This window comes from Pollachius pollachius (assembly GCF_949987615.1).
Source record: "Pollachius pollachius genome assembly, chromosome: 18".
Classification (NCBI taxonomy): Eukaryota; Metazoa; Chordata; class Actinopteri; order Gadiformes; family Gadidae; genus Pollachius; species Pollachius pollachius.
This window is the reverse complement of record NC_136951.1, coordinates 8,434,191-8,566,806: the sequence shown is the minus strand read 5'-3', so window position 1 is coordinate 8,566,806 and position 132,616 is coordinate 8,434,191. Positions and strand designations below refer to the sequence as shown.

The 132,616-nt window shown below is 44.8% G+C and overlaps 6 protein-coding genes across 14 annotated transcripts; 4 read left to right on the top strand and 2 right to left on the bottom strand.

Moving 5' to 3' along the window:
* The first annotated feature begins 14,410 nt into the window (after positions 1-14,410).
* Positions 14,411-20,724, top strand: LOC307089699 (uncharacterized protein). 3 transcript variants are annotated; one of them, XM_079756106.1, is made up of 7 exons: positions 14,411-14,687; positions 15,062-15,088; positions 15,240-15,406; positions 15,958-15,987; positions 17,658-17,800; positions 19,404-19,475; positions 19,929-20,724. In XM_079756106.1, the coding sequence occupies exons 3-7, from the start codon at positions 15,286-15,288 to the stop codon at positions 19,941-19,943; spliced, it is 381 nt and encodes a 126-aa protein (XP_079612232.1). In that variant the 5' UTR covers positions 14,411-14,687; positions 15,062-15,088; positions 15,240-15,285; the 3' UTR covers positions 19,944-20,724. The 3 variants fall into 3 exon arrangements, with proteins under 3 accessions (XP_079612232.1, XP_079612230.1, XP_079612231.1); XM_079756104.1 differs by having other exon boundaries at positions 15,059-15,088; XM_079756105.1 differs by lacking the exon at positions 15,062-15,088.
* Positions 20,725-22,134: 1,410 nt separating this feature from the next.
* On the bottom strand, positions 22,135-33,715 carry nop14 (NOP14 nucleolar protein homolog (yeast)). Its single transcript, XM_079755536.1, has 19 exons — positions 33,574-33,715; positions 33,269-33,451; positions 32,974-33,108; positions 32,579-32,720; positions 31,353-31,492; positions 30,647-30,784; positions 30,205-30,333; positions 29,621-29,752; positions 28,733-29,081; positions 28,190-28,320; positions 27,760-27,845; positions 27,271-27,406; positions 26,734-26,835; positions 26,123-26,276; positions 24,781-24,940; positions 23,598-23,745; positions 23,328-23,446; positions 22,760-22,915; positions 22,135-22,503 (listed from the first exon to the last, which is right to left on the bottom strand). Exons 2-19 carry the CDS (start codon positions 33,449-33,451, stop codon positions 22,410-22,412), a joined length of 2,634 nt encoding a protein of 877 aa, XP_079611662.1. The 5' UTR covers positions 33,574-33,715; the 3' UTR covers positions 22,135-22,409.
* Positions 33,716-34,254: 539 nt separating this feature from the next.
* add1 (adducin 1 (alpha)) lies at positions 34,255-60,779 on the bottom strand. Of its 5 annotated transcripts, none has more exons than XM_079755635.1 (17): positions 60,642-60,779; positions 52,390-52,595; positions 51,422-51,584; positions 50,913-51,064; positions 50,506-50,586; positions 50,075-50,224; positions 49,390-49,533; positions 49,047-49,145; positions 48,467-48,640; positions 48,022-48,267; positions 44,454-44,549; positions 44,077-44,169; positions 41,209-41,365; positions 40,489-40,902; positions 39,621-39,713; positions 38,652-38,685; positions 36,393-36,490 (listed from the first exon to the last, which is right to left on the bottom strand). In XM_079755635.1, coding segments are annotated over exons 2-17 (2,289 nt in total). In that variant the 5' UTR covers positions 52,582-52,595; positions 60,642-60,779; the 3' UTR covers positions 36,393-36,489. The 5 variants fall into 5 exon arrangements, with proteins under 5 accessions (XP_079611759.1, XP_079611760.1, XP_079611763.1 ...); XM_079755636.1 differs by lacking the exon at positions 36,393-36,490 and adding an exon at positions 37,159-37,174; XM_079755633.1 differs by lacking the exon at positions 38,652-38,685 and having other exon boundaries at positions 34,255-36,490.
* A 3,128-nt stretch (positions 60,780-63,907) lies between these two features.
* sema4d (sema domain, immunoglobulin domain (Ig), transmembrane domain (TM) and short cytoplasmic domain, (semaphorin) 4D) lies at positions 63,908-97,506 on the top strand. Of its 3 annotated transcripts, XM_079755692.1 has the most exons (17): positions 63,908-64,046; positions 71,678-71,786; positions 76,772-76,817; positions 85,154-85,287; positions 86,717-86,862; positions 87,027-87,089; positions 87,532-87,630; positions 87,989-88,082; positions 88,571-88,687; positions 89,115-89,263; positions 90,497-90,672; positions 91,500-91,656; positions 92,439-92,661; positions 93,148-93,260; positions 93,829-94,001; positions 94,351-94,397; positions 95,185-97,506. In XM_079755692.1, the coding sequence occupies exons 4-17, from the start codon at positions 85,191-85,193 to the stop codon at positions 96,219-96,221; spliced, it is 2,691 nt and encodes an 896-aa protein (XP_079611818.1). In that variant the 5' UTR covers positions 63,908-64,046; positions 71,678-71,786; positions 76,772-76,817; positions 85,154-85,190; the 3' UTR covers positions 96,222-97,506. The 3 variants fall into 3 exon arrangements, with proteins under 3 accessions (XP_079611818.1, XP_079611817.1, XP_079611819.1); XM_079755691.1 differs by lacking the exon at positions 76,772-76,817; XM_079755693.1 differs by lacking the exons at positions 71,678-71,786; positions 76,772-76,817.
* Positions 97,507-98,616: 1,110 nt separating this feature from the next.
* LOC307089412 (uncharacterized protein) lies at positions 98,617-101,147 on the top strand. The gene is made up of 3 exons (XM_079755694.1): positions 98,617-99,171; positions 99,714-99,805; positions 100,160-101,147. The coding sequence occupies exons 1-3, from the start codon at positions 98,931-98,933 to the stop codon at positions 100,187-100,189; spliced, it is 363 nt and encodes a 120-aa protein (XP_079611820.1). The 5' UTR covers positions 98,617-98,930; the 3' UTR covers positions 100,190-101,147.
* Positions 101,148-110,254: 9,107 nt separating this feature from the next.
* Positions 110,255-130,879, top strand: shc3 (SHC (Src homology 2 domain containing) transforming protein 3; the record flags this gene model as incomplete). The annotated part of the gene is made up of 12 exons (XM_079756102.1): positions 110,255-110,971; positions 114,594-114,664; positions 115,590-115,653; positions 117,230-117,349; positions 117,862-117,915; positions 118,027-118,090; positions 118,660-118,789; positions 125,003-125,156; positions 125,724-125,817; positions 126,252-126,428; positions 129,200-129,543; positions 130,577-130,879. 12 exons carry the CDS (start codon positions 110,255-110,257, stop codon positions 130,700-130,702), a joined length of 2,115 nt encoding a protein of 704 aa, XP_079612228.1. The 3' UTR covers positions 130,703-130,879.
* Positions 130,880-132,616: the final 1,737 nt, after the last annotated feature.

Below are 132,616 nucleotides of genomic sequence, written 5' to 3'. Positions count from 1 at the left end.
CCCCCCCCCCCCCCCCCCCCTAACCACTAAACTATCCTGCTCCGCAGCCTCGGCTGGAAACGGTACGGAGAGCGTCTCGGTGGAGTTTACTGCAGCCTTGTGGCCTGTCTCAGTACAATGGCCACGATCACCGTGGCAAAAGGCCAGTTCAAAAAAGAACAACAAAACACTGATACTGAGACAGTGGCCTGGGGCGAACGCCGAAGATAGAGAGGGGAGGAAGGAGGCGGGGGGGGGGAGGGGCTGATGAAATGCATCTTAAGCCCCCCCCTCAACCATTTTCACGTGTTTGTTTGTCACCCAATCTGCGTGTGTTGTCGGTGAGCTGTCACACGAGAGGCGATGGCTCCGCGGCCTGGCACCCCTCCGGCCTCCCCCATGTAACACCTGTCCGTCCCCTGCCTTCCCCCCCGTGCCCCCATCTCCCCCCATCTCCCCCCGGTCGTATCAATTCCGACGCACAACACCACGCAACGATCGACTGTCGCTCAAAATTGAGTTTTCGAAAAGGAAAACTAGGGTGTTGTGTACATGTTCCCCCCCCCCGCCCCACGTCTTCCTCGTCCTCTCTGTGTCGGAACGCCCCTCCCTGACAGATGTGTATTGGAGAGCGGTGCGTTGACGAGCTCGCAGGATAATTACACTGTCAATGTGAGGTCAGATGAGGACTAGGAGAAGGAGGAGGAGGAAGAGGAGAAGGGGGAGCAGGAGGAAGAGATGGAGGCAGAGGAGGGGGAGGAGGAGGATGAGGAGGGGGAGGAGAAGAAGGAGGAGGGGGAGGAAGAGGAAGAGGGGGAGGAGGAGGAGGAGGAGGGGGAGGAGGAGGATGAAGAGGGGTAAATGCAGGAACTGTAACCTCCCTGGGTCCAAAGTTACCAGGAGAGAGAGAGAAAGGGCAAGAGAAGGATAAATAGAGGGGGAGAGAGGGCGAGCGCAAGAAGGAGAGAGAGGGATGAAAGGAGAGAGAGAGGGAGATAAAACCAGAGAGAGAAAGAGAGGGAGGCAAAAACAAAGTCATCTGATACCAACCGCCACCTCTATTACAGGGACCCCTATATATAGCTTGTGGCTTGCTTTCAGTTTCAGTTTTCACTGTTCTTTTCTATTCTCTCTCTCTCTAACAGTCTAGTTCCTGCTTTCTTCTCCAGACCCTCTGGTTTCTGCCATCTTCCCCATCCCCCTTGGCTCTGTCCTCCGTCACTCCCTCAGTGTACCAGACCAGGCAGGGGCTGTTTGAGTTGGTGCATGCAAACAAGAGGACACGTCGCTAGACAAACATGACACAGTCACGCGTGTTGGCATCGACCGCAAACGACAGAAAGGGCCTCTTGTCAGCCCAGGATGCGTTGACGTTGATTGCTGTTTGAAAACTATTCATTCATAGAGTGACATCACCATATCTGGGCTGGCCCCCTTTCGCTATAGAAACAAGCTAGCGAGACGCAAGAGGCCTTTAGCGTGCTCATTTGAAAAGTTCAATTACAAATGAAACATACTTGAAGGCTCATTCAGGGATTTGTTTTGGAAAGTGACGTGGTGGCTACTACGATTGCAACAGACGATCACAATGTTGACTTTGGTGGGAAATACATGATTTCTGCATAGATATGGCAGACATAGGTCGGACAATGTTTAAATAACACATTTTTGTTTAGATAACAAAGGAATGGTTGATGTTTTTGCTATAGATGTGATGCAGTTTTTTGTGTTTGTATAAGTTTGTATATTATTTCATTATGTGTTCAATGTTAATAGGTTTACATAATCCCCTTTTTAGCATAGTAGTTTTCAACACCATATGGGAGGGTTGGAAAATGATAAACTGCCAATGATCATTTTTTTAGCTACGGTTCTTTTACGGTTGGTTTTACGTACTGATAAATGTAAGCTTTTTAAGGTTATCATGTGACACTTTCTTGTTTTTTATATGGTTCTTGGGGAAAAACTGAGAAGCTAGCTGACTAGAATTCCCCCTAGTGACACGACAGAAATGACAACAGTGAAACACAAAAACAAAGGCTAACCAAAAACCCCAAATTGGCTTCAGACAATAAAACTCTAATTAGATAGTGGTAATGCTGATAATAAAAATATCGTCTAGACATGTTGCATTGAATAAAACAGAAGGGTTTTTAATGAGATGAAAAAGTTCAAAATGTCCGTGAAAAATTGTCTACCATGTTGGTGCTGGTGGCTTCCTGTTAAAAGCATTAATAAAAGCATTGCAGTTTTCATTTATTGATGATGCGGGGAAAAAACACAATGCTGTGTTTACTGAAGTCTCAGTCGAACCGCCACACTGAAAACAGCTCAGGCCTTTATTAGATTGGTTACTGTGTGGACTTTTATTGTGAAGTAGCAGTTATAATCAACAACAATGACAATAGCGCCGGGGATTATATTTTAAGTATTATTTGATTGCCCTTTGTCCTTGTGTGTGTGTGTGTGTGTGTGTGTGTGTGTGTGTGTGTGTGTGTGTGTGTGTGTGTGTGTGTGTGTGTGCGTGCCATCATGAGTGTTTGTTCGGTTGCATCTGCATAAATGGGACTGTCTGGGAAACTAACCACGGGTGAAATATTGGATCGAGAAAAACCTGTTGCTCTTGATATTAAACTAACTGACCTTTTCGTGTCTTTACAAGCACTGTACTCCAAATGAAAATGTTCCCGCCTCTATTTAAGGACTTCAAAGAAGATATTTGTATTCAAAACCATAGCCATGTTAGGGTCAATAGCCAAACAAATTGCACACACACCAGACACAAGAAGAAGAAATTGAAGCACATCTACCTCAATGAAAGGGACTATCCTACAGGAATGTTTTTCTTTACATTTATTTGGACGAAAACACACAGAATGAAGGGCATTATGACGTTTATCGACACTCATGGCTGTTGAGTGAGAAAGGCCTGGAAAATCAAAGAATACTTGAGTTGAACCTTTAAACGACAAGAGAGCGCTGAAGCATAACACCTCTTTTAATGTGGCGTCGAGGCCTTATTGTGGGAGTGGAGTGGGCCCAGCCTTATTTAGTTTCAACACTTTAACAAGGCAATAGAGACATGACTAAAAACACATGATATCACCACAACACTAATCCTTTTTTAGTGTGTTTTTTTGTTCTCTATTTTGCTACCGTAGGCCTACTCTTGCACAATGTCGACTGGAACAACACACTAGTAGGCCATATATCATTGCATTGTTTGTCGTTCTATTTTGACAGTCTACATGAGGACACGTACACTGGCACACACACAAACACAACAGAACACCATTTGAACCAACTCTCACACACACAAAGACTGTGTGAGTCTTTGTGTGTGTGAGAGTTGGTTCAAATGGTGTTTGTTTTAATTTGTCTTGAGTGGCATGTTGTCAAAATGAATATCCTTTTCATTAATATCTGAGAGCAATATGTAATTTATTAACTTCAGGTCTCTTGGCCCAACTTCTGCTGGTTCACAACTCGAATTACCCCCCAGTTCCTGTCAAGGGTGACAATGAAATGTTATACAGGTATTATTTTAAGTACATGTATGTCTACCTAGAGGAAAGAACAGTTTGCTTAGAAGTGATATCGGATCTGAGTTACTACTGAGTTTGTAGACTTGCCATGGTTCTTGGCAGGTCGACAATAAGATATAGACACTAATAAAATATAATAATGGAATCATTTATTATACCACAGTTTTATCAGTTGGGTGTTTTTAATGTTGCTGTTCTTTTCTAACTAAATGTGCTTTGTTTTAACTCCTCCTAACACAGCAATCATAGAAGAGATAGGTATAGAATAAAATAACATAGAATATGGAATATAAGAGGTATATATGGAGTAGAATAGAGTAAAGTACAATATAACTCTATTCTAACCCTAGCAAATGAATAATAGTATCACGCACAATAAGAAATACAAGAAAAGAAATACAAAGTATAATTCATTAAAGTAGAATACAATAGAACACTGAGGCTTTTCCATTCAGCCATCACACACACACACACACACACACACACACACACAAACACACAAGCACACACACACATCCCAGCCTCAGTTCCCACTGCCGTCTTAGAATAGTCGGCGGGGGCTTTCTTTACAACCACACAGTAGGGACCCGAGATGTCATGAAAAAGCCTTCAGGCACTCTTACTCCGCGACTACATCTCAACTCTGGTTTGATGAAGGAGACGGTGTAGGTGGCCCCAAGGGGGCCGGCAGGTCACGGCCAAGCGGGGAGAGAGATCTAGTACACTGAGCTGTTGAAAACACACTTCACTGCTGCCGTCAGCCATTTGTAAAGCGGAGCCCGGGAGAACACTCTGTTGATGAGCATCAGAATCAGGCCGTGAAACAACACAACGCAATCACCCTTTACCCAGGACTTTCAATGTAGGGCACGGTGGAACGAAAAAGGTAAACATATGTCAGGGTGTGTTTGATTACATTTGATTGCAAACTGATTGGCAGATTTTAAAAGATACACGCAACGATGGAACGAATGGGGACACACCAGCTCACAGAGATAGAATGACAAAGAGCTGAGTCATAGGGTTCCCTGTCTCCATCACCGCGGGGAGAACAGGGGAGCCCTGTGCACATTGCACAACTAAGCAAACACATGTGTGTGTGTGTGTGTGTGTGTGTGTGTGTGTGTAGGTACGCACAAGCACTAACATGTCCCTTTTTGACTTTAAGTGTGTGTGTGTGTGTGTGTGTGTGTGTGTGTGTGTGTGTGTGTGTGTGAGACTGTTTGTGCGTGTGTGTGTGTTTGTATGTATGTGATGTGTGTGTGTTTGTGTGTGTGTGTGTGTGTTTGTGTGTGTGTGTGTGTGTGTGTGTGTGTGTGTGTCTGTGTGCGTCTGTGTGTGTGTGTGTGTTTGTGTGTGAAACATAGGGTGTGTATGCAGCTGTTATGAGGGCTTTGAGTCCTGCATTCAGGTTCTCAGAAATCTTTTGTTTGTCCCCGCTTTGACTAACCAGCTCGACCAGTTTGAAAAGAACACTCTCAATAGCCCTTAGTTGGCCATTGCACTTTGTGCGCAAATGAAATTGCTGTAGCTAATTCACACTTGGTTGTTTTTGGATTAACGTCATCTTAAAGGAGACCAGTACGTCCCACTTGCTGTATCCTCAGACAAGTGTTGTGAGAAATCGTGGTCTGCAAGATCAATTCCGTTTCCGCAAGGAAAACTGAATATGTTAGACTATTAACGTCATTAGTGCAGGATGTGCGTTCTTTATGGTCAGATTTTTTAAATCGTACTCAAACCGTCCAAATTCTCCAAAGAAAATGTGCAACAATTCAGATTCCGATTTTTTCACATCGTTCGTATGAGGCAGTACTTCTTCCGAAAGTGAAGGTTTCCTGCAAGAATACTATAGCCTCTGATCCATAGGGATGAGGAGGACCCACAAACTGCACCTTTAACTGAGGGACTTTTACTGAAAACTTTACTGAACACTTTTACTTAAAGTCCTCTTATCGGGGCGATGACGTGTATATTTGTTGCATTAATAAATAAAAAAAATCTTTGCCATTTGTCATGATATTTCTACAAAAAAGATAGCGCATGTGCATTCTTATCTTGATTTCCACATAACTGAAACTTTTAGCCTGACAAAAACGTATCAGCGATGATTCCGGGTTTCATTAAATATCATTGTTCACGTAAAACCGAAAGCGCTGAATGTGGCGTGCATTATTGATGCACGGATAAGGGTAATTTAGATTGTGTTGATCTTTAATTCAGCAGGTCAACACTGGCATAAACACCTCCATTTGGTCTTTGTCTGCTAGCTGGAGGCTGGGCGGATTATATTTTTAATGAGCCTCTCTTCATAGGTGGCAGACTACCGCGATCAATATTTCAACGCATACATTAACATTATCCAAACATTCATTAGGGGTGCTGAAGCCACCTCCTAAAAGTGGGGTGATCAAAGGATGGCATGCTGGATGTAGCGCTCCTTATGAATACATGGTGTACTATTGATTAGTATTTATAAAGTAGCATCCCTTGTATTTGTCTCTGTGTACGTGTGTGTTTGTGGGGGGGATGTGTACATATGAACAGCACTTCAAAGCTTAACATGTGGATTATCGAAAGGGTTCAAATGCAGCATCTAAAAAAAAAAAGTTGATTTAACATGTAAGGGAATAGATGTGAGTAGCAATTTGAAAACGCCAGATCATGTCTGAGTTGACATAATATGGAGGACCTGCAGATGTTTTAATAACTTCTGCCTCTAAGCGACCGCTAAGGGAAGGATCCACGAAACACGGGCCTTGTGTTAAAGGTATATACTTGAAACTGTAACATGCAAGGTTAATTACTAGAAGTTAGTACAACAAGGAGTTAGTCCAACTTAGTTGAATCCTGGTCCGAAATATGGAGGGAGAACACAACAAACATCACGTTCATGCACATGCTTAAGCTTGCCAGATATAAATATGTGCCAAATGAAAGTAATTGCCCAGTATAAGTTCTTGGCAAAATGTCAAGCATTATTATCCATGCTGGTTTTCCATTTCTCATAATGAAGTAAAATCCTTTAGTTAGACTGCTCATTTCTTGGCCTCAGAACAAATTAAATCAAAGGTGCACATGTATATTCATGAACGTACACGGTTTGGCTGTCCTGAACCAATGATGCAGTGCTTTTGGAAGACAGTAGGTGCCCTTCGGGTTAGGGAGATGTTAAACCCAAGGTCATGCTGATAATCTTGTTTTGGCTGATGTCACATTCATATAACATTACAAAGACAGCTTTTTGGGATTTCCATACAAAGTTGAGCAAACACATATTTCATGGGCGTGACATCTTAACGATATTGTATTTGGCACAATTATCCAGTTATTTCTCTTGTTTTCTTTATATACTTTTGTATTTCATATCAACAATATACAGATGGAATACATTTGATTTTAGCAGTAGAGTCTGTGTTGTGTGTTGTATGTAACATGTATGAAATGTATAAATGCATTAAAACAATAGAGAGAGAGACAGAGAGAGGGACAGAGAGAGAGAAAGAGAAAGCACTAACATTAAGGACAATCCCTCACAAAAAGATATCGCAATCAAAAGATAACTGAATCAGCAAAATGGTTACGCTACACTCACACACACACAAACACACACGCACACACATGCACACACACACTCACACCCATATATTCCCTTGCATAGGGGAATGTGAACTGAGTTTTGGCGTGCACGGGTTTAAGATTAAGCGCTGGAAGTGAGTGGCGAGGACCGCTCCAGACAGCTAACAAGGAACACCTGCAGCCAATCAAACCTTCCCTACGTGCTAGGAGTGTTTGTGTGTGTGTGTGTGTGTGTGTGTGTGTGTGTGTGTGTGTGTGTGTGTGTGTGTGTGTGTGATGTGTCTGTGTGTGTGTTTGGGTGCGTGTGAGTTTGAATGTTTGTGTGTTTCGGGGGGATGCTGGCAGTGAAGCCTGTGGAACAAACCAAAAGGGCACAATTACACGCTGCATTAAAATATTAAAAGCCACCTGAATGAACGCCAGGAGGGAGACAGAGGATATGAGGGGATTTACATGTAGCTCTGGTGCACTGGTTTTGTTCCCGATAGCTTTGTGTGTGTGTGTGTGTGTGTGTGTGTGTGTGTGTGTGTGTGTGTGTGTGTGTGTGTGTGTGTGTGTGTGTGTGTGTGTGTGTGCAGGTGTGTGTGATTAAAGTTAAGTCTTTACTCCACAGAGACACAGGGACTTGCTATGCTTATCAGGGGCATCGTTCAAAAGTTTCAAGACCTGGTATGGAAACATAATGTGAGGGGAGAGTGCAAAGGCTTTAAAGAATACAAAAGAATGACATTTAGGTGACCACATAATCCAAAAAAGATGTTCTTTTAATTTCTGCTTTGATTTGTAAATGACATTATTCAATATCTAAAGAAATGTTTTGGTAACTCAACGATAAAACATGAATTAACATCACTTAATGCAGTAATAAGCATTAACTAGCTGTTAATTGAAAGTTGTTACATAATTTATTCCTCTTACCCTATCCCTAAAAATTATCCTAACCCTAACTATTTGCTAATGATATTTAACAATGCTTATCACTGCATTAACTAATGTAAATTAATGGCTTTTAATTTGCCCTTGTCGTAAAGTGTTCACAAGGGCTTTAGTCAGTGCGTAATAGTTGTATTGCTTGTATTGTAATCACCAAATCAGACCTGCTGAAAATCTAAAATTTCCATGTGTTTTCAATATGACTCACAAGGTGTGTCTCTGTAGCTTCAAGACTTTAACAAGCTATCTTAAATCATGCAGGTTTAGGCCCCTACATACTCCAGCAGTAGGGTTAGGCCCCTACATACTCCAGCAGTAGGGTTAGGGCCCTACATACTCCAGCAGTAGGGTTAGGCCCCTACATACTCCACCAGTAGGGTTAGGGCCCTACATACTCCACCAGTAGGGTTAGGCCCCTACATACTCCACCAGTAGGGTTAGGGCCCTACATACTCCACCAATAGGGTTAGGCCCCTACATACTCCACCAGTAGGGTTAGGCCCCTACATACTCCACCAGTAGGGTTAGGGCCCTACATACTCCACCAGTAGGGTTAGGCCCCTACATACTCCACCAGTAGGGTTAGGGCCCTACATACTCCACCAGTAGGGTTAGGCCCCTACATACTCCACCAGTAGGGTTAGGGCCCTACATACTCCAGCAGTAGGGTTAGGGCCCTACATACTCCACCAGTAGGGTTAGGGCCCTACATACTCCACCAGAAGATTAACTGAAAAGTTGCATTTCAATACCGCAGCAGCAAAGTATCAAGTTCATAAAAATATGTGCCAAGTCAAATGAAATCATATTGACACATAAAACCTGTGTGTTTTTTATTTGTGTAAATTATTATTTTTGCTAAACTAATTAAGTGAAAGGTCTGGCAGGAAATAAAAATGAACATTGTGGTGTATTAGTCAGTCTCAACTGACAAAAATATGTTATTAGCTTCTGTTTAGTATCAAAATCAAATCAAATGAAGAATGTTGTAGAATACCCAGATCGTTAACTCTGTTGTTGTCCCTTCAAGCCCTGGAGCGGGTTATGCCTTACGTCACTGCATACATAGCTGATTTTTTAGTATGTAGTTTTAGTATGCTATTGTGACCCACACTATGCCTTTGACAAAGAGCCTGCCATTCAAGCCAGAACTGTGTGATCTCATTCTCTCTAAAACAAACCTTTATACTACATAAAGTATGTAGACCTCTATAACAGGCCAAAAATAGGATTCAACTTCGCTGTAGACACAAAAGGTGGAATGAGGTCATCGTTTTCCAAAATCCCATTAAGAAACACGACTCCAACTATGGTGCATCCAGGGGGGGTATTTGTGTGTGTGTGTGTGTGGGGGGGGGTTGTTGCATGGCAGTTGGCACTACAGGTGAGTCCTCAACTCCAACCCTCCGGTCTTTCACAGTGCTGAGTGTGACACAGGCCTGCACAGGGCAGCTTAGGCATGAATGAAGTCAAAGGAAGTCCCTCCTGACAGAGGGACATCCCCTCTCTTAATTTCTCTCTCTCTCTCTCTCCCTCCCTTTCTCTCTCTCTCTTTTATCTTCCTTTTACAGCCATTCATAATAATGTGAACTGTATTCAGCAACCGCCCAAACACACACACACACACACACACACACACACACACACACACACACACACACCCACAACTTGTCTCCATGGTGACAAACACATATCTTAAGGTGTGTATGTTTTTTCTCTCTTTTTCTTCTTTTTTTTCACCTTTACCTCAGCAGTGCTGGCACCATGACAACCTCGCTAGATAAGAAGGGGGGGCATCCCTCCTCACGGGCCTCTGTCATCGCCCGGGCAACGTGAGACTTGAGTCGACAAACATTGGCCCAGACTCGGGCCTGCATTCCAGCGGATCTCCCAGGAAGTGAGGAACACGCGGCTTTCCCTGCTGGCTTGTTTATGCCGTTGCCATGGAAATACCTGCCGAGCGGCTCAGCAGCTTGCATATGCAGGTGGGGAGTAAAAACAAGTTCAACGGTCTACTTTCTTTCTCCTAATGTTATTGTTTCCTTTACATCAAGTCTCCATTTAGCTGCAGATGAGTCAGGCCGCGGGTGTGACGTGCAGAGGTGAAGCTCTAGTCGTGGGAAATCAAAGCGCGCCTTGATCTAGACGTGGGGAGGACACACCTGAAGAGGTTTCCTTAACGATGACTAAATGAATAAATAAACGAGTGTTGTGGCACTCCCGTGCACGTTGCGTAGAGGTATGAATTGTTTCAAGGAGAGACCTGTGTGGCGTTGTTTGGGTTTGGTCTTGTTAGATTTACTTTCCAATGCGTCATTCATTCATAAAAAGACGCATGCATGAATGAATGACTCAATGAATTTATGCAATTCAGCTAAATATCAGGTTCCTTTAAATCTTCTATGATCGGATGTGCTTGCATCAGCCTTGGCCAGCATGACCTTAGAGTTTGTTTCTGAGATATCCCATTCCCTTTCACTGGAACATGAACTAAATGAGTCATCAATATGTTTCCAATTATAAAAATGTAACACTATTTGATAGAAAGGGGCCAATATTTAAAAAAGAAAATAAATAGCTTACGGTACAAATAAGTGTGCGTTTGCGTTTGTAATGTTGATTTCATACATGAAATGGCAGACCAAGTGCATTAATACATTTTGTCTTGGTTGGCTGGCTACTACGACTTTTCGCTAAATGAATGGTCAAAACATGTCAGTATGGGCAGAGTGCTATAGGTCATTGGTATTGCACCAGCAGGGGGCGTCCCAGAGCGGCAGAGCATTAACCTCACTATGCGATATAGGGCGATGCTGCTGTGTTTTTCCTAAGTGGGATTGCTTCGTCAGAGTGAACCGTATGACCGAGGCTCCCTTCACAACTTCCAAAGTAAACCTTCCAGTACTTTTTCGGATAGCACGTAGGCTATGGCTGTATTGTGTTGCCTAATTTTGTTACTCTGTAGCCAGGAGTTTGTGGCTAGCTAATTAACTATATAAACAGTGTTCAACGAATAGTTCTGGTAATGTATGACATTGATATAAAATTGTCGGTATTAACTTACCTGCTTATTGCTTCAAAATTGCCTTTTGTGTGTTTTACAGTCTTGAATCCCTGGTGAACAGTTTCTCGTGTCATCACTGTGGTAACCAGAAAGTATTGTTAATAAAGAATATCACTTGGGAAGGATGGTAAACATTATGTGTAACCGTTGACATCTCCACCTGCTGATTCATGAATGCATAATACGCGTCCAGCCTGTCCTCTGTGCGTTTATCATGCACTGACACTTAACCAACACTAGGTGTCTCTACATAGCTTCAAATCAACCATGGACGATGGTGATTTAGTGATTTAAATCAGATTAAAATATGTTTCTTTACAGGGTACTACATTTTCCGTCAAATGCATACTACATCTCATGATGTCCATCATGATCCATCCTGGTCGACAAGATGAAATCTAAAAGACGAAGAAAATAAATGCAGCAAAGGTAGGCCCACAGTTCGGTTACGATTCCGGTTCGATTCCTAAACTGCAATTAAATCCAGAGGAAAGATTATTAGGGAATAGGCTACTTGTTGCTTTGTATGTTGGTATGGCCCACCATGTATGGGCTTACATAACGACCTAATGAAGTTGGCACTACATTGTTAGGAAACTACTAGGCCTTACTACTGAGTACTGAGATGTGGGAGGGAAAGGGAACATTAAGAACAAAACCTGCTCAAGCTGAATTGAATTCATTATTCAGTTCATTATATAAAGTCCACGGCGTTTGACCCCCAACCGAAAGGTGCTGGGTCCAATCCCAAACATCCCCACGATTTACACCTGAAAGCAAGGTACCTCCGATGGACTGTATCAATATTCACTGTTAAAACCATCTGATTACAGTAAGTTTCACACTGTGTAAACTACTGTTAATATAAAACCATCTGATTACAGTATATTGCATCTTAGCTCACAGTTTCACGATGTGTTGCTTACGATGACTATTATTAATGTTGCTGGTTTCCACTGTTGTTATTGTTGTTGTTGTTGTTGTTGTTGTTGTTGTTGTTGTTGTTGTTGATGATGTTCCCAGCATCATGACAGATGACCCAACAGGCGGCTGGCGCCCCAGGGCAGCGGACGCTGTCAGTCATTTATATTTTCTTGCTGGCGCAGCTGTCTCCTCCTCCTCATCATCCTCCTCCTCCTCCTCCTCCTCCTCCTCCATCTCCTCCACCTCCTCCCCGCGACACCCCGGTCCAGGCTACAACTCCCACCACCCATTACACACAACATGTCACTAATTAGGACGAGTGAGGAACTTGGAAACACCCCAGACTGCTCGATACAGGCAGCACACTCTCTGTCTCACGGAGCAACCCCGCCCCCAGAAGGATGTGTGACAGAAGGATGTGAGGACCTATTGGACACCGAGTGATGTACTGACTGAACGTTGAGCCAATCGTTTTCTGTTTCACTGTGTTTTTTCTAACTTGTAAATAGGCAATTGAGCAGCCTATTCATATCTTTAAAATGATGTAGGCCCACATTTTGTTGTATGGTAACCATGCAACAATGCATAGGATGGGGCTATTACATTTAAAATGTATCCCTTTTTTAGATACTGTAGGGCGGCTATTTTAGAGGATAATATTAACCAGCTCATATATGCATCGTTATGTCCATATCCAGGGGTCCCCCACTATTAATTGTTAATGCTTTCATAAGCTCATGTGTTGAATTCCTGACATATCAGTATGCATGAAGGGAGGGCTCACGTGAGACCGGATAGTCTAGCAGCTGAATAATTCAGACACTAAGCGGGAGAGACCTATAATGTTTTTTCAATTACTTTTGCATGGCTATGCATCACTCACACATTCGTGTTGCTAGCACGTGTAGCTATTTCGTTCTTATTCCAGCACTTAACAAGTGTGAAGGACATTGTTTGCCAAAACATAATTGCAGGTCGAATTTTCTATAGGCTACTCCACACATACGTAGGCCTACGTCCATACACACACACACACACACACACACACACACACACACACACACACACACACACACACACACACACACACACACACACACACACAGACGTAATCGACGTCAATAACGTCATCGCTGTCTCTTTGTGCTATCTTCAGGGGCAAAATCCGTTGAGGCCCTTTTAATTAAGCCTGTTGGCCGACCTAGGGGCCGCAGAACCTGCCTTGTGCCCCGGATTCACTCGCGAGGCGCAGACAATTAATGAGCCCCGTCTGCGATGGCGTGAGATAAATGGCGCGAGGCCGTAATGGTTGTGCTGCCCGGTTTCATGTGAGTGACACAGGATGATGGAGGCGCCTGGCGGTACCATCGCTGCAAGGAGCCCGGTGCCAATGCGTGGGCGGACTCGAGCAACTATCTGTCTTAAAAACATGACTTATTTTCTCATGCCATTTGCAAATCATCAGGAAGTGACAACCTAGCAGTAGTAAGGTGAAAAGTTGACTGACACGACACACGACCCAAACGAAATACATTTGAGATAACATGATATTTATATCCTAGTGTGCAGTACTAACCGGGACAATATATGCTATATTGTTATCATAGAAATGCATGGGGAATTTGATATTAAATTGTCTAGTAAATGACGTAGAAGGACTACCACATAACTAGCCATTCTTCCGATTTACCATGTAGACCTATAGGTCTACATGGTATTAACTTTAACATATATGTTAAAGTTAAAGTGCATGCTAATACTGAAAGATACTGGGTTTGTTTCCCAATACCCGTTTCCTGTATAGGTGGCATTTTTTCTGCTTCCAGGTGTTAGGCTGAATAGTTATTTAGCATTTAAAACGAGCCTTGGGACATCATAGGGGACTTAACCAACTGGTATGGCTGCATACCGTTACTCCCACTTGTGATATCACGTGGATCAAGTGGTCAGTATCATCAAGTGGATAGATCTGGAAAGGGCTTATGATTTATTAACCTCACACCTGGTAGTAGGATAGGGGTCCAAATAGGGGCCCAAAGCTGTCATGTTCCAAATGTGTTGGAATTACCTAATGTCATGAACCATTTGAAATACCGAGATCCCACTTTCAAATATTGTCCGACTCATTACAATAACATACTCAGTACAGCTTATGATACCCGCCCCCAAAATGGAATTGTATATCTAAATGTGTATTATGTCCCATTAAATTATTTCACCCAAAAATCCGAGGGCTGTATTGTTCGAGCTGGGCACAGAAATGATCCCAACGGGTGCGTGCGTGCATGCGCGTGCGTCTGTCTGTCTCTGCGTGCCGTGCATTTCGGCGTGAGGGCGGACGGACTGTAGGCATGCATTCTTCTGTCTCACTCCGTCTCGAGCTCAGAGCAACAAGCCACGAGCCACAGTGGAGGTTTTTTTTTACGCGCGCTCCGCTCCGCTCGCTCGCTCATTCTACTCAGCGCGCGTGGGCGGCTCCTCCTCGACCAACCTGTAGCGCCGATCTCCGTGGAGCCAGTACAACAGTTGTAGTGGCTGTTAGTGGTAGTAAGGTCTAGATAAACGCTCTTTCTCCGCCGTTCTGGTCTTCCGTGTTTCTCGGGTGTACGAACATCTCTTTCTCGCCGACTTTGAAGAGGAGCAGGTGCGTGGACCGACAGCAGGTAGGCTAGCAGGCTAATTATGTTGTTCAGGAGGTTACAGTGGGGCTAATTGGTTTTAACTGAAAATACGAATTTCCGCTCAAACCGTCATACGGCCAACTGTTTTTTTTTATCATTTCATCGTAATTTATACTACCATGATAACACAACGATATAAATCATTTCTTTGTGATATATTCCTTACAAGGAGAACATTTAGGCTTTTAGTGGGCCCCAGCTCGGATGAGGGCGGATTAAACTCGATTAAACTCCCCGCCCAACAAAGGAAATCTGTGTTACAGACATTTTTTTTTTACCTTGATGAACCTGTTTGTGTGTGCGTGTGTCTCTGTATGCGTGTGTCTGTGTGTGTGTGTGTCTGTGTGTGGCAGTAGGGCGGTGGCAACAAGTGATCTTGTCTGGTCAGTGGTCACACACACACACACACACACACACACACACACACACACTCACACGCACACACACGAGCGCTCACACTCCCCACAGCAGCAGCCTACCGTGTGTGCTTGCAGCCCTGATTGTATGTGCGCGTGTCTGCCGTCGTCGTTACAGCGGAGCGCGTGCGCGGGAGTGTAATTCGGGTGCTCATCAAGTGGCCATGGACGCGTTCCTTAAGGGCATCTCGAGAGCCAAGGACGGCGTGGTGGCCGCGGCGGAGAAAACCAAACAGGGAGTGACCGGCGCGGCTGAGATGACGAAAGACGGGGTGATCTTTGTCGGTACGTCCCTCACCCACCATCCCCACCACAACCACAACCACCATAACCTAAACCAACTCTTGTGTGATTCCTATACTCATAACTGTACAAATTAAGACTAATACATGGGATGAGATCGAATTACATTTCAGTATATAAGTATTCTTATATATCCTTAGCATAGGGGTTAGGGTAAAGGGGTACGCTAACCCTGATACACAATGTATAAATGATTACCTTTGTTAACATGACCACCTAAATAAACATGAACACCGTTAATCAATGATTGCCAGACCAATAGTTTACTGTTCGTTAATGCTTATAACTGCATAAACTGTTTATAAATGGTTAATTACCGTGTCCTTATTGTAGAAGTACCTATGATACAGATTTGAAGGATCAATGATAAAACTAAATATCCTCATGTTTTTTTTGCTAGGAGTAGATGTGGCAACCAAAATTATATTAAACCAACCATTAAATAAATAGATTGTTTTTTATTTCCCTAAGAGAGTGATTTGAGGAGCAGATTGAGGTACTAGAGATGATATTTTGCATCTGACTCTCTCCAGGTACCAAGACGAAGGATGGAGTGACAACAGGTATGTGAGGATATTCGTGCCATTCTCTACTATTCTATTCCTTCACTTTCACTGGATTTTGTCACAGAAGTGAATCACTTTTAGGTTACTTTAGTGAGCGGCCATTTTGAAGTAGCCAGAGTGATACTGAGGAAGGTGATTACACCGTTGACATGGTGTCTTGTTCCCATGCTAGTCCTCTGTCTTCCACTCCTTGTGTCCTTGGGGAGTGAAGGTCGCTATGCACAGCAACAGGAAGGCTCGTGATAAACTCAGGAGGGAGTCCTTTATATTCCACATCCGCTGTGGACTGAATATTATGCACAAAAATACAAACAATATTTGTCTATATTTATTCAGCATTTTCACGGTTTATAACTCCTGTTTTATGAACTAGGTTGAGAGCGTTTTACAGCTAGCTCCTTGCTTGGCAAAATTCTTGCGGAAATCTGACTTAATAAGCTGAAGCTGAAATAGTTGAAGGGTTGAAAAACTTTGTGACATCGCAGTGTGGGCGTGTTCAACCAGACGGTTGGATGGCTGTTTGTCACATACGTCTGAGTGGCTGACACAAAGGGAAATAAATTGAAATGGGTTTAATGGCTCAAATGAAAACATATAACTTATAACAAGTATGTCATAACACAACTTAATGAGTATGCTGGTATAGTTAGTCGAGCAATGCCTATAGCTACAGGTTGCTCCTCTTTGCTGACTGTTTAATCAGAAGACTATATTGCTTGGCTGGTCTCAGCCAAGTCAACCAAAAGGCAACCAACCAGTCAGGGCGTGTTTAATCAAACAGGTATCATCCAGAGTTAGGAAATATACGAACGATGTACATAATTATATCGAAAAAGGGGCATATACAGTATATCACAATCCCAACATGTTTGTATCCAGCTCACTGGAGCCAGGGATGTGTCCGTCACCGGGCTCATCAGATGATTGGTGGGTCCTCTGAGGGGGGCGGGGGGGTCTCTGGTCCAGATGGCTGTGGAGGTTGTCCTTGCCCGAAGCATGCGTCATTATTAATTAGAAGTATAGCATGACCATAAACCGACGGCAGGAGACGGTGGACACGTCGTCCTCACCTTGGAATGTTCCCGTCACCATGCCAACCACCCACATGCACTTACTGCGTACGTGTGTGTGTGGGACCGGACCTAAACGATGACAACGATGTGTATGTATGGAGACATGATAGGAAAACGTGGGAAATCAAAACTTATGAGACATTGACATTTCAGGTTGAATGTTGCCTGATTTACATGTTCAACAGGAATGTTGGTTACATCCTATACTCTCCTTTCAACTGATATAAACTCCTCCCTATCCACTCCTCCACTCTACAATCCTCAAACTGTCTCTCTATTCCTCTCCACTCATCCCTCTCCTCTCCAATCCTCCCCTCTCTCCTTTCCTCTACTCTGCTCTCTCTCCGTTCATCTCTACTCCTCCCCTACCCTTTCCATTTATCCCCTCCTCTCCTCTCCTCCCCTCTCCTTCCCTCTCCACTCCTTCCCTCTCCTCTCCCCTCCTCTCCTCTCCTCTCCTTCCCTCTCCTCTTCTTCCCTATCCTCTCCACTCCTCTCCTCTCCTCTCCTGCCCGCTCCTCTCCTCTCCTTCCCTCTCTATTCATCCTCTCTCCTCTCCACTCAACTCCTCTCTCCACTTTTTTTTCCGAACAGTTGCAGGAAAAACTGTGACTGGGGTGTCCAACGTGGGCGGGGCCGTGGTTTCCGGGGTTACCAACGTCGCCCAAAAGACAGTGGAGGGGGCAGGCAACATTGTTGCTGCAACAGGATTGGTCAAGCGAGATCCAGCCAAAAATGTGAGTAATAAACGTATACAGTATACGCAAAACAATGTAAGCACACGTAAACACACATAAATGGACTTGGGTATTTTTAAGAATGCATTTTTCTTCTGTTCCCACCTGAAGCACACTCCCCTAACTACGCTGTAATGCCATTGGTTTAGGCCTGTAACACCTTGAGTAAGGTGTTAAAATTAAATAGAGCCCAATTCAAGATAATAACAAACATATCCTCATATGGAAAACCCAATAAAGCCAAAGTAAACGATAAAATCAAAGACTTGAGGGAAGGCAACACTACAGGCAGAACCTTCATGAGGATGCAGGGGTCTGGTCCCCTTAATTAGTGCATGGAGGAACCTTCATGAGGATGCGGGGGGCGTGGTCCCCTTAATTAGTGCATGGAGGAACCTTCATGAGGATGCAGGGGGTCTGGTCCCCTTAATTAGTGCATGGAGGAACCTTCATGAGGATGCAGGGGGTCTGGTCCCCTTAATTAGTGCATGGAGGAACCTTCATGAGGATGCAGGGGGCGTGGTCCCCTTAATTAGTGCATGGAGGAACCAACCCCTAATGATTGGAAATAAACCGTACGCTTAAGTAAACTTTTTTCTTTAAGTGGGCTATATTATCGATAGTTGGAATTAGAGTTTAATTTGCTCGTTTTGGTTTTGCAGAGAGGCTGGTCAACTGCTAACAGTTGTTATTATTAGCCCTGGTGTGAAACATTTTGGGAGAATCATTTGTTGTAATCTCATCATATGTAACGGCTGGGTAAAACCTGGGTAAAACCAGGACAAATCAATAAAATGGATTGATCAGCAGAAAAGAGCTTGATGAACACATGCAGGAATTAAATTATGGTTGATGGTTAATCATTTGAGGGGGATTTCTGGAGACAGATCTGACAGCGGTTGGATATATTTCAGATTGATCTCATGCGTTCAGATTGGATTCATGTTGCTGCTACATGGCTCGTTTCTATTGTGTCACTGACAGATGGGAGTAGACTGTGGGGTGTGTGAGGAAGAACTGGTAAAACAAGTTGCTTTGTGAGGACACACAGAATCAGTCATTCAGCCAGCAGTACGCTCTGTCTCTCAGGAGAGAAGATTATTCCATTGGCATCGGAATCAGTACTGTTTCTTGTTATTAATGGGTTTATCTGTTGCAAAGCGCGGCCTGTCAATGTTTGTTCACACTTGTACGTACTACATCATAGATACAACTGCTCTCACACTGAATGTGTAGAAAGAGAAATACCATATACCATGTACATACTATAAATCGGGTCTTCATATGGTATGTGATCCGGTGTTCAGCTGGTAGAGCAGGATATTTAAACATTCCAGGGTTAAGGGTTGGATGAATAGTATAAATGAATGCACTCTCTGTATTGTAAAACGCTCTGGAGTCCATCAAAATACATTTATATACATAAATATAACACATAAATGTGTTAATAGAACACTGTTCACATTATATGATCATATTGTGTATTTATCTATACTACCTTCTAAGTTTAATTTTGGTCTGCAAATAGAGTGTGGACGACATCATTGTTGTATAAGTCATTCATTAGTGTCTGATTAACTGTGTTTGTATTCTGCTCCTCCAGGAAGAGGAGGCTGCGGCAGCACAGACCGCCCTGGATTCTCCGGTAGATGCAGACAGTGCAGACGCTACTGAGGTAGGACTGAACTCATTATGTAGTAGAGGGAGGCCTTTTAACAGCGTTTAAAACATTATCAATTTGGGACATCGCAATGTGGGAGGGTTCTAACCAATCAAGACGCTGACTGGTGGACAAAATATCAACTGGCAGGTGTTGAGCTGCCGTCAAACACCATCTGAGTAGACACATCACAAGCCATCTCTCCCACTTCTGATGTCACAAGCCATCACTACCACTTGTGATGTCACAAGCCAACACTGCCATTTGTGATGTCACAAACCAACACTCCCACAAGCGTGGGAGTTCTTCTGTTTAACCCGCCATGCCGTAACGTTTTAAAATGCCGCTGCCGGCTTGACCAGGCCTGTGTTGTGGTAGAAGTGTATTAACCTCTCATGAGGACACTGAGGGAGGTTAGGAAATCTGTGAAACAAAGTGTCAACAAAGTGTTGTGTGTGCGGGTTGCAGGGGGAGGACGACTAGATCCCGAACAGCCTCCAGATCCACATTCTAAGAACTACGACCAGAACATTCCACGCTCTACTGCCAAGTCCCGTTGTGCCTCCTCCTGATTAACTCTGTGTGTCCGTGCACATGCGATTATTGTGCGTTCAAGTGTGTGTGCGTTTTTTCGGAAGATGTCTTTTTGTATGTTGTTTATAGGTGTACTAAAATGTCTGACCTAGGGAGGGATATGAGATGGGATGTGTGTTTGACTAAATGTGTGTAAACTAATGTTTCAAGTCTGTTGTGGAAATGGTGTCCTTCTCTGTCCTGCTGTTTCAGTGACTCCCTCCCACTGAGAATGGCATCTGGGCACAAAGATGTTGTGTGTGTGTGTTTGTGTACGTGTGTGTGTGTATGTGTGCGTGTCCTATATATCTTCAGAAGCGTTGAAAAAAGTACAACTAAATAAAATAGGAATATGTCAGAACTGAACATTTTACCACCTAAGTTTCTATATAGGGAGACCAAAATGAAAACGGAAACCACTATTTCTCTATTTTTGGGCGTAAATCTTTTCCCACAGTTGTTTGCGGTTGACTGTCAAGTGCTCAACCATTGGTGGACTCGTACTGTATTTTTCTAAGTTGTCACTGTTTGCTATTGAAATACATATTGATTGTCGGATGTAGTTTAGATTTAAATAACATAGCATGTATCCATGAATTCATCTCAAACTGCCGTGATATGTATGTTTGTTCTGTTAAGTGTTGAAAAATAAAATATGGCTTTGTTCTGTGTGGCCAGGGTCCTTAAATAACGTGGTGGAAAAGGTTTTTTCTTTGCATAAATGTGCTGATGAAAAGTATGTCACACAAACAGAAGCCATCAATCATTTTGGATAATCGCTGAGCTCCATGACTCATGCAGATATCCGCATCCACCGTGCTCCCATTTAATAACAGTGTTCACCACATAAGTGATGAGTCAGATCACACCATTACTTACACCTTCAGTTGCTGGCTTTTTGCAGGCAATAAACAGTAATTTACATTTCCTAGTTGACACGTAATAATTTAAAACCGAATTGTCGCTGACGGTTTTGTGTTTGCAATGTGCATCCAATATGTGACTTGAATTATATTGTAATATAATAATATATAAAACAAATATTCTGAAGCTCTGACCATGTAGGGGATGCATAGCAACCATGTTACAAATGGCTGCTTGTCATATAGACGAAATGGCTTAACAGGTGGGTTGTGTATGACAGTGTGTTCTGCAACAGTCCAATAATAGGTTAGAGCAGTGCTATTCACTATTTTTTTCAGGAGAGCCGCACTGACAGGACGACGTCAACAGGAGAGCCATTTTTACCGCAAAGTATCAAAAGCTATAAATCCAGTCATAAATAAGTATGCCTGCTTAATAATATGTCCTTCCTGAAGCAGTGTTTCCCACAGAATTTTGTGAAACTGTGGAGGGAACCCGGTCCTTAGCGGGGTCCGGGGGCATGCTCCCCCGGAAGAAAACTTGGTACCTTTTAACCTGGAATGCATCAATCTGGTGCACTTTGAGAGGAAAATTAAGACTTGTGTGACTGTGTGCTATTTTCTGGAATAATGTGGAGACACTGGGTCACATAACATGGAAGCTATTGAAGAATAAGTTAATAAGAATAAGTCCATCCAAAGAGCACATTCTCTGGTTATGCAGGAAAACCGCCAATCTGGCAACACCGCTGTCAGCGTAGAGCCGAGCAAGTTTAAAAATATTTTCTAGACAAGGCTATATTTCCACCTTTTAATGCCGCTGTTGATTTATTTTTTAAATAATTGTTTGTATTGTTTTTTTTAAATATCTGTATTCACTGCATGATCATATCACTGTATATTTTTACCGCCATGCGAGCCGCAAATAGAGGCTTGGCGAGCCGCATGTGGCTTGCGAGCCGCGCAATGAGTAATGCTGGGTTAGAGGGTCGGTAAAGTAAATAATATTAGCTGAATAAGGCCTAATAGGTCCCGGCTTTTCATTGATCCAAGAAGCAAAAGACAACATAAGATCATGATGCACTTTAGCCTGGAGACCCCAAACCCTGGAGGATTTGAGTCAACAAACCAAGCAACCGTTGCAAATAAAAAGCACCAACATCTGATCTAAGTTAGATACAGAATTTATTTAAAAAGCTAGAAACTGAGAAAAACACATTCTCTCCCAAAGACTCATCTAATATCCAACACGATGTTGCATTCTTTGCAATCATGACATCAAAACAAATAATTTTCTTTCCAATACATTGGAAATGAAAATCAAGTTTATTTTAAACTTGGGGACATGATACAACTGGGGACAAATACATAAGCATATACACATCATTATATGTGTCCAAACATTGTCCAAACATTTGGACACAGAAATCACAGTTCCCGGTGATTTCTGTAACATCTGGGTGGGATGTCCTTCTTATATCTTTGAAAAATCTTCTCGTCGATGAACACTGTCTCACTTCTTCCTCCTTCTGAGTGCCTTCCACTCTCCCTCCTGGGTGCCCAAACTCCCATACAGCTCCTTCACCTTCCTCTTCCTCTCCGAGTCTCTGTGGAAACGAAATGACCCAACATCAGAGTCTTAATAAAAACACACAAACCACGAAACAACAGAGCAAAAACACTTAAAACACAGTAGGATATACACTAGGCCTGATCCCTCATGTCTGCAGGCTAAGGCATCCTGGAGCAAGAGGCCTCAGACCTCTGCCTGCTCATTAACGACCTAACGATCTGTAATCCCCGCGAGGTGCTCAGGATGAAGGCGGCGTCTGGAGAAGGAGGTCACAGTGTGGCTCTGCCTACCTGCTCATGGTCTCCTGCAGCTTCTCCCGGGCCATGAAGCGGTTGTCCTTCCGGATCTCCCTCAGCGCTCCCTTGAACTCCTTCTTGTACTTGTGCTTGGTGCGCTCTGACTCCTTCTGTTCCTTGGTGTTCCCCCGTCTCTTCCCGTAGTCCAGCCTGCAGGAGCACACAACGCGGAACAGGCGTTCAGCAATGCCTTTTGCGTGCATGAATCGAGTTTTGATTTGGTTATTTCCCGCGCATTAAGGGCAGGGTTGTTTCATGAAGGCCCCCGTTTTACCAGCCATGAGGTGGGTAAGCCACTTAAAGCCATGTCGAGGCATCCCTTTGCGACGTCACAAGTGGGATTGTTCACTCGGACGATGCACCATGGACGGATCACCCCGAGCCTTTATCCAGTCGACGCTGTCCACCAATCAACTCCTTCCAGCCGGTTGGGACACGCCCACATTGTAACGCCACTAAATAAGGTGTTTTGAAACGGGCAATCGCGACTCACCATCAAGACCCCCGTAGGTGATATAGGGCCCCTTAAATGCATCGCTTCACAAAGGCAGCCTTTACTCACACTTCCACGATCTTGGGTGTGAACATCCGGAGAGGAATGGGCTTCTGTTTCTCAAACACCAGAGGATTATGGTGGCGCGGAGAGCAGTCAATGGCTGCCAGAATCTCAATTATCAGCTCCTTAGACACAGAAGTAAGCAACAACCACCACCACAACACAATGAGCCCATGAACAACAAGGAGAAGCGCAGCTGCTCTCAGATAACCGTAATAGTTTGTAAATGTGGGTCATCAGATGGTTAATTATGCCCTCGGAGACATGGGCACGGACCTGGAGGACCTCCGGGTGGGTCTGAAGGAGAAGATGCTTAGAGAGCAGTGTGTGGATGGGCTGGAAGAGGGCGGTGAACGAAGCTGAGTCCTTGTAGAGCCAACAGCAGTGCTTCACCAGGTCCAGGCAGGTGAAGAGGCAGGTCATCCTGTACACACACACACACACACACACACACTTTTAAACAATGATCAATCTTTATAGAATTGTAAACACAAGACACAACCTGGGATGACTCTATGGAAGAGGAGTAATGAACTGTGAGCCCATTGTTGAAACAACAGTAAATACATGTGCATGGATATCATGACAGGCCTACAGTGCAGCATTTGGGATTCCATTGTTCATATTGTGCCCCCCTACTGTGTGTGTCTTTAACGAGAGCTTAGCAACGGCTCCCACACACCAACTGCTGTGTGAATCAAATCTGGACACACAGCGTGTCCGGGCCAGCCAGCCAGTCATGTGACTTGGTCAGTGATGTAATGCGCACCAGACATCTGGTACCAGTCTCATCTTTTATTTTTTTATGTTTAGTTGTGTTGCTTAGTTCCTCCTGCGACAAGAAAGCCTCTTCATGCCAATATGAAATCTATGATCGCAAAATCTGTTCATTTTGAGCTAGTGAAGGTATTTGAAGAAAGCCTCCCGAATAAGCTCTAATCTTAAAGTATCCAACTGAAAAGAATCCCACCCCTCCCTTCAGGCCTCCCTCCAAAGCCACGCCCCCAAACACATGACTAGCTCGCTAAATTGGCATGAGGTCTGTCTAGCCTTGTGGACGACTGATGATGCGCAATGACAACGTAGCTAGCCAGGTAGGTAGGTAGGCCAAATAATCATATCATTCGGGCCGATTGAGAAGACTGCACGGGCAAATTACCGGCCTGTGACCGTCACGGATACAGGATGTTTTTATTTTTATTTGTCAGCGCATTGGATCGCTGTCATGTGAGAATTTCAACAAATATGCACTCATGAGAACAATCATTTTCTCATGATTCATCATCATTTACACCCAAAAGGCAAATGATGGTCTACAATTTAATGCAATTATTTTTTAAGATTGCCAAACAAATATCTTGATGCTGTTCAGCCTGAAATGCTGAATGAGAGGAATGCTGCCTTTTCGTTCAATTCATTCTGGAACCAGACAGAAAGACAGACAGACACACACACGTACCTATGGTGGTCCCTGTGCAGGTTGTCTGTGAGCTCCAGGTGTTGCGTCAGAGCCAGTGGCAGCGTGTGGTTGATCCAGGTGGCGCTGGACTGTGGCTCAGACAGCAGGAGCAGGTGGCTGTGTTTCCCCGCGTGCCTGAAGGGCGGCACCACCGAGTAGCCTGCAGCACCGAGACAAGGACAACATGAACAACATGACACTGATAACCCCCACGCCTCCCTTCAGGCCTTAACGCCTACCAACTCATAAGGGAGACATCTTTAAAGGTGACATATTATACCACCAGGTGTGAGAGTGATTAGCCGCTACAAGCCTTTTGGAAAATCTGCCTCTTCTGACATCACAAGTGGGCGAGTCCACCTAGATGTATGACGGATAGATGAGCAGCGTTGGCTACAGACCACTGGGTAGGCTGGTAGATTGGTTTATCCAGCACACATCTAGCACACATCTAGGTGGACACGCCCACTTGTGATGTCAGAAGAGGCCGATTTTCAAAACTGATTCTAAGGGCTAATCACACCTGCTGTTATAATATGTCAGCTTTAACAATTCTGACCTGTTACATGACTCAATTGTGTATAGTGAATGTGAATGGTAAATGGACTGCATTTATACAGCGCTTACCACTGGCCAAACAAAGTACTTTGCAATTATTGCATACCATTCAACCATTCATACACACATTCACACACCTACGCCGGTGTGTGAATGTCAGCTCAAGGACAACTCAACTCTCTTAAGGAGCCAGGATCAGACTAGCAACCTTCTGGTTGCCAGTCAACCTGCTCCAGCTCCTGAGTCACTGCCTACTAGGGAGATCTCACCAGGACTACTTAGTATTCGTCCTATTTATATATAGATTCATTTTATGGGCGTGTATTTCAAGTTAAAACTGGATTCTTAATAGTATAACTTGTTTTATAATAATGTTGTCCAATCCCATTGATGGAAGTTTGCTTCTTGATAAAAAATAAAACTCTGTTGCATTTAACATTGTAGTCACTTCTTTCAGACATTTCTTTTCATCATTTCACCTTGACTATGAATTTCCTTCAGTCTAACCCTGAGAAGTACATCTTTTCTTCCAGGCAGCATAATAATAGACTCACACTGAGAGACACACACACACACACACACACATACACACCAGAAGGGCATTCTTGTCCGATAAAGGTTGCACAACAAGGCATTGGCATTTCAATTAATTGAATTGGGACCAAATCAATACAAACTCAGGAAAGTAGAAGGAATGGCTGAACGAATAGCTGTCTGCATGAATGAGCCATTACGTTCATTGACAGAATAATGAACCAATGGATTAAGGAAGGGGCGTGGCTACCTGTAGAGGTCTTGTCCGACACTGCCAGGTGTAATATCCCACACAGGAAGTTGAGGAGCTCGGGTAGGAGGCGTTTGGAGAGCGAGACGTACTCCAGTGCCAGGCAACACAACACCAGGCCTGATGTCACATCCTGCAGTGATGTCACCGGACACTGGGGGACAATACACAGCAAATGAGACTACATATACAGGCCGACTTTTTTTTTTTTTAACATTTTGATTAATCTAAATAGATCGATATTTTAATGAGAAGAGACCAATGAGCTCAAACACAACGTAGGCCTGACGGTCAGATGGTGATGTCATGAGAGTATGAGTGTTAACACGTGCATTAGTTGCACAATCAATACAACAGATAAAATGGCTCCTTTCACCACCAGATTTCGTTTTTTATGTTATTTATAACCCCCTTGGTGCCAGCAGGCAAACAAAGGAACAATGAATGCACACAAATTCAATCATACAAATGTATGAAACCTTTGTTATAACCTCCTTCCACACAACAACGATTATTCAAGTAAAAAAATGATGCAATTTAATGATATAGACCACATAGGCCAGCCATCGCTGACTGTCTGTTTCTTCCGATGGGCCTCCGTCTGGGCCTACCTTGGAGAGAATTTGGCAGATGAATAGCAGAGCGGGCGTGGTGACAGGGTGTCTGTAGTCAGACGTGGGGAACAGCAGCGCCACCACCTTCAGGTACACCAGCTGATCAAGACGGGGAGAAGCAAAAAACATGAACTATATACTACTTATAGTTATTTACTACTTAACTACTTATGCTATTAATGAGCAGTTAGGGACATATTGCTCAAGGACTTTTAAAGAATATCCTGCTCCCAATCAAAACATAGTTATAAACACTGAATAGCTTTTGACATCGAAATACACCCATTCAGAAAAAGTCCTTAATTCATTTTGCCATCATTCTTTATCCATAGACCCTTTTCCCATGGGGTCATAGATAAGCCTACTACCAGGGCCCTGGTAATGAAAGGAACAGGCCCATGATCAGTCCTAAGAAGATGAATATTGACCCTATGAACAGGGTCAATACAAGCGGCTCCAGACCTCCCGTCTGTGTTCACTGTCGGATTGTGTGCGTTTCGACGGAGACAAACACAAGATGGCGGCCGTGCGTACCATGTCGAGGGTGGGGAAGGGGGAGCCTCCGCTGCCCTCCAGGTCCTCCTCCATGCCGTGGCTGGCGTCGGCCAGCACGCTGCGCAGGGCCTTGGAGGCGGCGTCGGGGAACATCTGGCCCATGTCGTACAGCTGGCTGAGAGGAGGGGGAAGAGGTACAGTGAGACAAAGCCGTTTCTAACATTGACCCATTTGTGATGTCACAAGGGGGGAGTGTCCATCCAGAGGTATGATAGAAAGGTGGACTGGACTAGTGGACTGTACCGACTGGTATGGCGATTCATCTATCAAACATCTGGGTGGACTTTCCAACTTGTGACGTCATTGGAGGGTTGAAATCCTCACGGCTTATCAACATGTATTTAACATGTCACAATCTATAGGGGCGTTAACAAGTGGCAGTGTGGCCCAGCCATGTTAAAATCAAATAGGCCAAATAGGAGCCATTAAAAATGGACTTAATAACAAAAGAAGAATATTCAAGCTTACGGTATGAGCTTATCGATGGTGTTGAGTTCAGGCGGACTGCTGGAGGCCAAGTCTCCCATGTACTCCAACAGGAAGCCAAAGAGTTTCTGTCAACCAAACACATGGCTCATTTAGAAACAACTGTCTTTCAGGGCGAGGGTTAGTTCAGTGGCTGGACTCCCAGCCCTACTCTGCTGCATCCTCCATCAAGATACCCCAACCACTTCCTTCTCATAATGACATTAATGACTTCTACTTAATGGCTAAAAAACTATCCTGTCACTTGGATGAAAGCCTCAGACTTTACAGTAAACACTGCCTTTACAACTTCCTCTTCATTCACAAATGTATACTAATACAGTAGGTAAGGGATGTGCATCATACACAAATAAACACAGATTTAGATCTGAAGGTGTATTAAAGCTGAACACAGCGACGTGTGAACACAGACCTGCAGCTTGAGCTTGTTGCCCACAGCAAGACTCGGGTGGTTGCATTTCTGTGTGCGAGCCAAGATCACACACTGGTGCTCCGGGGAGTGGCCCTTGAGCAAGGCCACAAACTCGCCTTGGTTCTCTGGAGCTGGGAGGAAAAGAGACAGAGGGGGATATTACAATTGATCTTTAATAAAATGGATGAATGTGCAATTGGTACTAATAAGATTAACGCTCGATGCTAAAGCATCGAGGGTATATGAGCGGTATTGATTGCAAGGTAAGAGGTGATACAGAGGCAGTAGAAGACAATTTGAAACAATAATTTAACTGATGATAAATCCATTCATTTATTAGATACCGTCATAATGCATTTATATAGTGCCCAGCATAATGTATATTATATTATATAATATAATAAACACTCAAAATCAACGACCTTTCTTCCATAACTGGATTCAGGTGAGTTATACATATTACATTCCGTGTAGAAGACATGTCTCTACGGTGTGTAAATCTGTACAGTATTTGCATATTTATGAATGGCCGCGGGTAGTTACCAGTGAAGGTGTAAGGCAGCTCTGATTTGGCCGCTTCCTGCTGTGCCTTCAATTCCTCCTCGGTCAGGATGACGCCGGGTGCAGCCTCTTCCTCCTCCTCCTCCTCCTCCTCTTTCTCCATTATCTCCGCCTCTTCCCCGCTCTCTTGTTCAGAGTCCAGGTCAGAGTGGCTGTCCGCCTCCTCATCGTCATCTTCATCGCCATCCTCATCGTCATCACCCATGGCAACCCCTTCTCCATCGTCTTCTTCCTCCTCCTCCTCCTCCTCACCCTCACCCTCTTCATCCTCCCCTTCGTCATCACCTTCGTCACCCTTGTCCTCCCCTTCCCCACTCAGCCATTTCCCGTCCTGGGGACCCACAAGAGATGAGATGAAGGTTGGATCAGCAAACGGCACAGGATTCATCACGAGACTGCTCACACAATCAGCAATCACTAATAAAACAGTCAGCACAATCAGCCCCACAATCAGCCACCACGTTATGAACGGGCGGGTATCCAAAATGTGGACTGGGTTGTCTCTGAATAAATTGATAAGAAGAAAAAAAAAATCGAACTATTTCCATTACAATCTTCCCGGTATGCCCCTGCTATCTTAGGTCTTCTTCTGCTCAGCGGTGTCTAGACGTGTTCATACTGACATTACAAGTGTATTGCTATGTGATCCATGTCTATAATAATAATAATAATAATAATACACTTTAATTTAAAAGCGCCTTTCAAGGTACCCAAGGACACTGTACAAATAAAGTGCATATACTCAATAATAGTAAACACATAGTGCACAGCGGTCTCATACATGGTGGGGTAGCACGGACCACGTGGACATTAGATTGCTAGGCGGCCTTGTCTACATGCATTCCCCATGTCCCGTCGGCCTGCGCTCACCTTGTAGCTCAGGGCCTTCTGGTCGTCCTTGTCGAGGATGAAGCCGTCGTTGAGGTCGTCGGCCGACAGGTGGGCCGGGGCCTTGGGAGCGCTCTCCACCGCGTCTCCCAGCATCCTGCGCAGGCGGTCCGCCTGGAGGGGGCACGGGGGGGGGGGGATGTCAAGCATGATACCAATATGAAGAAGAAATAAGAACCATCCCTGGAATAAGAATAGGTATCCTCCAATGCCGTTGTGGAGGAATTTAATGTATTCCAAGGTAAATATAGGAACTCTCCATTCTCAAAAAGTATTTACAAGGGCAAATCTAATCTGAATTATTACGTCAATTACGTTCTGACAAGGATAGAACATCCTCCCCCTTCAGATGAGAAGATCATTTCTAGTAAATCAGTCATCTCTCTTCCTGTAGCAAAACAATAGTCCTCACAAGACAGGGAGGTATCATTTACACCTGGAAATGAAATCAAACTAGAAAGCTCCCAGACACAATGACAGACCACCCTCCCCCCAGTCCACCCAGCTAGGCCAGGTGGACAGCAACCGTGCCCCCCCCCCCCCCCCGTGACGCGGTGAGTACGGACCTCCAGCCTCTGCAGGCGCTCCCGCTCCTCTCGGGCCAGCTCCTCGGGGGTCTTCAGCTTCTCCGAGGGCGCGGCCTTCATCTCGAAGCCCAGCTCCCTCACCATCATGTCGTACTCGTCCAGCTGCGCCTGCAGGGACCAAACGGTCATCAGGACCAGGGGATCACACATCAGACAACAGAACGTAGCGGAAGACCCCGGGAGCGGGAATAGAGTCCGGACATTTTAGCGTCATAGACAGACTATCTCCACGGTGGAAAACATGGTTCCTCTTTCATATCTACAAAGACAATAGAATAACTTGGGACTCAAATACAGTCTAAGGATGTTTGCTTCACGTGAGTATGCAACAACAAACCAGGGTGCCATTATAGGCAGGAAAGCCTTCATCCAAGGGAACATATCATGGGTACGGGGGATCAGAATTCCCTCCCGAGGGTACCTTGGGTTTTTCCGGCTGGAGTTCATCCCGCTGGGCTTTGGATGGCTTGTTGGCCAGCAGGGCCTGGATGCTCTTCCAGTCCTTGTCCAGCTTCTCAGTCAGCTCAAAGGTCTCTTCCTTCTGCACCTGCCGCTCGCGCTGTAAGGGGGGGGGGGGGGGGGGGCCAAACCCCCGTGTGACTCACAGGTTCAATCAAGACTAATCTAAAGCTTCCACCAAAAAAATTAGATTTATATAAAGGTTAAAACAGACAAGAGAAAACAATGTGTTTATTTATTTCACCGGGAAAACCCATTGAGACCCAGTTCAGTTTTCAATGCTGCCCTGAGTCTCAATTTCACCTTAAAGTCTCAAAGTGTAATATTGAGTCCCTCCCAGTTAACAGGTGGGAGACTTTCACAAAGTGCTCTGTCCACCGTACTGGCTGTGTGCTGCGGGCAGTGGCGTGAGTGGGAAAGTCTCTGGTTGTGTCTTAAGTAGGATTATTTTAAAGAAAGAGTGATCAAACAGCATTGATTACAGATATGTTGAGGTCATTCTGAGCTACGACGAGTGGAAATGTGACACAAGAAATGAGAAATACAAAGATGTAACATGATATGACGAGATGTGACACGTAGAGAGTGGATAGAGGAGGGCGTCTTCGCTGCTGCTGAAAGTGCACCTGAACCTTCCCGATGGATTAATACAGCTCCTATCTACCTACCTTCTGCAGCTTGGACTTCTGGATGAGCTCCTCGATCAGCTCCTGCCGGCTCTTGGCCCTCGGTGCCCCCCCCTTGTCGTCCCCTGTCTTCTTCCTCAGAAGACCCCCGCCGCCGCCGAAGTGGGACCGGGTGAGCTCCGCTGTTGGGGGGCAGGAGATAGAAGGATTAGAGAATATCTAGATCTATATATGGCCTTTTACACCTCGGAGTACTTTACAGTGAAGAGGAAATGACATGACGCTCAGGATGGCATTCGAACCAGCGGGGTGCTTTACAAGTCTTATTTCCTGCATGGTTAGCACATCTCCAGGAGCCACATCATTAAATAGTGTGGATGCCAAAAGATTATACATCACATCCTGTGTGTGTATTTTTGTGATTGAAAATAAATAAAGGAGGATTTAAATTTTCTTTTTATGTTCACTGTGGTTTTCAATAGCAGAAGGGAAATAGAATTATAGCGCAGCTGGATCGGGTTAGCAGCAGGACAAATTTATATTAATGGATGCAATTACTTGGACATGAGAAAACGCTCGGATGCTGGAGGTCTCTGATAAAACGTGTGAGAGTAATTGTCGTTATCCATCGTCCACCTACAGCTGTTACACGGCTATCTGGACCAGGGACCAGTTTATCAAGTACTGTTGGGTTGAGCTTTTTCTGCCCAAAGGCTACAAGCTTCTTTACTGTTTATTCTACCGCCCAGTCATTAGGCAGATGCTACTTTCAAAAGCCACTTAGCAAATCCAGATACTTGTCATTAAGGAGCAGGTAGAGACTGGATGTTGTGCGCATGGATTCTTACAGGTCGGCTGTGTGTAGACATTGGAGATCAAAGCACGATCCTTTTAGTTCTAGGGAAAACCCCCTTGCCACTACACTTTCATGAGAGCCTGGAATATGTTCAGTCTCCTTCATCCTCTTTCGTGGGGGATTTAATATACTCAACGAATGTGGGCGAGGTGAATGATGTCAATGGGTCATTTTGAGTAATAGATGTTGTCTGTATTGGTGGCAAATGCGCCATCTAGTGTCCCAGAGATATTTCAAACATTGTATCCAGAAAATTGGGAAAAACACATTATTTGCAAAAACTACAATCATGCAAAGTTCATAACGTATTCCAACAGGTTCAATATTTGATCTGAATAACACTATAACGGAGACACACGCAAAACATTCTTTAAGAGTGGGTTACAAGAAGATTTTATTATGAAACACATACCTGACAGAAGTCCTTTCTCGTCCGGTTCGCTGTCACTGTCCATCAGGTCATTGAATTTCTCCATCTCGGCCAACGACTGGCCGTAGTGAGTGAGCTCCTCTTCCTCATTCAGATTAAACATGTCTTTCTTGTCGTGTTGTTTCTGAAGAATCAACCGAAAATGAATGCAAACTTCATCTTAGAACATGAACATGCATTTGATTAATTCCAGATGCGAAATTGGCTCGTCACAGCAGAATAATAATACAACTGATTTATTTTTGTTTTACATGACGAGCAATCGATAGTATTATACTATAACCAAACTAAAACAAACCTCATAACTACGACATGACAGTTTCCTCCATTTTAAACAAAACTGGCACTCATAATAAACACCGATGGAAAGGACTCACCTGTCTCTCCATGGAGAACCTCTCCAGGATCTTGTCCTCCGGGTCCATATTCGTGTCATATTCTCCAAACCGCCGGTCAATAAATTTATTGGACTTGTGCTTGTTTTGATGTTCCTTGAGAAGTGTATCTTTTCTCTACGAAGATGAAGAGTATTTATATTTTTAACACATACCCATCACACACACAATCAAGTCAAATAACTGACAAGCATACAAGATCATTCCACTGTTCTGACACCGAATTTATAATGTAACTCTTTTATACTACTGGATCGGGTATTAGTTATTTCCTTACCTTGTTGATTGCTTTGGACCGAGACACACCGGGTAGGCCCACATCATGTTTGGATTTTCTTCCCAAAACCTCAAATTTCTTCCTGTTAATTTTCACCTCGAAAGGGTTGTTTTTGATTTCAGCAGAGGTCTTGGATTTGCGAACCTTATCGACAAGGCTCCTCTTTTTCTGTGGCTTCACCATCTGGACCAACAAAACCAAGACAATATAAGAGAAATACTGAAGACATTCTTCACTATTTAGTTTTGGTTAAACACACAGCTAACGTTACTCGTCTTAGCATTACATCCAAACTGTAACGTTACCTTTCAGACACGTAGATCACTGGGTTTTAAAATAACATCAAGAAGCGGTCAGACCCCAGCACCGTGGGAATATAAATGTGAAACGAATGATTATTATTCTAGTGTTATTATTCTGGTGTTTCCACGTTTTATCTGTGCCAGCCCTGGTCCAGCGTGCAGGAAGTTGGGGTTAAAGTTGAACACAAGGAAGTCACGAAGCGCCACCGGGCGGTAAATCAATTTACTGCAGTGCCTCTAGTGGTCGCCACCAGCAACTGCAAAGGTTTGGCTAATATAACATTGGAGCACAACAACCCCTTCAGTCACCATCGTACCATAATTGTCCAACGCACATAGAGGGAAGACGGGATACTAAATATTGACCAACTGTGTCATGTGTCATTTTCTCATCTTCTTTTTGTCATAAATTTGTTAAGATCAAAATAAGTAATATGATGACTCATTATCTGTTAATCATCAAACTGTGGTTCACTCAACGTGTAACTGGTGAGCAATAATGCATATGGAATTTTAAATACAATAATGCATACATATATGTCTTAGCTTGATCCCATATTAGTTAATGTGTTTGTAGTTATTTATCACTTTTTTAATATAACTATGGCACAATACACATGTAAGATGTGATTTAAATAATTTACATTGATCAAACAAAACACACGTGTACCAAGGGAATACATTTTCACAGTAGTGTGTTTATTCAAGGATGAAAAAGCAACAGTACCATGAAGAATCATTGATTGCAAGTCTATAGATGCAGGATAACACATAAAAATGGAAAATGGGTCAGACAGTAAATACAATTCATCATAAATGTGTGTGAATCAAAAGAAAAATTGAATAGTGGATAGAACAAAATGCTTCATCACAAGTATTTTAGTATCATGTATAATGAGCTCAGTAATGCAAAAAGTACAAAACAATAGTGGAGGGTCGCGAGAGTTTACGGTCATGTAAGGGAGTACAGCAATATGCAGGTTAATGCCATGCAGTCCTTATATGGGCCTAGCCTTCCTCCGCTTGCATGACACATTGTAAATACACCATAGTAGTTTTTTTTTATATAACAAAAGCAAGGATGTATCAGGCCTCTACACTGTCAACCTTCAATATCCCATTTGGTACCTAATGTTGTTCAAAGGAAAAAAAAAGGAAGAAACATTTCATAGCCATGACTCGTCAATTCCCCTGGGCAGAGTTTGTTGATATTTCATCTCTTGTCTCAGAGTGGTTAATCTGGCAAGCCCAAAACAAACTTATTGTGTTCCCATCATCGATTATACATTACAGAGTAAATACTTTTTTTTTTTTCACAGGAAAGTGTCTGCACAGAAGCTTTCAGGACGTAAAACTCTCTCTAAGTGATACCCCAAACATCGCCTATTCTTATAGATTGCAACATTCGAATAGTGACTGAGACATGAGAAGAAGTGGTTTATAAAGAAAGACCGGTTCACAGTGCTTTCACAGACGTAATGCAGGTCTACGAGAGCTCAAAATAACATCAAATATGAGATACCATTCATTCAGCATTAGACATTTGTGTGTAGACTCTGCTTTTCATTGTATTTAGAAGAAGACAGCACCCATGTCGAAAGCAAGCCGGTTAAAAAGGTAAAAGCAACCGAAAAAAGTGAACAAACCAGGTTTTTTTTTACCACATTCCTTCATATTGAACAGCACATAAGGCGATACTGTTAAAAATATTATCCTTAACATTAGCTGTATAGCGGTCACCCTTCGAGATTTGCATCAAGCGCCTAGCAACGCAAGTTAAAGCTCATATAGTTATCATACAGCGAAGCATACTGCTCTATCAATTTGAAAAACATCTTCATAGGTTGGTTTAAAAAAATTGGTGGGAAGCTGTTGGTGGACATTTAGTCATGGATTTAGGTTATGAATGGGTTATTGCAATAGAAGATAGAAATCAGATTTTATTTTGCCTATGGATTAAGCATATGATCTTCTCAACACAAGATGGCCGACTTTGTTGCTTGTATCTTGTATCAAGTGGGTTTAGGAATTGTAGTTTTCCACTTTGGAACCAGTAAGAGGAAACAGGCTTTCAGGCTATTCTTTTTGCATTTTTCATACTCAGAAGACTCAAATGTCCTTTGTTACAATCCCAGCTCATATCAGTAAAAACAGAGCAATATGTTAAAGGCAGGACAATAAAAGCCTGAACTCAACATGTTCACACACATCCAGTGTGTGAGCATGTGGAGTTACACGTGCACAAAAATAAAATGCCTAGGCAAAAACAAAATTAGTGATTACATCACTCTGACCTAAGAAGCCACTAAGAGTTCCAAACATTTCTAAAGCCGCCCAACCTGTTGCTTTATGCTGTATAAAAAATTGGCACACTCTAACAAGGAGACGCAGGTTAATAAGCCAATGATGAATCTAATATCAAAACATTGAAAATAACGGACTCCAAGTGTTTGTGAGTGGCTTTTTTCGCAGTGGGTGAAATGGCAGAGGACGAAAAATATTATATTTATATATATAAAATAAAAGAGACGTAAGCCAGACTCCCCCCCCTCCCAAGACAGACCTATCGCTCTCCTCCTCTAGGCCTCCGCCTTCTTTTTGTTCTTCTTCAGGAAGGACGGAGTGCGGAACTTCTTCTTCTTTTTGGAGGGAGATTTGCTGGGGGACTCTTCCCCGTCCTCCTCGCCGGGCTCCTCCCCTTCCACCGCCGCCACAACATCCGTCACTACCGCATCCGTCGCCGCCGCCTCCTCCTCCGGCGCAGCCACCGTTTCCGTGGCAACCGGGGCGGGGGCGGAGTCTTCGGCTTCCGGGAGTGCGGGGGTGGCGTCGGAGGGGTCGTCCGGGGTCAGGTCGGGCAGGGTCTGTCGGAGGGTGGCGCCGTCGCTCTCGTCCTTGGAGGTGGGATCCGGGAGGGACTCTGTGATTGGTGGGAAGGAAGTCGAGGGGAGGGGCTAGTCAGTGGGTGATAGAGTTGACATGTCTGCGGGATGGGCCTTCACCTTGACTGCTGCGATTATTATTATTGACCCCAGGAAATAACGTAGCCACATTGATACAACATTGCCAGACAATTAACACACTAGATGCCCAAAAAAGAATTGGCACCCGTCAATAATTAAAGAAGATAAAACATTTTGACAAGCTATGAACAGGCAAATTTCAAAATTATTACAATGTACCAACAAACTTATTAAAAGAAAACCTTTTTTTTTTACCTTCAAAAAGCTAGGAAAAAGATAAAATATAACTCTTGTAGGATAGATGTTTCACAAACATTCAACTAACCTACGCTAAGCATTCACAGGAATCCAATGCTCAGGGATGACAAAAAAGCGAACGCTAACTTCATAAACATACACCGGAATCTCCTGAGAGCCATTAAATCATTTCCTCCGGGATCAATAAACTCATCTGTATCTTTCAGAAGGATAAGATTGCCATCATTTCTCAAATGCCTTCTTCCCCAACAACCACTCCGTCTTATAAAAGAAAAGGCCACAAAACCTCCTTAAGTGTAATCACATGTTCACTCCAACTCTTATTTTACCTTCATTTATACAGGCAAATCTTAAGGAGTGCGGTTCTCGTGTTCATTTGCACCCTGTGTAAGAAAGAATAAATACAAGTGTCTAGAAAGATCCAGAAGAACCACAGCAGCAGCAGCAGTAGCGACCTCGATATAAAGACAAGCACAGGTGGATCTGCCTCACAGCCGCATGTTAACCTTAGGTCAGGACTTGTATAATAAGCCAGCCAGTCTCACAGTCACACAATTTCAGTTTGTTTACCGGAAGCACAGCTATCAAATTTATCTCAGACGTTGAATAATTACAACAATATGCCACGCTCGCGATCGTGCTCTATAGAAACACTTGACATTCAATAAATAACAACTCGGGGACAGTAATAAGCGCTGTGACAATGCCATCATTCAACAGGTCCAACAGGGACACCGAACCAAATGTGGCTGCGTTTTAATCAACCACAAACACGACACGCAGTCCGCTGCCCCAAGCCTTATGAAAAGCACACACTATGTGCACTCAATAGCGCCAAACAATTATAGCCACTTAGAGCACAGGCATGCTAACGGACTCAAAATGTCAAACACATCGACAAACACAGAGCACTATCCCTTTGTTTTTAAAAGGACACAATGAAGGCATATAATAAACACCACACAGCCAGGCTTTATGGCTGGTATATCGGAGAGCCATGTTATCAGCAGCAGGAACCAAAGCTAAAAAAACAAGGACTATTAGAAATGCCGCACTGCCTGTAAAGCCCACACTCCAACACTTTGTTTTACCTGGTGAAAGACTCATCTGTAAAGAGAGCACACAGAAAACCCAACAACATTTCTGAAAAGGACCCATACATTACCTGTTGTTTCATGACTGATAACATATAGGGTAAGGTGGTTGGTTGTTTGTGTTAGGATAGGTGGTGAGACAGTGGTTGAATGCAGGGTAGGAAGGTTAGCGAACACAGAGTAAAAAGAGGTTGGATTTATATGCTGAGGGGGGGGTTTGTTTCACCTGGCTATCTCCACTTCCCTGAACACCACAGAAGAAGAAGAAACTGTGGTCATTCTTGACATCACTACCAACACATATCACAATACAATGTTATGTCTTTCTTAGAACGAATATGTATTAAGTCAAGTATGTGACTGTTAATTGTCTGCGTCAATAAAAGTTGCCAAACATACCTAACAGCCAATAAACGATACAATAACATTGGACTTTTGTGTTCACAATTACTTCTAACGTTGTGTTTTGGTCCTTCTACTGATCACTCCAGGGAGAAGGGAGGTGCTTGTGAAACAAACCCCGCCTCAACAACAATAACCGAGGAACGGGTTCTGGTGTCGTCAGAGAGACTGCCCCCGGGGGATTGGCGGCGGTAAGGCGTCAACGCAGCCAATCGGGGGTTAGTAAGAACACAGTCATGCAGTTAGGGTTGGTAGTGGAGGCAGGGGGGCGAGGTCAGTACTGAGGCATGGACGTGATAGGTGAGTAGTTGTGGGAGGAAGGGGCGGGGCTAACAGGAGACAGATGGGGATTGGACGTACTTACTATGGTAACAGGTACTCTTTTGCTTTTCCATCTCCTGAGTGAGCACGCAGCCACAAAGAAGGAAAAAAACAAGCACAAGTAGAAACAAATGTCTATGCAGATCAAACCACAGGCACTGCGTTAAGTAAAAAAAAGGGGAAATGATAAAAAAGAAAAGAATGGAGAGATTCCATTCCTCGGGGAGAGAGCCCGGAAGATGGAGAATGGAAGTGAAAGGGGAAAGGAGATCCTACATCGAAAGGCATGTGTTATAATATTGTTCATATTAGATTACACCCCGTGGGTCCTAAATCCTAGATCCTTCCCTCTCTCCCCACTCGTTATATCTAGCTCGCTGTGCTGTGTGATATAAGTTCAAACTAGACTAGTGTTTACATGAACCTTATAACCTTACACATGAGTCATGGCTCATTTCCAAGAAGATTACGTTTAATAACAAAGAATATCTATTTATTTGATATTATCTCTGAGGCCGACCAGCCTTAATGTTAACAAGGCAGATGGCGCTAAGTTAAGGTGTAATCCAATGGTAATAAGGACCAAGAGGGAACTGAGGGTTAATGTTAAGTATCAAGTAAAGTTGCTCTAATATAGATCCCTTACCTATGTGCGCGTCGTCTTCGCTTATTTCTTAGTGCTCTACCTAATTACGGTTTTGCATGAATATCATCCAAAACCCACGACGCCACACAACTATCCTCTTGGTCGGTTATTACAACAACCACACAAAACGTCACCTCTCAAAGAGTTGTTTGGTTAAAACATAAAAAACACAACACAAACGCATCGGAACCCCCCCCGACACACGCTGAGACGGACCCCGAGACCACCCCACGCTCCGCCTGCGTTGTTCCTGTTGTCCACTGCACACTCACAGGCACAACAACCCAAGCCAAACCTCCAGGCAGCTGGGGGGGAGGGGCACAGGCAGGGCCATGGCAGCCAGGGTGATCAGAGTGGGCCACGTACCTTCTTCCTCGACTCGGACCGGGGTGCTGGGTGGGGTGCAGGTGGGGTCCGGCTGCTTGGCCTCCTCCTCTTCCTCAGCGGGGTGCTCTTCGTCTGATGGGGAAGACGGAAAATAAACGATCAAACACACATTAACAACATTCATGACGGATCAACATGAGGATGAATTATAAGGGCTTCCAAACATTTCCGTAAACCCGCCGTAAGCGGGGGGGGGGGGGGGGGGGGAAAGGATGCACACAGGGAAGGAATTCTTTGACTTTAAAGAAAGTAAAGCCAAAGCAGAACACCCACAACCGACATTCTTTGTGTCAATCGGCCTGCAACATTATTAAAAACAGGCTTTTAATAACGTCACAAAACCAACAAAGCACTAGCCAGACCCAAAAGCACACCGTTTCAAGACTGGAAGGAAAAAATGTAAGAAAACCTTTGCTTGTGTCTTGACATGAGTTCCCCTTGTTGTTGTTGATGGTGTAACACCTTTGTTGTGACACAAACTTGTCCTAAGTTCATCGATCTTGTAGGCCTTCCATGCATCATAAATCTCCATATGACCCAATGCATTGTGACCGTCAGTCGAAACAATAAAACCAAGCAAAGACTTCAGGGAGGATTCAAGACAGCATGACGGTGCGCAGGGTCACCGCCTCACGCACTATCAAACACCACACCATCAAACACCACAGACCAGCCCCCCATTAAACCAGCACCACACACCCGACTTGAGGAGGGCCCTGGCTCCCAGCAGAGGGGGGAATGAGTTGAATGAGGAGCTTGGGAAGGCGGGACGGAAGAGGGAAAGGAGGGTCTGGTTGCTCTAGCAGCAGAAGAGCCTCCCCGCGGTGGCTCTGTCTCTCTGCTGTACCTGGACCCTGGCCGGCCTCAGCGTCAGCCCCCTCTTTCTCCTCCTTCTCCAGACCGGGCACCTCCTTGCTCAACGCTCGGAGGACCGCGCAGTGGAACTCCATCTGGGGGGACTCTGGGACCTCCTCGTCGCCCGGGTCGGCGGTCTCGTCGCCGCGGTTACCGCAGGACGGGGGGTCCGGCTCGACGGGGGTGCGCGCAGAGTTGGAGGAGGAGGGGGTGAGCGGAGTCGCTGCGGGCGTGGCAGGCAGCGCGGCGCTCTCTGATTGTGTGGACGATGACGAGGAAGAAGAAGAAGATGATGGTGTACTGACAGACAGTTGGAGGGTCGAGGAGGTTCCTTCTTTTGTCTGTTGGGAGTGTGCGCCGTCACATGCGGTCGACTCCGACTTCGGTTGGTCACCTTTCCCGGGCACTGAGGTGTGTGTGTGTGTGTGTGTGTGTGTGTGTGTGTGTGTGTGTGTAAAATAGTAAAGAAAATACTGGGGGTCATTGGGTAACCTTTATCTAGGAATGGCTTTATTCGCAACCCGTCACATACTAGCGCCTTCGAAAATATGAATTACAGCAGATGGAACAAAAGACGAAATGATCATCAGAAACAAATAGTAAAATGATAAGGGTGATTCTGTCAAGCGTGATTATGACATATCAAAGTGCACCCCGATCCATCACATAGGATGGCTGACTGCGGATTGCTCGTCCCCTTGTGCTCCATTACCTTCGGGGCCTTTCTGCTTGAGCTCCACCTCCTTGCGGTAGGCGTCCAGCTCCTGGTCCGTGAGCCGGTTGAAGGGGTTGGGCCCCTGCTTGTTGATGACGACCCTTGGCTGGTACTCCTTCTCGATGATGGCTTTGGAGGCCGTCACCAGCTCCCCCTGCAGGCCAAGAGGAGGCATGACAAAAACAAAGAGCACCAAAGGTGTAACCTGTTAAGGATTTGAAAGATTGTGAAAAGATATTTCTTACATTCTGTAAATCTGTACCGTTTTGCTTTCAGTAGTTTTTCTTTAATCAAAATAATTTGTTATGATCGGTATGTTTTAATTTGTATGATCAAGTATCATGGCATAACAGAATTACCTTAGACATACATTTACGTACATGGTATGTGAAAGAACATCCAAAATCACCACAATTTAACTTGGTTGGGTTAGATAAGAGCAAGGAATATGATTAGTCAATGCCAACCATGCTGTTTCAGGAAAATGTTACGTATTTAGAATAAAGAAAGACAAAAAAAAAATACATTATGAACAGGAAAACCATCTCACATAATCCCACCAACAGTTTCCACTTTAAAAATAATAAAAACAAATGATAAGTAGTCCCTGAATCTCAAATCCATTCTTTGCAAATCCTTCAAACCAGGAGGCTATGCTAGGGGTATATCTCACCCGATCCTGAGGTCATTTAATATAATGATCCTGCCTTGTGTCACCAGATCTCCAGTTAGTGTCTGGATCTGGGGGAACGTAATTCCAGTCACAGTGCGTCGCTCTTCCCAATGGTTCCCAGATCTACGGTGGCGTTTAGGTGCTGATTATAATCGATGTGAGATGCAGATTCCAACGGGTGCTATAGAAGTACCTTTCTAAAAGACTTAGCAGGACTATAGGAGCCGCTGGAGCCGTCAAGGCCATCGATAGTTTCCGTACAGTCGGACCGACGTGCGTCCTGCAATGTAAGCCCAGTGGGGGGGAGACCCATCGCTCAGACGCCCACACAATCACAGGTCCTCAGGCCGGCACAAACACATGCACCAGTGTTAGTAGGGTGGATACCCACGCAAACGCTTACACACATATACAACAGATGTCCACACTCACACATATCGACACGTGCGTACACAAACAATTATACGTATGACCGCGTGCAGACACACAGACACACACACATCCAGGTATATCAACGCACACACATCCAGGTATGTCAACGCACGCGCACACACACACACACACACACACACACACACACTTTTGCAAGGAGCTAATGATCAATGAAAGGTGCGGAAGCAAAAGACTATAATCATGCATTGTTAGTTTAATATCTTGTAGTTGCAGTAGTTTGGTTCACACCAACTTTCTCATCATGCAATGTGCATGTTAAGGCCCTAGAGCTTTAAAGTCCCCCCTGATGCATTTTAAAAGGTGTATGATGTTCAGGCCACAGTCCATCTGTTGCGCATGTATCATTAATGAATGGTGTATGAATGTGTGTCGAACACACCACCAAATAGAGGTACAGCATGCAAACCGCACTCCATTGAAAATGCCTTCCAGGTATATAGACAAACTCTGTTTGTCAATTACACGGTTTCCCAAGCAAAAGGATAAATCAAATGAGAATCATAGTATAAAATTAAATAATAAGCAGCCATAAAGTAACCGGGGAAAGATGTAGGGATCCTGAACTTGACGGCTAGCATGACAGCTAGCATGACGGCTAGCATTACAGCTAGCATGACGGCTAGCATGACGTCACATCGTGCTACTCACCTGCCAGAGAGACACTTTCTGCGGTCAGAGAATAAGGTCAGTTACACCCCTTGCTCTAGGGAGCAACACAGAACACTTTTGTCTGCTGAGCTTTAAGTCTTCCACTCTTTATGTTTCTCCGAATGATATTGAATAGATGATTGTGTACTGGTGAACAGCATTGGTATCAGTCCTCAGTTCAAGCCCTCACTCTACTGACTAGAGTATACTATCCATTCAAGCAGTGTGTTATAGGATGTACTGCATATAATGATAGATATTGTATTCAACAAAGAAACTAATTCAATTGTAGAATCAGTTTGCTGTCAAAACAAAAATAAAAAAGCAAACTAAAAAGCTTTTCTGAATTCTTGTTTATGTCCAAGACGAAAAACAAACAGACACTCAAAGCAAAACCTCAACGTATTGTACCACACTGCAATACATAGTGTTGGGGCGGGACAAAGCATACTCTTACAATCTGTATGGTTGGTCATGGCGGTGGGGCGGGACCTAGCATACTGGCAAAGTCTGTATGGTCGCTTATGTAGTGGGGCGGGACCTAGCATACTATAACAGTCTGTTTGGTTGGTCATGGTGGTGGGGCGGGACTAAGCGTACTCTAACGTCTGTATGGTCATAAATGATAGTAGGGCGGGACCTAGCGAACTCTAACAGTCTGTATGGTCGGTTATGGTGGTGGGGCGGGACCTAGCGTACTCTAACGTCTGTATGGTCATAAATGATAGTAGGGCGGGACCTAGCGTACGATAACAGTCTGTATGGTCGGTTATGGTGGTGGGGCGGGACCTAGCGTACGATAGTCTGTATGGTTGGTCATGGTGGTGGGGCGGGACCTAGCGTACGATAACAGTCTGTATGGTCGGTTATGGTGGTGGGGCGGGACCTAGCGTACTATAACAGTCTGTATGGTCCGTTATGGTGGTGGGGCGGGACCTAGCGTACTCTATCGTCTGTATGGTCGGTTATGGTGGTGGGGCGGGACCTAGCGTACGATAACAGTCTGTATGGTCGGTTATGGTGTTGGGGCGGGACCTAGCGTACGATAACAGTCTGTATGGTTTGGAGTGGAGACAGGGGGTTAGACTGACCTGGGTGAAGGTGCGCTCGGTCACCGAGCCGGCACACAGGACCTGGGACTGGGGCCCGGCGGTCTTGATGTCCTGCAGGTTCTGCTCTCGAATCTGGGGCACACACAGAGGATGGAGCGGAGAGGATTAATGGAGGAATTTGGGGAACCCTGACGTAACATTAGGAAACCTTTCTTTTTTTTGTAGAATGAGGAATCAACACACAGTATCCCAAAATAAGTTATCATTTGGACAAAATTTTAAAAGTGATGATAATGATAAGACATGTTGAACTGAACATATACAAGGCGATTATAATAAGAAGAATTATTAGTTATAGTAGTGCTTTAATTGATCATAATGCTTTAGCATTGTTGTACGTCAGGGGGCGGGTCTACCTTGTTCCTCATCTCCAGGACGTCCTTTGGGTTGGTGTTCATGGGGATGAACTGATTGGCTACCGCCGCCTGGCGCTGCCCCTCCTCCTTTGTCCACTGTGGGATCGAGACGCAGTTAAAACAAGGGTCGAGCCAACGGAAAAAAGACCCAATATAAACAATAACACACGTAAAGACAAAACTACTACACAGGCAAGAACAATACAATAAGAATCATGCTTGATCAAACTGAAATCAGAGAAGGTGACCATAAAATAACTGAATGGTAAGATGGCCTCTGTCCAGTGTACCAATGATGATGCGCTGACACTGAATTCAAACTCCAGATAAATAACCATCTAAGATGATGATGACATCTACAACGCATCACAACAACAACAAAACAAAAGTCCTATTTTAAGGAGAGAGGTCCGTCAATATCGTCTCATGACAAGTTTGAGTTATGATTACAAGACGTATGCCATTTGTCAAACACAGAGTATCACTTTGCCCGTAGGTCATGTTGCTTAGGCCCCCAGGACGAACATAACCATAACTCCACTCCACTGCGTTGCCGACAACCGTTCTTCCCTCATGTTCATCATCATCATCACCATTGATATACTTTAAGATTGTTTAATAAGAGTAATCAATCGGCACACTGTAGGACCAACTGAAAAGATGGAAACGGATGCAAACTTGGTGGAGGGGGTGAGGAATAGGGGAGGAGGGGTGAGGGCCGCCGTGTGAGGAGGATGGCCGATGGAAGATGGGAGGCGGGCTTACGGAGCGGGATTGGTCAGTGACGGGGGGGGGGGGCTTGGCAGTGAGCTGGCATCACCAAAGTCATTACCATACAGACGACGAGGACAACACAGATACTGAGCGAGAGCGGGAGAGAGAGAGAGGGAGGGAGCGAGATTGAAAGAGAGCAAAAGAGAGGGAGAGAGAGAGAGAGAGAGCGAGAGAGAGAAACGACAGAGGCCCCACCCGCTCCGCCAAAGACAACAACATAAAAATGTATTCTATAGTCATCGTTGACCTCCACACATTGTGGACAACCCTACACCTTCTACAGATAAACAGACTTGTGTATAGCCGTGAAAAAGCCTCACACATTTGATTGCATTACCAAAAACACTGAAAGAGAATAAACTATTCACGCTGACTGGGACTTTTTTCCTAAGGTGGTAATGCTCAGCATGGGACTGGGATTGGACTGGAAAATAAAATCACTACCAATTTCTAGGACCAATGTAATTGAATGAGCAGCTGTGATAGCAAAACAAAACAAGAATGCTGTGCTTCCATGCAGATATTTCCAGACATATTTTAGATGAATCAAGATATACGCCTTAAAGAAACTGTAAATAAGCGTATGGATTCATTCCTTTAGACTTGAAGCTGAGCTGTAAAAGAGCCAAACTAGGAGCTAGATGAGGAGAATTTGAATGACTTGTTTGTAGAGCTTGGAGGAAGGGGGAGGGAGGGAGGGAGGAGGAGAGGGTTCGAGTGAGTATGGGGGGTGAACATAAGACGCTTAATACTCACTGAGTAAGAGCCTCACATCACAACACAACACTTCCTACTATCCCAACAAGAAAGGTCAAAAGGTCAACGTCATTTGCCTGGCTTCAGATAGATCCACACGTGCGACTGGATGATATGTCATATCTCGAGGAGGGGGGGGGGGGGGGGAATCATAGACAATTTAAAACTGGAAATTAAATGAAGCAAACCGAAATGTACGGTACAGGAGAGGTTGCGGGGGGTTATTTTGGGGGATGGCAGTGGGGGAGGTTTGCTCTAGGGCGCGAGTTAGAGAGCTGCAGGGACCCCTATGTAGAGGCCATGGCTTAACACCGGCTGCTCCTATTGGCTGCTGCTGTACAATGCACAGCATGTCCAACGTGTGTCATGTGTTAGGTGCAATTATGCACAATTTGAGGGACAATAACTTAATTCAGGAATCGTAATTTCCAACATAAAATACGGTCAGGTCAAAAGGTGCAGTGTGTAGAATGGATTGGCACCCAGTGAACTGTTGTGCTTTTGTTACCCTAGAATGAGCCCTTTAAATTAATTAGGGGGCGGATCTTGTTCCACAGAGCGTCACTTTTCTTCAGTAGCCCAGAATTAACAGCCCTAGAGAGAATGTGTTTATAAAGATGTGTTTTGGGCAGAGCTGTAGGAAGGCAGGCGGTCAGTATTCCCATTGCTAGGAAAAGTTTGTTGACTGATTTGATTGAGCTCGGTTGTTGTTTAAAAACAGTATAATGAGCGATTTTGTCTATGAAATGTGCTTCAAACTGTTGCGTTAATGTGTAAGTGTCAGAGAAGTTGAGCCGTCTCTCAGACTACCTGAGATAGCAAGGGAAGGTGAGCCTGCTCCGTCCTTTCACCAAAATATCCTGTGTGCTTAGAGGATTCAATGATAATGGAGCTTTAATCCGAGTTTAAAACCATGTAGTGAATGGAAGTTTGCAGATTAGGGGGATGTGATGATTAAGTGGGTGTGGGTTCTTTAATACATCCATGTTTTAGAGAGGTTTGTTTTTCGAGGTTGATTCCCTGTTCAATAACTAAAAGTACCTCTGCCATTTCCTACAACATCTACAGTGTCAATGGTGACAAAGACAACCAATCGTGATGGGTTCAACTGATTTATTCCTTAGTTAGCTGCTACTACATTCTACACACTGAACGTTTAAGACGGAGGGAGGTTTTCTTAATTACCCTAGATTCACTTGCATACACTACTTTTAAGGTTTTTTCTCACTGTATAAACTTCTTTACAAAACGGCGACATTAAGATGCGTAGACAAAAGACATTGACATGTACGACTATCAGTGACTAAAAGTGGTGGGGGGGAAGGGAGGGGGTCTTGCATACATGCAACAATAACACGGCTGACGTCTGGTGACGTCCGCCTGCACAGTGACGGGCCCGGGCCACGCCTCCAGCGGTTAGCGCCTTTGGGGGAAAACTACAACACCCACAATGCATATCACTGCATCTCATGCAACATCAAGAGCATGCGCCGGGGGGGGGGCAACTGGAGTGGCATCTTGAAGCTTTAGGAGGGGAGAGCAATTTATCTAATCTATTAATCTATCCTGCTATGTATATCCAATATATAGGAGACTAGAGAGGCTAAATATATCACTATGACTGCTTAGTTGGAAATAAAGATCTTCAAATGTAAACAAAGTCGCAAAGACTCTAAATGATGTCCAAAAATACTTCAGACAGTGCAGTGTCCGTGTGGAACCGAATTAGCAGCCACGCTACCCTAACATTCTCCGAGAGTCTCAGAATGCCACCCCCAACGCGACCCGTGCATATACACCGCACCGAGGGAGCGGTGCGGATATACACACACACACACACACACACACACACACACACACACACACACGTACGCAAATGCACACATCTATGTCAACCAAGAGCACTCTACAATAGGATCGGAACAGTAAAGGTTGAGGCACAGACCAAGCAGTTGGTAATACAGCTTGGCACGCAGACACCGGAGGAGAGCGACTGCAGCAACGGTTTGACGTGATCGTGTGTTATGTTCGTCCACACCTTAGCCTTCGCCTTGGGGCTGCCGGCGCTGTCGGCCCCTTCCTCGCTCAGCGGGGGGGCGGCGGACCGCTGGCCGCGCTGGAAGCTGTGCTTCAGCGGGGAGCGCGTGCCTGAGTCACTGTCCTCCCCGTAGGAGTAGGAGCCCGCGTGGGGGTGGGCGTGGGGAGGCAGCTCGGGGGCATCGCTGTACTTTTTGCCCTTGCCCTGCAGGGCGGGGCAGCGGTAGGGGTAGCCGGTCCGGTAGCCCTGGGGACCGAGAGGACACACACAGAGGGGACACGTCGTAGGGCTCGTCAAACGGGTCGGGGTCCATCAGAACAAGTCTGGCGTGCTGGTCGCCTCGAGGTGAGGCTGTCGAAAAGGGGCACGCTACCACGGTCGGACCCGAACCAAATGTGGTGTGGGCGGACCCCTGGGGACGGTGTTAGGTTTGTTTGGTTCCTACCAGGTTGTCCAGCATCCTCATGAGGGCCTCAAACTCCTGCTCCCCGACCTGCCACTTGGGGTGCGTGGAGGTCCCGTCGCCCGGCGTCTCGGGGACGCGCGGCCGCTGCTTGTACTTCCCCGGGTCCAGCATCACCAGATTGTCTGGACCCCCAGCGCTGGCCAGGGTCCGCACCTGGAGGGAGAGAGAGAGAGAGACACGAACACATGGGGGAGGGAGAGAGTGAGATACAAGGAGGGACAGTGAGAGAGAGCAGAGATAGAGAGACAGACAGATGGGGTGAGAGAGAGAGACATACACAAACACCCACACACACAGTGGGAGAGAGAGAAAGAGAAATACAATGAGAGAAAGAGAGGCAAAGAGAGAGAAAAACACAGACGGGCAGGGAGATAGACATACACACAGAGACAAACAGACAAGGAAAAAACATAGAAAGATAAAAGGCGACAACGTAAGTAAACACGATGTCAGTCTGTTCTGTACAGCAATCCCAAAACACACACACACAGCTTTTAGATCAGGCAGAACAAGCGTGCGTGCCCTGAAAAGAATAGAGGAGGGGTGTGGCCGTGTTTACCTGGATCTCACAGGCGGTGATCAGGTTGTGGATGTAGTAGAAGGCCTCTTCCACCGTCTCCCCTACGGCCACCAGGCCATGGTTTCTCAGGATCAGCACCTGAACAGGGACACAGAGAGTTTGTGTGGTTGGTGATTGAAAATGATTGATTTATACTGTTCAATAACTGTATTAGAAGACGGCAACAGAAGTTTTGTGCTGTTACGACACAAGCCTTCACACGCACACACACCCGCTCATGCGCACACCTCAAACCTACACTCACTCAAACACGCATACACACACACAGACCTCATCATCACACACACACACACACACACCATCCATCCCCCCTCCCCATTACCTTGCTGGTGGGCCCCAGGTTCTTCTGGATGAGGACGCTCTCCTCCTGGTCCACCAGGATGCCGTGGTAGTCGTGGTAGGCCACCTGGCCCAGGGACAGGGCCTCCGGGGAGATGGGCAGCAGGCCGCACTTCATGGCCGACACCTGTGGACGCCAGGTGAGCCCCAGTGAGCGCTCTGGGACCGGGCCCATCCACGCCACTACATCGCTTTTGTTTACATTCCTGGGAGGGGGCGTTGATGCATAATGCTCTGAAGGCCCGGTTATGGTTCCACGTTGACGCACCCCAATGATCACGCAGGCGCTTTGCCGCAGTCGTGATCCGTTTTGGTTCTGCGTCGGGTTTTAGTGAGCGGACCGACCACAGCCCTTGCTGCTGCGCCGCCTTGACGCAAGGTTACAATTTTTGGGGAGGCGCACGTCAGACCCTTGCAGGTGAACGCAAGGAGGGTCCGCAAGGACATAATGGGTCAGTAAACCCCTTGCGTCGCGTCGACGTGGAACCATAACTTAGCCTTTAGAAAGAATTGGCCCAACTAAGTGATTTGACTCTATTGGTAACAAACGTCTTAGGGAAGCCAGGAGAGAGGGTGACACTGGTTTGATGCCCCAGACTGGCGTTGTCCTTAAACCCACTACCAGCACAGCGGGTGGGGGGCCGCGCCGCGCCCAGTGTGCTCCTTACCGCGGCGCCCGCTGAGCTGTGGATGTGCACGATGCACTTGATGTCGGGCCTGGAGGAGTAGATGGCGGAGTGCAGCGTGAAGCCGGCCTGGTTGACCCCCAGGTTGGTGCTCCCCCGGTCCACGATCTCCCCCTGCACGTTCACCTTCACCTGGGACACGGCGACGGGGGGAGGTTAGGGGGCTCCCCTCCAGACACAGGCCAGAGCGCAGGGCGTGTTCTCGCCAGGGAGAGGTGAGCGAGAGAGTGAGCGTGTTTGTGTGTGTGTGTGTGTGTGTGTGTGTTTTGAATGCACGTGTAGCGATGTGATGTGTGGTTCGTGACGCATTGCAATTTTTTCAAGATTGCGAATTGAAAATGTTAGGTCAAGAGGAGTGAAATGTACCATCTACAAAAATGACTATTTTTGAAGTATTGTAAAAAGATTCTTACCAGACTGGAAGCAGTGACTTCACTGTACAGAAGCCCAAAGGGGACAATCAGAAAGTTGTCCTGGTCCGAGTTGACCCTGACCTAAAAAGATCAAGAAAGATTAGATGAGGTATTTGGTGGACGATCATGCAGTGTAGCCTTTTTGTTGGAGGGCAAAAAACTCTTCAACCACAGCGTTCAACAACCTCCCCTGGGATTAATAAAAAAATCTAGGCATCTAGGTGATCTAGATTTCGAAGATCACCTAGAAGATCTAGGTAACCTTCAAATGTCTCCCTTTCATAAGTCAATTACACACTGCGCGCTAGACCAAGCACTTCAAAATGAACCAAAAACGTAAATCCCTGCAGACTGTGTCAGTCTGTCGTCTGTGTGAGGCCTTGCCGACGAGGACCGGTCTGACTCACGGTGAGGTGGTTGTAGATGAGCTGGGACCAGTTGAACAGGTCTGTGAGCCGGTAGAAGGCGGCCAGCTTGCAGCGCAGCAGCTTCTCGCCCTTGTCGTAGGAGATTGAGTCAGAGCCCCGCAGGTCGTTCACCGGGGTCACCATGCCCAGGCCTGACAGGAGGAGGAGGAGGAGAGAGGAATATGAGAGGAGAGGGTGAACAAACATAGGAGCAGATCATTATGCATCGGGTCTCCCACTCGTACGTTAGAACATGCATCACGTAGGATGTTCTCAAGGTTATAACACACAAAACAACATTGCTACACAGGTCTATTTTTGTTTCACTTTGACACCCTCTGTCAAACAAACACTAGTCAACGCTCTTGTACATCATAAACATCAAAAAGCCAGTCCCTTGTATGGAACACACGTTAGTCAACATTTCAACATGCATATACATTAATAATCGCCATGAAGAGAAACCCCATACAGCCCTTGAGGCCGATCGGGGGTGGGGGGGGACTCACTCATGTTAAGCGCGGCCATGCCTCCCTGGGGTGCCGCAGGGTACATGGAGGGCATGCTGGTGGTCATGAAGTCGGCGATCTGCTGCAGAGCCAGCAGGCTGGTGGGGGTCTTGCCCGTCTTCATCTGGTCCTGGATCATGGTCTCCAGCTCATCGCAGAACGCCTGCAGACGGATCAAAACGTAGTCAGGCGTCGGTGCAAGAGCGGCGAAGAGGAACGCACACGAGAGGAAGCCAACTGCCGTGCGGTCGCGGTTCGAGTGTCGTCCCCTCCTCTACACACGCCTACACTTGGCTATCCTTGGCTCAGCTGCCTCTTCCACTCCATGTTAGTTTTTTTAAGGGCAGGTCACATGACACATCACGTGGGCGGGGAACAGAGAGAGAAGACACAGGACTAGTTCTAGCAGATAGCTGAAGGGTTAACTATTGGCTGACGGCTGATACTGTAATGTGTTACGCAGATCTGGACACACCACTGGTAACCTTGCTACTTACATAATCCCACATTGATCCTATTTTCAAAAGCCACATTCCAATAGTCGTTCTTTGCCTATGTTCATTTGATAGAAACAGTGGACAACTAACTGCATATACCTAAAAATATCATCGCCTAAATGCTCAGCTGTCCATTGAGCAAGAACCCTCTGGCTCCTTCTAGTGGACAAACATGTTGAGAAGATCATTTTCCTATTTACAGCAGTAACACAAACAAGGGTAAAGGGACCTGTTTATCTCGTCATATCCAATTCATTATTAAATAAGTTTTGTGACTAAATATTGTTATCCTTTCTCATGATTGACCCTTATGTACAAAAATGTTGTGACACAACTTCATGGAGGAGCACGTGCGTATGCTTGTTCGTGTGCTTATGCGTGTGTGTGTGCTTATGCGTGTGCTCGTGTGTGTGTGTGTGTGTGTGTGTGTGTGCTTATGCGTGTGCTCGTGCGTGTGCGTGTCCCACCCACCGGACTCTGCAGGATCATGGAGACCCTCTTGCGCTGCTCCATCATGTTGAAGTCCTGCCGCAGGTCGGGGGCCATGTTCCTCTCCCGCTGGTACTCGGGGCTGCTCTCGTCCACCCGGTCGAAGTAGCGCTCCTTGTGGGCGGCCGTGGGTGGGGGGGCCGTCACCACCCCTGCGCCTGAATCGCCGTTCATCCTGGACTCACCTCCTGCGGGGGGGAGGGGGAGGGGGGTTCAAGTTTTGAAAAAGCCGTGCTGCACGCTTTTCGAAAAATGGCTGAATTGAAATGCTGAAATTCTTTAGGGACACCGGCCCGTTTATCTTCAACGGCAAGCCCAGTCTAGATTTGAAGCGGAACTCGGGGTACAACATCATATTAGATTGATATGAATCATATCATTTTATTACACGGCTCTTCTCAATGCCGTGGAACGCTCCGTTCACTTGCATGGGCCCTTCACAACTTCCGGCGGTGAATTATATTTGATAATTCACCGTTGCTAAGTATAATTGACCGCTGTCAAGGAATACAAAGGATGTTTTGCCTCTAATGACGTCTTTGGTAACTTTCCGCAGGTAGTCCGGTAACTTGTCAACCCCAGCGTTTTCGGTTGCTAAGCGACGTTAACGGCAGTCTATTTCTCTGCTGATCAACACTACGAATGTTGGTTACAAATAAATTGCAAAAAGACAGTGTAGTAGCCGTGTAATAAGCGGGATAATGTATAGAACGTCAAAAAGAAACAAGCTTTTGTTTTGCCTTCCAAGTTTTCCATCAGAAAACAATTCAGTTGAATGCTTATATTTTATATTCTATGTCATTTGGTGGACACTTTGTGATGAATAAGGCACCAATCTCCTCATCTATTTAAGTGGAGGAATTTGGATGAAAGCCAACAAAAGTGTAATACCATGAGTGCATGCAAAGGGTGCCCCACTGCCCCAGTGTGACTCCAACCAGGGCAGTGTTAACCTATGCTCAACCAGTTGAGCAACACAGGCCAGTTTCTAAAAAAAATAATTGGACATAGAAGGAAGTAGATAGAAGTACAAGTGCATGACCTGCTCTGCATACACATCCTTGAACGTCAGCCGCCTACTCTCCAACGGTTCAGATGTTAAATAGCTGCATCTGATTCTACACAGTGGTAACATCAACATCATATTTTACATATGCTTAGCTTGTCTGCTTGTGCTATTCTACACTGTTGAACACTAGCAGCTAGGACTTTGTATTGATGTGCGTGTGAGTGAGTGAGTGAGTGAGTGAGTGAGTGAGTGAGTGAGTGAGTCATAATAAGATAAAAGAAAGTAAGAAATGGAGAACAATAGGGAAATGATTAGAAACTAATGCAAAGGGAAGCATCTATAATCAATCTCGTATGATCATTGATTCATTCCATTAACCAGCCCTACTCTACTGTACCCGTACACCATGTCACCTAATGGTACCACTCAATCAGGCTTCTCAGAGGCAAGGCGTGTCCGGAAGACAGGAAGTGGTCAGCGGGGATGAGAGGCCCCTGGGAGCCCGAGCCCTGAGCTGTCTGATGGACAGTGAGAGAGGCTTCCTCAAGGTAACACAGTAGATACTGTAGAAGTGCATGTTGAGTGAGCTAGACAACACCCCTCCCCGACCTCGACTCTACTTCCTGTCCTGCCACTCTCAGGACAGAGGGATTGGTATTGATGTCCTGTTCCCCCCTCTGTCGATTTCCTGTGGCTCAAACCCCTCCAGAAGGGGGGAAATCACAAAGTCCGCACCCGACAGCGGAGGCCCGGGCGAGGTGGAAAGGGACACTGAGACACCGCCTGTGTTTTCCTCACAGGAAACAGGATGACATTTTGGATACAAACCCAGGTTTATGGGTGATCCCAGTTAGTATCATGTTCACGCCAGGACTGCCTGAAACAAGAAGCCAACAGCCCAATTTTGTGGACTCTAAATTGCCGTGATCGGAGTGTCAGTCACCATTATTCAGACAATGGACTACAGTGTGTAGATAGACCATTAGTTAAAAAATAGCTAAAACTGTCCCCTCCGCTTCCATGACAACTGAGAGTCAAACTCATAAGCATGTGACCGCGAACACAACACAAATCGTCCTCTCAGTGCATACTTTGATAGAGCTTTTAATACTTTGTATGATGTTATTGGATGATAATGCAAGTTAATTTCAGGATTTCTCAATTCAATCAAATCTAGTTCTCTCTTAAGCTAAATCCAAAAAAATAAAATCGACACCTTTGGTACTGCCAAATAGTTTTAGTCATGGATAACGGTAAACGTGTTCATACTGCAACAAGGACCATCTTAACTCCCCGATTTGTCTTGACACCTTCATAACGTAACCAACGTTATTGATAATTTTACACTAGAAATGGGCTCCGATCCCAAACGTGGGCACCAGCTCACGTTTTCCTCGATTGAAGAAATTCCAGATTGTTGCCATGGAAGTCGAAACACCAAGGAACACTTCCATCTTAGAAACCACACAGGGGCCCTCTTCATCCACAATAAATCCACTTTGATTCGGCTCACTGGCATCTTCCCTCTGTCGCTTTCTTTGAAACATCGCGTTATAAATTGGGATAAAGTATAGGCAGTGAAAAACGACTAGAGGAGACGGCTGTACTGTGCTTTCCCTCCAACAATTCTGGTGTGAACTGCCCCAGACCGCTGTCCAGGGCTTGTCCTCAACCAGATCTGGTGTTGAAGAGCCCCCATGTTTTGTTCCAGCCAACTGGGTCATTAGTTAGGCTTCAATGCATCTACAGAGATGGACCTTAGTACGGTTGCCAAACGTGCTCATTAATAAACCAACCCTCAACCCTGTACTCCGTTATGAATAAGATATTGTTTTACTTTTCACAGAATAACTTTTTCCAAGACGTTTTCCTGCGGGCACAAGACAGGATAATGCAATTACCAGAATGAAGTCAGCTTTTTGCCACTAGGCAGGATCCACAAATAAGGAGATTTTAATGTTTCGTCAACGATTCTTATTCTGTCTGCCTGACTCTGCACTTACAGACATTGTGTCTGGAGCGTTACTTTTAGTTTAGCAAGTATGAGTGACTTAGAGCCTCAAATCCAAGCTTCTTCCCAGCAGATACATACATTGAATGGAGGATGTACTTTAATTAAACAAAATTTACCTTCACCATTAAGTGTGAACTGTGCGATAACCCTTACTGTTAGTAATTTGATAACGTTAGATAACATGTTTGTTCATAAATATGCTTTAGTTATCATGAAGTTCAAATCATCAAACATTTACAATTTATATATTTCCAACCATAGATTACAATTTTATAGCAGAAAATGTCATACAACTTTTGGAGATCTTGCCTAAACATTGAACACAGGAGCATTAGACAAGCCTTATAGTTGGCATTTGCAAGAGCATAGGTTACCAACAATATGTCCACATCCTAACATTAGACAATTACAGCAGGTTGCAGAGCTATGGGGTAACATGATATGGGGTAATAGGATAGGAAGCTATGCTTATTGAAAACCACATACTGTCATATTTAAAATACATTGTTGACGAGCAACGTGTTAAAATGTGGAGGAAGATAGGATCGCTCCGATCACTATGGAAACTAAACTCATTACCATGGAAACTGGAGACGGTCTTCAGCCATGACTGTTATGTAAGCACAGCTGATCATATAGCTCAAGCCAGTCTGTGTGGAAACATGCACTTTTTAAAAACAGCAAATCACCACACATGTAGTTAGACATGTCCTACACACGTCCTGATCATTTACAGATAGGAGAAAATGTCATATGTAATGTTATAATCTTGACCTTATAATCAATATTGTGGCCATATGCTTTATCCAATTATAGATAATATAATGCACATGCATTGGTCCAACCATTATAGAATAGTGCAGCAATTACACTGAAGATAAAATATGTCTGATTTGCCCACGACAAGAAGTAATTATTGAACTAGCATGACTTGTGCATGGAAATAAAGGAAGAGTTTGCAGCCCATTTGCCTGTGCCAAAACATCCCAATTCATGACATTCGCTCTAGTACAAAAGGGTCATCTGGAGGGAGAACTGAATATTTAAACATAGTGGATGTTGATGGCCACTCAAAGTGGAACCATGAACCAGGATAAACAAGTACCTATGTTAGTAGTATGTTTACTTTGAAATGCCGTGCTGCTGATCTAGATCGGTTCGACTGATTATCAGCTCTGCCCAGGTTTCCCTCTCCCCACATGACGTGCAGAACGGCAAGCCAAACTCCAGGCTTCAAAATGTCCCTACGGAGAACCAATGGATGACATCATCGACGCAGCACCCACACCCATGTTTTGATAAAGTCTGCGATCCAACTGATGTTCTGAGACAAGACCGACCTTGAGGAACATCAACAACCTATATATTCGGTTCTCTGGCCAGATGTAAGCATTACGTCAGGGCAGATAACATCCATTTCCTTCTAACCCCAGCTTGGGAACAACACTAATGGCCCTGTGGCGCAGCCCAGGATTGACAAAGGACACAAGGAAATAAAATAAATCTATAATCCTATTTCACCATCCTATACAACCAGGCAGTTCCGTCAAGTTCCGTCTTTTCTAACCCCAGCTTGGGAACAACACTAATGGCCCTGTGGCGCAGCCCAGGTTTGACAAAGGACACAAGGAAATAAAATAAATCTATAATCCTATTTCACTATCCTATACAACCAGGCAGTTCCGTCAAGTAGACAGTAACATATACAGAAAGTACGACATTGAATAGGGCCAAAAGGTCACCAGGCCTGGACCATAAGCAAGCAGAAAAAACACGCTTCATTGCACTTTCCTATGTTCAACACAGAAAAAAAACAAAATATCCAACAGCTGTTTCATGCGACAAGTTTAGTCATGCAGAAGGCTTAGCAAAAGTAAATATGCAAATACTGTAGATGCAGAAGTGTTGTTTTTTTGCTATTGCTCCTTGGCGGCTATAATAATGCCTCAGATTCATACAGTAATTAAAAGAGAGTTGGGGAACAAGGTGTTCACCGAATGGACAATATCCAATATGCAAGTTTGTGACTTATTTTTCATTTTTTTGTTGTTTTCATTTGTGATGATGTTTGGTCATTGGTAAAGGCAGGCATCTTGCTCAAAGATGGCTACATGTAGTGTGCAAAGATTGGGGTTCGAAAACAAAACAATTCAACTGGGAGTAGAACCCTTCACAAAAATCACGTTAGCTTTCTTAAACATCGTAGTAAGGGCAAATATATGTATAGATAAGCTAAGCAGCAACACCAAACTATGGGTGTTGGAGGAAATCTGTACATTAAGATATTATGTGGATGTATGGAGGTACAGTCTGCTTTTCTCTTTCTTTCTCAGTTTTGCTTTCGAATGGAATTTCCTTGATGCCTCTGGAGACTGACGCCGTGATTAAAATGGTTGTCTCAACAACAGTGTGCTCTCATGAAAATATGTACAGACAAAAAAAGAAAATCCTCAATAATCGATTTATCTTGCTCCAAAAATATGCCAGTCTAGCAGACACCCATGGAAGCACCACAAAAAGCCTTTAAAAACCAAAACAGTACAGCATTCCGACTTTTCTATGAGGCCATGGGTCACTGTCTCTATGGGTTTAATGACGCCTTCGGTTATTCAAGGGACGGCCAATCCAGCGAGGGTCTTTATATCTCACAGCTGGACGCATTGGATGTCATTTCAGGGCAGGAGTATCCCACAAGCAGCCTGCTGTTTATTGTGAGTGTGTGCATGTAGGAGTGTGTCGCGTGCGTTTAATAGCCAACCCACCGTGTTGACCAAGTGACGGAGGGGAAAGGAATGCATCTAGTGGCCTTTTAGCCTCCAACGATGTGCAGCAGGGTGCTCGTTATCTGTGTGTCTGTGTTTCCCCGGTGCAAAGTGAAGAAGCCTGTACATCGTCTACAGAAACAATAGATCATATTGCTGAGAATGTAATATCACTGCAGTTTCCAATTACTTTAATTTATTAAATAAAGCCTGTTCTTATGAAGAATACCACCTCCAACCCTGGATTGTAAACTAAAGACTTAACTAAAGAGGGTTAGGAATCAATGGAGGTAAAGAAGAAGAAAAGGGATCACAATGTAGAGTATGTAATAAGTAGTAGCGTTTGGGTTATGACACAGCATACTCATACACAAGCTTCTATTTGAAACAGAGTGGACTGCACATTTAGAGTGGTTAAGATCAATATGGAGCCGCACCGCAAGAGGAAGACCATAGGAAGGCCCTGATGGTCACTGTGTGTGCGGGCCGTCTCTGGGAAGGGAAGGGAAGGGAGGGGATGGCAGGGAAGTGGCCTCCTCTTGTCTTTATATCGGCTGATAGCTCTCTCCATCGATCTAGCTCTCTGCATGTGTGTGGCCAGCACAGATCAATCATCTTTCATATTTCCCAATGCAACTGTTCTCTCCCAGCCCAGTGATTGACCAATAGAGTTTTATCTTTCGTACCATACTTGTCCATTACAATAATTCCCACCACATTTTTCCTTTGGTCAGCAGAAATGCTTCATGAAATCCATTCAACTATTGTTTAATCCTCATTTAAATGGCAAAACAAGACACAAAAGACAAAACAAACCTTGGTGTATCCATAACACAGCCACTACTCAAATGTTTCTCAGAAAATATAATCTCATGGATTGATTATGTTGAGCAAAGCAACAAGAAGGGTTTGGTCCTTGCTTTAACAATTATTTGAACAACAGTGTCTTCGAAGGCTTGTCTATTTGCCCATTCCTAAAGAGGCGAGATCATCAGCAAAACAACATGGTGTTTTCTTATCTTTTCGCTGCAGATTTCAGCAACGACAAGTATGATCTAATACAACAAGGGAATAACTGTTTTAGCTCCTCCTGAGCTAATGTGCTGCGGCAGAGGAGAGGTCAAAGATTGTGGCTGATGCTGTTTGCATGCAGGGAGGGTGGTAGTGTAGAGTAATATAGGCCTGGTGCCAGTGAACCAAAGGCAGTTGAAATAAGGAACACATTTCCATCTGCACTGCAGTCAAGGGAGTGGACGAAGGGTCCACTAACCCCCCCCCCCCCACCCCCATACAGTGTGTGTGTAAGTCAGGGGGTTATGGACTCCCGCCAAACAACCCCCACGCCCAATAGGACAGGAAGTTACCTTCCCATACAAAAACACAGATAGACGGACCGACTCGTATATTGGTGGCTAGGATTGTAGTCAAACTATGCTAATCCTCGGATAGCGAAGGGGGAGGGGCTTTACGATTGCATTTACAGGAGATGTACATTAGTCAGAGGACTTAACAGTTTACAGTCCATGTAATACACACTATGGCCTAAAGTGACGCACCAAATGGCCAAGAGGAACGACGATAACCAATGACCACCTATGATGACATTTTTTTGGAAACATTCCAAGGGTTTCATTATAGTGACTTCTTAATCTGTCGGGCAACAAAGCGAGTGATCAATCCACACTAGCCAATAGGAAAGCCTAGAGGTAATAGGGGGCTTTTGCAATAACGTTCAAAGCTAGCGTTAAAGTCTTCCATTTGCTACAACAAGCAAGACATGGGCCTACTATATATATATATATATATATATATATATCTTCAGACATAGCGATGAGTCAGCGTCATCGATATTGACGTTCTCCTATTTTAACTATTTAAAGCACGACGAGCGATCACCAGCTGAGTGTAACCACAACTAACCGATCGACCCCACCATCCATGATCCAGTCCTATGACCAGGAGCTCAACCACCGAGGTCCACAGCGACCACATCCTAGGCTGACTTTAGAGGTAAACGATAACTAGACCGTTATTGAAGCGTTAGTTAACGCTTATATTACTGCATTAACTAAGGTTAGTTAACGTACCCTCAGTGTTACCGGGAACACAAGGACACAGACACCAGCTTGAAAGCAAAAGTACCATAGAAAGAACACACACACACACACACACACACACACACACACACACACACACACACACACACACACACACACACACACACACACACACACACACACACACACACACACACACACACACACGCCCCTCTGCAGACTCCATGGATCGCAGAGCCCCGTTAGCATTAGCAACGTAGCTAGCGAGCTTGCTATCCGGAGCAACCACAAAGAAAACAGACCGTAATAACTCATCACCTCGTTATTACATTCGCACTACTGCATGTACTGTTCGTCATATTGTGCACTGCATTGTTGAATTCAATACGTACCCACTTGTCGCTGGAACAATACAATAAAAACAATGCTCCGCGAAGAGGCCAGGCGATTTCACTATTTTATCCCCTACTGATAATAAGGGGCATCCTCGCCTCTACTCGCACCGCCCATCCACTGTCTGCCTACTTGGGTGCGGCAAAAAATGAATGCTACGCCTCGCCATTGGCTGAGAAGATTACAACACAGGGCAGTTACGACGAACCCGATTGGTAGTCAGGATTTAAGCCCGCCTACAACCATATATTGGTGCAGGGTATATGTTGTCCTTAAGTCGACAATTATGAAGTCTGCATAGAAATGACTAGAAAACATTAGTTTGCAGTATTTAAGTGTATTTATATACATCCAATGTTTGTGTGCAACGCTGTACTCGGTTGTTGCCCTGAAGAGTTGTTGCTGAGATTTAAATGGAGTTGACCATCTGGTCTCTGTCACAACCATGAGTGTCAGTCTTGCCGATAGTATTATACACTGTATGGGTCTGGCGCCCACAGTGTTCAGTAGTGGCAAGGTATTAGACAAAGCTGGTATGAAGACTTAAAAGGCTTCTTCTAAATTGACTGTCTTTGCAGTGGTCCATTCTCCTTACAATTAAGAAGAAGAAAAGTTGAGTTAAGTTTTATTTGCATCGAAATATTTGAATGTATTAAGCAATAATCAATCGAAAGAAAAGTAGGCAAAAAATAAGCAAATACAAATATAGTTTTCGTTGGAACTGCGCCACCAAATATTCATTTCAAACAAAACACAAAACAAAGCTTCGTTATCCCAGGTTGACCGCCAGAGGTCACTGCTTATCTACTACATACCTAAGGTTTACGCCTGAGTCATTGCTGCTTTATAATATTAGGTTATTGTGGTAAGTGTTCTCCCAATCTTATTGCAAATCATTGTAGTTCAGGCTTATACTGGGAACTTGTTACATTTTTTAGTCTATTGAATATGAGGAAAACATGAAGCTACGATAGATACTGAAAGCCTGGATACCCAGTGTTATTGTCCATCACAATAAAAAGGATTTAGATCATCATTGTTCATTGTTTATGTGTGTCAAACAGACATACTGTGACATTTTCTCAATGCCATAGGCTTTTCTGCAGCTGCATCTTCTCAAAGCATGGTTGAGCACATCATATGTACTAGAAAGGTATCATAGGGCTGTATGTATTTTTGTATTTTAATGATGTAAGCCATATACAGTACATACATATGTTTGCTGTGGGCCCATAGATCACTGAATAATCTACACAGTAGGGGAATCGGTTCTCTACACCAACAGAGAGATTTGTTCACATTGTACTTGACATGTACAATGACAGCCCTTCATTATTAATTCATTAGTGCATAGCGTACTTACAACTGAACATACAATTGTCAATACTGCACATGGAATGGAAGTGGTCGACAGCACAAATGAACACGTTAGTATCACATAGGATGTGTATATTGTGTGGGTTTATGTTGTATTGTTGTCTGGATGATCGGATTTCCCCCCTTGAGGGAGTCAAAAAAATGTTATCTCATCTTACCTTATCTGATGTCTCAACCACCATTGGCCCTTTCAGGGTCTGGTAGCGATTGTATTCTGCCCAGCAGCATGGAGAAACCCCATCAGCTATAGGAGCTCTAAATAGATCTGACCGGCAAGTCTGAAGGATGACAGTCCGGCACGGAGATACAACATAGTCTACAGTCTTATATACTTGTTAACTCACTCATAGTCTAATGTTTCTGTATGTGCGTGTCGTGTGTGTGTGTGTGTGTGTGGTTGTGTGTGTGTGTGTGTGTGTGTGTGTGTCTGTGTGTGTGTGTGTGTGTGTGTGTGTGTGTGTGTGTGTGTGTGTGTGTGGGTGTGTGTGTAGAAACTGAGAGTGAGAGCAACAGTGAGAGAAACAGAGACTGAGAGTGAGAGAAACAGAGACAGATAGACTGAGAGAAAAACCCAGAGCGATTAATAGAGAGAGAAAGTTGAAAAGAAAAAGGAAAAAAAAGACTGCAGCAAAGAAGGCAAAACAACCCAGACAGAAAGGGCAAATTAATACAAAAAAGGTATAACCATAAATCAAACCACTTGTATATAATGGATATAGGCCGTCTAAGTGAAAACAAATCATCTACACTCCCTTATTGCATTAGGAGCTAATCGGCCCACATTCCCCGTTCACCTGTTTCTCTTAGCAACACATGTCACTGTGGTGGAAGATAAGCACAGCTGCTTTACAATTCAGCCATCACTTAAAGCTCCCTGAAGTCCACAGAGATCTTAACTGGAAGCTACCAAATCAACAGCTCACTCACATGATAACAAACTGGATTGAGAGACATGCAAGGTATTTGGGGGGGGGGGGGGCCTAATGCCTAATGTTACTTTGCAACATTAGGCAAAGTATAAAAGTACGTAATACTGCTTGAGATGATATATCTGCGTGATACGCTATTTTAGTTGGTTTTGGCGGGCTAAAATACTAAACTGTTATAAATGTTATATTTTATTATAATAATATATAACAATTGTGGAACAAATTTGAAATGAGCACCTAACTAAACGTAAAAATACCATCTCAAAAGTGTTTCAATAATCCACCTGTAATGCAAACTGGCATAGCCTACTGTTGTTGTTTTTTGTTGTTTTTTTGCACCAGCAGCAAACGCTGTGACTGAATGACGGCATTGTACTCAGACTATCGCCTTGGAGTCGCCCTCCAATCCCTCATTCCCCTCCTCCTCCTCTGTCCTGCGGGATAACACAAGGGGTCAGTCTGTCCGTACTCGACTTTGTTTACACTCCAGTCCTGCACTAGAGAAAAGGTTATGTAACCCTTCGCCCCAAATCAAATAGCGACGTTTTGAGCACCCACCATACACAACCCCTCTCTCATACACAATGGGCACTGTCACTAATTTTCTTGAATTATGTATATTATTTTGCATTGTTAAATCATCATCAATAGTAATGCTATCGCTATTGTTATTCCACTCAGAACTATTGAAAAAAAAGAAACTTTAAGGCCCACTGTTATTTATTTTGATGGATAAAATAAAACACACAAGCGGATAAAACCAACCCAAACAACAAGGCCCTGAGTTTTCATAACGGGCCAGAAACGTTTTTGTTTTTGTTTTTTTGCTTAATGCATGAGATCCCACATCCCAGTGAGCACCATAGGTTTATCTCGCTCCCACGCCCTCCGCTCCCTCCTCCCACTACAGCCGTGTTAATGCAACAGCCTCGGGGAGAATCGAGTGCAGTCGCCGCTACCAGCCGCCATGCTGAGCAGAGAGACACACAGCAGAGAAACTTAACTTGTCAAAGCTCCTGCAACCACACGCCATCTATCGACTCTTTCGCACGGGACGAAGGATACATTGCATTGAGTCAACATCGGCTTCCCTTCCCTGTAAGTGTCCTTTTTTGTGTCTTAGTTAGAGCTATATCGATCAACTTTGGTCCGCCCGTCCGTTTAGTCGGGTGCTCATGCGGTCTCGTCTGCTTGCAGATCGGTGCTGCACTTGTTATATTGTGGGATTCCTAGTATAAAGACCGATTGGCTGTTAGCAAATGCAGTCTGTTTTATAGTATTCACAATGCACGACTACTTGTAGACTAAAATTTCTAGTAAAAACGAGTGGGGAGCTTTACATTCAAATGGGATAAAATATTATTTAACGGGTTTTGGAAGGTATGCATTATGCCAATCACTTTCAAACTCAAAGTTGACATTTCATGTGGTTCTTTGTGCAACATTAATTTCGAAATATGGATTTGGAAAAAAACCATCTGGATCTTAAGTTGTTCAGTTTAGTGATTTCAAATCACTGATTTCTAGGGGCCAGTATGTTGCTGCAGAGGATAGTCGGGCCCCTTTCAATGGCGTTTATATCAATCGAAGGAGCTTCCCTTCTTCGAATAATTTGGACTATATTCAAAGCATAAACGTTTTCAGCATGTATTGCCTTAGTTTGCTAAACAACTTCAAACAAACTGCACTGGCGTGGCCAGCAATGAATATTACTCAATCAAATATAATATGATTGATTATGATTTTTGTTAACAAGATTCCGAAGAATGTAAGGATGTTCTCCCTCTCCCACCGTGTCTCTAAGCATGATGTTTTTTTTTTTCTCATCTCCTGGAAACGTGTCTGTATTGCAGCTGCGGATCATCGGTGCACGGTCGTAAATCATTCACCTGTCCTGTCCATGTCTAGTCAGATTTCAACATCTCTCAATATTCTCTCCTGGCTTTTTCTGCCGTGAGGAAATGTTGCCACCTTGATTCCTAAACACAGTTGATGGTCAATATTGCGTCGAGCAATGTTGAGCTGTGGCAGCCTAACCACGAGAATCCGCTCAGAAATATTTCAGAGATTATGGCATAACAGCTGCTATGAGTGCACTGCCCTGCTTTCTCCACGTCTTTAGAACGTGATTAATTAGTGACTGCTGTCCAAATGTTGCCACACTGAAAGTTAAAGAACCTAGCTGGAACTGTGTCTGAGAATCCATCCACCTCCTTGCATAGAAAGACTGGCAGACAGACGACCAACCCATATGTGCTTGTGCCACTGTCTCTAATAAATGGGCTACAGCTGGTCCATCCAACCCTTCCCTCTCTTTAAGGGGGCCCTCAAAGTGTTTATTATTGCAGCCTTCCCACTACCACAACCAAGTTCCCTTCCATAGGTCCTTGGCCAGACCGTGTCCTATAAGGCATGGCACAGGCATCCGGGACATGTCGATGCAATGGGCCGTTGGCACTGGGGTAGGAATCAGGACATGCCACTAGTCCCTCAGGCGGGGGGGGGGGGGGGGTAGCAAGTCGAGACAGGATATTGCTGTGATGTGTTGCCCCCGCCCACCCCACCCCATGGCCTATCTGCGGTCCTCGAACGGATTGCAGTCTAGTCGTGAACTTAATGTCCTTCAGAGGAAACATGGTATCTGGGTGTCACTTGTTTTGACGGTTTTGTGCCCGTGTCTGTTTATTCCAAGTATGTTCGAAGTGAAATTTGTGTGTCCAAGTTGCATTTTGACCATGCTTAACCTGAAGTCCATACAAGTATGTAAAAGTTGATATGACTTCAAAGGTGGCATTGATGGTGGGATCACACCATCAATGGTTCACTAACTGCCACCTTGGAGAGCTTTGAGAACTCAACATACTGCTTTTCAGGGGACAATTGACAAATTGACGATGTCTAGATGGATAGAGTAACGCACCCTATTAATCAAAACCTATGTAATAAAGTACACACAAGAGAAGATGATCATATGATAGCTAATTGAACAAAGGGTTCTCTGTTTCATCTTTTTGGTCTTTGATGAGTCAGTCTGTGAGACTTGATGTTTGGGTAAAAACTCTGATAATGTGGTAACCATTGGAAACATAGTCAATTTATTTACATGGACTTCCACCAGAAGAAGGCAAGGTTATTGCTGTTATATCTCATTTTAACAAAGCATATGAAACATCTACCATTGAGGACATGGCAAAAAAACCAACATTCTTGTAACATTCTAAGGACTTTTACATTCTGTTAATAAGTCAACCTTGGCACACTTTTTAATAATAACACTTACTAGTTATGAAACACGCCCTTTCATATTTTCAACATTGTTCGGACCTGGTGGAGTGGAATGGTGAAAAATGTGTTTACCCCTTTGGCACTTGCTAATCGAATTGACTATGTAAAGTTCAGTAACCAGTTCTAATGCTCTCGTTTGCACAACCATTGAAAGCACAAGACTTGCATGTCTTGGTCGAAATAGCCAGAGATACTATTCTTAGTTGGGAACTTGCATAAGCATGCTCGTTTGCGTTTTACATGACCCCCATTGTTATGATCTATAATCCAATTGAAATGGTTTGGAAAGGGGTTTCAAATCAGGAACTGAAAAGACACCCTGTTTCAAACTCAAACTGTGGAACAGAAATGGTTCCCTTTTTTTTTTGTTGATTGAAGTTGATTATCTTGATGTCTTGTTTATTTTGGTTACAGCAAAAGCCATTCATCGTAATAGAATTGAAGGTTAACATACAACCCACTACTGTTGGACTTGTTTCTCGGCAAGCACTCCAGTTTTAGAGTGGCCTTGACTGTGAGGGCCGCTCTCCTGCTGGGCAGCGCACTGTTAGAGATCCTCCTCGTCTGACTTTTACCATCACACGCGGATAGCAGCCATTGTTCTCCCCCCTCCAACCACCTCCACCGATTAACAATGCTGATTAACCTGATTCACCCCCCCCGTAATCGTACATAATCGTCCTATCCTCTTACTTTCTCTCTAATACCTGAACTACCCAAGGCACTGGACACATCACACCACCTTTCAGGAACTTCAAAACTTTTATGTTTCATTAGTTCCTCGCTGTAAGTACAAAATCCACAGGTATTCGGTTGGGGCCGACATGAAGCTATCAGTCGCTCAGCATCTATGGTAATGTGGACCCGGGGGCCAGGAGCCCTTGGAGGCTGTTGCTGTCCATTGTGGTGTGGTGTGAGTCACAGAGCATTACAATGCAGAGGACCATTGTCTGTTATCACCGACGATGATGACTCCAGGACGACCCCTCTCCAAATGAACGCCTCAAAGCCACGCCCGGGTAAAGCAGCCCTGGGTCATGTTTGGATCAGTACTGGGAGTTGAGCGCAGTGTTGTGTATAGCCATAATATTTAAAGTGGACCTATGTTTTGATATAGATATAAACAGAACGGACTGCTGGTATTTGATGCTTTCTGTTAGGTCAACCTGCGTTTATTACAGCCAGTTACATTGTTAATAAGTGTGGAGACTTTGAATGCGTACAAAGGTATAAAATAGTGTGCTTTTTGTGTAGGCAGCCATGATGAATGCTCTAACAGACGGTTTTATCAAAGTTTCCGTTTCTCAGTAATGAGAAATGCAAAACTTAAATTGAATATGATTTCAAATGCGAAGGGCACTATGCCGTTGGTAAGCACTGCATGCTTTAAAAAAAACCGGCACCTTTTAAAAGAGTGAGTACTGTGAGCAATGTTAAACTTTCAGAAATCGTCAGCCTCCCTTTTTTCTTTCCCTGGGGGGAAACCTTTTGCGATTTTTGAATTGCAAAGCAGCGAACCACCTTCTGCTGCACAGCGTCAAATGTTACCTGAAGGGACAGCTGTTGCTATATCCACCCATGGTCCACACACACATGCATAAACACACTGTCTGACCGCAGCTCATTGGCCATCCCCTATATTCTAGCGGAGATGGAGCGAGGGGTGGGGGGAGGCGGGGGGCATCCATCCCCATAACAACAGACACACTCTCACACATGCACACATAAACCTCCCCCCATCTCCCATCACCCCTCCCCCTCTCTTGAAGAAACATGTGGCTTTGACGCCTTCCAGAGGCACCATCTCGGCACTGGCGTTTTCCTTTTCCCAGCCTGTGTGTGAAGGAAGGAGAGTGATATTCTCCTCTTTTGTCAACGTTTATCTTAGCACACGGGATTGGGATGAAATGGGCAGCCGGCCAGAGGCATATGCTAGCATGGTTGGAAGTGTCTCTCTCCTCCCTCTCTTCCTCCTTCCTCTTATTTCAAAATGCAGTCTCCTTTTGCTCTCAAAGGTTACGGTGGCGGATCGGTACTTGGAAGGAGGCGGGCACTTTAAATGAGGGGAGTGTGGGTGTGTGTGTGTGTGTGTGTGTGTGTGTGTGTTTTGTGTGTGTGTGTGTGTGGGAGAAGAGACAGACCGATGCAAGACTAGGAAGCGGATTTCATCACGGTGGCGGTTGTCTGGTGGCAGAGGACCGGGGGCTGGTTTGTCATGAGAGCCAGCAGGCTGTGAGGATACTGACACCCATTGTGCATCACCGTCTGGACCGCAGACCTAATGCTGTGAAGGAGCTCTGGACCTTTTACCTTTCTCTGTCTCTTTTCTTTTTATTCAACCGATTGTGACTGTGACTCTGAATATGGTAAGGTTTGATACGGTGTGAATGAAATCAAGGGTGGATGTGGGTGAGTGTGTTGTCAAGAACAAGAGGGGAAAAAGGGATTTTTTTGGTCCTGCAGCTCTGCTCTAGATGGGTTGTTCACGTTACTGTGAACTTGCCCATACTATTTTTACCCAATTGTGCATCTAGGTGTTGAATAATTCAGCGCTGTGGAGGGATGGCCGTCATTTTCTTGCTGCGGCAGATAGTTTGGGTGCACTTGGCTTGTTTATGTGAGAGGACAGCTTTTATAGTTGCCTATTTATAATCTTTACAACGAAGAAATGAAAAATAATTTCGATTGGATGATTGGATTCAATTGACTTATTTGGTAGTTATGAATGTCAGTTGTTCTATTGTTTGACATTCAGTGGAATTCATATTTTTTGGGGTGTAATTGCAATTTACCTTTTTAAAAAAGGAACGCAAGGTTCTATAACTTGGAATGCAGCCTTTCACATGGTCTGTTGTTGTTGCCCCAAATATTGCAGTAGAACCAGCCCACTCGTGCTATTTGTTGTGGGAACACGGGGCTCGGTAGGTAGATCAAAGCAGTCCAGACACTTAAAAGGGAGCGGTGCTTTTGCCATCAAAGGAGTCCGACCCCTGGCAGCGATGTGGCCATCCCACCTTGACATCCATTTAGATCCTCGTTGTGTAGCCCTAACGACTAGCTACTAATGACAGTGCTAGTCATAAGGCTTCGCAGCAAACCTGCGTCGTGGCTTTTTAAAATTGGATCAATGAATGTACTTTTGCCATGTCAGCATTTCCCAGGGTCTTTGTCTAGGTAGCGCTAACGTGTACACGGCGCTAGGTGTCAAGTTTGTTTACATACCAGAGAACCCTTATAATGATTTACGGCCCCGAAAGGTGTTTCCATGAGCATGCTGAAGCGCATTTTGATCACCTCAGCAAAGCCGGATTCTCAAAAAGGGAAAGGAACACGGCATCCCTTCTGGGAACAGGGAAACATGGGAGGGACATGTCGGGGAGCGATAGTGTGGCTGGGGGTAGTCGGAGGTCCACATCATGAGGCAGCGCCGAACACAAGTGCTTTTTTGTGTCCTTGTATGTCATGCCATGATGTTTGCTAAACAGACCTATTGTGAACTTGTGTGGAATATTTTGCGTCGCCATCTTCCCGTGAGGCTGTTGAAATGAGACGAGCCAAACCATGAATTGAAGTGTTTCCTTCTAAGATGTTGGACCATTTCCCCCTCTTTGGTGTATTCTACCCTATAAAGCTACAACGTTGGGCGTATCCGTTTTCCCACAGGGATGCAATTCACCACTTTAGAAAATTCCTATAAACCCTCTTTTTAAATGTGTGGACGGTGATTATTTTGGTGGTGTCAGGCTATTTGTAAGGCTGCCTGCCAAAAAATATTTAATTTGAAGAAGGTGTTGTCTATGCTCAGTCGATGCCTCTTTCTGACGTAAACTGAAGCCAGCATACAAAGGAACTGTAATCAAGACAGGCCAAAATGAGCATTAAGCAAAGATAATATACACACCAGTGCAATGCAAGTGACAAGTCCACCTGAAAATGGGAGAGATGCAAAGTGCACCTTTTTATTTGAAACTGTAGAATAATTGGAGAGGGGATGGAAGACAGCTAGACAACCCCCATCCAGACGAACTGCCGCTGGCTTGTGTCTGTGTGTGGAGGGACCTTTTCCCCCTTCCTGAAGAGGGAAAACACCATACGTTTTTTTTTCATAAAACAATGAAGTAATCACTATTGAAAAATGCATTGAAAAAACCCTCAGGCCCTGTTTTAATTGTGTCTTCTCTGCGTCCTAAATAGGAAAACCAAACCACTCACCCAAATATCGTGTCTGCTATGTGAGAAAGCGAAGGCAGGATAAAATGGATTTGGTCTGATAGAATAACGTAATACTGTAATAATCCTATATAGGATGGATGAGCTGCTGTGCTAACGCTGTTTAAATGCCAGTCAAAAGGATTCTGTTCAGTAGAAGGTTTTTTTTCCAAAGACCGCAACAAGGATATATCTGCTGTTTGGTATGAAATCCCAAATATGCTCCCACAGATCCATCCAATATTAGATTTCTGCTGCAGACATCAGTTTTTCCTGCAGTGTTTGGGGAAATTACAGTGATGCATCTACCGTGCGTGCTTTTTAGGAAACTGGAAGGCTTTTTTCAGATTCCTACAGTTGTGTGTATTAGGTCTTATCTAGTCTATTGGGACCAAGGCGTCTGCTCCTAAATAATTAAACCTAAATATATTTATCGGATATGTATTATGCATGCATTGTTTCAGGGCACCTAGATGGATTAAAACATGCTTATTAACCTAGCGGTTGGCCCAACCCGTTGTCATTGCTACTTAACCCACATAACCTCCTGTGGCGGTAATTAGATTTGAAGGGATTCATAAAGCCAGCATTGCCATTCTCCGCACTTGTTGTTGCGCTCCATTTGTACTAGCTAGCTAGCTGACTGGCTGGCTGGTGGGTCGGTTTCCCCGGTAACCATGGCAATAAAATCCCCATTCCCTGAGCGTTGATTGTGAGCAAGTCAGGCATATCTGCAGAGTTCGCCCTGGTGCCCGGTCCTTGCAATGGCTCAATCCAATGGTTCTTTTGTGTGGAGATGCTCCATTGTTCACAGTCGCCACCTTGTTAAAATAAGTGGTGCAGGGAGCTCTGTGTCCCGAACAGACCCGGGCAGACCCGCAGACATGGGGGGTCCTGCATTCACTCGATTGTTCATTCGGTTTTTGTGCTATGAGACTGATCAAATGGATAAATTGAATGATAGATTCTTAGACATGTTTTTTTTGACAATTGTTTGATTGTAATTGAAATCTGGTAGAACTTAAATCATTCAAATCTTGTTTTTCAAATACATTTGGTTAACTTTAAGTTAAGCTTGAGGCTTTATCTAGAATTGTTTTGCTATAGTTTTAGAACTATAGTTCAAACTCTTTTTCAAATGCGAGTCAGACCTCAAGTCATTGCTGCTTGTCTTTTTTAAATGCCATCCTGTTCACTTAGTGTCAAGATGGTAATTTTTGTTTTGGTCTCCACAGAACACTGCTGTGACGTTTGCTCCGGGCCTCATTATCCCCACACCTCAGTGACAACCACCTCGGGACTTTAAATGAACCCATACTCACTCGCTGAAGCCATGACAGACAAGTAAGTGGCTCCTCTTCAGTGTTTATGTGTTGGTGTTGTTTATTTTCTTTCTTCTTCCAGCCCCATACTTCTGACAGAAAGCACCCACTGTACTCGCCCACTTCTGTTCCGCGTGAAGTAAGAAGATGATGGCGGTCAGAAAACAAATGTTTCTGTTGTCTTCCTTGGCGATCGCGCTGCTCTTTGTGTGTGTGTTTGTGTGTGTGTGTGTGTGTGTGTCTGTGTGCGTGTGCGTGCCATGGGGGGAGTCAGGTTTTCTGATAGCGGCAGAGAAAGCCAAGCTTGGCTTGGGTTGGGGGGGGTGGTACGAACACTTGTCACTCCCAAGATGTCTTCCAGTTGCACCGAGGACTGATTAGCATTCCGGTTTGCAGTGCTGGAATGTTAGATCTTCTGCTGCTACACACCGGTTTGTTTTTTTACCCGCCCATAGTAAGATGTTTTAGAAGCCGATGCCAACCAAACCAGCCACACCTCGTTTCTATTCCTCCTTTGTGACTTTCTGGTTCTTATCTCAATGTGTCTTGAATCGTTTACTTGTTATTTTTAATCATGGGGTTGTATTTTCTGGTGGTTTTGTGAAACCCTGCTTCCAGCACAGTTTTCTATTTGTCCTTCTAATGGCGCTGTCCATGCCTTGCAACGTTGGCAATGGACACATTTGAAAAGCTTTTTGGTAAATAGTTGACCTGCGCTGTTACTGATGTACATATATATATGTATACATGCTCTTCACCATGGGATGTGTGCATGAGCAGCAGGTGTATCCTGTGCATTTCCCCCTTGCCTGTCAGGCCACGGCAGTGCGCCCTTTCGGTGCGCTGCCTTGCCCAATGATTAGCCAGCCCGCGCCGTGCCAGCGAGGCCTACTGTGTATACAACACATACCAGCGCCGCCGACGCACCTGTTCACCCTCCCGGGAGCAAGGAACGCTGCTGAAAGGCGAGCGCTGGCCTCCCTCCGCACCGCCACAGTGGGGGATATTACATGACAACATTGGGCTCAGGGCAGTGTATTTTTATGAACCGCTGCTCAAAGCCAGCAAAGACCAGCAGACTGCTTCTTTAAGTAGTTCATAGAGGTTTTCCTAGAAAGAATAATTCTCCTTGCTTGCCGTGATAGTTTTTTGTTTGTGGGAATGTTTCAATTGTTACCCCCGAACCGAAGCCCGTTTTGTATTCGAAGCGCTGTGTGGATTCGTGGCAGTTTCTATGTAAGTAATGATGCTGTTGACAAGGCGTACCCCCCCATTGCCGCTGTGGTATCCTAGCAACTGGGACGGGGGTAGAGATGGGGTTTGGGGGGGGGAGAATGGTTGGGGGGGAGAGGGTTGTCAGAGTTTGGGAGTAGAGTTTGGGTAGAGAGGGGGGTTAACTTGTGCGTTGCTTGCACTATTCCAAGTTTTAGCGGGGGAGGTTAGTGAGGGGGGGAGAGCGATGGAGAAGAATGATAAATGTTATTTTGAAAGGAAGTGAGGGAGAAGTTGAACGACAACCCCCCCCCCCCCCCCCCCCAAACCCACCAGCGACAGCAAACAAAGCCCCCCTCGCCATGTGACTACTTGAGATTCATACAGAGCGAGGAGCCGGCTCCGCTCCCCACATATCTTCGTTCTTGTGCACACATCGTGGGCCCCATTCTCCCCCACCCCTGCCCCGGCCGCATTGATAAATATATAACGTTCCCTCCGGTCGTACCTCTGGATTACACTGTCTCCCCAGATACAAAGTTCAAACAGCGCCTTGTTCGAGAGATGCCTTTTAAAATGTTCAGCCTTCTAGGCTACAGCGTACACTAAGCCGTTCTTTTGCAGTCCTTTATTCAGTAAAAGAAATGGAACGGCAGCCGGAAAAATGTCCGAAACACTGGCTGCGTTCGAACACGGATATTAGCGGCCTCCCCCCTCCCCTCTCCCTGCTGGAGGAGACTTAATCTTGGGGTCGCGAGAGGGTTGAACGGCCCTTACCGGAATGGCCAGCAGTCCCAGTGATGAGCCCCCCCCCCCCCCCCCCCTTCCCAGTATGCATCCGGCCACTTAGTGTATCCGTGTCAGACGTCCATAGCTCTGCATGTCTGCTGTCTCCATGTCAGCCGTCGGGGGGCCGCGCACCCCCCACCCCATAGCCCAATATAGCCCCAGCCCCTCTAGTCACCGACACCCCCCCCCCCCTTATACCTGTCAGTCCGGCGCAACTGATCCATTTCCAATTGGAAAGTGTCCACTTGAGCTTTTGACTGAGCTCCTGTAGCCCCACATAATCTATTATCCATTAAAAGACAGCTCTGGGCTCTGGGCTCCCGGCGGCTGGGCATGGCAGGGGCGGGATTTACAGCAAACTGTTTGGAATCGCAGGGCCCCATCCGACGAGAACAAAGTCTGACAAACTGTTAATCGGACATCTGTTGCCCTTCCTACTGCGGCCGGCATCGTTCAGCGGACACTTGGTAAATCAAGGCCGACAAGAGTTCTGTACCCCCCCCCCCCCCCCCCCACCCCGTATCCGTATGTCCGCCTTCGGCCCTGGAGACCTAGAGTGTCATTGTGTTTGTTGTGGTTTGTGAGTTTGAGGAAGGAGGGGGTGTGTTTGAGGAAGGAAAGAGCCAATACCCTTGACACCTTCGTCCTCCACCATCAGTCATCGGTCTCAAAGTCTGTCCACCCCGTGACATCGGCACTTCCTCCTCCCTCCTAACCGCCGCGCCCTGTCCGATGTGTCACTATAGGGCGAGGCGTGGAGGTCACTTCCACTCCCCCCAAACCCCAACCCATGCGGGACGCCTAACTCAATAGAGACATCTGATGTGCTGCTGTCAGCTGGGTTGGGGGATGGGGAGGGGGCTTGTGTGGGAGGGTCACTATACCACAAAATGCTATACGGGCGGTCAACGTTTTTGGGTGTTTTTTGCAAGAGTGAAAAAAGAGTGTCAGTCAGAGCGTTTCCTTTCGGATGTCGTCGGGGTGGACGGCGACCCATGACCTTTTGGGTCGTCAATCTTAGGGCGCAGACTTGTTTGCAGTGTTTCGCTGTTCCTTTTGAAAGGACGACAGGAGGAAGCGAGTTGTCTGAATGTGCATGTCTACGTGTTGTTCATTTGTGTGCGTGTTGGGGTGGATTGTTGGGTCCGAGATGGGGTTGCAGTGGTCTCCTCTCCATTGGGTCTTTGTGTGGCTGACAGTGATAAAGTGGCTTCAGGAGGTAATCAGCAGACATGCCTCTTGACCTTGAGCTGAATAAACTGTATCGCAGGTCATGGGAAGCCTGAAAAACACATTGTCAAGTGTTGTGTTGTTAATTTCATTCAGACACTTCACTCAGACTTATAACTGAGGGAGTGAGAACAAATGATTGTTACAATCGCAATTGTAGTGAGTACGAAAAGGAACTAAAAGTGCCTCAGAACCAAGTTCTTCCATTGATATTATCTTAAAACCCTCTTATTTACGAACCCACACTTCAGTTGACTTACTCCATTACATCGCACAACAACGAGGACAGATCGGTATGCATATTTAAAGACTTTTCTATTTTAATTACTATCTCTCAACTGTGATTGGGTGAATCAACTCATGACATCGTTAGTTCTTTGTTACAGTGGAAACGGGAGTGGGGAAGGGGTGGGTTGTACAGAGATGTACCTCACCAGGGATATGCTAATGAAACGCCGTATTTGGGTTGAACTAGGTGACCTGGATATTGGCTGTCTGGCAGATTGTTTCCCTGTCATTGGAGAATGGTGATGGTTAAAATGGGGTCCCAACGTCTGTCAGTTGGCCGGCTTTTTATACTCATAAATAATGCATATTAGGTACAACTGTTAAGTTACACCCGGCCTTCTGTTCTTTCTGTGCCATAACTTTGCAATAGGGTATTATGTACGTTTCATGTGGATTTTATATTCCTATTTCTATAGATGTATATCTTTTCACATTCAAAACCATTCCTCAAAGTTTAAAACCACCAGTGGTCAAAAATTATAGATTAATGTGTCCATTTGTGGTTTTAAAATGTGTGGAATGGTGTCTTTCAATGGCAATTCAAGTCTTTTCTTTCTGCTAACGGTGACCACTGCCAGGCCTCCATAGAGTCAGTACGCTCATAAAGGGGGGGAATTAATGCAGTCTTCACCGTTTATATTCTTTAATTTCAGCAAAGGGGGAACCCTCTTAAGGCTTGACTTTATAAAAGTTGACCAACTGCAAGTGAGGATGAATGGGAACCCAGCCATCTGTTGCTATGGCAATAAGAGGCTTCCCTCTAATGTTTAATCCTGTTTCCTTTACAATGAAAGACATATTGTACGCCTGTTGGAACCCGATACTGCACAACCCTTTCCTGTTTTCTTCGAACTGCCGGGATAAGTGAAGATGGTCATGGGAACAAACTTCATAAGCGCTTATTAAAAATTCCTCTACTAAGCAGTGACTCACTTTGGACAACCTAGTATTATATCGGGTTTTTTTTTTAATTAGAAAATAGGATACGACGACAAAGGAAAGTTCCAGGCCTTCAGTGTCAGTCAACACCCACCCACCAGCTTGGAGGAACTGCTTGTTCCCTCGTAACGACCTGCTGGAAGATCACGGTGTCCACACCAGGGTGTTGGTGTGGTTGGGGGGTGCTCGGAGGACATTCAGTCAGATGCCATTAAGATGGCAGCCATTACGTCCGCTTTGGTTTGGAAAGGGCACGTGAAACCCTAGGTTTAAGTTGGTTCGATTTCCGAAAAGATATGTAGGTTTCGCAATAAGTGTCTAATAACTGGGTGTGGGTGTGCGTGTGTATGAGCGATGGTGTGTGTGTGTGTGTCTGTGTCTGTGTCACGCAATGTGAACTGTGATTTGTTTATGGCGAGCTTGCCCTAACCATGTTCTTGTGACTGCTGTCTGCAACACACACACTCACTCACACACACACACTCTTATATCTTGTCTGACCTCTCCGTCTCTCTTCCCTCCTCTCTCCCCCCCCCCCAACCCACGTAGCCTGAGGATATTATAATTGTCTCCAGAGGAAACGCGCCGTGACTTGGTAAGGACCCACAGGTCAGACCTTCTCAGCCTGCTGCCAGCTTGCATGCGACCACAGTAATGCTGCATGCTTGCACGGTGCTCCTGCCACGCCAAAGCTCCTCCCTTTTTATTCATTTCTCTATTTTATATTCCCCGATTATGTTGGCACACCTGGGCTTTTGCTGCTGGAACTAAATTATTATGATGGGTGGGCATGTTGGCATGATTTCCCTTCTTTTGGTTTTGGCTTTTGTTGATGAGTAATCTGATCTAATTATGTTGTTGCACAGTTTCTTTTTATTCCTGGTTTTCGCTTGTGTTCTTCTGTTTGACACTTTTTAAAGGGGACTTTTATGAACTGTAAATGATGTCTTCATGATTGAAATCGAATCAATGCTCAAATGTTCTTCAGTTGCTGCTTTGTTGGTTGTCTTTTCTTGTCATGATGTAAGGCTTGTAAGGCTTTACCGACCTTCTTTAATGACCTTCTCCATCAACATCTCGTTGGTTTAATCAGGTCTGAAGTGGTTCTCATTACAATTATGTACCAATCTTTCTTCCCCAACAAGGTCAACAGGAAGCCAACTATTTGTAGATCTCATTACAGGGGTTGCCAACGTGGTGTTCCACCCCACTATCCCACACAGCAAAATCGGTGTTTTCCATGCAAGTGTGAGTGTGTGTGTGTCTGCCAAACGGAGGGCAACCCAGTTGAAGTGTTGTGGCAGCCAGTGTGTGATGGACCGAGTTCTCACACACCAAGCCCCACACCCCGGCTCCCCCCCCCAACGCTCTGGTTTTGTCCCCGCTTCCCAAATCCACCACCATGAAATTGGTGCCTGCCAGGAGCAGTTTGTGAGAGAAAGGGGAACCCCGAAAAAAGTGTTCCTTAATGGCACGCTTGTGAGAATATATAGCACGGGGGATCGTTTAAAGTCGCTGATGGGTGGCAAAGGGTGGCTATTGTCGTCGGAACATCTACCTGTTCATCCTTTTGAGTGTTCACAGCACGCCCTATAAATAAAGCTTACAGCGTTCAGGTTTTATTTGTAGCCGTGTTACCCATGACCATTGGAGAAAAAACATAACAATCTGGTGCTGTGAGCCCCCCCCCCCTCCTCTGCCAGCACCTGGTCCTTGACTTGTTGCCTTTTAGGAGATTACCAGTCGTTTCTCTTTCATTTAACCACAGCGGACCACACGGCATTCCACATGCTTTCTGGGGAGGAACGCAGAGTCCTAAAATAGCAGGCCGAGTGTACGTAGCAATGGTGCTTTAATGTCACCCTGTAGCTTGAAGGAAACTGCATTAAGTGCACGGCTAGCCCCGCTGGTAACAAGTCCCCGCCGGTCGTTCAATGTTTCCTTTTTCTTTTATAGGACTGTATACGAGCGCCATAATAAAAAGAGTTTGATACGTTGTGCTTAAGTACTATGGTTATGGTAAAGGTCTGTGGCTATGTTTTAGTATTTCCAGTTTATATATCGGAGAGTATATACATTTTCTTTGGGCGGCACATTATGTAATCATGTAATTAGTTCTTACAAAAGAGAGCGGTCTCTATTGTGTGTTTGTTCTTCCCATGAGGCTTGACGGTTTCCCCTGAGGCTTGGCTGTCACATCAGTTCTCAGATCAGATCTCAATAGTAAAAATTCCCAAACGTGGGAATGTTAAATCAAGAGTAGAAGCCGGACACCGTAAAGTTTTTAAATTGGGGCCTACTGGAATACATTGAAAATCAGAAGGGGCCCCTTAGAGGCCACACCGTACTGGACCCCGCTTCAAGCACCGTTTATTTGTGCTTTTGTTTATAGGATTATTTTTATTTTCTACCTCTCTCAAGGCCATGTGATCGAGAGGGAAAGGGTGTGTTGTGATTTTCTCCAAAGCTCCCTGTCGCGGGGACTAAATATACCCTTTACAGGAGCGGACCCGTTATTTGCCTGTTTGCTGTGGCTGCTTGAGGTTCCCTCTGTTAGCCAGACTTGGCCCCCTGAGAAACCCAGTGATTATAGAGCCCGGCTCCCCTCTCACGGCCCCTGTGTTGTGTTGGTTTGCTGTCGCACACGCTAGCCCTCTCCATCATAGTCTGACCGTCGGTTGTCACTGGTAGTGCTGGGGCTGTTTATGATTTACACCAAAGGGAAAGACTAAGTAAAACTAAAATAAACATTGATGGCCAAAAAATGAGTAGATCTTAATATATTTTGGCTATAGTCCCGGTTTAGTTATTTCCTTTTGTTTGTTTTTGTTTTTCATTCAACTGGATTCCATGTAACTTGTACAGTACTTAATCGCCGTTGCAGAGTGCTTCACAGACTCACATTTTATGACCCCTTTCACAAACCCCAAGGAAAATCCAAGGACCAAACCGTGAAATATTTGACATAATCTGGATTTATATCGATGGTTAGGATTGAAATTGGTGTTGAATTGACACATATTCAATTAAATATTGCTAAACTCCCTAAATGTTTTTCTGTAACTGTATTAATGACTTCAAAGAGGTGTGTGTGTGTGTGTGTGTGTGTGTGTGTGTGTGTGTGTGTGTGTGTGTGTGTGTGTGTGTGTGTTGTGCAGCTGTTGACTCAACAGGATTTCTCTTTCTTTAGCTGTCAACATGTGGTTTTGCAGTAATCACCAAAACGTGACGTCTGACTTTTATTTTTGATCTTGTGCAGAAATATGAGATTATCCTAATATCGTTTTCAACACTCTCCACACACACACGCATTAACTTCATAAATCCTTTGTATCCAGACTGTTTTCATGTACCCTGTCATTCCTATTTTAGATCTTACACTGTATATCTTTCCTGTCTTTATTTAATATCCTCTATAGTTGGGTTTAGATGAAATAAACCAGAGGCAGGGAGAAGGATTCAGTGTCTTCTGTTAACATCGATATTACACCATGACACATAACTAGGATGTTAAACTGACTCTGTGGGTGTAAAGGGGACATAAAACAGGAGACATCTGGTGAGGAAAAAACGGGCCGTTAGCCTAATGCTTAACGTATGATCCATCATAAGACGGATACAGCTGGCAATATTTTATTTTAAGCTTTTTATTATTATTATTATCATCACCGTCCGACATATAAGAGGGGATTCAAACCACAGTAATTTTTGTTCTGAACTCATTTAGCCAGCATGTGACATCCTATGTGTGTCTGTCACATCTGTTGCCAAATGTCCCCTCAGCTAATGCTAGCCCTGGAAGAGACATCTGTCCCCAACACAGAGCTATTCAGCCGGACTCTGACGGCTCTCTGTATTGTGTTTCACACACACACACACACACACACACACACACACACACACACACACACACACACACACACACACACACACACACACACACACACACACACACACACACACACACACACACACACACACACACACACACCGCCTATGACTCCAGATGAGGGTGCCTGGGAGTGAGAGCTGTATCTGCTGGCTGTCCTGCTGAGTCCCAGTTTGGTGTGTGTGGAAACAGCTGGTCATTCTCCCTGTGTAGTTGGCAGGGCTCTACTTCCTCCAATTAGATTGAGAAACTTTTCAGGACTACAGTCGCTGTAACTTTCTCATTACAAACGCAGAAACTCCCTTCACTTGTGTATCATCAATTGGTCAAAAAGTCACATTAAGGGTTTCTACTGTAGACTGAGCTGGAGATGTTGCGGGGGAAAAGGAAGTGGACGATTCAGTCATCAGGCGTGGTTTCATTTTGGGTGTTGGCCTGACCAAACACATATGAACCATATGTGTTATATTTTCCAAACCATATACTATATGTGAAGAGCTGTTGCGGATGTGAAGTCCTTTTCATAGAGATTTGTTATGTGTGATAGGCCTACGTTGACCTTGACTAGTGAGCACCACCAACCAAAGTAACCTAAAATTCAAGGTAAAATCCAACATCCTTTACTTCCCTTCAAACATGTGATTTGATGTCCAGCATTATTTTGATTAGCATTTTACTTACTATTCGTGTATACGAAGTCACACCGAAACACAGACGCTCTCTCTCACACACTCACACAAACACTCCGACTCAGAATCTCCCCTTACAAGCCTCCCCCCCCCCCCCCATCCCTCGTCCAGGCCCAGGCGCCCTGCCAGCGTCTGTGCCCGGTTAGCCGCGCTGGTGCTGGGAGCTCCAGGGCCCCGAGCAGGTGTCGGCCTCCCGGCCCGGCCAGAGGAGCTCAGAGTAGGGGGGAGCACAAAGGGCTCAAAGAGACGTGCCAGCACGGTTACCATCTTAAATGTCCCAGGCCCTGAGGGCCGGCCCCTCCACCGCATCGGAGCGCCGGGCCAGCCGCCAGGGGCCCTTTACACATGCGATCGTAAACCCGCTCTGGTCTGCTCTTTAGGGGTTCAAGAGGAGATGGTTAGACACGTCCACAAGCGTTGTAATGGTTTGGCTTTGTTGCTGCTAGGTTTTTAACATTCAGGGATTCAGACGGGGTTTCGTTCACGCTCACACAGGCGGGCTATGTTGTGTCCGTATGCCTAACATATGCTGTGATATTTAGGAGGTGTGTGTTTGTGTGTGTGTGTGTGTGTGCGCCCACATGGGGGATCTTTTCTTTTGGCACACGCTCCTATCTACATCTCCTTTGGCCTTTTGTGGTCTCTTTAAAGCGCTGCCCTGTGCTCTGGGCTTGGCTAGCGGCTAAGCTGGCCTGGCATTTAAGATTGGCAAGCCTGGAAAAGAACCGGACGGGGAGGGACAGCGAGAGAAGTGATGTCTTTCCATTCCTTTTCATTCTCATTCTGCCCTCCTCGTCTCTGTCCATTGTCCCCCTCACTGTGTTGCGGTGATGATGCGGATGAGGGGAGGGGAGGGAGGGAGGGGGAGGGAAAGGGAGGGAGGGTAAGAGTGCAGAATTCCCTTGTTGCCGGGGTAACAATGGCTCCTTATGTAGCTGACCTGCTTCTTTTTTGAAGGGGGAAAAAGGCCAGCGAGAGTTGTAAAGTTGCTCTCGCATTCAGTTGGCCCTGCTCTGGATTCCCTCACAAAAAATACTGTTTGTTCAATTCAAATTTTAAACAGTTAATAGAATACTGTTTGTAAAACACAGTTGGTAAAACACTGGGTAAAATTCAGTTGATAATATTCATAAGGTATTTTACCATTTAGTTTTTACATCTGATCCTAGTATTGTCGGAGAGCGATCAAGATTCACCCAAGAGGGTGTATCCCCCTAGTTCTCTCTTTTTTTCAACCAATCAATATTCAATTTGCATTTTTTTTCCTCTCCCCTCCGGCTCTGGCATCGTTTTTATTGATTTGTCTGACGGGATGTATGATAATGAAGCATTGCATGCTGGGCTATCTCATTACGAGGACCCGCTCTATAATGGTGTCACTGGGTCACCCAGTCGGTAGGCCACGGTGATTCATGCGGTCTTTTAATTCAGGAGGACGGTTTATGTTATCTATGTGGCGAGACCAAAAGCGAAAACGACGATGAATAGGCTGTGTGTAACGAAAACCTGTTTTGTGGAGTGCTGTGGTTAGTGGAACACGACTCCTTGCAGATGACAAGGATAGCAATGATTTAGATGAGTTGTTCTTTATAGAGAGCATCACACCAAGTTCTCTTCTCATTATCTTAAAATAATGAGTGTTTTGGGTTAATTAGTAATTATTTTATCACGAAAGTGTTTTTTTAAAGATTGATCTTGCGCCGTGTGTGATCATCTGGCCCAGGCCCTGCAGTAAGTTGTGGGTTGTTCGGCAGTACCAGTAAAACCTGTTCAAGCACTCGTATCGTTTTCCCTTACCGATGTCGGAGGTGAGAACCACACTTGCCTGCTGGCACAAAGGCTGCACCTTACTTTACTGTGACACCACTACAAAAAATGCACCGTCCTAGTACACAATTCCACAAAGGACTTTATTTCATTCATAATCTCACGGACATGCAAGGAAATGATGCCGATTATCCAGGGCTTTGGTTGGTTAATCAATGCTGATTGATATATCGGCTAATTATTGGATCATTTCATCTGTAACATAATGTTATAAAAATGTATTAAAAAATATATATCAAAAGTCTCCTTCGTATAATTGATTATGAGGTGACTGAGGGAAAGAGAGGGAGGAAGCAGAGATGAAGAGGGCTTTTCTCAGGGCACCTCCCTCTTCTCAACCCTGTCTTCAAATGGAAGGAAAAGCATCCTTACAATTGCATTAGGCCACCTAATAACTTTCATGTTGTTTACCTAATGGCATTTACGTCTACATAACAACGTTAAACCAAGCATACGGAAAAAGCCACCTGGAGTGAGTCAATGTCCCAATGACATTTCTTCTCCACGGTCTTGAAACAGACTGAGAGGTTTTTGTTTTGGTATACGGCTTGCAGACTGTCTGCCCTATACATATGAGGAGATTTTGAGAGGGTTTTGGTATTCGGCTTAGCAGACTGTCTGCCCTACACACATGTGGTGCACAGGGAAGCTAGGGAGGGAGACGGGAGATTTAAATATTTTACAACGTTACACTTTGGCTGAAAGGTCTGCTGCCATTTTGGGGCTTATTTTGTTGCTGACCACAAAACAAGGACACTTTTGTTTGGGAGGACCCAGTCAATGTTTAAGTCCAAATCCCCCCCCGAATATTTTGTTTATCCACATGAATGCTTTGGCTGGACAAAGCATGATTTCATGTGTTCTAGTTGTAGAACAGCTTTGTTATGTTTTCATAAATTTTATTTTGTTTAATATTTTGGCAGAGAATTTAAACCAATAAATATGTGCTAAAAACATTCCATTTGCCATTCCTTCAATCAAATGCCTAAATAACACACCATAACCCCTGTCTGTGATGTATGATTCAGGTTTGACTCATTAGCAGTTATAGATGACTCCTAGTTCTCTGGTTGGCTGTGATATGCTGTCCTCAGTACAGCTTATCTGTGAGGTGAGAACTGTCGCTAGCCAGGAGATTCTGCTATGAAACGTTCTGTCCATTGTCTCATGGGCTGGAACGCCGCATCTGATAAGACCCAGTGGCTATCAGCTCTGTCACCACCGTGGCGAGGAGATGGAAGGCTGTTCCTTCCGCTATGCCCGCCTCTGCACTTCAGTCATGTCTCATGTCGACCTCATGTTGGTGTCTTTAAAGGTCATACTTTATTACCTCATTCATTACATGTCACAGAAGATGCCTATTAGTCACCGTTTCAAAACGGTATATCTGCATTCCGACGTATGCTGTGTCGCTTCATATGTCCGAATACCGGAAAGCCAGAGCATCTTGCTGTTATCACCTGTTCAGGTCAGTTCTTTTATTAGTCAAATGCACAACATAAAAGGCAAGCAGTCAAAGCTGGCAATAAAAATTGTGTCCCGCGCTCTCCTTAACAATGCAAGGAGAGCAAAGAGTTAAGAGAGTAAAAAAAAGAGCAGCAACAAATAATTTAAATAAAACTAGAATACATGTATTCTAGTTTTATTAGGGTTTTATTAAGGATCTTAGGGGGTTAAGAGTTCAAGAGTCTCGCTGTTCTTGAGTCTTGCTCTTCTTGAGCCTGGTGGTTCGTGCTCTGGTGCTCCGATACCGTTTTCCTGATGCTAGCAGAGTGAACAGTTTCTGGCTAGGGTGGCTGGGGTCTTTGGTCTGACTTAACCTATGGTGGTTCTTCAATCGGGTCTTGTTCTTTCTCAAAGTCTATCTCTGAAGAATCGCTTCTTCTTTTTAATTACTTAAATCGAGAGCAACACAGTCTTTGTTTCCCTAAGCTTTCCCGCCGTTCTCCAGCGCTGTGTTTGAGGTTACCTGGCTGAACAACTGTTCAGATTCCCTTGTAAACCGTTCGGCTGATTAGGATAGGTTGTGTGTAGCGGTTTGTGTGTGTGTGTGTGTGTGTGTGTGTGCTGCAGGGTGTGACCATTTGCATCGCATGTCCACCGGGAGGGTATTTGTGGAGGTCTTAACGAGGGCGGGAGCTGAGTCACGCGCATGAATTATTTTGATTAGGATCAGCTGGTGGTTTTAAGGTTACCTATTAAAGACCTTGAATTGTTTTGACGCAGGGGGGGCGGTTTAATATTTCATCCGTGATGCGTTCTCCGGCTTAGCCTGTGTTTTGCTTGTTTTTTTTGCAACACTTTTATGATTATTTATTTTAGCATTGCCCGTGACCGGCTCAACGGTCCGGACAAAGAATTGTAAAAACAAAGCTCTTAGGTGTCCATCCGCACGCTTTCTTCTGATGAGACCCACGATTAAGGCCTCAACGGCGGCCCACACAATCAAAAGAAAGGAAGAGAATCCTGTCACATGTCCTATTGGTGTTAATGGCGTGTGTTTGTGTGTGTGTGTGTGTGTTGCAGAGGAAACCTGACGGTGCCCAGGTTAGCAGAGTCCAACATGGGCTTGGGAGTGTTGGGCGTGTTCCTGGGCCTCCTGCTGGAGGTCTCCAGCCACGGGCACCACAGCGGCCCCCGTACCACCTGGAAGCACCACGGTAACCAACAACAACCTTTTAAAATCGTTCTCTTGGCATGTCTGTTTGTTTCATGTTTTCCAGTAAGGCTTCTTTGGGCTCTAAGGGAAGCGCTATTGGGCTTTTCAAATTGTGTTGTCACAGCGTAGCGACTGCCTCCATTTTTAAAGTATAGGCGCAAAGGAATGTTGCTGGGAATAATAGTGGTTTGGTCGTTGTTTAGTCATTGCTTTTTTGAATTATTAGTCAATGTGTGAAGACATTGTTGTGTCTGAAACTGCCACAGCTGTTATCATGTGAGACATGGCTGAACAAAGATTTGATGAGCCACGGGTACTGATTGTACATTTATTTAGGATTTGACATTACTATAACTCTTGAGTCCCCTAAAATAAATGTTTTGGTTCCATTTTTTTTAAGATGTAGTTAGAATATATAATTGTAACTAGGTTATAACTTAAATCCTCTTAATTTTAACAATATGCAAAATGCCAAATCAAAATGCACACTCAAATGTCTGGATTGTGGCTCATCAACCAATGGCTGAACTATAAACGTGTATGCTTGTATTATTGTAAAATGTTTCATTGGGCAGAATATCTTCTATATTCCCTGAGACGATACTCCTCCTCCTGCTTGAAACTTTGAACACCAAGTCTTTGTTTTCTTGTAAGCAGCAACTTCTGTAGCTCCACTGAATCTTACACACACACCCTCACAAACCCTCTCCTTCACCCTCTCTGAAGGGAAGCGTCTTTTCTTCTCTCTTGCTCATTCACTGAGGCGTTCGGGGCAGGTCTTTGGTTTTGGTCGACATGCCATTCCTGTTAAGGCGCAACCTGAGCTGCTTTGCACCTGGTGGCAAGGCACACACATACCCACGGACACATACACAAACACACACACACACACACATACACAGAGACGGACACACATACACTGTTCTCGATGAGGCCTTGGATAGTATACATAGTAACACACAGGGGGTACTAAAGATTCACTCACTCGCAAGAATGCCCAACTCCTCCATAAGCATAGCTAACAAGGAGCTAAATTTGTATCTCTGGACACAAGATTACAAAACTAAGAATTTTCCAAAACAGATAAATGTGTTGGCATACAATAATAAGGCTTTCCTAGTATGTTTTATCTGTATAATATGCATATAATAATCCTTACTCTTTAGTTTTTAACCAAAGATGGTATTATTTTACAAATACTATCAGGGCTGTTTTAAGTCGATTAACTCAATGTTATGCCTGAAGCTGTAAATAATCCAAGATTTAAATCAAGCAACAGGTTTTTCTCTTCAGACATAGATTCACGTTTTATAAATCCTAATCTCATCGTGTCTCCAAGGAGACCCGTCAACACCATTTTCTTACACCGGCGTACTGCGTCAGGCGTCGTTCATAATATAATCCCACCCCCCCCCCTCTGGTGCCCTCAGACGTGGACCTGTTGGAGTTCTCCGAGCCGGGGGTCTTCAACTACTCCACTCTGCTGCTGAGCGAGACGAGGGACGCGCTGTACGTCGGCGCCCGGGAGGCCATCTTTGAGCTGAGCAAGAGGAACGTGACGGTCCGCAACAACAAGGTATGGCCATGAACGATGCAGCCAATACGCCAATAGATGAAACGGATGATACAGATGATAAATACATGATACATTCTTTGTAATAATTATGATAACACGTTGAACCTTGAGTGTTTTGGGACGGGAGGGTGTTATTGATATACTGTGGTTGTCCACCTCCCCAGGTCCAGTGGAAGGTTGCAGACACGCCTTTGAGCATGTGCATGCTGAAGGGGAAATCTAAAGAGGTGAGCGCTGGACTCTCTGAAAGGGTTCTTCCTGTCGTTGTGTTCTTCAGTCGGTCCTGAGAACTGATTATGATTCATTGTTTTTCAAATGGTGGAAAACAAGTTGGCACAGGGGGTGTAATAATTAAAGGCTGAATGTGTGAATTGAGCCCCTTCTCAGTTGGTAGTCGAGAGACTTCCTGAAAAAGAAAACCGCAGTATGTGTTGATTGTAAGATTATTGTAAAAAGCGAGGTAGAGCCTGGCCACCATTGTTTCTATGTAGAATATATCAGTTTGAGGACGTGATTTCATCATTGATGACATTATTGAAATCCCCATCGATCAGCTGTGAATACAGAAAGGTCTCGGCCATTTCGAGCTCCGAGCTGAATGCAACATTACACACTGACTGTAATAGTGATAATGATGCCATGACTAATGATGATGATTGTTGTCTGCAGAAGGACTGCCTGAACTACATCCGGGTGCTGCAGGTGCTGAACGAGGACCACCTGTACGTGTGTGGGACGCACGCCTTCCAACCACAGTGTGACTATCTGGTAAGCTACCGGTCATTTAGTCATGATTTTAGCACACCCTTTATGCACAGTACCCCAGTAAGTATCTGGCTCATGGATGCATACATAGACTGCTGATGTTGGGGATTGAACTCGGTACCTTTTAGCCGGGTGTCAAACACCGTAGCAGGTGTATTATCCTGCCCCTCATCGTCCCTTATCAGAGTTTGAATCAACAGTCCTTCCTAAAATATCACAAATGTCGCTTTGGATAAAAGCGTCTGGCAAATGCCCTAAATGTAAAATCAAAATATGTTACGTGACGTTATAATGCTGTAAAAAAACGCTAAAATGTCAGACTAAACAACTGTTGTGTTTCTGCACTTTGTGTCTTCCACAGTCGATCAAAGACTTTGTGCTGGAGGGCCGGGCGGAGGATGGCCGGGGGAAGTGTGCGTTCGACCCATCGCACAGCGTCACCACCGTCATGGTTGGTGAGTAAACAGAATTAAACAGTGTCACAAAGAGGTTTTTTGGTCGTCCGCCCTGTCCCCTCAATACTATTACGGTAATCCCAGATAATAAAATAATTTGGGAGAGTTTTTAGGAAATCCCTTGCAGTCTGGGTTTTTTCACCAAAGCCCTGATATATTCAGGTCGATAAAGACAAAACAACTCAACCAAGGTGGCTTTTCCTAAAACGAAATATATGCCATAAGAATAATACTATGGGTTTAATATCTTATCCTGGTAGGAACTATTACCTTTCAAAAAAAGTAAATGTCCGTCAGCCAACACTTTAAAGTGAATTGTGGTAATTGTTTTCATTTTTAAGCAGATAGTTTACAAGGTCATCTTACTACAGGTAGCTTGTGGACATTGGGGTTCGAACCCACAACCTTTCGGCTGGTAGTCGACCAGCCTATCTACTAGCCCTGCTCCTTATTAATACTCAATCTATATTTGTTTCTGATTATCCCAGATGGCGAGCTCTACTCCGGCACGGTGTATAACTTCCTGGGCAGTGAACCCATCATCTCGCGGTACTCCCCTCAGCAGGCCCTGCTGCGCACAGAGTACTCCACGTCATGGCTCAATGGTGAGTCAGCGTCACATGACCCCGTGCCACCCTGCGCAGCCAATCAAAAATCCTTTCCATTTTGGCAAGAAACATGACATTGGCATTAAGGCAGGGCTCTCCACCTGTCCTTTCTTATTAGTATACTGTGTGTATTTAATATTTTGTATAGATTCATAATAAAATAATATTTCATAGTATTTAATATTTTGTTTATCTTTAATTAATCCAGCTGAGTACTTTGCCTTCCTTGCACCTAAATGCTGTAAAGCCCTTAACCTACTACTGTGAAAAAGGATAACATCTCCAGGATTCTGAAGTCTTTAATTCAGCGTATTAGTCACAAAGTCACGTACACAGACGTACCATCGTGTGTACGGGATGATTTAATGCTACCTTTACGGAGGTGCTGAGTCACAACCCCTTTCCCCCCCCCCCCCCCCCTCAGAGCCCAGCTTCGTGTTCGCGGACGTCATCCGGGAGGGCGGGGGTCCCGCCGGGGAGGGCGACAAGATCTACTACTTCTTCACCGAGGTGTCCGTGGAGTACGAGTTCTTCGGCAAGCTCTTCATTCCCCGGGTGGCCCGCGTCTGCAAGGTCGGTCGCCGGGCGCGTCAGCGCGCACGTCAGCGTGCACGTCAGCGCGCACGTCACTATGCACGTCATCCATGTCCTGCGTCACGCCCCCCCCTCCCCTCCCCTGGCTTTATATACCTCTTTGTTTGTGGGGATGGGGGTGTCTGTGTGTCATGTTTCTCTGTGTTTGTGTGTTTGAGTGTCGTTTCTTTGTGTGTCATTTATGGCTTTTGTGTGTGTGTGTTGCGTGTGTTTCTGTTTTGTGTATCGTGTGCGTGCATGCGGTTGGCTTTCATCGAACTACTTATTTTAGGAACGTAGAGGAATGACTCACGAGAGCAGCAATTCCGAAGTATAGATAAGCAACAACCGAGAAGCCAGCCGCGAACCCATTTAAATAATGCACCAGCATATCAGGCGTTGCAAAGACACTTTCATCCAGTGCGTCTTACAATACCGCGAGGGAGTACATTCCTAGCATGGGTTGGCCCTGTTGGAATCCAGCTCCTTAGGGGTCTTGACCCTGGCTGCAGAGCTAATGCCCTACATGTGAGGCTTGACAGGACCGCACACTATACACACCCATAGTCCCGCTCCACACACACTGTCACTGTTTGATCTTATCGTGAACATTTTCGCCCAAACATCTCCCTAAACAAAGCAAGGACCTACACTAGTCCGCAGATCTATCAATGTCACTACATGCTTTTGCTGAAACATTGAACTATGTATCCATGCATGCTTCCACGAATGGGTTAATTAAAGTCAATGGGGTTTTTTAGTTCCTTATTCCAGACAACTCGTTTTTCCTTCACCCCCTTTCATCTCTTGCTCCCCAATTTCTCTCTCTCTATCCCTCAATCGCTCCAGCTCACTCTCTCACTCCGACTTGGCCCCACCCACCAGCCAAATTAACAAATATGTTGCATTGTTTTTAGATTGTATTATGCTGGCTTAACTGTAAAGCGACCTTGAGAGTGTTTGAAAGGTGCCCTGAAATAAAATGTATTCATTTTATTATTATTATTATTATTATTATTATTATTATTATTATTATTATTATTATTATTATTATTCTTCCCGCCCTCCCTCTGCCCGAATTCAATGAGCATTTGACCAATAATAATAATAATAATAATAATAATCATTTGAATTCATATAGCGCTTTTAAAGTCCCAAAGCGCTTTACAGTGACGGGGGGAACCTCACTAAGCACCACCAGTCTATAGTAAAGTCTGTGCCCCCCACCTATAGGGAGACCTGGGAGGTCAGCGCACGCTGCAGAAGAAGTGGACGTCCTTCCTGAAGGCCAAGCTGGTGTGCTCCATGCCCGAGCTCAACTTCGTGTTCAACGTGGTGCACGACGTGTTCGTGCTGGAGGCGGAGGACTGGCGCAACACGCTCATCTACGCCGTCTTCACCTCCCAGTGGTCAGTAGGGTTATATTTAGGATTATTATAATTACGATTATTTATTTTCTTCTGCTTCTGCTTTTTCTGCTTCTGCTTCTTCTTCCTCTTATGTTTTATTAAGAATTTTAGCGGTGTTTTAACTGTAATATGAAAGTTATTATTCATGTCACGTCATTATCAAATGAGCATGTATCAACTCTACATTCAGCTAGCCTCGGCCTTGTTCCCTTGTTTTAGAATAAAAACATAATGCATCTTGTATCATATGCACAGCTCACACTCCCTTGATGTACTATATTGCTGTTTTTGTGTTTTTGTATCAACAAAAGTGTCTTCATTTTGTGGATGGATGTTTTAATTTCCTTTATGAAACATGTTCATTTCCCATCCAGGGTTTTTACACTAAGGGTATTTCCATCTGTGTATCAGAGAGACACACATAGACACAGAGACAGACAGACAGACACACCCTATCCAACTAGTCGAGGGGAGGGGGGTGAGGAGAGCTAAAGGAAATTAATGCCCGGCCGTGAGGTTATTAAATGGCATATTGAGGATTCAGACAGCTCTTAAAAGGACTCATGGAATTGAATCTGCATGCTGTAAGTAGTGCTTTGGGAATACACTAGAGATGTCTTGTATTACCGAAACTCATCGACCGTATTCCTAATCTACTCCCATGGTGACATGACAGGATGCGTCCTCACAATAGTTGGATACCATATTTATTATAAAACATATCATTAAAATAATCGTACTTTTTTTCCCACACCTTTTCTCTCTCTCCTTCTAAACCAATTCCTTATCGTCTCCCTCTCTCTGCCTCTCCCTCCTCCCACCACCAGGGGCAACGTGGGCCTTTCGGCCGTGTGTGTGTACAACATGGCGCTGGTGGACGAGGTGTTCTCCAAGGGGAAGTACATGCAGAAGGCCACGGTGGAGCAGTCCCACACCAAGTGGGTCCGCTACAACGGCATCACCCCGTCGCCACGGCCCGGAGCGGTAAGAGAACCTCTCTTTATAGCCCCCCCCCAAAAAAGTCTCAATAACTAACTTATTGGGCTTGCTGACCGTGACGTCACAATCCCCTCCAAGAACCGGAATGTTGGTTTTTGTCTTGGTAGTAGGAATGTTTTTGTTTTTTCATTCATCGAGGGAAGACACTGTTGTTTTTTAAACTACCACAGCGTTTTTCTCATGCGAGGAGCGGCCAAACAACTTTTTCATTAGCCTAGGTCATGGTACGTTGGTTTAGGAATTTACAGTACTAAACCTCAAAGTGGGAGTGTCTCTCCAACAAATCTCCCATAATGCCTTCTGATTTTCAAACCCTATTCTGTCTTGATGGATGATGTAGTTTCATAACTTCTGTGTTAATTGTATGAGAGATATAGAGTCAATGACATAATCCTTTTGACATATACTGTACATGGGTGGTTTGAACTGTGTGTTCTGACACAGTTAAAAGTCCCAACATTAAACGGTTGCGTCACCAAGTTTTCATAACCAATGAACTTCAAATAATTGCATGAAGCACATTGATATTCTATATAAAATTCAATATCAAATAATTGGTTTGAGCGTTCCACATTTTAAAGTACAACTTTCACAAATTCTTCCCAGAAACTGAGTGATATAAAATCGGACCCAAATGTCATAAGAGATCACGTTAGCTACAATGATTTAAAGACTCCTCGTCTTACTCAGCCTTCCACATTCAGTGATTGCGTCACCACCGGTTCATCCTCTATATAAAACGTAAACACCAAATCCCCCCCCCCCAGTGCATCGACAACGCCATGCGGCAGGAGAACATCAACAGCTCGCTGCACCTGCCCGACAAGACGCTGCAGTTCGTCAAAGACCACCCCCTGTTGGAGGACCCTGTTCTGCCCGTAGGCGGGCGGCCCCACCTCATCACCAAGGACCTCAACTACACCCAGATCGCCGTGGAGCGGGTGACAGCGCTGGACGGACGCACCTACGACGTCATCTTCACCGGCACCGGTGGGTGCAGCTCGCTCGTAAACGCCCCCCCGAGACAGTGTTTAGGGGTTTTGAGTGATTGCCGGTTTCATGTCGGGCTGGACGATTAGTCGAATTCAAACCGACATCGCCATGTAATGGACCGCGATATGCAAATCGCAAAGGCTGTGATATTTTTATGGTGTGATTTGTTACCTTTACTGACTAAGATTTGTATTTATTTTTCTTTTACAATTCAATAGTTAAATAAAGATGTTGTATCAATTAATCTCAACACATAGGCCTGGCCTAAAGGAAAGAGCAGTTTATATGTTGACTGCATCCAATGTTGTGTTGGTCAAACTAAAGAATGATTTATTGCTTTTTTTGTGAATAATACAGAATCGAGGAATAATACAGAATCAATTAAAAAAATTGCAGATTAAATTGCACTCGCAATTTACTCCCCAAATGGTCCAGCCCTAGTTTCCTGTGTGTGGGGGTTGATGGTTCCGTCTGTCCCTCTAGACACCGGCGTCCTGCATAAGTCAGTCCTGGATGAGGGAGAGGTGCACATGGTGGAGGAGATCCAGCTGATCAAGAGCGGCGGGGCCATCAAGAACCTGCTGTTGTCCTCCGAGGTCAGAGGAAGTAGATATATATATATTATGTATATGAACGTCTATATATAATGGACGCCGTGACTCACTCTGGGCGCAGGGAACTGGGGATTTTCCCGACCGTGATTCACGGTGGGAAATGTGTGTGCACTCATGCAATGCGTCTGTGTCCTTAAGTGGCAGTCTCGAAGCTCTGTTTTTGTTCTCTTTGGCGCCACCTATGGCAGTCTATGCCGTTTGATATTTTGGTAATCTGTGACTTTGCTCTAGTTTGTATATGTGACATATACTTATTGTGTTTCCCTCTTAATACACAACTATAAGTACCACAAAGCAACACATTGCAACCCTCTTTCAAAAGCCATTTGAGTCACGCTTTAGATGTTGTTCCGTCTGAACATAACTGATGGGATGATAGCTGAATAAATAAAGGAATATAAATATAGAATGCTTTATCCACCTAGGGACTGTATCACTGGTTCACAGCTTACTACACCAGTACCCTCTACAGACAGAAGTGAGGTGCAGAGGGACTTTGCTGCCGTAGTACAGTATGGTTGATACTAACATGGATGTGTACCTTGGACAGACCCGCTCCCTGTACGCCGGGTCAGACTCCGGCGTGGTCCAATCCCCCACCGCCTTCTGTGGGAAGTACCTGTCATGTGACCAGTGTGTGCTGGCCCGGGACCCCTACTGTGCCTGGGACCCTCGCTCTTCGACCTGCGTCAATATACTCGACCACCCAAAACTAACGCAGAAGTGAGTCTATACTTGTTAAGAGCGGTTCGCTCTACGCTGGAGACACTGGGAAACGTTTCTCTATCTGCAGTCAAATCTGATGCATTTCAGAAATGAATAAGCTTTGTATAGCAGCTGAACATGACCTAAAGCTAATATTAACAATGAAGTATCCCCTGTTTTGAGCATCATCAAATAATCATGAATATTTTTTTTCAGTTTGATTTGTAAATCCTAAAGTTCACCATGCAGTTTATTTCTTGTAGACTTCCACAACCGGTTCATTTATCTCGTTCACCTCAGTCAGCCTTTGTTCTTTTGGTGCTCCTCCTACTGACCTTTTTAAGCACACTGCTCTTTGTCATTTCAGGGGTCTGATCCAGAGTTTGAAAGGTGACGCAGATTCCTGTCCTGCAGGTAAGAGAAGATGCATGACTGGATGCACACGAGACATTCAACATTCTGGTCTTGCTGGATGATGGAACTCACGCCAAATGATGGTGGAAAACTTTCTTGACTCCTTATGAAGACAGATTCCTTACTAACAAGGCAATACTTTCTAAACGGCACCCTTCACACCAGGGCCATTATTGCTTTACATAGGCAGTAATCAAATTTAAAAGAAAAATCTCTTTACGACATTTGAAAGAGAACAAAGAACCACAAGGTGACATATACCCCCAGGTTTTATATTATACCAACGCCTTCCCATTGAAGGTGAGGAGGAGGGTCCTTGTGCTGACCAATGGTCATCAGGTGTACTGGGAGTACTGGGGCGAGAACTAACCTTGTTCCCCGGCTCACCGTGGATTACACCTGGGTTGCTCTGAATCTGCGTGATTGGTGAGAGGAAGGGACTTACCGTATTTGAAATATAACGCAGTTTTGAAAATCTGCCTCTTCTGACATCATCAAGTGAGCGTGTCCAACTATATGTACCCTGGATAGATCAGTCCACCAGCCTACCCAGTGGCCTGTAGCAACCACTGCTCATCTGTCCGTCAAACATCTAGGTGGACGCGCCCACTTTTGATGTCAGAAGAGGCCGATTTTGAAAATGGCTCGTAACGGCTAATCCCACTCACACCTGGTGGTATAATATGTATAATATAGTATATATATATATAGTGTATATATTATACATATAATGTATATAATATAATATGGGACCTTTAACATCGTCACCCCCCCCCCCCCCCCCCAGTGGCGGCGCTCTCCCCCCGGGACTACGGGCGTGTTCTGGTGCGCCCGGGCAGCTCGGCGGAGCTCCCGTGCGCGCCGCCCTCCAACCTGGCGCTGGTGTCCTGGCGGCTCAACGGCTCGGCGCTCACCGAGGCCTCGCGCTTCCACCTCATCGGCGAGGGCGGCCTGCTCATCTACAGCGTGGCCCCCGAGGACCAGGGCCGCTACGAGTGCTGGTCCCTGGAGTGGGCCCCGGCCGCCGGCAAGAACTTCAGCCGGCAGGTGGCCGCCTACACCCTGGGGCTGGCCGCCCCGCCCCCCCGGGGCCCCCTGAAGGACCTGGGCCGCAGCGCCCCGCTCGGCGACCCCTTCCCCGAAGGTAACGCTAACACGCCGGGGCCCTCCCCGCTAACCCCGGCCCACCTCTCACCCCCGCTGCCGCCCCCCCAGCCCCGCACCGACTCCCCGCTAACCCCGCCCCCCGGCGGCAGCACGCTGCGGCTGCAGCCCCGGCACCACCACCTCAACCCCAGCTCCAAGGCCCCCGGGGGCCCGGAGACGCGGGACCCCTCGGCGCAGTACCTGCAGCGGGGCAACGCGGCGGCGCTCCTCTGCCTCTTCCTGCTCTTCTTCTTCCTCTTCCTGGCGGCGCTGGCCTACAACTGCTACATGCGCTACCTGCCGGCGCCCTGTCTGCGGCTGCGGGCCGCGCTGGTGGGGGGCCACAAGGCCCCGCCGCGGCCCGAGTACCGCGCCTGCGAGGGCGGCCTCATGGAGCCCCCGATCGGCGAGAAGCTGAAGCTAGCGCCGCGGCCCGAGGGCCAGCAGAACGGCAGCCCGACCCCCACCGCCAACACCACCGCCACCAACACCACCCAGAGCCAGCTGCGCGCGCTCCGCGACACGGGCTACGAGACGGAGCCCGACTGCGGCAACGGGAAGATCGCGTCGCACGGGTTCGGCGGCGGCAGCGACAGCCCCTCCAGCGAGAAGCCCTTCGACGTGGACTCGGACTCGCAGCACATCGAGTTTGCCGACGCGGACGAACCGAGCTGCTAGCGCGAAAAAATCTTTTGTCTTTGTTTTTCTTTCACCCCCATGCCGAGCACAGAAAGTATTTACAGAGCGTCGGACTCTACAAGCTGTTTCCTTTCGAGGTAGGAATGTGAAAATATGGCCGATGCCGACGGTGGCACACTCAAGTGTTTTGCCTCCCCCTCAGCTCTCCGGTAGAACCAACGGATCGTTGGACAACCGATGACCGTAGTCCAGCTATAAAAAGATTTTTAGTTAAATTCCAAATTGGAAACATTTGTTTACCAAATTGGTAAGTTAAATTAATGTTGACCAGATTGGAGCCATGTTAACTTTGTACAGTGTTGGGGCCCGCGTCTTGATACTTTTTTCTTTTGTAAACTTATTGTAGATCCTTTGGGGCTACCAGATATTCAGGGGAGCGGCGTGTTTTCAAACCACCCCTAGTGTGATCTGTGACTCATGAGGGACTGAGTGGGCTTTGGTACGGGGGGGTCGTACCCGCGTTTCCTATCTTGAATGTTGTCACCTTTGAGCACGATGTCTGTGGGCCGCAGCGATCAGCGATACCGACGGTACAGAGGATGTCAACACCAGAGACCACAACTGAAGAGGAGGAGGAATCGTGCGTTTGAAGGATTTAACCTCTTTGACGTATTCGTGTGTGTGCGTGAAACTAGGGGATATCCCAAAAATATGGACAGGGGACACTTTGACCGCTTGATAACATTTGAACCGAAAAATGCAAAAGACTTAAAGAGGATTGGAACCACTTTGAGAGAGTCACTGACGCGTGACGTCTGACATGCTGAAGAAGGGCGTTCAACTGTTCGTCCCGGAGTTGTTGGGCTGTGCCATATTAACGATTCCCATTCCCCAGTATGGTGTGACAATAACCATACATAACGCGTCTAATTTAAGACCACATGCTTGATGAACCTCTCATTTTTTCCTGAAATATGAGCCTGGGATACAATCTTATTTTTTGTATTTTTGTCCTTTTTAATTTAATTGAGCTTTAAGTATTAGAGTATTCCCAGAGAGCTATTATTTAACTGATGCTTCCACTGATGCATGACTCAAATCACTGCATCTCCTATTCTGCTAGTTTCATCTCTCTGTCACCCCCCACCTCTTCTCCCTCCCTTTCGCACGTCCCCTCCTCTTCGTCAGCTGTCCTCACTCCTCTCTCCTCCGTCTCCGTCACCCCCCCCCCCATCCCCTTTCTTCCCTCACAGCCCCGGCCACCTCTTCCTCCTCCACGTCCCTGTCTTCTGAAGGTAGCACTCGCTCTGTCTCCTCCTCCTCCTCCTCCTCCATGCCCTCCTCCCCCTCCGAGCCCAGCGTGGGTGTGGCGGGAGGCGGGGAGGCGGAGGTGAGGCTGCTGCCCCCCCTGCTGAAGGACCAGGCCTGGGGGCTGCACGCCCAGGAGGCCTTCCTGCTTTTCTGCCTGGCCCTCGGTGAGTGGTGCTTGTGACCTTTGACCCACTGCCCGAGCCAGCTCCAGCCGTTAACTGTTAAACCTTTTAACCGTTAACTGCATCCCTAAGGAACTTGAGTGCAGGTTGATGCCCTGGTAGCCCCCCCCCCCCCCCATTTACTTTTCTAATCACTTCTCTCCTCTTTTTCTTGCATGGCATTTTCCTTCTACATTGCCAATCGTGTGTGTGTGTGTGTGTGTGTGTGTGTGTGTGTGTGTGTGTGTGTGTGTGTGTGTGTGTGCGCGCGCAAGATAAAACCTAAACAAGGGGCAGATGTGTCAATGTACTCAAGAATTGGCGGAAGTCATCGTTTATTCTGCCAGCGTCCCACTGTTCTGGTTTGCAGTCTTGATTTGCTACTAACCTACGAGTCCTCTTTGTTTTTGGCCCGAGAGTCCGGGGACATTTGAGGTGGACTTTTCTGGATTGCTTCTTTTTTTTTTATGTTCAAGAATAGAGACTCATTGTATCATATTCTTTTCAACACTTTATCCAGAACTTTGTGCCTGTAAACAAGTGTAAATATATTTGTATATATGGAGAAAATAATACCTTTAAATATGTACATAGATTCTCGGAAATCTTGAATACTGCTGTAGGGGAATTGAATAAATGTTACATTCAAATGTTTTCAAATACTTGACTTTGTCTTTCAGTTTAAAATCAGTCAAATCAACTTTATTTGTATTTATTTGGTCTTAAGCTGAATAAAGAAATATTGTAAATGGTTTCAATGACCGCAAGGGTTTACTTCGGATGGTTTGAACGGCAAAAATAGTTTTCATCAATCAGTTGGGATCAATTTGAGTCAACCAAACAGCAGTGTGATAAAAATGTGCCTTTTACAAGAGATGCTGCTGCCTGTGTCCTTTTCACCTCTTTGGTTACTCCTTTTGGAAACAGTTACATGTAACAAGAACTAAAAACGATCCATTAACTTGTGTGAGGAGTCTATAGTTTATAGTATGCCTGGGTCATTCCACTCAATGTGGCAGAGAAATGCATCGAGTTCATCTATAATCAGATGCTAATTAGCTTGAGTCTTTCGTTGGTACCGACAAGTAACTGACCCATGCATGATCTAATCCTGATGGCTCCCATTAACAAAGCAGTGCAGTGTGTGTTGAAACCAACATATATCACCAAGGACACAGCCAAGGCAAGTATTGCACCTTCACGCACGTCCTATTCAACTCAAGAATCCTCTATATTTTTTTGGTTGTGTTTTCGTTTTTTGTTTATGCAATGAGTCATGGCTTGTCCAATCGCATCCATCCCAGGCCCGAGCGACACTCGTGTTCATTGGCTGATCAATGGACACAGTATGGACACGCCCATCATGGAGTACCGCCTGCAGCTGGGCCAGAGCGAGGTGCTGGTGAGCAGCTGGCTGAAGGGGGGGCCGCTCATCAAGGACGCCTACTACAGCTGTGTGGCCGAGGCCGGCGCTGGCAGTGACATGTCTGACGTGGAGCTCCGCCTTCCCATTGGAGGTGAGGAGGAGGAGGGTCCTTGGGCTGACCAATGGTCATCAGGTGTACTGGGAGTACTGGGGCGAGAACTGACCTTGTTCCCCGGCTCACCGTGGATAGCACCTGGAATGGGTTGCTCTGAATCTGCGTGATTGGTGAGAGGAAGGGATTTACTGTTATAAGATTAGCCACGAAAAGAGAGAGGGCGGGACTTTCTGTTATATGGGATTAGCGGCAAAAAGAGAGTGCAGGACTTTCTGTTACATGGGATTAGTGGAGAAAAGAGAGGGGTTGGGACTTTCAGGTAAATGGGGTTAACGGCAAGAGAGGGATAAATAACCGATAGGAGGGATATCCATTGCTGTTTCGGATATTGCCTTGTCAAATTATTCTTAATAAATTGTTTTTCTTGTCCTGTACTTATTCTTGTCACTCCTGTGACTTAACTGGGTAAAAACAGCTCACGATGAAGTAAGAGCATGGTAAATATAACGGTGATGGGTTCGGGAGTTGTGCTAATGCATTCATGTAGTTATGTTTCCTTCCGGTTGCCTGCTGCACAGATCAGGAGAGCGTTCCGGCCAGAGATCTGACCCAGTGGAGGGGAGCACTCACGGAGCACGAGCACCTGCTCAAACGATGGGAGAACGCCTGGGTAGGTCTACGTCCTGATGAGAGGCACCCCCTTCAGGTCTGAGGAGTCCCACTGGGCTCATTGGACCACTAGTCCAAGTTACTCTGGACCAAAAGTGCAGACTTGGGCAACTGCTTAATGAGGACATTGCAATGGGGGTTGCGTTATTGGGTCATAGTTACACACGACTTCTTTGGTTTGAAGAAATATAATTATTGTCTCTAGTTCCTAGCTTGATACATTTGAGAGCTATTCCCACCCTTTTAAAAACGCGTTTGATGCCTTTTTTTTGTAGTAGTTAGTGATGCTTTGTATTGTTCCCAGCCTTACTTGTAATTAGCTTTTCAAAGATCTGAACTCCTTTGTTGTCTTCAGGATCGCTGCGACGGCCATGGAGCCCTGTGAGGATGTCTCGTGCATTACATCACCACCATCCTCTGAGCAACACATTGTTCACGTCCAGAGTCCTGGACGTTGGTGTACCAGCGGGCCTTACGATGTCACAGCTTGACGCATTGTGATGTCAGCAAAGTCTCGATAAGGCCCTGTGGAATGCATAGGCCTTATTCTGACACCCCGTGTTCTGTTAAGGGGTCCCCCGGTGTTCACGCTGTGCTGGATACTCTTGGGAAAGGACTTAGCTGTTGCCTTAAAGGCCCCTTGTTTTACCACTAGGTGTGAGGTTGATCGGCCATTTCAAGCCCTTTCCCCATCCGTCACTTTGTGGCGTGTCCACCCAGACGGACGGTTCAACTCAATCCGGTTGATCCAGTCCACCACTCTGCTGCTTCCAGCCAGATGGAAACCTTGCACATTAAATGGCTAGTAAAGGCTCGTCAACATGACCCCTGGTGGTGAAAGAAGGGGCCTTTTTAATATGAGGGTATATGATCTATCGTTAATTGTATAATAGATGAATCGGTTCACTTACTTAACTTTCATTAATAATTCATTTGTAGTCTGTTCATTCTTTTTTTTCTTGGAAGTAATATCAGTTTTTGACTGAAAAAATAAGCAATATAAGTTCTGAGTCGGAGAGCAAAGGCAATCACAGAAAATCGGTCTTAATGTGTTGAAAGCACCCTATGTGTAAAGTTTACACCTTTCTCTTGCTTCACCGTCCTTCAGCACCACTGTGTCATGTACGTGTGATAGAAACAATAACACATTTTCACTTTTTGATTGTATTGTGGGATGAATGACATAATCTTAATATTCACTTGACGTCAATCTTGCTTTTCTTGAGTACTATCGTCACTTGCTAAGGGTTGGACGATTTTTAAACAATGTATAATTATTGATTGAGGCTCTGATGCAAAGTTCCGAATTTTTCTTTTGTCACGGGTTGCAACAGGTTGTTTCTTTATAGGTCACAAATAAAAATGTTCAATCAAATTACTGTTTACGGTCACAATTAGTTTTTTCAAGTTAACAGAGCTGTTAAATATGATTATATTGATTATGCACTCCTTACTGGTACAGCTGTATTTTAAGAGTGTTTAAGTTTACTTTTAGACACTTTTATCCAAAGTGACTTCCAACTATTCATGCACTAAATGTGCCGGAAACAACCAACCCAGTATTACATACACACGGCAGAGTGCAAGGCAACATCCAACTCATCGGGAGAAATGAGGGTTAGGTGACATCAGCTAGAAGGAGCCGGGGAACGAACTAGCAACCTTCCGGTTGGATCTAATTGGGTGATCGTACTTCCACCCCTGGCCGGTAGTTCTAGCTCATAGATAAGCCGTGCTGGTTTCTGTTAAAATGTGGTTTTGATAAGACTGTGGTCATAAGTTGCTTGCTCATCAAAACCTGCTGCTTTTGCTTAACCGTCTTCGCCTTATAACTATTATTTACATTTAAATTAGAAATAAACGGTGGAAATGACCTACCTTCGTACTGGGAGCCTGGTTAACTCCTTTCATTGAAGTTTGTGAGGGTGTTACTAATCAAGAGCGAGGGCATTTGCATGTTCCAAGTTCACTCACTTCAGTCAGTCGTGACAAGACTGTAGTACTTGGTACCATGCAGATTAAAGCTCCCCATTTTAAAACCACACTCCCATGTGTGATGACGGCTAATGACGTCGGTAACGATTTTGAAATCGCATGTAAAGGTAAATAAAAGTATGGGACCGACATTTATGTAGCATTGGCAACGGTCAGAATGTGTTCGTGCATTGCTGCTGCTAAATGGACCAGGGTCTTGTTCTTCAGTAGACCAACGCCTCCAGTTTATGCTGTTTAAAGGTCATACACTTTAGTTTCTGTCTATAGTCTATGTTTGTAAAGAAATACTATGGCTGTAACTGCACGCACACACGCACGCACAGGAAGCCACACACAAGCTTAGACACATCCCAGACCAAACTAATGCACGTCAACTTTAGTTTAGTCATATACTCATGTTTAATCTTGTATGAAAGAACACCGGTTTGTATTTAAAGTGGCATTACAGTTTTAATTTCTGTGGCGAATCGAGACTGAAGGCAAATTGCATTTGTGCAGGCCAATATTTCCATAAACATTAACATGAATCGGTTAAGATCTTCTTTAATAGGTCCATGGTTAAGACGCTCGGGCTGCAGCTATAGGTTGTCTTCAGGACAGCCAAGTTGGATTTACAGGCTAGACTGTATTTCTTACAATCTTTTTTGTTGAGAAAGTTAATGTGCGGTATACAATAATTATGACCGTAGACCAACTGCGCCCTCTGGCTCGCATTTGTTTATTAAATCAATATTGATATATATTATAGATATAATAATAATTTAATGAACAAATGGGCGCCAGAGGGCGCAGTTTAGCCAAACTCTAAAACTAGGTCGCTGAAGCGCTTTCTTTCAAAACAAGTTCGGCCTCCAATCAGCTATTACCGTGTCCTGTGTGATATATATATATTAAACTCTACAATCCGTAGAATTAAAAGGAACGTTGTAAGTGGAACATGGCGAATTTCATTTCATTTTATTGCAGCAATGCTTGGACTGTACTGGTCGAGGCAACATTGAAAACAAAAGGCCGATAAGCCTCGCTTCTGCACGTGCGGCAAAAGTTGACCTAAATATTTGAACAGATGGCCACGGGTCGACTATGTCCTGAGGTAAAGACGACGACGACGACTTTCACACCGTGGGTTTAGTGACCTAGGATCGGGCACTCCGGGGTCATGAGGTAAGGGTCCAAAAATGATTCAGCGTGAATCCCATTTATGGTTTAAGTGATAATGGCGTTTCTGAGCAATTTCCTTTTATTGACACTTAACTTCACAAACTTGATTGTCTGAGGCCTTTATGTGTCCTTTGTGTTTCAAGGGGGCATCTTCTGATGGTACTTTTTTTTTAATTTGACCAATCAATTGTAGAGATATAGACGTTACCAATAATTATAGATATATAATATGATATGGAAACCATAGCATAATAAAAGGTATGGGTGTGAATAGCTGAAAAGCTGCAATAACAACAGATGCCATGCACCTTAGGTGGTGCTTTCCACCTAATTAAAATGTCCATGATATGGTATAACATAGTAATATTCACACCAGCCTGTTGGTGATTAGTAAATGGAGCTCCACAGACGATCAACACTGCCCCCTATTGGCCATTTCACTGCCAATCTTGTATATGTTTCGGATAAAGCGGTGGTAGGGGCAAGCCCCCGGGAACAGTGCATACTTCCGCAATCCACCGGTGCTCGGTAATACCAGTCCAAGCCTGGTATTGCAGCTGTTTAAGCGGGCTGTGGACGGGTCCCTCGATTCAAGGGGCCCAGAAGTAGATATCTCCGTTCACTCCAATACAAGTGGGGAACAGGAATGTGTCTCCGCAAAAAATGTCTGGATATCAATCAAAGGCTCATAATTATCTTTATGCCATTCACTAAAAAATGTAAGTTTTTTATTTTCAAAACGCCACCTCAAGCGTTTTATTAGCCGTTTTATGTTATTATATTTTGCTGGAGAAGGAGGGGTGGGCAGCTGAAAGGAGTCGTAGTGAAACAAATGTTGTTTCGGCCTGGCATTCGAGAGGGCCTAGTGCACGGCTCCGTTAACTTCTCGTGTCCGAGGTTTTTCTTTTTAACTTAACATGAATGACGTTGATGGTTTTTATCACTAAAAGTGTTTAAGTGATAAAGGGATTTTTTAGACTGGTTCAGCTGCTGCTCAATGACTCTCACGTTCCTCTGCTTGCGATCATTGCGATTCACCATGTATTGATCCATTTATTCAAAAGATCCAAGGACAAAGAACGGGTGCATTACGGTATCATTTTCATAATATTGTTAATAGCCTAATAAACATTTCAGTTGCGTTAGTATTTAATTTTTAATTTGCTTGTTTAGCTGTGTGACAGTTAACAATGTTGGTGCATTACATTATTTATGTGGGTAGGCTACTCCAAACTCGTGACTGATCGATATGTAACCATTTATTTGTATATATGCATTTTTTATAAATAGTTGGAAGGAATCTGTTTCTTAAGCAATAACATTGAACTGTACTGAACTGTTTTTCTATGCCCACATACATTTACTATGTTGTTGGTGTTATATGGAGCAATCTTTCATATTTATGAAGTAAACTTTTACTTCCATGGTCGGAAAACAATGCGACTGCTATCGCTCAGACCTCTTGCTTATGATGCTATAATGCTAACAATGCTAGAAAACAATGAATATTTCTGCATCCGGTACGTCATGAACTAGGGCGTGGCTAGGCTCCCATGATGCGGAAGCAAATCTCTCCTTGGTGTTGCGACATTGATCAGTTTTCATAGGAATGAATGGGCGCCATTTTGGAATCCGCTGTCCATTCTATAATATGTCCATGGGGGGGGGGTTAAACTGGATCGCGATAGCCGCGGCAGCTACGTTAGCATTGTGACCTCATAGCAGCCCGACATAGTGTAGCCTCCTAATAAATCCAAGGAAAAAGAAGAACGCGCACAATGAGCAAAGATCAACCATGAAGGACGGCAAACTTTTGGGCGTCATTTTCTTCAATAAACGAAGCTTTCGCCGTTGTCGAGAAATACCTCGCGGATAATGTGTTTATTATTATCCCCCTTTCTCACGGAAGTGCGATTCTGTCGACCAATCAACGGATTGCGTGTGTAGCTCGAACTTGCCGGCACCCTTTCAGGCGTCTCAGTTGTCCCTGAAGATCGCGGATCTAACATTAGTTCGGCATTACATTAATTAATTTGCACGCCAGTTTTATTTGATTTTATACCGTGTATTTTCCGTGTAAATCCATGCACCGAACTGTGACGTATAAGGTCATTCAGCCTACCCCCACGGAGCTGGTCAATAGTGCTATCATTATCCATTCATTTCATTAAGCTCCATTCTGGTGCACCACAATAATTGCAAACGGGTTAAAGGTGTAGTGATCAGGATTTAGTGGCATCTAGTGGTGAGGTTGCAGATTGCAACCCATTGAAAACCACCTCTGACCTCTTCCTTTCCAACGAAATAGGAGAAGCTACAGTGGCCTGTAAGGTGCCAGTAGGTACTTCCAAAATGATGTCATTGTCGCCAGCATCAAATATCAAGTGATGACCTCCCTGGATATATATTTATCAAATGTAAATAGTTATTTATTCTGCAAAACTGTAGGTTATAGTTTACAAGTAGTATAGTGTTTATGATTGTTGATTGTTCCTCCATGTGGGAGGGTTTATTGCTACAGTTATCTCTCTAGAGCCGTTACGCTTTGTCTGGGCTACTGTAGAAACGTCTGTGCAACCTGGTGGGCTCCATAAAGAGGACCCTCCATATATACACACTGCACCTTTAATATAATCACAGGTGATGATAACAAAATAAGGTCACACACCAGTCCCAATGTGGGAGTGCTCCCAAAGGCTGGAAGGAGTTCACTGGTGGTCTACCTATCTGGTAAGCTGGAGTTGATCAGTCTGTCATGCATCTTCTGAGTGGACACTCCTGAAAGCATGTACCTGGAAACAATTTATAATCCCTGGTTTGGTTTACTGATAAACGTAAATCCCCCTAAGTCACTGTTGCTAAGGGACACTAGGCTAAGCATAGAAACAACTTTACCTACCTACATTTTGCCCCATTGACATTGTTTTGTGTTTGAAACAGCAGGTTTTACATCTTTGAGTCGAAAATGTCCACAACAAGAACTATGCTGGATGTATCAATTGGGCATATTTCCTAAAAAACATATCTGCCTAAACATAGCTATGTACAAAGTGTTTTGTATTCATTCAGGTAGTACACCTCAGGGAAAAGAACAGCAGAACTAATTACTATTATTATTTCTATATTTTTCTACTTGAATTACTGTTTAAAATTGGTTCTGTATATGGTACAGTACATTCTAATAATGTGCAAAATAATTGGAACTACAATTACTTTAATACTTTAAATACATATTGGTACATAGTCTAGTTGCAATAGAAAACACATTTTTATACGATTTGATATGAACATGGATGTACTTTGTGAACCATTCATGATGTATGATAAAACACACCATACAATAAGTATACAAGCTTATGTTGTTCAAAATCAAAACATATGACCTAGCTCAAAACATAATTTGCCAAGTGTTGGTGTCTGTCTTTGCCATAGCATTCGTTATGTCTCATTATTTGGCTAGTTTCTACTTTGAAAATAACTCTTGCTTTTCAAATGTTTTTAGTAACCTGGCAACAGTAGTCAAGTGAAGTGGTCTCTGAAGCATCACTGCCTGAGGATGCTCTCTCGCTCGCTCCCTTCCTTCCTCCATCTCTCCCCCTCTCTCTCTCTCTCTCTCTCTCCCTCTCTCTCTCTCCACCTCCCTTCCTCTCTCTCCCCTCCCTTCCCCTCTCTCTCTCTCTCTCTCTCACCTTCCCTCCCTCTCTCTCTCTCCACCTCCCTTGCTCTCTCTCCCCTCCCTCCCTCCCTCTCTCTTTCTCCCCCTCCCTTCCTTTCTCTCTCTCTCTCACCCTCCCTCCCCCTCTCTCTCTCTCCCCCTCCCTTCCCCTCTCTCTCTCTCTCCCCTCCCTCCCTCTCTCTCTCTCCACCTCCCTTCCTCTCTCTCCCCTCCCTCCCTCCCTCTCTCTTTCTCCCCCTCCCTTCCTTCCCCTCTCTCTCTCTCTCTCTCCCCCTCCCTCCCCCTCTCTCTCTCCACCTCCCTTCCTCTCTCTCCCCTCCCTCCCTCCCTCTCTTTCTCCCCCTCCCTTCCTTTCTCTCTCTCTCTCCTTTCTATCTCCCTCTCCCTTCTCCTCTCTCTCCCCCTCCCTACCTGTCTCCCCCTCCCTACCTGTCTCCCTTCCGCTCTGCAATGCCTCCAAAAGTTAACAGACAAAAAGTTGGTAAATCGGTTGGACACAGCCTGTTATTAAATAATAATAATAATAATAATAATAATAATTACATCAACAGCATTAGGAATACACATGAAGGACATGGTAGGACAGGTATTACATAGTATTGGATCTATTTATATCCAATAATCCTATCTTTTGAGGTCTTTCAACTGTAATATTATAATGTAGCTAAGCATGACTGCATCTAGTTCTTATTAATAATACCAGCATACTTTGTATATACAGTTTGATTATAAAAGCTACGGAAACAAGTAGAATATAGGAGCTTATTTTGATTATTCCCCAGTAATATATTTTAAACCATCTATTGATTTCAGGAAATCGTTTTGTGTTTATTATGTTTAGAAATATAATCAACATAATATATTGTTGACAAAAGGCAACACATGGGCCGAGTTTTTATGTTAATGTCGGGCTTTTATAATGATGCGTGAAACGCTACCGCAATGCATGAATGTACCAACGTTTATATGAATGTTGAAAAATAACCCTTAATACTTAACAGTTATCAAGACAAAGGAGGGGTGGTCAACATTAGTATCCTATTTTTCTTTCTACCATAGACATCTTTCACCTTCTCCATCCTCTAGCTCTCACATTATAATACCATAAACACCATGTATGTCATATTTCTAATGTTGTTTGTATCTCCTTAACCCTGGTCATCAGCTCCCATCAAACACACTGCCTCCTTCCAAATGGTTCGTTCCACTATTCTGCAAGCCTTCCCTGAATGAGTCATCCTACCGGCTCCTGATTGGACAACGCCATGCCATCCCCAGGGATTGCCTTGCAGAGGCAGAAAGGCCCAGCTTCCATTCACAGAAACATTGGTATGCCTGCCTGCGATGTCATTCACATAAAATATTAAATTGTGCACACCTTATATCCTCCTCTGCCTTTTTCCCTCTCCATCTTTTCTCCTTTTGATTTTTTGCTCCCTGCACCTTTTGAAATCCTGCTGGCACATCTCCACCTCCTCCTCCTTTTTATCTCTCATTGTTTTTTTTCAGAGGGAGAAGCAATACGTGCTTTCTTCTATATTTGCTAGGAAGCAGAGTGAGAGAGATAGAGAGTGAGAGAGAGAGAGAGAGGGGGAGTGAGAGAGCAACAGAGAGAGGGAGAGAGAGAGAGAGATGTTGGGAGGGACTGCAGTGCGAAATCTGCAGCAGAAGGAGTGAGGGAGCTGCTTATGAATGGATAGTCGTTCTCCTCCGCTAGATGCTCCCGGGGACATTTTTACATGAATGGTGTCTCGATCCGCGCTCTCTATCTCTGTTTTTCCGCCATAAGGAGTCGGGGGATGAAGACGAGGCTTGGCCGCTGACGGTGTGAACGAGACTCCCCTTGCCTCTGGTTCTCTGCCGGCTGGTTTCATTGACATATGTGCGCCCGGGAATCGTATCGTGGGTATTGTGTCGGCGCTCGAGTAGGTCTGGTTGCACGGAGAGGCTAAGGGGTTTAAAACCAGGACCTAGTGGATCATCAGTCTATCGCATGGTTGTTTCGTGTGTTATTTCGGAGACGTTTATCGGAAACTATATTGGTTTGTTGGCGCTCTCGGTTCGGCGTTTTTATAATCCTTTGTTGCAGAATGTTGACAAAGGACTGAGTACATGCTTATGTAAACAGAAGAGGACAGACCATGGTGTTTAGATGATGATTTGTGGCTGTTATGATTGTTTTCAAGATCCACAGATGAGTAGAATGGCGCATATTTTAGAGGTCCACCAATTTATGGATTAAAATACGAAGATCGAAGGCCAGGAGTCATTTTTTTCCTTTCCATGGTTTTACATGGTTAGTGGTGTTATTGGCTTTGGGCTGTTGCTATGGTTTTGTTTAGTATGTTTCCTATTTTTTTCTTTTCTAGATATCTTTCCTCATTATCTTCCATGGTGGCGTATGTACGAGGTATTTAAATAGGAGCATTTTATTACAAATTCAGAAAAGTCTGTTTGCGGTCGTTTTGAAGTCATATTTATTTGAGCTGCGATGACAAAAGGGGCTAGTTGCACTAAATCATTTCACCAGGCTTATTCAGGTGTTCAGTCATTATAGTTAGTTAATGAAAACAGCAATTCATTCATAAAAAAAAGCGTTTACCCTGGATTGGATTTTAAAGAATCTGACAGGTTTATTTGTGAAATCGATTGACTTAATAACAACGTAGCATATTAATCTCAAATGTTGCGATAAAATTCAACATTATGAAACACAAAAGCATTTCTACAATGGATGAGAAATATCAGACTGGCAAATTTGAGAATTGATTGGTTCTAGTGTGCTGTATGTGGGAGGATTTTTCTCTCTCTCTCTCTCTCTCTCTCTCTCTCTCTCTCTCTCCCTCTGTCTCTCTCTCTCTCGCCCTCTAACAGGAAGTGAATTGCAGTGTTCAGCAAGCCTTTTGTTGAGCAGGTTTTTCTCAGATCAGTGAGTCATGCTTTAGCTCGGAGCAGGCAGGCAGGCAGGCAGCAGATACCGTTTTCTATTTCCCCGGCAGCATCAACCTTCGCCGGCCGAATCCATCAACATCACTAACACAGCCCTTTTTCCTCTCTCCTCCCCTCTCTGGTCTCTTCTGTCCACGGATCAATAACATTTGTATCGTCGCCAACGTCGCGCCACGGAACAAAAACAAGCCAACTGTCCATGTTGTGCTTAGATTTTTTCCTGCTAGGGTCTTGCGTTTGAGCCTTTTCCACCCCCTACCTCTTTCCGATTCTCTGTTTTTGTTTCTGCGTTTATTGAGTTCTTTTCCTTGGTTGATGTGACTGACGGATTCTGGACCGGACCGCAGCCTGTGGGTGGCGAGGATTTTGAGGCTGAGCAGCATCGGCGGCCGCTGTATCGCGTCAACACAGGAGGGGGAAATTACGGTCAGGTGGCCTGTGTGATTGCTGCGAGGCATTTGCAGCCCGGTGCCACCGCTGCTATGCTAAAGGAGTGGGCAATAAGTACCGCCGCTCAGACAACCCTGTCAATACGCTCGTGAGAGAGAGAGGGAGAGAGACAGAGGGACAGACGAGAGGGGCAGGTTGCGTGTCAGGTCAGCCGCAAGAGAGTGAACGAGCACAAAGAGCAAAAGAGAGAGCAGGAGCGGGGGAGAGAGAGAAAAGGGCATGCTTCACCGTACCAAATACAACCGCTTCAGGAATGAGTCCGTAACGTCCGTCGATGACCTCCTCCACGGCCTGTCCATGAACTCCAAGGTGTCGGCAGCCTCCTCGCCAGCCTCCACCGTGACGCCCTACACCCCCCCTGCCGAGGTCCACCCGTCCGCCGCCGCCGCCGTCGCCTCGCCGTCCGCCGTCGGCAGCCAGGGCTCGGACCACCACCTGGACGGCGATGGGGGCACCACCCTCTGCACCCTCATCAATAAGGTGTCGCACCTCAAGTTCAGCAACTCGGGCAGCCTGCTTGGCATCAAGGGCCTGCCCTCGGCCGTCAAGGACCTGGCCGTGTCCAAGTTGCAGGTCGGAGGCGGCGGCGGGTCCAGCCCCGGTGGGTCAGCAGCACACGTGGCAGCTCCCTGTGCGGCCGGCTCCACGTGCAACCACGGCTCCCCGGCAAGCGGCACCACCACCGGCAGCTCCGCCTGCACCAGCCACTGCTCCCAGCTGGAGCCCACCACCGGGTGCATGAACAAGAAGTGCAGGCCGGACGAGGCTCAGCCCGGCGCGGAGGACCGGACCCCGGGTCGAGGTGGTGGTGGAGGCACGGGCGCCGCCACCACCACCGTCACCACCACCGCCGCCGGGCTGGGCAGTAAACCCCCCAGAGGGTGGCTTCACTCCAGTGAGAAGATCTCTGGGCCTGGAGTTACATATATTGTCAATGTAAGTCAACTCTCTGTCTCTTTTTTCTCGCTCTCTCTATATCGTTCTCTCTCTCCGTCTTGATCTAGGCTTGTTTTTATTAATGACATCCCTACAAGTGATCTTACCGTGCTGCTACTTGATCTGAGCTATGGCTTCAAGGAGGTGGGGGGGTATGAAAAGAGAAAGAACCTAGTGTCAATAGCTCTCTACATGGGCGCCCTTGTGTGGGTGTAGGTGGCAGCCCTGCTAGGGCTCGGCTGAGAAGAAAGAACAGGGTCTAGAGGAGAAAATATTGAATAATTCAGGAAACAGAGAAGGTCACCAGTGGACAAAAATAGGAGAAGCCATTGATGGCAGAGCTGGGAAAAACAACAACAACAACAACAACAACAACAGCAGTCTCTCATTCAAGTCAACAGATGTTGAAATCCCTGGAATTCATCATGTACATTATTATTAAATCAGCGTGTGACAACGGCAGAATGTTACGAGCATTTTTATTCATTTGCTTCTCCTGTGTGTTGTTCTTGCCTCGGCGGCGCATCGACCTGTTTCATGTCAGAAATGGCATGGCTTCGTGTTTTTGTAACCATAGCAATGTCATTTTCCCGTACGCTGTTGATTCTCCTTCGCCCAGCTCCCCCCCGGTGGCACTGGCTCTCTGATACAGATACGAGCCGACACATAAAGACATGCATGTTGTTTCTCTCAATCGCTGTATAGCACTTACCCATGGAGAGAGAGAGCGAGAGAGAGAGAGTGAGAGAGTGAGATCGCCAAGAGATGGAGAGAGGGAGAGAGGGAAAGAGAGAGAGGGAAAGGGGGAGAGAGAGAGAGATGGAAGGCGAGCAAGTTGGCACACAACTGCTGGTGCTGCTGAGAATGTCACACTGGCAATGAGTCACAGTAGCCATGAGCAGGGAGGATGAGGAGGAGGAGGAGGAGGATGAAGCAGAAGAGGATCTTACACCATGGACCTTCCGCGTTTTGGTGTGAATGAATTTGGCTCGAAGGGACTTGTTGTCAGTGAAAGCAACAAAAAATGTGTGAAGGTTCTGAGAAGAAACATAATAATGAGTCCATTGAATGAGTAACGGTGTAAGTCACTCAGAAAGGCAGTTGATTGAGGTTGTTATTCATGAGAGAGAGAGAGAGAGAGAGAGAGAGAGAGGGAGAGTGTGAGAGTCAGAGTCAGGCAGTGCTATCACCATTATTTCCTTGTCACTCTTATTCTGGCCTGAGCACAAAGCCTACAGTATCCAGACCCAGCATGACAGTCCATTAACGGCATTTGTGGGGCGAGAGCATGTTTATTTGTCCAGTCGATGCTGTGGAACAGCGGCCACACTGAGTTAGAGCGACAGAGGCCTGTGATTGGCTGGTGGTGGTCTGGAACCCACCAACCACACACACACACACACACACACACACACACACAGTTCCATGTGCTGTTCAGCTCGGAGCACTTTTAATTAGTGTCATGTGCTCACGCTTACACATCACGCACCATTACTCTGAAGGGACACTGATTAACGCTGGCACTATTTACACTTCCAGCTTTATTTTGTCCTTGGTGGTTGCTAGGGTGTTCGTGTGTGGCAATGTCTTTTGGATGCACAAGGTTTTTACATGTTAGAGATTTGTTTTATTTATTGATTATTTCCTTTCTTTTTGATATAAATTGACACTGTCTTGGCTGGTGTTTGTGTGACATATGTATTTTCTGATGTCTTTCTCAACCAGGAGATTTGATGGTGGAGGATGAAGCTTGAGTCATATTGTTGTACTGTGTGCCGGACGGTTCGGTGTTGTAAAAACTGAAGCCATTCATTCATAAGTAGTGTCATGTATAAACTCCCCATTCTCACCATGAGCTCATGTTGACGTTTGCACTATTCTTCACACACGCTGGGAGAAGTGTAACGTTGTGATAGAGCGACAGAATAACATTGTCTGTATCTGATAGAACATAACAACCACACCTTGTTTTCATTCATGAATTGAAGCCTATTTCAGTTTTGGTCTTGTTAGGTTCTCTGTTGCTCTGTTGTCAGAGCAGGACATTAACACTTGCACCTGCATTTTTTGAATACAAATTTAAATAAAAGCATCTAGCAAGTGGCATATACATTATTATTATTCTATTTTTCAACAGCAACGCTGTGTAAACGTGAATGAGGATCACAATATCTGGCTATATTGTGCGACTCAGTTTTTACATTGGTACGTGCTGCAAAAGAAATCCCTGTTAACCACATTTGACTCATCTGACAGTTGACTTAGATCCGCTCTTGAGTAGAGATGGCGGCAGAGGAAGTGGCCTCTGGTTGTTAATAAGCGGGACTCATGCTAGTCTGTGATAGCGGCTTTGTGACATCCAGCTTTCCTTAGGCTATCAGTGTGCTAGCTAGTTAATCCATGGTGGACTGTTGAGTCAAAGGGCCCCTGTTTTACAACAGCGTTCCTACATCTACCGCCCTGTTCAATGTTCACTATAAGCTAGAGGAGACACAGTATCGGCCTGTGGTTGAGCAGGGGGAAAGAAGCAGTATGGCGTTGAATGCTACTACAGCGTCATTAAAGGGGACATTGAGTATTGATTTTCTTGTTGAATCACAACCATTGCACTCGCTTTATTTGTGACTGTACGGCTGATTACGTAGATCTCCAAAGTTCTTTTACACTGTTGTATCCTCAGTCCAAATCTGCTTTGGAGGATGCTTTAGGCCACTTCTCTGCCTTACTTCTGCGCATCGTTGAGATGGCGATTGAGGAGAACATGTGGAGATCTAGTTTGACAGGGTGATTGGTATCCCCATTGAAGCAGCCATTAGAACCCACCCCAGTTATGAGGTTGATCACACGTTTTCTAAAAATGAAAATGAATTTCAATAGATTTTGTCCCATGTCATGGTGAACCCTCATCAGATTTCTATTCAATATGAAACCATGACATATTGTGATAGGCGGAATTCATTTTTCCATGTGCCAACCATTGTTTTCTGTTTATTCGCGTGTTTGTTTGGTGATCATGTTTCACACACACACACACACACACACACACACACACACACACACACACACACACACACACACACACACACACATACACACACACACACACACACACACACACACACACACACACACACACACACACCAAGAGACTTTCTGTAGAAAGGGTGAACTACGAGCGAACCTGTCTGTGAATACGTCTGCTCCCAACATCTAACACAGCCATTGTCCCTGATCGGTTTTCACTACCCCCCCTACTCCAGATGCAGCCACCAAACCAAAACACACTCGGGCCTTATATGGACAATATGTTTGTTCGGCCATTGGCTCACTGAGTGAGGACACAAAAGAGATGAAGGTAGAGAAGCACATCTCTGATCATACACTTTGCTTGCATTTGGCCATTTAATGTCAAAGACTTGAACATACATTATTATGATAAGTCTATACTGAAAAAAGCTTATTCAGGCCAGTTCTCTCTCTTTTGTTGAACATAGCACACTGTGCTTTTCCGGTTATCATCACAACCTGTTTAGGAAATGCTTTATGATATAATAAGATGCCCATCTCTCAGCGAATATAAATTTAACTTTGTGTTTTATATATGTTCATGTTTCTTTTTCAGTACCTTGGTTGCATAGAAGTCTTACGGTCAATGAGGTCACTGGATTTCACAACCAGATCACAAATAACAAGGTAGGACTCAAACCTTCAGCGTCCTCTGAGGTCTGCTCAGTCATTAACGTGCAGAAACCAACCACAGCTTTTAGTGCAATTAGAATAACAAATGACATTATCAGGATGATAATCATTTAGGAAGTCAGATAGGCTCACGTTGCCGTTCTGAATACACAAATACGCAAGTCAAGATTCAAACTAATTTCATGTCATATAAAAATATTTTTGATAAATATTTTAGACTAAAATTTGGACATGCAGTCACCCCAAAATGTTCGCAACCAACCTTGTATATCAAAGAAACAAGGGGTGGATTAGGTTGATTTGATTAAACTAGTTTTAAAAGTTGGAACGTGATCAATACGGTTCTTATGAATCAACACTGCATACGGTAGTATGCTCTTGTCCACATGCATGTCTTCTGTGAGAAGAAATATTCTTTAGGTAATCGACCGCTTCTGCACAGAGAGGCCAAAGCAAACAGCAAATCGTTTCTGTCACATCAATGTTTCTGCATGACTTCCCGGAGCAAGTCTAGTGTCTAGTGTCAGGACTAGCGAGCAGCGACATATTGTGTTGGATTACTGGAGCCATCCTGGTATTAATCTCAGGGCTACACAGGGCTAGCATGAGGGACTCAACCCATGAGCCAACTAAAGACTAGAGAATAGAGAATGAAATAAAGAGTAAGCTACTATTTCTCATCCAGTTGATACTATTAGCTGCTGTCAACTTTTCTGTAGTTTTGTCAATGAAGTACTGTAATGCGTCTAGCCTCGTTGCTTATTGGCTCAGTGTATACCAAAATAATAAAAACAACTATTAGACTCCAATAACCCCTATGTGTGGTTATGTCTCTCTCTCTCTCTCTCTCTCTCTCTCTCTCTCTCTCTCTCTCTCTCTCTCCCCGGCCCTTCCTCCTGCTCTTCCTTCCTGTCTGCAGGGAGGCCATCAGCCTGGTATGCGAGGCAGTCCCAGGGACAAAAGGAGCCCAGCGGAAGAGAAAGGTACGGGGGAGAGAGGGAGGCAGTGGGGGAGGGGAGAAGGTAGGGAGAGAGAAAGAGTGGGGGAGAGAGGGAGAAAGCAGGGGAAGGGGGAGATAGGAAGGCATGGTGATGTGTGGATCTTGGTCAGCAATGCTCTTAATTGAGACACACTCACAATGTTTTGAGCGTGTGGTTGTGTGTGTGGTTGTGTGTGTGAGTGTGAGTGTGCGTGACTGGCTGCATTTGTATACACACGTCTATTAATGTGCGGATCGGTCTATCTCTCTATTTCTTAAAAATGGGATTCAAAGAAGGAAGGAGACAGAGGAGAGAGAGCGAGGGAGAGAGAGAGATGGGGAGGAGAGAGAGGGGCAGAGAGAGCGAGGAAAAGAGAAATGGGGGAGGGAGAGTGACCAAGAGAGAGAGAGATGGGGAGGGAGAGAGTGAGAGGGGGAGAGAGAGAGGCAGAGAGAGAGCGAGGGAGAGAGAGAAATGGGGGAGGGAGAGAGAGAGACCAAGAGAGAGAGAGATGGGGAGGGAGAGAGTGAGAGGGGGAGAGAGAGAGGCAGAGATAGAGCGGGCGAGAGAAAGAGATGGGGGAGGGAGAGAGAATGGCAGAGAGAGAGAGAGGGAGAGAGAGATGGGAAGGGAGAGAGAGAGCGAGCGAGAGAGGTATTGGCCTCAGTGTGCGTGGGCATAGCTTTAGCCCACGATGCATTGCACACTTCGTGCAGCACTCAGTGACTCATGTAGTGCAGAATATCAGCAAGGCTGTGTGCATGTGCGCCTGTGTGTGTGTTGAGTGTGTCCTCGAGTGCATGTTTGTGTGATTGTGTGTGTGTGTGTGTGTGTATGGGTGTCTGTTATTGTGCGTTTGAGTGTGTGTCTCTGTTGATTGTGTGTGTGTGTGTGTGCCTATGTTAAGGGTGTGTGTGCCTGTGCGTGTGCATGTGTGTCTCTATGTTTAGGATGTGTTTGTGTGTGTGATGAACACACACATTAATGGACGGTGTGAAACTAAGCATTTCTGTTCTAGCCGTTCCCGGTTTAAATGCAGGAGAGATCGCATGCATCACATTGTCAGTGCTGACCGGCTCCTCACAGATAAATGATATGTGAGATGAAATGGGATGTGATTGTCACTGCATGACTAATATCCTCAAATCCAGATGATACCCTACCTCTATGTAATGGGTGTGGCCGATGCACAGTACATCCAGCAAAAACAGCAAAGTCTATGTTTGAGGACAGGGAAATATTGGAAGCACGAATGAATGCCCTTGTATTAACGGACAGCGTAAGAACGTTTATATCTGTCAAACACTATGAGTCTTTTCATTTAAATTACATTTCTTCATGAGAGATCTCAGGATTTTATATGTCAAGAACAAATGGGATTAAAAATAGTTAAGAACAACAGCGAGACCTAATAAAAACTTTCTTTCACATATATTTTTAGCATTTTCTTAACTGGGCCTCCTGAGATTCCTTTTGATAGACCAAGTGGTGGGCCGTGGAGTGGATGCTGAACATCACTTGAAAATAAATAATAGAACAAAATGTAACGTTTACCTCTGTTTCTTCCTGTGCCCTGCAGCCTCCTTCCAAAGCCCTGTCCAACATCCTGGGGAAGAGCAACCTCCAGTTTGCCGGCATGTCCATCAACCTCAACATCTCCACCAGCAGCCTGAACCTGATGACCCCAGACTCCAAGCAGGTCAGTGAGGGGACTCGTGCTTGAAAGGAAGTACAAGTAAAACTTCTCCCCTAAAAGATGACTACAGTAAAAATGAAAATAACCGTTCTAGAAACCTACTCAAGTTAAAGTTGAAAAGTACCTGGTTGATAAATGACTCAAAGTACAAGTTACTTTCCATTATGATCATTGTTAGGGTTAGAGGGTTAGCGTTTATTTTGACCTTGCTTGAATAACTGAATTGACATTCTAACTTTGTGTCCATCGTTTTTCGATGACAGCACACAGTTCCCGATCGATGCGCTACAAATCCAACACGAACGACAACATTTGACATAGAACACACTACAAATCTCAAGCACCACAGAAGACGGTTTTAATGTACGCTGATTAAGTCGAGAAAAAAACAATAATATTATAATAATCAAATTATTTTTGATCATTGTTTATAACCGGTATAACCAGGAAAAAACACATTCCTTAAATAAACGGCCACTGGCGCACGTTGAGACGTCGTGTTGTGCTCTTCACAGATCATCGCCAACCACCATATGCAGTCCATCTCCTTTGCATCGGGCGGCAACCCAGTAAGTGATGTTTACGCTTTCAAGCTTAGTTTTTTCACTGAGAGTGTAAGGTCATATGTTTCCATCTAGCTGTTTAAAATATCTGTTTCCTAACAATCGTTTTTTTTTTTGGCCTCGCTTCAGGACACGACGGATTACGTTGCCTACGTCGCCAAGGACCCGGTGAATCGAAGAGGTAGTGGTTCGCGTCTTTCAGTCTCTGACCGTGTCTCCCAGTGTACCAGCTAGGGGTTAAATAAACTGTTCAAATGGAAACACACAGTTGACCAGTACTCCCAGGCCACCTCATAACTCACCTCCTCTTGGGCCTCTTCTTTCGTCCATTTGTTTCCACCATACCACACACTCAGATCATTTGATTTGTATGTATTTGTGTGTATATAAATTTGCTTTCATTTATTTAACTTACTTGCTATCTACTTTATTTGAAAACAAACTCATAAAAGCTTTTAAAATAAAATGTTTTTTTTTTACAATTATACTACTATACTACAACTTTACTTTGTAATTATTTGTATATCATTATGTTAGGGACCTGTATCCAGTGACATAGTGACATACTATACTAACTAGGTGTTGTATCAATAACCTAGTGACCTGTATACACTGACCTAGTGACACAATACTAACTAGGTGTTGTATCATTTACCTAGTGACCTGAAACCGGCAACACAGTATGCTAACCAGGTGTTTTACAGTGGCGAGTCAGAGGCTTCATGGTGTTGTGTTTCCTCCCCTGGGCAGCGTGTCACATCCTGGAGTGCTCCGATAGTCTGGCCCAGGCCGTGATCAGCAGCATCGGACAGGCCTTCGACCTGCGCTTCCAGCAGTACCTTCAGTGTCCCTCCAGCAAGCCCTCTTCAACGCACGACAGGTGAGCAGACATATGACCTAGTTAGCACAAAAATAGGATTGAAGAATAGGCCTTAAAACCACATGAGCCTGTTGTGACAGGAAAGAGACTGCAGTACCTTGCTTGGGCATCGGGGGCAGAGTGCTAGACCGTGTATAGGTAGTGTAGGGGTGAGTGGAGCTAAATGCTCTAAAATGAGAATCTCTGTCTATTTCTGCTGTGCATGGGTTACTCACTGCTACTGTGCGGATAACACATATGGTTGTTTTGATTACACCATTATTTGTTAATACACAATTGATGGATGTGATTTGATTTGATGTTTTGCTAATGCAGTTATTTTAAGGAGATGTTGTTTTCAGCATTGTTCATATACTGTATCATGAGAAAGGGGCAGTAACACAAAAAAATGGGGCGGTAACAAAGAAATGTATATGCGTCACCAAGACGCTGTCGTTCCTGTGAACTGTGAGTCACCCTCTTCTAAAGAAATGCTTTATGAGTTCTCAGGAAAGTTTGATCTGTATGTTGAGGCCAACGTCATTTTCTAATCCTTGAAGAAAGGGCAGATTTCTCAGGCTGATTGTTGTGACCTACTCGTACTACTATGTTATTGCAAAACCTCTGGGGGCAATCAGCACAGAGCCTTGGCCGGAAACTAGGAACGATAACGACAGAGAGTCAGGCCTTGTTTCCTGTTTCGTAAGAGAGATATTCTACCGAAGAGAATGTTGGATGAAGATTTTAATAAGTGTATCTCTACAGTACAAGCCCATAAGTTTTAGGATTGATGATTATTTGATCGTGAGAAAACATTGTTTTACCGCGAGTGAGTGTTAAAAAGAATGAATGCAGGCGCGCGTGTGTGCATCCATCTGTTTAAACACACGCAAGCTAAACACGTAACGCATAATACAGTCTGCTGAGAGAGAGTCTATATAATGACCACATAATAAATGCTGCGCAACATCCATTGTTTACAGAGACGAGATGACGGGTGACGTCAAATTCAGGGCTCCGCTCTGATAAACACTCTACTGGTGTGTAAAAAGACTAACTCAGCCAACTAGCCACTGTTATTCACAAACGTTAGCAAGTAAACAATGTGGAAATCAGAGTCAACTCGGATGATACTGTGCTGAATTTCACACACTAACAACATGCCGACAAGCTGTTGCGGTCCGGGATTATACACAGCGTTATAACAAGGATTCAGTAGGTCATTTCTAAAGGTTTACAAAGGAAAGTGACAATAAAAGAAAGCCTTAATTTTCATCCAGAGTTACGAGTTGTCTGATATGAGGAAAGTGACAGTTTAAACGTCAAGTGAACCGTCCGTCTTTGCTCTTTTTTTGTCTGCGCAGTCTGCGCAGTCATATGCTCCTTAGCTACTGCTTGTGACATAAGCGCATTAATTGGGGTCCTTTTCAGTGCCGCCAGCTTGATTATGGCTTCTGTATGGAAACGCGATTTTTCATGCTCCCGAAACTTTTCACCTGCTTTCCGCCCATTGCCAAAACCTCCTTTAATGAAGTTGCCAGCATTAATTATCCCGTCTGCCCTGACAAGCTTTTTCTCTATTGCAGAGCAGCACACGAAGCATAACGCGGTGTCGGTTTCCCTCACGTAGTGTAGCCACGTCCACTGGCCAAACCAACCAACCTTAAATGACCGGCTAAAGTTCTCACTTGCCGATCGGCTGGCTGGGAAGTGAAACTCCTTTTGGCTGGCAGGGCTCTTCACCAACAAAATAACTAGTTGTTGCGACTGCCGGCAGTTGCACGTTAGCCAAAGCCAAGATATTAGGGGAGCGTGTCTATGTTCCCCGGGTCCTATGTTCCCCTCTTTGTATGTGTTGTTACTGTCTGTTACTTTCTCCACCATTACTGGAAGAGGACGTCTGGTTACCCTACGTACGGGAAACCCATTTGGTTCCTACCTGTTCCACTGTTAAATAGCGGCCCAAATTGGTGGGCGCTATCCCGGTAATTTCTCTGCATGAGAAATACGAAGTGTGAGCGTGTGCATGGGTTGAATTGTGTGTGTCTCACGCCGAATGCGTGAGACTTGAGAGCCCTGCAATCGCGATCTTTTTCACGAAATTGGACCTGCACAAACTATATATTATATGAAAGTTGAGTCTCCACTGATTCCGACAATCTAAACCATATCATTCTGGGACTAAAACTCGCAAATAACTACTTAAAGATCCCATGCCACACCCATTTCATTCATTTTTTTTTATTATCCTTGATTTCCTTTGATCGAGTTTGTAACATTGTTTGTGTTGGAAATGTCTTGGATAGCTTATTTCAAGCTATTCTAGCATGTCTGAAAAGCCTGGTAGAAGACTGCTTTTCTCATGAATATTCATGTGCTAATGAGCGTTGCTCTGATTGGATCGCTGTTCTAATGAATATTCAATATTTAAATTTCACTTTGCTCTGATTGGACGACAAAGCAGCTGTCCACATGCTTACCGAGGCACAGCAAACCTAAAACGATGGCAGGAATTTTGCCCTACGTGTTTGATCCAGAGTCGGAAGATGAGACTGAAGGAGAAGACCAAGAACAACCACAAACACGTACAATGATGGACGTTTCAGAATGGTAATGTGAGCTAACTTAACTGGCATATAGGGCTTAGTTGTGGCTATACGCTATTAAATGGAGCATAGGCCTATTCCCACCTCTTTTATTTCAGAAATAGTTTATGCACCTCCAAATCGTTTATGAACCCAATGCATTGTGTAATATTCCAAAATCACACGGTATTATCCACATTTAGGCTACGTACAATATAGTAGGCCTACAATAGGGCTATGCACTCAACTTTCCCGGAATCAGGCTACCTGTTCAAATACTTTTGGTATGTTTCATCACGTCATGATGAGTAAATACATACCAAAAGTGTTAGACGACATCGTGGACCACGACTTGCTGTGATAACCAAATTTGTGCTTTTTATTAAACCACTAGCCCTACACACCTGCATATAGCCCTTTCCATCAAATAGCTTTTTAATGATTGCTTTATTGATCTCTCACAGAGCAACCAGGTTATTCAAATAGGCCTAGGCTTAGGATAGTCATAATTCTTTTTTATGTTGGCATTCAAAAATGTGTTGTAGGCCGATTTAATCATTTGCAAAGACCTACAGCATCTTCATTTTCATATTATCAGACTGATTTTATATTAGGTAGGCCTATAGCCTAATTTGTTTCATTATTGATGGCTGCCAAACACATTGCCTACCTTTTGCTTCAGGTGTACCTGTGGGAATTGCTCTACAATGCAGACAGAGGTGGAGAATGTATGCTGCATGGATGACACCAATGGTAAGACAGTGCCACGAAGGGTGATATGGATTACATTTTGGTTATACACTGTCAGTAAAATCAGATTATATTAATCAAACATATCTGATTGCACAGGTTGTAAGAATAATGGAAGACGAGGATCCACCAGTATTATGCATGACCCTCCACCCAGGACTAGCTCCAGTTTGTCTTAATAGATATTCCCAGCAAAATGCCCTGAACATTTATCAACGTGATTATGGGAACTTGCAAGTTAGAGGCAATGAGTAAGTGAGATGAAAAAATTTCTACACTACGGCACATCAGCATATTCAAACATGTCTACCAAGCTCATACACTATTTTGTGTAGTGAAAGTCAAAGTGATGGAGCTGTACCTACCAATAATACCAATACAAATAAGGATCATTTTATATTCTATTTACACGTGACTTAACATGTCACATATAACTCACACACTATATACAGTTCAGCCTTGGCCATATATACATTAACAACAATGTCCTCTGCTTTTTGAGGTACTTGGCCTACAGGTTATTTGTCAGCTGGTGCTGGGGATATCTTGGCAGGAAGATACGTGTTGTCATCCCCTCTTGTGTGGTCCAACACATACGCAGGGAGTTCCCTGATGCGGAAGGCCAATATGTTGGATTTAAACCTCCTCCACTCTAAAGCGAGATACATAGGCCGCAATAGCGTCTTCTAAGGGTGGACGTTCGTGTTGGGGCGATAGGGAACTGGGCACAGGAATCTTCTGACGTTCCTCCAAGTAGGGCAGGGGGTTAGGGACTACCTCTTCAAAGAGGAGATGCATCAGGCTGAAGGTATAGCCTAAAAGAAATACAATGTAGGTAAACTCTACATGTAACAATGTACAAAGTGTTTTATACATATATCAATAAATATTTTCTTACAACTTACAGTATGTTGGTTGTGTTTTTACTGCTTTCACCGTAGCCGCTCCCTTTTTTGCTTTTGGGAAATTTAGTTTGCACCTCAGTCTTCCTGAGCTTGTCTTCACTTGGCAACGGCCAGCCTTCTCATTAAAATGCATGGCTGCCAGGTACAGTCTAAAGGAGAAAATAGGGTGTGGTAATAAAACACTGGTAATAAAAATAGAACACTGGTTGCATCAGGTCTTTATCAAACAACAACTACATAGTCACCACGGCAAAGATATCTACACATAACTTTAGGTCTGTATTGTTGCAGTGTAAGAAAAATATATGTTGTTAGTCAGTAAATGTGAACATACCTGCACAACATCCCAATAAAAGGGAAAAACACATTTTTTGGTGTAAAACGCAAAATAACACTGTGGAAAGCTTCCAGAGTTGAGGTCTGGTAAGTTAAAGTAATATGTTGTCATTCCTTTGTATGGAAATAATAAGCCAATGCACTCACAACTGAGTTGTGAGTGCATTGGCTTGGCATTGGCTCATAATTACAGTGAATGTGTCGGGCCGGGCCGGGCTCGGACAGAACGTGCACAGGCTCGGGCCGGGTCGGGCTTGATTTTCTGGGCCCGATCTAAAAACGTTAAAATGAAACCTTCCAGGTCACATGACCGGCACCAATTTTTACTAGCGGAAACACTGGCTGAGAGTCTACCGTAAAGATTGATAGATTGCGGGGAATGTAGGACCCTTTTTCAGAAAAAGGGTCCTATGCTCCTTATGTATTGCTACAGGGGAACATAGGACCCTTTTTTTTTTTTTTTTTTTTTTTTTTTAAAAGGGTCCTATGTTCCCCACTCGGGGAACATAGGACCCTTTTAAAAAAAAAACGTCCTATGTTCCCCGAGTGGGGAACATAGGACCCGCGGAACATAGGACCCGGGTAACATAGGGATGACCCCGATATTAGGATCGACCGGAGGGAGGTTAGCATCATTGTTGCCGGCGCAGTCGATATTAGGCTCGACCGGAGGGCGGGGGCTAGCGATAGCACCATTGTTGCCGGCGCTGTCTTGCAGCAATAGCGTCTGTGAACATGAACTCTCTTCCTCAGGGGTGCTGGGAGACAGCGGGCTGCTGACAGGGAATCAGATGACCGGCTGGTGTTTTGATGAAGTTTTGCCTTCTTCGGTCCAAAAAAATCGGAAATACATCTTTTCTGCGTCATGTTGCACTTGTACCAAGCTTGACATTTTTAATTTTCCTGCCGCGCATAGCATTGTTCTGCGTTGTGCGTCATAGCCTACGTCAGCCTACACAGACAATGTTCTAAATAAAATGAAATGATAATATCATAAATATCATAAAAAGGGTGGATGTCAATAATTGAATGAAAAATCATGTTGTATGATAAAATTATACTTAAAAAAAAAGTATTGATTTGTTCAGAAAACTTTCTCACTTGCAGTTACAGCCAGGGGCCGCCGGGGGGGGGGGTGCTGCAGCACTCTAAGCACCCCCACTTCCCGCGTCCCTGGAAACTATGTTTGTTAATGTATTGCCGCATATCATTAAATAAAACCACAGTTGCGGACACAGGACCGCATATCATATGTGTGTTAAGTTTTCCTTGCCGAAATTCACATGACGACTCTTTATCGGAAGTTGTAGAAGAAAACGCTATTCCATGTGTGAATTAGGGCATATTATTGGCCATAAACTCAGCTATTTCAAGTTTGAAATTCATGTGGTTCATTCATTGGTTTATTGCACGTTACGTCCAAACCCCACCTTCGGGTAATTAGGCTACTTCAGCGCAACCCTTTTCAGATTTGCGTCGGGCACAAGAGTCATTTATCCGCCGGTGTAATAGCAACAGCGACAGAGCCCCGCTCACAAAGCTACCTCGTTTTGGGCTGCTCACTTGCGTTTCAGACCATTGAAATAGGGCTCTCGGTGTTGTACCGCTCACGAGCAGCGCTGTGGAGGTTATCAACAGGTGACTGTGTGACTCCTCAGAGTGCTGAACATGGAGGAGTTCCCCTGGACGGAGGAGGAGGAGGAGCCAGCGGAGCACCCTTACTACAACAACATCCCCGGGAAGATGCCCCCGCCCGGGGGCTTCATCGACTCCAGACTGGCCAGCCAGGGCGGGGTGTCTGACGGAGGCCAGGTCAGATTGAACCCCTGGTTCTGATGTTAATGCTTTGTTTTGGGGATGCATTAGAATCACTTAATATTCAGTTTCGATTTTGGCGTTGTCGTTGTGGATTTGATTTATTGATGAAAACATTTATTGAGACTATAAAGCTCTGTTATACGAAGGGATGGACCTTTAGTTTGGTATCGTGCCATTCATGAGCAGGTAGGAATTAGTTATCTTAGCCCAAGGATGAGTGGGAGGTAGACTTAGATATATTTGCCTGGGAAGCACTACATCAGTGGTTCTCAGACCATATTTTACCAATGTACCCCCTTTAAAGATATCTTCTCTCATCTGAAAGTTTTCTCTTACTGTGAAATTGTGAAGTCAACACTTTAGTACCGAGATGTCTTTGGCGGTTGGCTTGCTGCACGCAACTGTGGGCTGATTTCAATAACATTTTGAAAAATTATAAATGAATTCAACATTAGTCATTACGTGCCGAATATAAAACAACACAAAATGTTAATCATTTCAACTGTTCCGAGTACCCCTGAGGAACAGGCCTCTAAACCACAATGTCATTGCGGTCAGCAGACAGGCTCCGGCTCCGTGGACCCCGCGTACTACCAGGGACGCCACTGTGGAGAGGGCTGGGGCGAGGAGAAGACCCCCTCGCTCGTCACACAAGGTAGGACGACGTCTGCTGAGATCCTGGAGCGTAGACCCTGTTCACAGAGGTGTCCTCCTAGGACCAAACACAATGGTTCTGCTACCTTAATGTACCAATGCAACGGTAGCGAACTGAACAAGTGAGGCTGTGCCTACTACCCAAGGCCTGGTACATCTAAGGAGCAGACCCATTAGTGTCGTGGCACCTGTGCTTGTCCTACACTGTTGCCTCCGTGAAAACACTCTATAAGTCCAAGGTTAGCACACAGGCTAGAGCATAAGCATTAGGGTTCATTTGTTGTTTGCAGCCACACAATTATCCACCATGATTTTCTTCCTCAGTCTGTGTTCGGATAAGATCTAAAGACGTTTTAAGAGGAGGCTAATAGGCTACCCCTATCTGAGCAGGAAAACGAGGGTTTTAACATCTGGTCCCGCGGTGTGTGTGTCTAGGGTCGACGGACACATACAGCCTCCCGGAGGCTAAGGGCCAGGCGTCCAAGGCGGGGGAGATGCCCACGTACGTCAACACCCAGCAGATCGACGCCCAGGTGCTGGCCGTGCTGCAGGCTGAGGCGGACCACGCCTCGGACGCCAAGATCAGCCCGCAGAAGGACCTGTTTGACATGAGTACGTCTGGGTCCGGTGACTGGTTAGGACCTGTTTGACAGGAGTACGTCCTGGTTAGGAGACATTACGTGAACAGTTAGGATCTGTTTGACAGGAGTATGTCCTGGTTAGGAGACATTAGGTGAACAGTTAGGACCTGCTTGACAGGAGTACGTCCTGGTTAGGAGACATTAGGTGAACAGTTAGGACCTGCTTGACAGGAGTACGTCCTGGTTAGGAGACATTAGGTGAACAGTTAGGACCTGTTTGACAGGAGTACGTCCTGGTTAGGAGACATTAGGTGGTCAGTTAGGACCTGTTTGACATGAGTACGTCCTGGTTAGGAGACATTAGGTGAACAGTTAGGACCTGTTTGACAGGAGTACGTCCTGGTTAGGAGACATTAGGTGAACAGTTAGGACCTGTTTGACAGGAGTACGTCCTGGTTAGGAGACATTAGGTGAACAGTTAGGTCCTGTTTGACAGGAGTACGCCCTGGTTAGGAGACATTAGGTGAACAGTTAGGACCTGTTTGACATGAGTACGCCCTGGTTAGGAGACATTGGGTGAACAGTAAGGACCTGTTTGACATGAGTACGCCCTGGTTAGGAGACATTAGGGGTGAACAGTTAGGACCTGTTTGACAGGAGTACGCCCTGGTTAGGAGACATTAGGTGAACAGTTAGGACCTGTTTGACATGAGTACGCCCTGGTTAGGTCATGTGACAGGTTAGGACCATGTACCTATTAAAGAAAGGACAGCGGACTAAATCATGGCCCCCCATTCATTCCTATGAAAACTGCTCAATGGCGCAGGGCAACATCAAGGAGAGATTTGCTTCCGCATCATGGGCTCCTAGCCACGCCCTAGTGCATGACATGCCGGATGCAGAAATATGCTTGTTAACTAGCATTGTTAGCATTGAAGCATCATAAGCGAGAGGTCTGAGCGAGTACAGACGCATTGTTTACCGACCATGGAAGTATAAGTTAATAACCCCGCCGATGATCCTCTATATGTGATCTTTAAATTACACTCCTCCTGCCATCTGGACAACAATTATTATTTAACAATTATTATGCCGGGCCGAAACAACATTTGTTTCACTACGACTCCTTTCCGCTGCTCACCCCTCCCTCTCCCTCCCTCAAAAAATACATAAATAAAATAAAACGCTTGAGGTGTATGGAAGTAAATCTGTGCCATCGGATTTTGAAAATAAAAAGCGATTGAATTCTAAGCACTGAATATTTATGCATTGAAATAACGTATCTGGATTTTTTTTAATTTAACTCTTAAAATTTTCAATAAATCATATTTTGCTTTATTTTTCAATGTTAAAAATTCATAATCAAATATTCAACGTTAAAAATTTCAACGTAAATATTTTCAATGTCCCCAAATTCAACATGCCAAATTCAGCTGCAGAATTCAATGTCGGAAAAATTCAGTGTTAACATCCGGGGACCCAAGGAAGAGCAATCGATCCTAGCTGATAGATCACAGTCAAGCAAGGAGAGCGGGAATAAGAGCGTCACTCGATTCTTGTTTCTTGATACAAACGTTACTTCTAAACAGCATTTTACACAGTAGCCTATACTAGGAAATGCTCAAAGGTAAATCGACGACATTAAACACTGACTGTAGATAATTATGAGCCTTTGATTGATATCCAGTTTTCTTTTTGCGGAGACACATTCCTGTTCCCCACTTGTTTTGGAGTGAACGGAGATATCTACTTCTGGGCCCCTTGAATCGAGGGACCCGTCCACAGCCCTCTAAAACAGCTGCAATACCAGGCTTGGCCGCTGAGCACTGGTGGATTGCGGAAATATGCACTGCTCCTGAGGGCTTTGTTAGGACCTGTTTCACATCAGTACGTCCTGGTTAGTTCATGTGAATGGTTAGGACTTGTTTGACATAAGACCATAGACTTGACACCTGACTTGGACTTGTGACCAAAGACTTGAGACTTGGGACCTGGTCTTGCCAAAAATGAATTATGAGCATATTTGGTACATTCCTATTTTTGTTTGACATTGATACATTTTGTTTTGTTTTAAGTTATTTTGGATATACAAATAGCTATATATAAATATGTACTGTAGTTTTGATTTGGCCATTTGTGACAGCTGTTGGGAAGAGGCTTTAGAACTCAAACTATTTATAGGTTTAGCAGACTCAAAGGAATATAACAGAACAACTAAAACCTTTCAGCAATGTGTCACAGTCTTATCCTCTTCAATCGAGTGCTTCTATCCTAGAACTTATCCAAAGAGTCCAAAATTGGACGTGGGGCATACTTAAAAAAACTTGTGTCGTGACAATTTCTTTATGAGATATTGCTTGTAGATAGTTGAGAATTCAAAATGCAAAAAAGCACACAATAGTTGTAGACAATTAACCTATTTTAGTGTATACACATATACTTATCTCCTCTCTAGCAGAGTGAGCCCAGAATACTGGGCTCACTCTGCTAGAGAGTTTCAGCTGCTCCCGGCAATGATACCTCATGTGAGGGATATGTTGAAGTCCAGGGGATTTCTGGTATAGATAAGGGGGTCTTGGGACCAGTTCCCCCCAGGGAAAAGGTTAACATGGGGGACTAGGTAACGTCAGTTAACACACTGGTTGGCCGGATTACACAACCTGTAGGAAACAGAGCTTAATGTATTAAAAACGTCAACAACATACAGATTCTCCATCTGTAAAACTCCGCAGAGCTTCATCCCATTCCGGTACGTTCCTTCCCTAGAGTCTTTTTCCGACCCTATCCCTGTTCCTCTACCAGAGCCCTTCGAGGACGCCATCCACTCCCAGCCCCCGCCCGGCCACCCCGGGGCGGGCCAGCCGCTGCCCCCGGCCTGCTGCTCCGCCGCGGGGCTCCACAAGGCCTCCTCGGTCGACAACTGCAGCCCCCTGCTGGCGCGCGCCGTGGCCCCGCGGGGCCAGGAGGAGCTGGGGGGCCAGGCCTGGTACCACGGCCAGATGAGCCGGCGGGACGCCGAGAAGCTGCTGCGGGACGACGGGGACTTCCTGGTGCGCAAGAGCACCACCAACCCGGGTTCCTACGTGCTGACGGGCATGCAGCACGGGCTGGCCAAGCACCTGCTGCTGGTGGACCCCGAGGGGACGGTAAGAGCGGCCGCCGTCTGAGGTCACCGTCAGTGAGACGTCGTCAGGCGTGTGCCCGTTTTCTTTTTTCATGTTTCATCCTCCTTCTTGAATGTGTCTCGGTGACTCTTTGATTAGGATGCTTAGGATGCTGTTTGTTTTTGGCTCGTGTTGCCCTTGTTAAATGGGAAGCGTCACACTTGGCTATTTGCTGATACTGCTTTATGAACTATTACTGAAATAAAATGCGCTTCATGACATTAAGTGTGTGTCTGTGAATGGCCTGCCTTCACGGAAAAGGAGTTGAGACAGTCCGTCAGACCCTGCGTACGAAGCAGCCGAAAAATAGCCGAGTGACGGTTCCCCTTTAATCACTTTGTATTGCTCCTTACTCAGATGGTACCTTCTGTGATTCTTATTTTTAACTCATTTACTGTTGTGTTGTTAACTTGTCAAGCCCTTCCCATTGCTATTTTGAACCAAAAGTATTCCACAAATAAAGTTGGGTTTATTTCTTTCATCTAACCCAGTGGTTTTCAAATTGTGGGAATGGCCCAAATAAAGTAGTTTTTTATATGCCTATATGCCTTGTGTGTGTACTTTATATTTCGAACGTATGTTTGAAGACCGGAAGGGGGATTCGTTTTGCGCAGGAGGTTCCCAGACCATCTCTATGTTGTTCATTGTCAATCGATACACATTAGTCCCCTTTTAAGTCTTCAAACAAGTTCTCATAATCAACTGAAACCAACAAGGAATGAATGAAGGCATATCGTTGAGAACAGTTATGTATTTGAGACCCACTGATGGGTCGCAACCCCACAGTTTGCGAAACCTTTCACCACATACAGTGAATTTGGAGGCACAGGCACTAAGAGGCATGTAAGTAAGGCATCTTGCTCAAGGATGCCTCCGGGTAGGCTGTGGACAATGAGGAATTAAACCCAGTAGCTTTTTGGTAGAATAGGAGCCACTTCAGCACTATCAAGCAGTTTAGTACATTTGTTTTGTACTGTGTCTAATAATTGCCATCTGTTCTTGTTTTGGAAAAAAGGTAAGGACAAAAGACCACATATTTGACAGCATCAACCACCTGATTGGACACCATCGCGATAACAGTCTGCCAATCGTATCGGCCGGAAGTGAACTGTGTCTCAAACAGCCGGTCGGGAGGAAATAGTGACTCTATAACAGACCCGGAGACTACGAACAATAGAAACCGTCAACTTGAAACTTGAAGATTACATTGAACAGAGAAGATGTGATATTTTGTTTGATGGCTCAATGGGTTTTGGGGAGGGGATGCAAAAAGAGCCCGCAGTTCTTCAATGGAGGCTTTGGACGAAGCAGGATTGTTTGAGATAAAAATGATTTATAGAACTGTTATTATTTTGTTGTGAAGACTGAAATGCTATATTTTTGAAAAGATATATAGGTGCATTTGGACATAATATGTTGATTTGGCGTTTTGAAATGTAAAGAAAAAAACTCAAACAACTGTTCTTGTAGTTTTGGTGAAACGCAATTCAAACCTCAAAGAGGTGGGGGAAGAGTATTTTAGAATAAAAAAAACAAACCCAATTTCTTTTTTTTCTGTCAAGCACAACCACGTTTTTACAGGTACTGTTGGCTAAGAGTTTGAAAAAAATACTGAAATTGTTTGAAAAACATACTGTTTGTATCAAAACTATTTTAGGACAAAAAAAATCTCCTTTAAGCCCAGCAATAGTGCAAACAGCTCAATGAATCAGTCACTATATCCAATCGTTTTTTTGGTTTTATCGGGGAGTAGTCGAGAATGTTGCTTTGCAGTATTAGTCACAAAGTGTTGGGGATGGTACACCAACATCCTTCATAGTGCTGTCAATGGCTTTAAAGATTAATGACGTTTTTTCTGTTTTTTAAATGAAGTACTCTCTTGTGTCACTACGGTCGCATGACTTGAAAAATGTGTTCACGTGGACATTGTTCATAAACCTTGATGCCCTTTTTCTCCTGAAGAGGTGCCTGCGTATGCTCACACTGTAAAATATCTATGCTTTCAAAGGATAATTCTTTCTCGATTGGTTTTTATCTGGATTGTTTTCAGTAGGTGTGTAGTAAATAATTCGTTTTTTTTCTCGGGGCTTGAGTCATGCAAATGGATGTTTTCACGCATCCCTAATTAGCGTTTCTGGCTTTATTGTGACGTTTTTAAAGAATAGTTTATGATTTGATGAATGGTCACAAAGGAATAGCACAATCTGAAACCTTAGATCATCTGTGTAAGACGCACTGCGAGATTTACACTATATACTAAAGAGACTGATTTAGACAAATCTTGTTGATTATTTCACTATGTGCGCCCTCAATTAAGAATGTTGAATATTAGATCCACTTCACTTAAAGTTGTAAAAAGAAATATGGATTAGAAATGGTTATTTTGTTATTGTTTTTTATTTATTTAGTGTGTGAATATCTTCTATTGCCATCCCCAAATTGGTAATGTTTATTGTCTTGCTTTAACCCCCTTTCTTCTTTAAACATCTTAAGTTTAAAAAGACAAAAATTTAAGTTGTATTGTTTCTGGTTTTATTTGACTTCCATCTTTGGAACGACCTCAATATTGACCTACAATGTTTTGATTGAAACGCATCGTGCACATTAGGAAACTGTAACTGTAGTTTGACTATACATGGGGTGCTCTTTGGAATGAGTTTTCAATGTATTATTCAATCATTCAATTTCCTTCAACCATTCATTCAACCAATTTTGAGGACAGTTTTATTTTTCTCATGCTTTATACCAATATGAATTAGGTATTGAGTTTAATATGCACTGGACAAGTACAATTGAACCAAAATCGGTGTGTGTGTTCAATACGTTTGAAAGACAGATGCAATGTTCTATAATGTACCTGTATTTTGCTGCAAGATAAAGTGTACGTGCATCACCCAAAAAACTAAATGACACATCTTCAGAGGGATTACACTATTTTGAGATTACTTATAGGAACTATTTCCAAACAATCTTAACACCTTACACCTGGCTAAACTTTCCTCCTGAGAGGGAAATGTTCCTAAAAGATTCCTTTAGAGGAAAGCTCCTTCAAGGT

Excerpts from the sequence above, each read along its gene's own strand:
- add1 (XM_079755633.1), bottom strand. The coding sequence starts at position 52,581 with ATGAACGGCGATTCAGGCGCAGGGGTGGTGACGGCCCCCCCACCCACG. Across the intron at positions 51,065-51,421 it reads CATGGCCGCGCTTAACATGA|GCCTGGGCATGGTGACCCCG; the intron begins GTGAGTCCCCCC and ends TCCTCCTGTCAG. Across the intron at positions 48,641-49,046 it reads TCACCGCCTGTGAGATCCAG|GTGCGGACCCTGGCCAGCGC; the intron begins GTAAACACGGCC and ends CTCTCCCTCCAG.
- nop14 (XM_079755536.1), bottom strand. The coding sequence starts at position 33,451 with ATGGTGAAGCCACAGAAAAAGAGGAGCCTTGTCGATAAGGTTCGCAAA. Across the intron at positions 29,753-30,204 it reads AGCGCCTGCAGAGGCTGGAG|GCGGACCGCCTGCGCAGGAT; the intron begins GTCCGTACTCAC and ends TGCCCCCTCCAG. Across the intron at positions 24,941-26,122 it reads GTCGGACAAGACCTCTACAG|GCTACTCGGTGGTGCCGCCC; the intron begins GTAGCCACGCCC and ends TCGGTGCTGCAG.
- LOC307089699 (XM_079756105.1), top strand. The coding sequence starts at position 15,286 with ATGGACGCGTTCCTTAAGGGCATCTCGAGAGCCAAGGACGGCGTGGTG. Across the intron at positions 15,407-15,957 it reads AGACGGGGTGATCTTTGTCG|GTACCAAGACGAAGGATGGA; the intron begins GTACGTCCCTCA and ends GACTCTCTCCAG. Across the intron at positions 15,988-17,657 it reads GAAGGATGGAGTGACAACAG|TTGCAGGAAAAACTGTGACT; the intron begins GTATGTGAGGAT and ends TTTTCCGAACAG.
- LOC307089412 (XM_079755694.1), top strand. The coding sequence starts at position 98,931 with ATGGCTTGTCCAATCGCATCCATCCCAGGCCCGAGCGACACTCGTGTT. Across the intron at positions 99,172-99,713 it reads GCTCCGCCTTCCCATTGGAG|ATCAGGAGAGCGTTCCGGCC; the intron begins GTGAGGAGGAGG and ends CCTGCTGCACAG. Across the intron at positions 99,806-100,159 it reads AACGATGGGAGAACGCCTGG|GATCGCTGCGACGGCCATGG; the intron begins GTAGGTCTACGT and ends TGTTGTCTTCAG.
- sema4d (XM_079755691.1), top strand. The coding sequence starts at position 71,749 with ATGAACCCATACTCACTCGCTGAAGCCATGACAGACAA. Across the intron at positions 88,083-88,570 it reads CGTCACCACCGTCATGGTTG|ATGGCGAGCTCTACTCCGGC; the intron begins GTGAGTAAACAG and ends TGATTATCCCAG. Across the intron at positions 93,261-93,828 it reads ACCTGCTGTTGTCCTCCGAG|ACCCGCTCCCTGTACGCCGG; the intron begins GTCAGAGGAAGT and ends TACCTTGGACAG.